The sequence below is a fragment of the Seriola dumerili genome, unplaced genomic scaffold (genome assembly GCF_002260705.1).
Source record: "Seriola dumerili isolate Sdu_G_001 unplaced genomic scaffold, Sdu_1.0 BDQW01000081.1, whole genome shotgun sequence".
NCBI lineage: Eukaryota > Metazoa > Chordata > Actinopteri > Carangiformes > Carangidae > Seriola > Seriola dumerili.
The window spans coordinates 4,548,473-4,691,556 of record NW_019174336.1 but is presented as its reverse complement, the minus strand read 5'-3'; the positions used below and the strand labels follow the sequence as shown (position 1 = coordinate 4,691,556).

The 143,084-nt window shown below is 40.6% G+C and overlaps 8 protein-coding genes across 12 annotated transcripts; 5 read left to right on the top strand and 3 right to left on the bottom strand.

Moving 5' to 3' along the window:
• Positions 1-10,925: 10,925 nt before the first annotated feature.
• ccnb1 (cyclin B1) lies at positions 10,926-14,427 on the bottom strand. 2 transcript variants are annotated; one of them, XM_022744492.1, is made up of 9 exons: positions 14,339-14,427; positions 13,952-14,080; positions 13,464-13,583; positions 13,174-13,362; positions 12,923-13,081; positions 12,565-12,801; positions 12,338-12,478; positions 11,938-12,048; positions 10,926-11,734 (listed from the first exon to the last, which is right to left on the bottom strand). In XM_022744492.1, exons 1-9 carry the CDS (start codon positions 14,357-14,359, stop codon positions 11,630-11,632), a joined length of 1,212 nt encoding a protein of 403 aa, XP_022600213.1. In that variant the 5' UTR covers positions 14,360-14,427; the 3' UTR covers positions 10,926-11,629. The 2 variants fall into 2 exon arrangements, with proteins under 2 accessions (XP_022600213.1, XP_022600214.1); XM_022744493.1 differs by having other exon boundaries at positions 13,470-13,583.
• A 1,867-nt stretch (positions 14,428-16,294) lies between these two features.
• On the top strand, positions 16,295-23,349 carry LOC111221236 (AN1-type zinc finger protein 5-like). Of its 4 annotated transcripts, none has more exons than XM_022744611.1 (7): positions 16,295-16,515; positions 17,745-17,822; positions 19,618-19,802; positions 19,917-20,064; positions 20,416-20,519; positions 21,152-21,280; positions 22,004-23,349. In XM_022744611.1, exons 3-7 carry the CDS (start codon positions 19,646-19,648, stop codon positions 22,150-22,152), a joined length of 687 nt encoding a protein of 228 aa, XP_022600332.1. In that variant the 5' UTR covers positions 16,295-16,515; positions 17,745-17,822; positions 19,618-19,645; the 3' UTR covers positions 22,153-23,349. The 4 variants fall into 4 exon arrangements, with proteins under 4 accessions (XP_022600332.1, XP_022600330.1, XP_022600331.1 ...); XM_022744609.1 differs by having other exon boundaries at positions 17,745-17,832; XM_022744610.1 differs by having other exon boundaries at positions 17,745-17,874.
• Positions 23,350-27,316: 3,967 nt separating this feature from the next.
• LOC111221225 (transmembrane channel-like protein 2) lies at positions 27,317-42,167 on the top strand. Its single transcript, XM_022744593.1, has 20 exons — positions 27,317-27,353; positions 28,824-28,872; positions 28,989-29,405; positions 30,387-30,539; positions 30,642-30,732; positions 30,858-30,939; positions 31,037-31,143; positions 31,430-31,528; positions 32,107-32,249; positions 32,591-32,738; positions 32,910-33,098; positions 33,650-33,829; positions 34,607-34,765; positions 35,040-35,168; positions 35,874-35,941; positions 36,327-36,566; positions 40,084-40,209; positions 40,395-40,473; positions 41,608-41,725; positions 41,962-42,167. The coding sequence occupies exons 1-20, from the start codon at positions 27,317-27,319 to the stop codon at positions 42,165-42,167; spliced, it is 2,820 nt and encodes a 939-aa protein (XP_022600314.1).
• Positions 42,168-44,943: 2,776 nt separating this feature from the next.
• LOC111221187 (annexin A1-like) lies at positions 44,944-52,913 on the top strand. Its single transcript, XM_022744548.1, has 12 exons — positions 44,944-45,024; positions 45,104-45,210; positions 45,462-45,567; positions 45,697-45,791; positions 47,108-47,221; positions 47,514-47,604; positions 47,889-48,025; positions 48,848-48,941; positions 49,857-49,952; positions 51,215-51,273; positions 52,192-52,314; positions 52,440-52,913. Exons 2-12 carry the CDS (start codon positions 45,142-45,144, stop codon positions 52,494-52,496), a joined length of 1,041 nt encoding a protein of 346 aa, XP_022600269.1. The 5' UTR covers positions 44,944-45,024; positions 45,104-45,141; the 3' UTR covers positions 52,497-52,913.
• A 931-nt stretch (positions 52,914-53,844) lies between these two features.
• slc30a5 (solute carrier family 30 member 5) lies at positions 53,845-62,247 on the top strand. Its single transcript, XM_022744505.1, has 16 exons — positions 53,845-54,379; positions 54,908-55,030; positions 55,128-55,194; positions 55,447-55,532; positions 55,717-55,804; positions 55,923-56,010; positions 56,141-56,217; positions 56,331-56,501; positions 57,019-57,307; positions 57,453-57,661; positions 57,978-58,135; positions 58,241-58,370; positions 60,151-60,421; positions 60,512-60,738; positions 61,748-61,876; positions 61,984-62,247. The coding sequence occupies exons 1-16, from the start codon at positions 54,309-54,311 to the stop codon at positions 62,152-62,154; spliced, it is 2,355 nt and encodes a 784-aa protein (XP_022600226.1). The 5' UTR covers positions 53,845-54,308; the 3' UTR covers positions 62,155-62,247.
• A 2,951-nt stretch (positions 62,248-65,198) lies between these two features.
• On the bottom strand, positions 65,199-82,623 carry LOC111221197 (MAM domain-containing protein 2-like). Its single transcript, XM_022744560.1, has 15 exons — positions 82,440-82,623; positions 82,190-82,300; positions 77,458-77,747; positions 75,101-75,185; positions 74,690-74,827; positions 73,324-73,601; positions 72,206-72,299; positions 71,297-71,443; positions 70,257-70,376; positions 69,964-70,103; positions 68,976-69,072; positions 67,924-68,082; positions 67,548-67,801; positions 65,627-65,711; positions 65,199-65,523 (listed from the first exon to the last, which is right to left on the bottom strand). Exons 1-15 carry the CDS (start codon positions 82,468-82,470, stop codon positions 65,477-65,479), a joined length of 2,076 nt encoding a protein of 691 aa, XP_022600281.1. The 5' UTR covers positions 82,471-82,623; the 3' UTR covers positions 65,199-65,476.
• Positions 82,624-88,787: 6,164 nt separating this feature from the next.
• LOC111221109 (amyloid-beta A4 precursor protein-binding family A member 1-like) lies at positions 88,788-108,009 on the top strand. The gene is made up of 13 exons (XM_022744439.1): positions 88,788-89,011; positions 93,163-95,116; positions 96,235-96,627; positions 97,113-97,152; positions 97,425-97,570; positions 102,269-102,301; positions 102,745-102,831; positions 103,127-103,327; positions 105,138-105,317; positions 105,939-106,151; positions 106,929-107,048; positions 107,265-107,405; positions 107,527-108,009. The coding sequence occupies exons 2-13, from the start codon at positions 93,239-93,241 to the stop codon at positions 107,596-107,598; spliced, it is 3,504 nt and encodes a 1,167-aa protein (XP_022600160.1). The 5' UTR covers positions 88,788-89,011; positions 93,163-93,238; the 3' UTR covers positions 107,599-108,009.
• A 106-nt stretch (positions 108,010-108,115) lies between these two features.
• LOC111221140 (tight junction protein ZO-2-like) lies at positions 108,116-133,674 on the bottom strand. Its single transcript, XM_022744478.1, has 24 exons — positions 133,409-133,674; positions 129,491-129,544; positions 125,930-126,054; positions 125,258-125,360; positions 123,708-124,494; positions 123,072-123,175; positions 121,449-121,602; positions 120,166-120,277; positions 118,819-118,949; positions 118,645-118,729; positions 118,335-118,485; positions 117,430-117,538; positions 116,780-116,999; positions 116,266-116,453; positions 116,060-116,155; positions 115,274-115,353; positions 114,978-115,188; positions 114,232-114,332; positions 113,791-114,015; positions 113,491-113,595; positions 112,494-112,700; positions 112,025-112,102; positions 110,523-110,608; positions 108,116-110,403 (listed from the first exon to the last, which is right to left on the bottom strand). Exons 1-24 carry the CDS (start codon positions 133,466-133,468, stop codon positions 110,247-110,249), a joined length of 3,729 nt encoding a protein of 1,242 aa, XP_022600199.1. The 5' UTR covers positions 133,469-133,674; the 3' UTR covers positions 108,116-110,246.
• Between the last annotated feature and the right edge of the window lie 9,410 nt (positions 133,675-143,084).

Below are 143,084 nucleotides of genomic sequence, written 5' to 3'. Positions count from 1 at the left end.
ATATAATTGAATTGAGCTCCTCTTTCTTGTAAAATACATCTCTCCATTTTTCAGTCTTCAGCAACTTCTACTCTCCCTCAGCAGTCATTATGAAGCGTGGTTACATAAGCTTGTATTGACAGACACACACACACGCTGTATTCACAGTGTTCCCTCTTGACCACCAGGGTCTGCTGGTGAGGTGACCTGCAGAGGCACAAGGCTCGTCTGCTTAGACAGACTTTTCCGGCAGAGCTGTGGTCCTCCACAGCTGACTCCATCATTCAGTCCCAGGTGTCCTTGTCTGGCTCCATGGGGCCGGGTGACATCATCGTCACCCCCCTCTCTCCCCTCTTCCCCTGCTGTCTCTAATGGAGGCCCAGAGCTGGTGAAGGGGCCTTGTGAATAATTTAGAAGCTCTGGTGCACTTTATAACCTGGCCTGCAAGGCTAGCCGGGACATTCACCCTAAGTGCATTAGTATAATAGTCGGGGAGGAAACTAGCCTTTATTGACTAATATAATCAATAACTGTGCTTCTGTTGGCTGTCGACTCCCTGGAGGTTCCTGTGTGTGTGTGGGATGATGGACCGAACTACCAGAAAACACTCATGAGAACGACAAAAAAGTAACCTCATGTAATTACGCTTTGATGAAAATCGCTTCATCCCTGATTCTCTGTGAAATCACAAGCAGATGTTGTCTCGGAGCAAACAGCTGATGAATAATCGGAGCAGTTTTATTCACTAATTTGTTTTTTGACATTGTTGTGGGAGGAACCATCTGTAACAATCAGAAACATCATTTCCCCACGGTGAGGCAAAGGAACTCCTCTGACAGCACGCTGAGGGGACCAGTTTTAACACAGGAAGAGAAGCTCTGTAATCACGGAAATTCAGTGTCCTCTTCGAGAGAAGAGTGACGTGACAAATGGCGTAATTATCTCAGGCTTCTTCGGTACGCCGTGAGTCCTGGAAATATTCATTCAGAGGAGGAGCTCACCTTCATGAGGTGAAAGCTGAAGGAAAAAAAATGACCATGTCCATTTTAATTTAACAAAGTGCTTACTCAGCAGTAAACACAGAGAGACAGCGCTGCTAAGACTGTTGGAAATAAACGACACAAACATCAGAGCTGATATGGCGACACCCAGTTTGTCTGAGGGAGAATCAAACTGAATTTGATATGTGTCCATTTGATTATGGCATTAATATATATGATGTGGATAAAGATCTAGTATTTCCTTTAATACTATAATTATGTTGTTTGGTCTGATGATATACAGTATGTTGTATATGTATAGTAGAGTTTTGTTTTTTTATGTTCCATGTTGTAGTCTGTTCTTGGTCATTTTGTTGTCATAATTTATAAATGAATAAATCCTTGCTGATCTTTGAGAAACCTCCAAGCTCTTTTAACAAGACTCACTGCTGTTTGAAGGTATTTCCCAAATTTTCCCTTACAATATTGTGGATTAAAAAAAAAGAAAGAAAAAGATTAGAAAGAAAAAATAATAATTTTGAGGTAAGAAATTATTTTTTACTTCATTTATTTTTGTGATAGCACTGCTCTGTAGTTAAACTCTTCAAACTTAAATCATGTTTATTGTGTTTCTATGTAAATGTCTTTCATGCAAGCTGTCAGTGCTAATGTTTTAGCTGTTAGCTGCAAGGTGAACTAGTTCATGGCTACAAGTGTATGGGTTACCAAAACATGCTTGAGCCAGTTCTATTAAGAACAGATCCATGTATTCAGTTCATTGCACAGGTTTAGGAGTTGGAAACTTTCTGCTAATGTAGGCGTCAAAATCCTCAGATAAACATCTCTTTGTGAAATTTAAAAAATTGAACAGATTTCATATTTCTGCGCACCCATGGATTCAGACCAGAGAGGTTCAGACAAGAAGCAGCAGAGATGCCAAAGTCCAGCGGTGGACGGTCTCTGTCAATCTCTTTGTTGCATGCAGACAACAAAGGAGGTGACCAAGTGACCCCAGAGGTTGATTTACAATGTGTCAGCAGGACCAGCAGTGCCCCCCCCCCCCCCAACACACTGAGGATTTATCACAGCTCAGAGGTGATGTTTGCCAGGCAGCCTGACTCACCAAACAGGTCAGATTACAATGTACTGTAGATACCAGGAGACAGCTTTAAAGACCAGCATATGGTGGGTGCTATTGATATTTAGTGTGGAAAAAAAAAAATCTGACATTACACAACATCCATAGAAGTAATTTTTGTTGTTTTTTTTTTTTACCTGAATATACTGTAAATCTGTGAACGTAAAATTATCAGTGTGTAGAGTAATTATTTTTCAGGATTTTATGACGCAAATGTTTAAAAACAATTTAACAAATCATACCTTAAAAACTACTGTATTACATTACATGGCTCATAAACCAGCCTATAGCAGTTAATCATCTCAATCATCACATAAGGAAGGAGTATACCACATAAAGTGTAATCACAGCAGCAGGCACAGGATTCATGAGCAGTCTTGTTCTCATTATTACTGATCTCGTAAATCAAAACACAAACACTGGCACGGTTCCCTCTAAGTAAAACAGTGTGATATAACCTCTGATAGTCACGCTGCGTGGCAACATTAACTTAATAGCCCTTTAGTGATTATTATGTTGCACAGTGAGGTTAGGTTAAAAAGCACGGGGGCAGTTTGACAAGTACAAACTATCGGTGCTCCAGTCGGTATGATGTAATGTGAACATCGAGATGTAGTGTACGTGACTGCTGGTGAGGACGCTTAGTGAGCTGCTTTTTTATGAGCCAGATAACTAGAACTGAAATCTCAAGGGGAGTTATTCAAAGACAAGATGAGGACTTGTTTTATTCTTAAATTAGTCTCTGAGAGCAACACGGTGTGAGTCTGCCAGTTTGCTCAGAACAATGTGACAATATGGTGACAAATCTTTTGGTTTCCCCGGATCGTGGTAGACAGATGGTGACACAAAGGTGGAATTTCATACTCAAAAGACAATAACTTCACACTTAATGTGTTTAATTCATCCTGCTAAATCCTCACATTAGCTTCAGGTGACCTTTAACATTCATTTTTTGAACCTTTTTGATCGTGAGGACTGTGGATTTTTGTCCTTCCTATACTCGCACTGGGAAGATACAAGGGGACAAAAGGAATGATTGCAGCAACTAATATCTCCTCCATTGTACATATGGACATGTGAATACGGCTTGAAGATGAAATTTTAATGACTTGTCAGAATACTAAAAACACCTCAAAATCATGTTTCACACATATCTGAAACCAAAGGCCCCTTCAGGGAGACCTGCAATTAAGCTCGCCAACATTTCAAAGTTATGATATGTAACTTTTCCACATTAAAATGTCTAAAAACGACTAGACCTATGTTATATATTTTTTTGAGTTGTGTACTTACATCACCCCAAATGTTTCCAGCAATCATCAAACCTGGAGAAATCTGTGATTTTAATCACGGTAACGGTTTGGTTGCGTGTCAATGACGTCATATCCCCTGTGCGCATGTATTGGAAAATTGACTTTTATCCAACTTTAAGCCACATTTTTAAGACACACTTTTTACACTTTGGTCGTTTTCAACTATGTTTTTAACCCTTCCCTGATGTCTCATGTTCGCCGTATAGCGAAACAATGACTTTAAATATGAAACTGCTCTATTCAGTGCTTTTACCTGTGATAATCGCCAGGTCTGTTTGTTTTGGAGAGGAGGAGGAGATGTCTGTGGGTAATTTGACTTGTGGTAAAAACCTCCTGAATGACTGACACATAAGGAATCCAAACCTGGAGAAGCTTATGGTGGTAAAGACAACAACTCCCATGATCTCACGCTATTTCACAACCTCACCCAATGGCGTCTTTTGTTATTGTTTTGATCGAGAGACCCCTGGCGGCAGAAGTTACATACTGTGCATTTAAGCATTTAACTTACCATGTATACACTTAACTTTGACAATTTTCTTTAACATTTTTCATGAAGATCAAAAACTATGTTGGATTTGAGAGTGGTTGACATATAAATTGTGTTGTCGTCATTTTTGTGCCACCATTTGTCACAGATGTAGCAAGGTAGCTAGCTAACTATGTGGGTGGCATCCCCATTCATAATCCCTCTGACAGAGCTGATTTGTTGTTTGATTCCCCAGCTGGAGAAAACAGTCATCAAAGGGCACAACACCGTCATCTTATGATTTGCTGGACAAATCTGAGATGTGGCAGTGATTCAGGGGTCTGCCAAAGGCTGCAAAAAAATGCTCCCATCCCATCATAAGTCCATAAAAACAGTCTTCAACAAGTTCAAAATCCAACTATTAGATCCCTAATGTGAAAAAAAAAATTTGATCTATTGATTCTTATTTAGAACTCAGTAATAAACTACTCTTGCCTTTAAAAAGCACGCCATCGTACTGGGGCTTTAAAATCCTTGGACCAGACCTATTAATCCCCAGAACTTGTGTAGAGACGGCCAGTGGAAAAATCAGTTGGGGAACTGAAGAACCAAGAGTCTTCGTCTCTCTGCAACCACATTGTACTCTGAACTGGTCCAGTCGAGCTGCTCAGTGGCCAAAAATAACCTCTGAGAGCTGAAACAAGATAATAACTTCTTTTTGTCTCCCCAAAACAACGTCTCCTGCCAAAACATGCATGTAATAAAATTTGGGATACAGTGGCTTTATTTTACATAACTTGACTTTATGTCTGTGTTTGTGTAGCCAGGCTGTTGTTTATAACGTGCGCCGTAAGATGGTTTGCTGATTTAAAGGATAAGTTTGGTTTATTACAACTTTGATCTTATTTTCATTGCCTTGTTCATAGAGCAGCTGTGAAACTTTCAATCATATCACGTAATATTTAGTTAGCCCAGGTGTTATGGAATTGTAGATGTTTAAAGTCACATCTAATTTTTTATCAACAATTTAACTTCTTGTCCATATTGCCTTATATCTTCTGACGAAGCTCATGGGATAATGTTGAAAGCTACAAAAAAATTAATAAATGGACCCCCAGGTGACATTTTTTTGAATCAACTTTGAAAGTCTATATTTAAGCCAACATGGACGAGAAGACCTTAAAGTGCACAGAAAGGTCACTCACTCTGCTAATGAAGACCATCTGATATGGCAGACAGCTTGGGAACAGCAACTAAATGGATCCTCAGGTGAGATTGTTTTAAATGATGTACAACACGAAACATATAGGACAGGACACATAGGCCTCACAATACATCACTAATTGTCACTCAGAGATAAAGCAATGAATGTACATAGTTTTGAGATGTTCTTACTTTTCAATAAATTTCAATTAAATCTATACTGATCTTTGTTCAAACCATCTTTGACATCTGAAATGTAAAAGCTTTCTCCTCTCCCTCCAAACTACTCTTGTGTCTCAGTGTCTTTGTAAAGAAAACACACACACACACTCTCGTCTGCGACGATTCAATAAACATGTAAGTGTAACCTTGATCATGAGGAGAAGATGACTTCCTGCTCGCCATTCAAACCGTGTACAGAGAGGTTAAGGTGGTCTGGAGAAAATCCTATTCACACCTGGTTCAAACACTCCACTGTTCAGGCCACAATGGCAGCCTTTATTTCCTCCATGTGACATTGAGCGTCAAAGGTCAGTGAAGTTCAGGAAGCACATGATTTTTATTTGAAAATCCATAAATTGTGAAAATGAATGACCCTGTGTTTATTTGTGCTTCACTCCACTCTCGAACCCAGAGGCCTCATTCTGCATGCCAGCTGCCAGCCTATTAGCACCCCACAGAAACCCTAACAGTGCTGCCACGGGCCGGCTGTTTGTTTGACTTTGTCATTATTGAATTGAGACACGCAGACTTGGTGGACGGGAGGTGAGAATGGGCATTGACTCATTTTGAAGGGTGCACTTGTTAAATCTCTGGCCATCTTGGAAGATGTTTAGACTGGGAAGGAGTTCCAAACTTTTGACTCTGGTCTTGGACGATCTGCTTGTGGGTGAGATCTATGATGCTGAAATACTGAGCAGGCTGAAGCCAAGCTTTGCATTCTTTCTGGACCTCAGTGCTGACTCGCAAATTCACTTAATGGGGAGAGCTTGAATAAACATGGAAAAGGACAGAAGCATTTGGGCTTTAAGGATACTGAAATGTGCAAAAATACATAAACGGCCATCAAGTTTGCGTGATTGTACATTGCTGTCATTTAAGCGGTCGGTTCACCCAACATATTTTATCATTCAATTTTAGTGCTGTCTAGCTATGCAGATAGTTTTGGTTTTATTTGAATTCATAGACTTTAAGATATCTGCTTCTGATGAAGCCAATACAGTGGAGGTGAATGGAAGTGCAGTAAAGGTTTTTTTTGGTTTTCCCTAAGGCAAAGGTTGTGGATAGTACCTGGTGCCTGGTACCTGTTTTGGTATTACCTGTGCCGAGGTTCCAAGCAAGCTGAAGCGACACCAAAAGGTGATGTGAAAGCGCTGCAGACTACTGAGTGGTCCGAGAGAATTATCACTACTGCATAATCATGGTGTGAGAGACATTGGGACGTTCCAAACAAACTCACCATTCTTAAACAGCCAAGCAATTGTACATTGCTCATTGTAGCCTGCACACTTTTCTGTTAGTAATTGTTCTATACTTTCAGTATGGCAACTGGCAAATCACATGGTGGTCAATTGCAAAGGTGCGGATGTTTCTCTGTTTGGTATCCCTTCCATATCCACCATTGTTCATGTGTGTGTCGTGTTGAACAGGACATCATGATAGCTTTGTGCGTTATCGCTATAGTAATGATGACAGATTGAGGGGGTACTATCTGCAGTGGATAAAGTAGTACCTGGTAGAGTTGAGTAGAGCTGAGTCAAGTTGAGTCAGTATTAAGCTGTGAAAAAATGCTCCAAAATGCCCCAGTTATTCTAGCTAATCCACAAACCTTGTTATGAGCACTTCTCACGGAAATGACTTTGTACCAAAGAAATAGTTCCCATGAAAACCAAATTTACTGACGGAACAATGGAGGTAAACCACACCACTAAACCAAACCACCAAAAGTGGTCACAGCAATGACTGAGAATGGGTTTAAGTCACTGAACAGGAGTCAGTGGGAGAACACAGAAAGATCAAGGCTGACATTTTCATCCGACACCAGAGAACATCTTTGAACAGAGACAAGAGCAGGCCTCATCATTTCCCTCTCAATATATGACCACCTGCCATGATCTGCATATGACAGAAGTTTCACTCATAGATCAGGTGTTGACACTTGAGCAGCTCCATTCACTGTAGAAGATTGAAAGATACGACTGAAACATCAGACAAGCTAATAAGTGGACCTTTGAGATAAAATGATTGTAATTGTTTATCGTGGGTCTGTAGATTATTCAGGGAAACTGGAACATTTTTCTTGTATATTACAATGCTGTTTTGAGAATAAAATGATTTAGTATTGCTGTTCTTTGAGGCTAATTTGCTTGCAAGAAACTGATTAAAACAAGCGTATATACCTATATACCCATAACTAGTGGGTTTGGGAGGATGTACTGAGTCACAGTCATGCTGTGAGCTAAATATTAACATGTACTAACTAGCATGCTCACAATGGGAAGATATGTGTTTATCAAGCTCACCATCTTAGTTTAAGGTAAGCAATTTTAAAATTTTGCTATTGTTTCATAGCAAGTCTTTAGCAGTGGAAAGCAACCCTCTTGTTTTGGTTCTATTTCTATCACTTCTTTTCTTCTGCTAAAGTTAGCATGCTAAGCAGCTAGCCCCGGTCTGGCTGACCATCTTGTCACTTTCCAATACCGAGTCACTGTATGTCCAGTCTACCCTGAAGAAGTAGCGCTGCTCAGAGGGTGTATTATAACCTCTTGTCTTGTAAATGCAACAATGGCCGAAGCTCTTGACAAGACTGGTAAGTAAACGCTAGCTATGTAGCAATAGCAAAACTTACAAATAGCCCCTTTAATGTGTTAGCGTGCTAATATTTGGTCATTAGCACTAAACACAAAGTACAGCAGAGTCTGATCAAAGTTAATAAAATTTATTTTGAGGATGACATGAATATCTGAACCAAATTTGATGGCCATCCATCCAGTTCAATAACATTATTTATATTAAAATGAAAAAAAAACAATCACATGGTGCTAGATGAAATTTTAGGGGATCACCAAAGTCGTTAGGATACATTGTCTGGAAACCATGTGTTGAGATGTTTCACTGTCAGCAGGTTTTTCTGTTAAAGACTTATAGTCTCCAAGCCCAACCAGAGATTACACAAGTGTGGAGATTCCTAGAATTCAAGCCCTGACCCAGGTGTCAGTCTGAGTAACATTCAGTCAAATCATGCCAAGGCCCAGTTGTGTTTCAGTTCATGTACCAGAGTGGATTCAAACGGTCTCTCTATCAACTCTGATCACTTGGGCTAATATTTTCATCACAGGAGAAAGACGTTTTTTGAGGCAGACATGTAAACTAAACTATGACATGCAGGAAAAATGACAAATACTACTGCTCTTTTGCACATGGTTGCTCAATAATTGTTGGCACACCAGTTTACTGCCAGTAAAAGACACGCTACTGTTTAATTTTTCAAATGTATTTTTTTTATGTTTTACGCACAACTAAAGTCCATTCACCTCCTCTGTATTAGGGTGGAGGCAGAAATCTCAGCGGCCGTTCTTTCACCCTGCACAAAAACCAAAGCTATTTGCACAATACCACAAAGGTTGAGTGATGAAATATGTTTTTCTTTTTGTAATTTGTGTGAACTTACCCTTTAAGCATTTTAGGATCACTAGCAAACGTGGTGTTTCGGTGTTCAGTTGCTGAGTTGTCTTGAGCTGCACCTCCACTATGTTCAATTTTCCATCATAATAAATGTCACACAGCTGAATCCCTGTCAGAGAGGCCAAATAGTGTTCTAGGCAGCTGCAAGTGTATGGTTTGGAGCCCTGCACAGGAGGAATCTCTCTTGTAAACCGATATGGCTGCTCAGTCATGACCTCAGCCTCCAAGAATGAATTCTCAGTATGATCTGTGGGTTTAAAAGCCCGGCTTTCCACGATAACTGAGACTAATTATCATGTGTCTCTGTGGAAAACAACAGAGGGAGAGCTAGATGGATGAAAGGGATGTGCTCTTAAGGTGTCAGTGTTACTGCCTGTATGTCATTATGTCAGGTAACAGATGCACAGCATAGATCTCACATGAGGGTTGTGTCAAACAATTTAGCATTATATAACATCTGAAACTATCAAAGCGTGGTTTTGGCTGGGTTTCTACCTCACAAGACAGTGAACGCACCACTGATCTTTTATGTGTAACTCAGGTCATATTTCACTGTATGAACTCTGTGCATGAACTTCAACAAACCCAAACTCCCAATGTGCCAAATAATGTTTTTCCCCTTTCAGCAGCAGATGATTTCTGGTCCCAGCTCCTGCAGCAATCAATGTAGTCAAGTGTTATCCAGAAGGCCTTTAGGAGCGACGGCCTTATGACCCCAGTGATGTACAGTGACTCACATCATGCAGATGGCAGGTGGTCTCTTGTACAGCAAAGCCCTCCAGGCGTCCTCCTGGGGGTGTGAGGATGGGGGGTCTCTGGTTCCTCCAGGGCCTCAGCTGTGAATGGGTTAAAGTGATAATAGCTCCCACTCTGCTTTGTCCATTAGCTTTAAACACTTGTGGCTTGATGTGATGTAATTGAATCTGTGAGGAGCCTATGTGCAGCTTACATGAGATCTCCATGTCTCTTACAAGTATTAAAGACTCAATTCAAGGGGTGGCTGATGGATTATATGACAACATCTCCAGATATAGTCAGTTTTGCTGGAATGTAAATTGACATGACAAGAAAAATCAAGGTACATAATTTCAAGGGGGAAAAAAAAGTGTTATCATAGAGTAATCTTGCTTGTAGACCTTTTTTCATGTGAGACATTTAGACACACCATAGCAAGAAAAGCACAGGTGTAAATAATCAAATTGATGGCCAAATTCCATTTGGCTGTTGTGGTTTCAGGGCCCTAATATTGTGCACTTGGATATAACAGCCATTGTTATTAGTAAAACCTATTAAGTCAACATGTCTGTCAATGGTCTAACACTTTGCAACTCCACCCTGTTACACAGATCTTTAATATTTGATAAGTGTGGCTTACTGAACACTGAATTTGAGGCTGATATTTAAAGTTGTCAGTGTTCTCTGGTGGACATGCTATTTAATTAATACTGAAATGACAAACATTTGGCATTTCTGTTCTCCAACTTGTTACTTTAAGCACTGATATATCTTAACCAAGCCATTATTGTCCTGTTGGAGAGCCAATACAGGACAGCTGTAGGAAACATTGAGATAATTCTGAATAAGATGGAACAAAGATTGCTTTTGATAACAGCAAGTTTATGAAGTTTCAGACAGAAAAGTATAGCACAAGAGTCAGTCACAACTCAATAGTCTCTTGCCCCAGAGTTCACGCTCAATATAATGGGTGGATCTTCCAAAAGCTGATGTGCAATTGTTGGCAAATGTTGAGTTCTTAAATAGGTGGCATGATTTTTTTTTTTTTTAAGGCCCTCAAAAGGTAAGCATAAAGTTATTGCATAGTTGCATCCTCTGTCAGCATATTGCCAGCCCTAGTGTTCAGGGACACTAGCAGAAAGTTGGGCAATCAGAAAATGTAGGTGTGAGAATTTAAAGTTCAATTTCTTAGTTTAACAGCACATTGAGTCAATTTTAGTCAGACTGGGAAGTGAGATACTCCTGCATTTGCATTCAGGTCAACCTGTCATGACAGTTCAATGTAATGAAGTTGTAATCCTGAACTCACAGCTCAGGATCTTTGAAGCTCAAACTGACACGGAGACAAAACTGGAAGTTACCAGCAACTTTGGTCTTACAGCAGCCTCTAGTGTTGATCAGAATGCATGACAAGGAAGCAGGTGTCTGGTCAAAACCATTTAATAGAGGCTTTAAGAACAACACATTTAAGAATGTAAAATCATTTAAAGTATTGCTGTACATTTCACACACTCACTGCCACACATTAAGAAAAGGCCATAAAAAAAAAACTGGAACAGACCAGACATGCCCACTGGACCTTTACATGGTTACCCATTCAGAAAGCATGCAACAAGTTTTAGATTTCCAACAGCGCTTAAGCTATAAAAATAACTTCTAGACTTAAAATGCTAAAAGAACCAAGTGTGTGACTTACGTTACACTGTGCGGCAACATTCAATGGCAGAACTGTCCAAGCTATTCCACATAAAGATTTCAGTCTGCTAACAATAAGTAGTGCATTAATGATCCATGTTGTAAAAAGACAGTGAAAATAGTGAATTAGTAGCATTACAGTCGTCATTGGTGGCTGACTGAATCTCATGCGGTGTAAAGATGTCTGACTTTGCTTTTCAGTGAAATGACTCACATCAGTTTCAAAAATGAGGCCTAGATTAAGATTGAAAACCAGACAATTAAAACTTGCAGCATGCTTTGGAAAAAGGTCAGTAAAAGTGTGCATGATCTCAGCTGGTTAAACATGCAAACCACTGACACTGTCCTTTGTGTGCTGATCCTTCAGTCACGTTTAAAAAGTTTAAGTTACAACTGTACAAATCAGCACATGGTGCTAAAACATTTAGTCATCTCACTGGGTGAGCTGCTTTGCAAAATCCTTCACAAGTGAAGATTTGAGCTGCGAGATTGTGGCAATCCTCATCTGCTTTGAAGTCGAGTATTTGCCTTTGATGGCCTGAAACAAAAGAATATAGCAAAAAAAGGGTCACCGACAAAGTAACTGGCCAAGATGAGATTAAGGCTCTCAATTATGAGCCTTGTGGCTAGTCTACAGATTCCCCATTTAAACCAGACACCAGGTAATTACACTGACAACTGAATGTCAGATGTCATTTTATAAAAAAAAAAAAAAAATAAAAAAAATATATAAACACTCACCGTGTGCTTGGTCAGCCCCTCATTGACTTTCACAACATTCTTGGCAATGTGTGCCATTACAGGAATCAAACTCTCTGCTGTGTATTCCATGTAGTGCTGCAGTGTCACATCCTGAGGGGAAATGTCAGAAACATGGTCTCAGCATTTTGTACAACTAGAAGCCACTGTAGGCTTGAGGGAGGCTGCTCAGCCAGGCTAGAATTAGCTATTGCAAACAATGAGCCAATTCTACACCACTTTTGGCATCTAGACAAAGATTTGATGAGGCCTTGATGTAAAAAGTCATAGTTTGTCTTTGGATTGTTTAAAAAGACATTTCTATGCGGCATCAAAACTACTACAAAGCTGGTGTGCAGTTGCGTACTTGTCTTGACAAGACAAGAGATGAAGCCACACTCACCCAGTCTCCAGCATCCAAGATCTTGAGGGTAAGAGCCAGAGCTGCACAAGCCACCATGGAAGGTGGGAAGTGAACCATCTCGTAGTCGACCATGGTGAGCTCCAGGAGGTATTTTGCCAGGGTGTGCTGCTCAGCAGTTACCTGAGGTAAGACAGATATGTTAGTGGCTGTTAAATGGCTACACTCTGGCACCAGATTTAATTTCAGCTGGACCGAGATGTTGATACCTCATAGATCTTTGAGGCCCTTCTGAGGAACTGCAGGGGAAGAGGGCGGCCAAGTTGGAACTTGAGCACCCGCAGGATGTTCATCTCCATTTCTCTGATTTGGGCAGTGGTGTAGGCCCTGTCTGTCACATAGGCAAAGTCTGAGATCTCTGGGGGATACATCTCCTCGTATTTGGAAGCAAGGAACATGGCGGTCACTCCGACCAGCTGCAGCTGCTTCTTGGGGACTGGGTGGTCCTGTTGGAGATGACATGTAGTGTTTAGAAAGACAGGTGAAGCACATCAGAAGGCTGGGGTTTGCTATATAGCATGCAAGTGTTAGAGACAGAGGCCAAGAGTTAATAGAAAAGTCACTCACCTGAAGAAAGCGGTCAATGATTCCCACAGTCATGTACATCGTTTCCTGCAGTAGACGGAACTTCAGGCTCACTTGCACAAGCCAGTCGATGAGAATGGCTCGCATGTTACCAGTTACCTCCTGACCCTGTAGATAACTGGGTCTAACATTCTGCTCAACCTGAGATGATAAGAAACTGGATTAAATCCAAAGACAAGCTGGGGAGAAAACCCAGACACAACATGAAACTTAATCAGAAAATTGTTGCTTGCCTCGAGCTGTCGGAGATACTTGTAGATCTGTTTCACATATTCACTGCAGAGCATGGGGTTGTCATAGTCATCTGCATCCACATCTCTGATAGCAGTATGAAGCATGACATCGGAAAATGCTTGGCAGAGGTCAGCAGGCTCACAGCCAGAAGTCTCCATTGGAGTAGGGGAGGCTGGTTCAGGCACAGGCTGGAACAGTGGGAATCCAAACATGAGTTCAAAACAACAAGTACCACACCCAGCAGTCATTTGTGTCTTAATAGCAAGATAGCTGTTGGCAGGCAACTCACTTGCACCTCAGGCTTAGGTTTAACAGGAACCTCATTCTTTGGTTTTGGTTGTTGGACAACTGCTGCCTTTTCAACTTTGGTGGCGACTTTGGTCTTCTTAGTTGCCTCTGTCTTGATGCCCTAAAATTAAAAGATGGAGTAGTGAAGTCTTGCTGAAATAATGGCAACTTGATCATGGTTAACGATCACCCCCCCCCACCGAGGGGAGGAGAGAAAAAAAAAAAAAGTGATGGTAGAGGGTGAGTTCCTCCCTTAACACCCTTTTGTTCCCACTACATTTAGGCCTAAAGACTACAACAGGTAGTCCACTGGTTCAATTAGTGAAACATGGAAATCCCCACAACATACAACTAGACCTCCTTCGGGTATTGCAGCAGCCTGCAAAATCTATTAAAAATATCAATGCATGGCTAACGATAAAATACGTTTGTATTGTACAGCAGCACGCCTCTAACCAACCCACACGTTCGCTCTTCCTTCATTTTCACCTTTTTCTGCGCTTCTTTGTTAACTGCGATGTTTCCAATCTCTCCAAGTGCCGCTCGAGGCTTAAGTGAGGGCCCGGTCACCGAGCAGGCCTTGCCACCGAGGTCAGTCCTGGTAGAAGCCAAGCGGTTCTGCAGAAAAGCAAAAAAAAAAAGTAGAGTTATGTTGGAAGTTGCAAATGAATAGCAGGATACCGAGTTTAGTCGAATTCCTATTATTATGGAACGATTACACGAGAGCAGGTCCCACCGCGACGCACGAGGGCATATTACACTGCAGGTATTTAAAATAAATAAAAATTCGACAAAGCCTTTGTCCAAAGTCTTTTAAATGTTTCTGTTTATAAGTAAGAAAACAAATACGAATTAGAAAAAGCTCCAATGCCTTACTCTGGTCACTCGAGAAGCCATTTCCAAATGTTCGTTGCTTCGACCAAAAGACGGATATTCGTACTGATGAAGGATGCGGTGTAGTTTTAAGCTTCGGCGTCTTGGTTTAAATCCTCGCTCGCTACACGCTGATTCGCTGTGCTCCGAATTCCCCGAGCATCTGATTGGTCGAGCGCATCTGTTTCAAATGCGTTCCCCAGACAACTAGTGTTCACGTGATATGGTATCTTTTTTGTTCACTTCCTTTTCCTGTTATGTCCTGCTTATGTTTTTAAAAGCACACTTTATAGTGTTTGAATGCTTTTTGAATGTATTTTAAAACGTAGATGTGGAAAAATATATTTACATAGTAAAAACAAACAAAACAAATAAAACAAAAAAAACTCTAGTAAGTTTAATGTAAAAAATCGGATGATGATGCGTTTAAATGTGTCATTACATGCAGTAATCAGTATTAATAATTGATTACATATCAGTCTCCCATCTGAAACAAACACACAAACACACACACACACACACACACACACACACACACACACACACACACACACACACACACACACACACACACACACACACACTCACATACACACACACAAAATTATGATGTATTATTATATCTGTATCAACGTATAGCTACTGACAGTATGCTTCAACATTACGTGGGACTGTAATATATTGTGAGGAAATTAACGAACTTTAATTCAATTTAACTTTTTTTAATGAACTTGTATGTGATATAGACTATTGTCTTATAGAACTAGAATAGTATTTCTATATACATACATATATATATATATAATGTCTGTCTTTCTTTCCTTCTCTCTATATTGTAACTACAGAATGACAACATGTTTTAGATTATGGATTTGAAAATTCAAAAACAATCTATATGGAGATGATGGGAATTTGCAAATGACTAGAGGGGAGCATTTAGCAAATGTAGTGTCAGGATCTTTTCATCCAGTGTGGTGGCATGGATGAATTATACTGTATCCTTAATGGGCACTGAGTACATGACAGGCACCATAACTACCACTGCACCCCAAATTGTGCTTTAAAACTATATTTTGTAATTTGGGATCAATATGTGAAACTCCTTACTTAGATAACTCAAAATGGATCATGAACTGCCTCATTTTGCTTTGAAAGAATGATCAGTTGTGTTGTCATGAAGTATCCGGTGCTTTTCATTGGGTTTTATGATCATTTCATTGTATGACTGTGTGTGCCCTGTGCATTGTTTGTGTTTTGTGCTGTTTTGTGTATTTGTGTACAGGCCCTTGTGATGGGCATTGCAAACAAGCTTTGGCTATAAATGCTGTGGTATGTGGCATCGGCCCATGCTATGTGCCTGTCATTATAAAAATAAACATGACAAAAAGTTAACAAAAATAAATGTCAAATCAGAATTGGTATCATCAGAGCAGCTGCACAAAATGAAATGATCATGTTTTTAAAAAATTACTCTGACATCCCTACTTTTACGTGAACCCTGTGACTTTCAGACAAGAAATACTTGGACCTGTGCCTAAAGACTACCCATTTCATTGAGCTTTACCTCAGGGAGATGTAAGTTGCAGGAGAAAGAACAAGGTTAGACAGAGAGAACTATAGTGAAAGCTGGGCAGTGGAGGTACAGAAATCCCCTGAGGAAGTTGGAGATTACGAGGAGCACGTGAATGCGCCATCTCTTCTCCAACTTGTTTCTTTGGATGTACAGATAGCAAGGTCGCATCGCCCCTTTCCTAACAACATGCTCATTGATTTTGAACTAAACAACACCAGTATCGAAGCTACTTTCTGTCTGCTTAGTAGAAGAAGCGGGGTTAAATGTTCTGTAATACCTTGAAATCTTTTGTGGCTATACTCCAACACCCCTGCCTTCCAATCACAGGATCACAATTTCCGTGACGTCCACCGGAAAGAGAGAGGACGCAAACGCACCACGTAAAACAAAACAGATGCCACCACAAATCAGCTACAGAGGACGTCAGCTAAACCAGTCAGCATTACTCCCGGGTGGAGTGGAGCCTACGTTTGTGTGAGAAGACTGAAAAGAAAGGCACAGACGACGACTCACCTAGACGGCCCTAGTTAGTTAGCTCCAACCAAGGTTAAATTAGTTATTCGTCAATCCCAAAGTTCCAAAAAAAAACGCTTCTCTGACACAGAAGGTAAGTTCATTAGTTGATGCATCGTGAGCTAGCACAAGTGGTTGTTGGGGAAGTTTCTGAGGTGAACAGCGAAACACTAGCGTTAACATGGAACAGTCTTTAAATCACATTTTATCTTGTTGTAATTAGCCTTGACGTTAATCTACACTTGAATTCCTAAACTAGGGAGGATTAAAGAAATGTTTCGTTTGATTAGCACGTGTCGTTGAGAACTTTTCTTATCCAACTGCGAGGTTGTAAATAAAATACAACTTTCGCATTTTAGAACTCCCAGCTACTAAACCTAACTTTAATGTCACTGTTGTTTCAACACCGATCAAACTATAAACTAACTATAAACTCTGTATGTATTGTGGCTAGCGTTAATCTGCTAGCATTACCACCACCAGCATCTGTAGACTTGCCCAGTATCTTGTTGGTTATTTCATGATTTTTCCATTAACAGGTATTCTCATGTGTCTGTTTTGCCGTTTTGATTCACCTGCCCATTTCCCATGGTATTAGTCGTAAAGGTAGTTAGTTTCAAGTTAATGTCAACATAGGTACTTCGTCTGTGGTGGGAACAAAAACAGAGAACAGACAAAGCAAAGGCAACAACAGTGCTAACAGTTTTCTGTTGTAGCTAACCTCTAGCATGCTATCATTAGCGAGATCACGAGAATCTGCTCACACGGTTGTTGTGGCTAACAGACGTTAGCATACGACCAATTGGATACAACTAAGCGTTCATCTGAGCTTTGGTCGTCTATAACTTTAGCCAGAAACGTTCATAACCTGGCTGAGAGGCAATAATGTCCACGCTAGCCAGTTGAATGTAATGTTGATTTTGAGAGAAGGACGCTAGCAGCAGCCATTAGCTTGCTAGCATGACTCAGTGGATTTGTAGAAGTGACACGGTTGTGGCCCGGTGTTTGCCAGGAAGCAACCGAGGACCGCAGCCAATATAAATAATACTGATTATTTGTGACTCCACTGAGGATATCTAACTTAAGATACACGCCTTTATGTTATTGACCCTTGGGGTGATGTTAGCATACTACAAGAAACAGTACATGTCTGGCTCAGAGTGATTTTTATCTTTTGTCTCGGTAATAAACGTTCTCGTCTTTTTACGTGATCTACAGGTGTTGCACTGAATTTTGTACCCATGTCACAATCTATTCAGACTACTTTCATCCCCAGTCGGTGGCAGCCTCTGTCTTGACAATGTGCTTCATCCCTTGGTTTAGAAAGCTGATGATATCTTTCAAGGGAAACCTACGCTGACGAGGATACAAATCTTGGCATGATACCAGCTCTGATTGCAGGTCTCTCGAGGTTGTCTAAAAATAGATGTGTTCACAGCCTTACTGTATTGAGGTAACTCGTGATTGTGTGTGTCTTTTGAAATCAGTGTCACATTGCACTCCTGTGACAGAGGAAAGCCATCATACCAGGTCCATGTGAGCCTGGAGCTCTGCAGTGTGCAGGCACACACACGTGAAGGTGCAGATTGCAGTGGTATAGTGATGACATTTTTTGGGGAGAGGAGGAAGCCTCTGATGCAGTTCACTTGAACCGGAGCTTGATGATGTGAATACTTTCCTATTTCGTTCCCCCATCTTTTAGTCAGCACCGTAAACAGCCTATGTCCCCTTAAGTGATATCCTCACCACTTCCTTTAAAATACATGTCTCATTAGGCTGATGCAAATTCATGTTTAATTTACTAACTTTGGCTAGAGAAGAGAGGACTCTTTGTGTTTTGAATTGGAACAAGCCGTAATTATGCTAATATTAGACCTGCCTGTGTTTTTGCCTACAGGCCTATTGTGACAATATGTAAGCAAGAGCTTTTACAGTCAAACCATGAATTGGGATTCTTTTATCACATATATTGATTCCAAGATCAAGCATGGAATTCCTTGTTGTAGTCTAAAATTGGCAGACTATAAACGTGACCAGGCATTCATGCCAAGTTTCTGTACAATTTTCAATGATCTGTGTTGCCAACATTTTTCACTCAGTGCCAAAAAAGTCTAGACCCCTGTCTTAAATGGCATGATTATCTCATCATTCAGGTAGTGTAGTGATCTGAGGCCAAAACCTGTGGTGATAGAGGGCAGAGGGAAGATACAAGTTGTCTTTTTAACTTTGGCTAATGAGGAAATGACTGACTGGAGAAAGTGTCTTCTGATCAGTGAGACTGTTCGCACTGTTGTTTGATGACCGTGTCCAAATTAGACTACAATGTTGTGTTAATTACATTAAGTAGCTGAGCAGCTGAACAAGCCAAAGTCAGATGTGAGCATGTGTTAATGGCTGTGAGTGATAATGAGCTCTTGCTAAACCTATTAATAATTGCTACCTACAGATGAATAGTGTGGTATGAGAGTGTTGAGTGGAGTTGAACCAGAGGTGAGTGTGATTCAGTAAGGCAGACAGACTACAGCCAGGGGTGAATATTACACTGTGTTATGACGGCACAGCCTGATGTTCACTGCAGGGCCTGGTGATAGGTCAGGACATCATTTAGCATGAATACTCATCCAATATTCACCCAGCTAATGGCACATTTTATTGTGTATTAGTAAATGCTTTGAGCTGTGAGTTATAAATGTTTGTTTGGTTTTATCATTTCTGCAGATTCAAGTGAACAAACATCAATGTTTTCTGACTCAGTATCTGGATATTTTGTGTGGCTGCTGGCAGTAATGCAGCTCAGTTTAGCTGAATCACAATATCACGGTACCCCAGATTATAAAACTAATCGGTTCAGTTTATTAACACAGTGTTGTTTTGGTCTGAACATCTAGTAGAAGTCCAAAATTCATTGCTGTTTACAATTTGTTTACAATTATATAAAATGGAAAAAGCAGCAAAACTCAAATTTGAGAAAGTGAATGTTTGGCATTTTCTGCCAGATTAATTCTTTGTATTCCATTTACCTTTCAGTGGCCTTTTGGCAATGATTTGTCTTTGTGCCTGATTTGTTTTCTGAGTGCCCCACTCAGCAAAGCTAACTTATTCTTGAGCTTATTTCTTCAGGTCTCATTTCTTTTCCTGTGCTTGCACCAACACAAAGACTTATCATTCCAGTGTGCGTCTTTGTTTATGTCTCCAGGTCAGCTCACTAGGCGGCAGACATCGCTATGGCCCAGGAGACCAATCAGAGCCCAGTACCTATGCTCTGTGCCACTGGCTGTGGTTTCTATGGCAACCCTAGGACTAATGGCATGTGCTCTGTGTGCCACAAGGAGCACCTGTCAAGACAGAATAATGGAGGAGTCGGTTCTTTGAGTGCTGTGGGTAAGAACTGCTGTGTCTGTCACAGGTTTTTCATAAACTCCAGACTCCTGTCTGCAGCTGCACTGCCTTTGTCTCAAGTGTCTGACTGTAACAAGGTGATATTTTCTTTCTCAGGCAGCAGCAGTGGCCCCACAGCTGAGGCTTCTGCCATCCAGAGGTTAGGGGCCACCTTTAATAATGCTGCAGCTGCTGCAGTCGCTGCTGCAGAGGTGGCAGCTGAGGCGGTCGCCTCTGCTGAGGCTGTTGACACCAAGGCGCTCAGGTGAGGGGATCCACAAGGGTCACACTATACTACCTTCAAATAAAGCTTGAGGTCACAGGTTTGAAATAGGAAGCTGAGTACACATTACCCCTGCCATTTATATGGTTTAAGTCATGAGTGCATTGTTGCTAGTCCTTAGCAACTTCCTCAGTGGGTCGTTCCTGTGGACTCTTCTCATAAAAAGGACCCCACTTGAAGCCATCATTAAACCTGAATCAATACATGTGTAGTAGGACCTCCTTACTGTCTCCTCAGCACACACCAGCTGGATATATGATAGATATGGTCATTTAAATTAATTTACTCTCCTGTAATATGCAGGTTTAAATTGATTTTATTCTATCTTCACAGTGGGGTTTCAACGGCCATTTCTGTAACACAACAGATGACTGAAATGAGTCTCTCCTGTGAGGAGAAAGGGGCGTCAGGGAGTACAGTAGAGCTCACAGAGCCAGGTGGGTACCACAAATGGACCAGTTACTTATCTCAGCGGTTATATACTTAGTTAATAGTTTATTGAGTGTAGTGTGATACGGGCCAATACAACAGGCCTACAGGAAATAACATTGTGACACTTGCAGTATAATGTTTAACTTTTGTTTTCACTGTTGGGAAAATGTTGATTACAGTCAGACAATTTGATGGTATTTATCATGAGATGATCCAAATTTTGTTTATACTGAGGTATCCTTTACTGAAATATCTCTGATTGTATTTGGCCATTGAGGAACAAATTGTAAATCAGTGAGCAGGACTGCTTTATGGACATATTATAGTCAGGGTGTCGTTTTAATCAGTGTGATGAAGTACCTTGATTTTTACAGCTATTTTTTTCCACACAATTAGTCAGAAACAAACATTTCACTCTGGTTATTTTATGCATAACTGCTCTATGTAGTTCATGTATATATTAATATTGCAATTAAATTTAACTGTGTACACCTGATTAAAATATTTTCTCCACCCTCACTTACACAAGGGGGCTTTGTTGTCCGAGAAATGCATTTTTTATGGTACGGTAGCACCTCTTTGGGTTATTAAGAGAGATACTTTTACGAGTTGAAGTGTTTTTCTTGTGTGTCTTCAGTGGTGAGTCAGCCCACAGTCTCAGCCTCTCATCCCTCCACTGCTGGCAGTGAAGAGTCCAAAACCCCAGAGCCCCCAAAGCCCAAGAAGAATCGCTGCTTTATGTGTCGCAAGAAGGTTGGCCTTACAGGTGAGACGTGATTTAATGTGATTAGAGAGAGTCAGTCTGCCACCAACCACAGCTTTGTTCCTGTTCTTCTAGGTTACTTGTTCCCCCAGGAAGTACAAGCTGACGACTGTAACTTCTTTCAGTAAAGTGATTTAGTCATTTATAATGGAGTGTTGTCAGGTGCTCAAATTGTAACAGCTTCTGTGGTTGGATAATGAGATTGCTCTGGGTTAACAGCTACAATTATGGCTGAATGTGCCAATAGAGTCTGGTCAGACCAGAATCCACAGCAGAATGTGAAATGTGCATAAACCTTTACTTGAGCAACAGCAAAAAAAAACAAAAGAAAAAAACATCAGCAGACTACATTACAATCTACTGCAGCCAAAGAAACAGATGTGGGTAAATATTGGTTCAGAATTGATCTCATATCTAAGTGTTGATATATTCCTCTACGATTCAGTCATTTTATAAGTAATAGGCAACGTTACAGGGAGCAGTGATTCATTACAGCTGGTTGTAGTTTATTACATCCTCCTAAATAAGAACTGTGTCCTTTTCCTGAAAATGTGTCTTCACACCTGTTCTGATCAGTAATTGATCACATCATGGGGTGATGAGTTTTTAAGGTGATCAACACGTGGCTGCAGTGTGCACCGGCGTGTTTTAAATTGAGGGATGTTTTGCTGTTGTGAGCCCTTAATATTGATTTGACTCAGCCTGTCCTCTGCTGTTGCGTTTCAGGCTTTGACTGCCGCTGTGGGAACCTGTTCTGTGGACTTCACCGTTACTCCGACAAGCACAACTGTCCGTACGACTACAAAGCTGAAGCTGCTGCCAAGATTCGCAAAGAGAACCCCGTGGTTGTTGCTGACAAGATCCAGAGAATATGAAGAAGACTCTTAGTTTGACTTTGAATACTGGGAGCGATCGGATTGAAGAAAAAAAAAAAAAACATAGACTTGAGCCCAACCTTCTCTGTGAAGGATCTGTTTTTCTTTTCTGGTTTGTTACACATTCAGGACATTTTTTTCCCCCAGTGCATGAAAGTTCATGTATATTTTCAGCTTTGTTCTTGTTTGGGTGTGAGTCTAACACTTTTTTGAGGCTTGTATTGAACAAGCAAATAGTGTATCTGGGGACTGGGCGTGGGTGGGGGTTATTATGGGAAGTGACTGAGGGAGGTTACTGAAGAAAAAAAGCCCCTTTTAGAAAATGCTGTTGATGGCCGTAGATGGCCGTCCAGTCTGTTTTGTGGTCCTGCTGAGGTCACTTGAACTCTGCCTGGAAACGCTCAGATATTTTCGGGCTGTTGTTTGGACTCAGACTGTTACTGCTGTTGGCTGATGGCACCATCTCAGCCGTGCTTGCTCTCTGCTGGCTTGAGTAGCAAAATGGATATATCTCTCTCTCTCTCTTCTTTTTTTTCTTTTTTCTGGCCTTCACTAAACTCTGTGAGGTCAGAGTCAAACCCTCTTGACTGTCAAACCCTGTCAGACTTTGCGTCCCGGTAAGTTATTATCAACCTGAAATGCTTCTCTGTGCTGCCGGAATCTCGTCCACTCTGGCCCTGCCTGCGACACACAGCTCAGACATATTGCTAAAAAGACTTTGAGAAAGAGACTTTGTTGCAGGCCCTTTCTTGCTGGCTCATATCCCCTCCCTCCTGCTGTGTGTGCGGCACTAGGAACACAATGTAGTTTGACGGTGTATTTCATTTTTCTCCCACTGATCTTGGACTGAATGCTGTGACTCGCCCTGTGTCCGGGATCTGGAAGGACAGGCACATGGACTTCTGCTTTTAAGGTCTTTAAAACCATCCACTGAAGTCACATGATGAGACATGTCACCTGACTGTGACGTTTGTTCCCTGTTTTTTTTTTTTTTTTCTTTTTCTTTTTTTTTTTGGTTGTTGTTGTTTTCCAGAAAAATGGTTTGTATGTTGTGTGTTGTTGTATGACAAGTAGCCTACACTTGTATTAATTTTTTGCCTTTGGAAGGGTTTAGCTCCACTAATATTTTCATCTTTTACTTCACTATTGAATGTTTTCTTCTATTTTTAATGTGAGCTGACAAATTCATGACATCGGGAGTGTGTTGGACTGCTGCGCACGTGTGTGTCAAACACAAGTGTGTGTTTTTGGGAGTCGATGTGATTGGCTAGTGTGTGAGTATCATGAGGCTAAGTGGTTGTGTGCCGCGGTGACTAGTGAGACCTGTGGGCGTAGGTTATTAATTAATTTTTCCGTTTTGATGATTTTTGGTCTGGCTGCTTAATGTGTGTGTTTTGTTTTTTACCCTTTAGTTATGCAAGTTTGTACAAACATCTTTATTTATATACTGCAGTGCGCATAATCTTCCAATAATACAGAATAAATTGTATGATGTAAATAAATTATGTTCAAAAATATAGAATCAAGACTCTTCATTTGAAAATTAATAGTTTGGTGTTTGCATTTCTTCCTAACCTCTTCTATGTGGACCTCTTTTTATTTTGCAGTGTAAACAGAACCTTGGTAAAAGTTTGATACAGCCACAGTTTGTAATGATACATAAACCCCTATTTTCCTCGAACAGGTTCAGATGGCGAGCACAGCATCCCGCTGACATTTACAGGCTGCTGTCTGTCAGTGTCTCTGCCACAGCTCCGTGTTTCCACGTGACTCGTGTCTCCGCAGGGGAAACAGGATCTGCTGCAGCGAGTATGTCCTCGGGTCACGTTATGACACCTGCTCCCTTGCTTCACCCTGAGGTCTGTATGTTTTGATACATGCACGTGCAGATGGAGCTCATTCATAAGCACAAGATGCACATGGTGTCAGGAACGCTTCTGCTCCTCAGTTCCAGTCACACTGGGTAGGACGATAAAATCCATTCTCTGGGGAACGTGAATGTCTGTTCAGTATAAACTGATGTGACTGACTGAGCAACCAGCCATCACACCAACATTGCTGTCCATAGAGCCTTTGCTAAAATGAGACATAGTAAATACAAGTTGTGCACAAAGGATCAATGTTGAGGTTATATAAAGCCGTGGAGGGGAAAAACACTGCTTTTGTGATCATCTGACTGCAACTGAAAAGCAGAAAACTGTGTGAAATTCCTCCCACTGTAACCTCAGTGTACCACACAGAGTGTGACACTGATGTTACAATTACACATTTGAAGTTGTGTAAGAGTTTTGACCCTGCTTTTCCAGTTGAAAGCAGTTCTCTACAAATTTAAATCTCTTCTACACATCCACAATTGAATTGAACATGCAAAGTTTTGTCACAGGTTTACAAAGGGTGATAACCACACTGTGAACAGATTTTCACAAATTTCAAAATCTTATTGATTATATCTTATCTGATTCCACGTCTAACGTTCAGATTATTCAGTGTTTAAACCTTCTGTTCTCATGTGTACATGTGATTGTAAGAAACCATACAGAAATATAAAGATACATGAAATATATTCTCATATAAATAAACATGACCTTTCAGTATTTGTAAAACAGCTAATTTATTCATTAATGCAGTTATTCCGCAGTAATTGTGGGTTAGTACACGTCAATTGATTTTTCTTTTTTTTGTTGTTGTTGTTGTGGAACAACCACTAGGTGGCATAACAGCAACATGTAACTTGTCTAAGAGAGCAAACTACAAACATGACTGTTGACTTTTATTGTGCAGTTTGTATAAATATATGAAACTTTTAAAGACAAACTGAAATAAAAGTTAATACCATAATAAAATATCACTGAAAAGTAAAACCTGACATTGCAAATTTAAAAATAAACTCTTTGATATTACTCAGTCAGCACTGTTTGCAGAATGTGATTATGAATATAAACACATGTAAACAGCTGAATTTATCACCAACCTTCTTATATGAAGGTTTATAGTTGTTCATAATTCACAGCTCTGATTGTAACACGGAACAGAAGTTAAATAGTTGAATATCTTTTTATCCTTCAGTCTGTCTGTCATACATACACTGGTGCTGGGCTGTCACAGATGTGCAGTATAATATTAAAGCTCTCTCCAGACCTGAGCCATTAACTTTTAATTGCTCATGCATCTTTCATTGTGATCAGGCATCAAATATTGATTTAGAAACATCTGATGGTTTTTGTGTGTCAGGACCACAAATGTGTCCGGAGTTGAGGAGATGTGGTGAATTTCTGCTGTTTCCAGAGAGACGAGACTGATCTCTGAGATGTTGTTAACCAAAAAAATTAAACAAACACCAAGTGCTTTTAATTTTGTTAAATAATTACTTTGTTCATTTAATTCCTTTTGTCATACACAGTTTGTTTTAGTCCTAATGCTTTAAAATGTGTTTGCTTATCTCTGCTGAGCATCACTGTATTGTCAATTTAATGCTGTTTCGGCTGCTGGTCATGGTCAATAAGCAGATTTAGGACATTACTTTGGTTTATTTGTGATGAGCAGTGTAAGTAAGTTTGGCATTTATGGATTTAATAGTAGATTATTTACAACAAAATACAAAAGTAGAAGGTCTTTTATTTATTTTTTATTATTTATCCATGTTCATTCATTCAATTGCAGTTTATGTCTTGGAATTTTGCTCAATTATAATTTTCCCGTTTTGGCAATTTTACCTTCTTTTTGTTTTTTTCTTTTTTGCTGTAATCTTTAAATTATAATGTAGTGTTCAATGTCCCTAGTGTGATGTATTACTCAATACGTAGTGTGGTCTTCTTTTCTTAATGGTCTTTTCTATATTGATAAATTGCTATATGACAATACAAAACTGACGATACAGCTGTGAAAGTGGAGCAGAAAGGAAACATCTTATCAATCCTTTAAACAGATGCCAAAAACACATGTACAATGACCATATTTGTGATATTTGATATATACATGTTTGTAGGGCAGGCTGGGGATGGTTACAATTCTTTTTGCATTTCTCATAAAATGCATGAATATCTGTGCATATGCCTACACGTGTATATACAAACAGTGGGGTCCAAAGGTCTCGGACCACTTTTGGGAAAATAGTCTCACAGTTTTGGACCTTGGTGTATAGCATATACATTTACCCTCTATATAAATTCACTTTAAAAATATACCATCAACATTTTGTATGTTGCAGTACTTTATATAATGACCACTTAATCTAATATAGTAAAATTCTGTCATATACACTTTCTTGACATATGCACTTTGTGTCCATATTCTCTAGTCTCACATTCTCTCTCTATTCGGGTGAGCAGGGATGCAGCAAATGTGTCGAGTGTGTGATCCACATCTCACCTGCAGAAACTGACAACCGTGTAATAGAATCATTTTGCATGTGGAAAATGAGCTCTTCTCTATTATTTAATGAGGCTCTGGAGTATTTCTCAGCACGGTTTCCAGCTCTGCGCACACAGGTAGCTGCTGTCAGTGTTTGCTTCAGGCTGGCTGACTGTCTGAGCTGCTGTATTTGTACTGTAAAGAAAAGAAACACTGCAGTTTCAAGGTCATCTCAGGGTATTTACTGCGTGCCTGATGAGCCTCGCTTACAGAAACCTAAACCTTCATTAAATCTTTAGGGCGTCTGGTCTTCTCCTGTGTGTGTGTCTGTGGTCTCCAATAACAAGATGAGTGAGAGTGTTTTTAGGCACTTTAGATAATGTGCTTTTTTGGATATTAAGGAAAAAGAAAGCAGGAAAGCTAAATACAGTTTTCACAGTAGATGATCTCACCTCTAAGAGTCAGTTTGGGCCTGATGTGAACCACTGCTGAGACCCACAGCTGCACATCAGCACCTCCATGTAGTAATAATAAAATATAAATGTCCCAGCTACTGGAGAATAACACAGCCTCTCTGCTTGATAAGCCACAGTGCCATTGCCTTTGGTTTCCAGAATTCGCTGTACCTATCAAAGAACACCTGTTGAGAGCGGGTCACATGCAGCAGTCGTCATAGTGACGGCACTGTCAGATACCTGAGTTGGGTGCTGGCAGGGAGCCGAGGCAGAGGAGAGCCAATTTCTTTGGGGGGGGGGGGGTAGACTGGTCAAACGCTGCACAGGACGCAGAGGACAGACGCTTTTTATCTTCCATCATGCCAAGAAAAATTGATGCAGCGACAATGGATGAAGGTGAGTTGAAGATTGGAGAACTGGAGGAATCATTTGTTTTGTATAATGATATGAGTTGTGTAGGTTGTAATGATGTGGGATGCAGCAGAGTCAATTCAGAGCAGAAAAATATTATCCTGTATCAAAACAGATTAATAATTTGAGTTGAAAAAAGTACATTTTATGAACTGACTGAACATTCATTTCAACCACTTAGTACTTACATACTTTATACAACATTCAATTCTTTAATTGAGACCCAAGACACTAATGTATGGACTCAAGTCATGTGACTTTTGGCCCTTTTTCAGAGGCAGGAGCTTAATGAAGCTTGACATAACTTGCAGCCATTGTCACGGGTTCTGCTCTTGTTTCCACTGGTCTCCACCTGCTGTTGGCCCGAGTCCCTGGAACTAAATTTGGGCACAAATTTGAATAATAAATGTTATGACATCAGACTTAACAAAATCAAAAAAATATTAATCTAATTTATCAAAAATAATTATTTGTGACTCAATTGACTTGAAACTTAATTTGGACTTTCTGACCTGAATAACTTGATGAAAACTTATTTGGTTCTGGTATTCACCGTTTTCATGCCCCATATATCTGCTGTGTGTTATATGCAAAACAGAGAGTCTCTGGGACACGTGTATCTATGATGAACTTCAAAGCACTAATATATAAAGTTTGTGTCAACTTTGCAATATATGACAATATGACATCACTGCCACTGGAAAACTCCATGCTAACATTTTTTTTTTTTGCTGAGTCCTGAACTTGTTTTCTGAAACCACCCGCTTGATATTATTCTAATAGCAATAGTATAGTCATTCTTTCATATAGTTATTACATATGGTGTACAGTAATTTTTCAGTTTGAGTTACTATAAACAATCATCTCGTTTCAGGATGTTTCAGTACCCAACAGATTAAGACAGATGACTGCAGTATCATTGAGATAAATAACAACTTAAAAACCTTATTCCAGAAAATTCCTTTTTGATGAGAAATGTTGATGTGTGATACTAAAGTCTAAATGATGTGATAAAGTCTCAATATTTTTCCTTAGTAAATGTATTGTGTATAGTATATGTATTAATTGGATTTCTTTATCCACACCTGACAATACTAACGTGTTGATGTTAGCAGGATAGCATGTTTACCCTGTTCACCATCTTACTTTAGCATGTTAGACTGCTAACATTTGCTAAATAGCACTAAAAAGAAAATACAGCCGAGGCTGCCGGGAATTGTCATTGCCAGTTTTGCAGGTATGTGATCATCCAACAAAGTATTGGACAAAGTTTAATTTTGTTTCACTCAAAACGACAAAAATGTTAACCTGACTGTGGCAGACTGATTGACATTATCCCAAAGCTACACCACTAGCGTAGCTACAACTACAAGAAACGTTGAAAAAATTAGATTGCTTTGAAAAAACAAAATAAAACACAACTCAATAATAATGATATGTTGTTTTCTTCCTCAGTTGGGATAGAGGTAGACGGGGATTTGAGTGACAGTGACAGTGACGGTGAGTGGATAAAACAGCATTTCATGGCCTTGACTTTAAAAACGTCAATACTTTATAGTTCATTTTATGTGATTTATTTGGTGTTGGTGTAGACGGTGCCGTCCGGAGGAGACCGAACAGGAGGCAGGCAGCTGGGAGAGGAGGTGCAAGGGGAAGAGGTCGAGGCAAAAAAACAGCCAGTGAGGACGAGGATGATGAAGATGAGGAAGATGAAGCTCCCAGGGGACGCAGAGGTGCAAACAAGAAGAAACCTGCAAAGAAACGTGGCGGCGGTGATGATGAAGATGAGAGCGATGACGAAGCTCCCAAGAGGAAACGAGGAGGAGCAGCCAATAAGAGGAAAGGAGGCAAAGCCCAGAACAGTGATGAGGACAGTGACGAGGGAAAAGGGAAGAAGGGAAGGAAGGGAGGAGGGAAGAAAGGAGGGAAGGAGGAGGAGGAGAGTAAGGGTAAGAAGGGGGACACCAAAGGAAAGGACAAGGGGAAAGACAAGGATGATGACAAGGACAAGAAGAAGAAGAAGAAAAAGGACGACAGGTAAGAAGCAAAACTTCAGGAGCCAGATACCAAACTGATTACCCTTTAAATCAGGATCCATATTATTTTAACAATTTAATTGCCAATACATACAGTATAATAAAACTGTTCTGTAATCTGCTTGTGTTTCCATCACAATCACCATCACCATCCCACTGCATGAAGCTACTGAATTATTCCTAAAAAACCTGCAATCATCCCCAGAGGATGAATCCTGCTGGCTTTAGCTCCACCAGCACTTCAAAATTCACTTATCCACTGGTTCCCAGACGATAAGTCCTAATGACTTTGCTACAGTACCACCATGATGAGGTTGACATTTGGTATTTAATTGAAATGTGTCAACAACTACTACTTTGGTACAGTAATGAATGTTCCATTTGTAATAATGTTATATTTAGAAAATGTTAGCATGCTAAACTAAATTGGTGAGTAAGGTAAACATTATACCTGCTAAACACTAGCATTTTAGCATTGTAACTGTGAGCATTTTAGCATGCTAATGTTAGCATTTAGCTCAAAGCACCAGCACCCATGTGACTCAGTGCAGTCTTACAGAGCTGCTAGCATGGGTACAGTCTCTTTTTTTGTTTTGTTTGCATAACTTGTAGAGACCTGAAAAAAAGGACCCATTAATTCAAAAGAAAAAAGGCAAGAATTGAAATATGTCTGAAAAAATAAACAGTCTTTGTGTCGAAATGTGTTTTTCTCCTGTCTTATCCTGTTAATCATCTCACAGCCCCTCAAATTCTTGGATCCTATGGGGGTTAACTGCCTTACAGGCGTATACTCACATGGCAATCTGCATATTACATTAATTATCCAGAATTTATGATATGAATTCAAAAAGAGAAGCATCTTGCTGTAACATGAAGTAAATTAACAGCAGTCCATAAGTGTTGTTTATTTATCATCTTCATCCTAAACTTGACAATCTCCTTCCATTCCTCCTCTGTGCCTTTTCTGCCTTTTCTCCTCCAGCTCATCTGATTCCAACTCAGACTCCGATGAGGAGGAGTCCATGTCAGAGGGAGAGATGGCCCGGCTGATGGAGGAGGTGGAGGAGAAAAAGAAACTGATCGCCAATATCAGGAATAAGCCGTGGAGGATGAAGCGAAGGCTAACGCACCTGAAGTAATCTTCTGCTCTGTCAGACTATTTTCTTTTCTTCATGTTTGAATCTGGAAAAACATAAATTCAGCTCATTTGAATGAGTATGTTTTTGTCTCTTCACAGGGAGGCTCAAGAATTTGTTGATAAGTTTGAAGGAGCTTTGGGCAAAGGGAAAGGCAGGAAGTGGTATGCCTACAAAGTGATGATGACAAAGGTTAGGCACAAAATCCAAACTTTCTAGCCTTTCTTTTTTCTGCTTTTTGTTTGTGTGTGTGTATGTGTGTGTGTTTGTATGTGTGTGCCTGTTTTGATTTTGCATCTTCTTTTTTTTAATCTCAGAAATGGATCAAGTTTCAAAGGGATTTTGAGAATTTCAGAACAGCTTGTATTCCCTGGGAGAGGAAGATCAAAGAGGTGGAAAGTAAGTGCGGTTGACAGAGCAGCTGCAGTGTTTACCAGATGAACAGAGACTCCTTGTGGACACATGCTGAATTTAAAAATCTTCTCAATGTCCTCAGGTCACTTTGGGTCATCTGTGGCTTCTTACTTCATTTTCCTGCGCTGGATGTACGGCATGAACCTCGTCCTCTTTGGTTTCACTTTTGGACTGGTGGTCATTCCTGAGGTCAATTGATGTAGTCCTGTTTCTGAATTAAAAAAGCTGTAATAAAATCTATTCATGTAGCACTTTTAAAATCAGAAAATACATGAAATTATTTATTTTTAGTGTTAAGAAGTAATAAAAAAAAACTATTCAACACAGCAAATAAGATAAATCAAGTAAAATCTGGATTTTCTCTTTGGGAAAAAGTTGAAAGAAGAAACTCAAAAGATGGCACTGACTCCGCCAGCCTTCTTTGTGATGGCAGGAGGAAAGCTTAACTTAACATATTCATGTCTTTATTTTGCAGGTTCTGATGGGCCTGCCCTATGGGTCGATTCCCAGGAAAACTGTACCCAGAGCAGAGCAGGCCACGGCTCAGGACTACTCTGTCCTCATGGACTTCAATGTGAGTCTGATATATGATGAAGATGATGAAGCTGAAGTTTTGTATCATATTTTCATGTCTACATATCTGCATAAGTTATTAAATACCATATATCATTGTAAATTACTATAGAAAACTCAAAAGACTCATGAAATAGTCCTGATCTTTTTGTCTTTTTGTCCAGTTTCTTTGCATCTTTGCAACAGAGGATTTCACCTTTTGATTAGACTTTGTTAATGCACAAAAACTGTCATTGTATGTTAAATATATTAGAAAGTTGGACTCATTTTCCATTTTTTTTCAAATATCCACACCCCACACAATCTGTTTTTCTACTGGTTATTTGCGAGTCTGTCAATCAAAGGCCAGAGAAAGAATTTTTAGGTCTTAGCTGTGCAACTAAGATCGTTGGATTGTAGATGAATGAGATGTAACAACAGCAGTTTGCTCTATATGCAATAAAACCTCACTTTTACTTTTACATTTGAGCTTCATTTAACTAGAATGTTCTCTCTTTTGAAGGCATCCTGGTTAACATGGCTGCACAACCAGACAATAAATTCTTATTAAACTTTTATTGACATCTCTTCTTTTCAAAGGGCTACTGCAAATATTCAGTCCTGTTTTATGGCTATTACAACGACCAGAGGACCATCGGCTTGCTGAAGTTCAGGCTGCCTCTGTCCTACCTCATGGTCGGGATTGGCACCTTCGGCTACAGCCTGATGGTCGTGATCCGCACGTGAGTCAAGTAAAGCACAGAGACCTTTGTATTAGTTGCTTTTAATGAAGATTTAATGTAAAACGTCCCTGAGCATTTACATTAATAATGTAATGTAATTCTGTCATTAAGCTTGAGTTTTGATTGGTTTTTCGTTTGAGTTGGAAAATTTTGCCATTAATTTGATTTGAGTTCATTTAGTCTCTCAAATGTGACAAAGCAAGAAATAAGATGTAACGTCATCAATATAAAAGAACTTTGAATATGTAAACAGGTTGCTGCAAATACACAGATTTATTTCTATAGTGTCCAGGCTTGTCTGTCCATACGTCCATAAAGAAGGACTTTGTTTTGTTTTCTAGAATGGCCAAGAACGCTGATGTTGGCGGTGGAGACGGAGAAGAAGGAGAGTTCACATTCGCCTGGAAGATGTTCACCAGCTGGGATTACCTCATCGGCAACGCAGAGACAGCTGACAACAAGTACGCCTCCATCACTACCAGCTTCAAGGTAACCATGGCAACCTCTTTACTAGAAACAAATGTACAAACATGTGTGCATTATTTGTCAGGGCATCTGTAGTTCACTTTGAGTTGACTGCTACACTGCTAACGCAGCCAATGACAGACTAAGGTCTCTACCGAATGTAAATCCTTTCTGTTCCTATTCTGCCAAGAACAGGAGTCCATTGTGGACGAGCAAGAGAACCAGAAGGATGAGAACATTCACCTGCGGAGGTTCCTCAGGGTCATGGCTAACGTCCTGATTACCTGCAGCCTCGGCGGCAGCGGATACCTCATCTACTTCGTGGTGAAGAGGTCTCAGGAGTTCGCCACCAGGGACGACCTCAGCTGGTACGAGAAGAATGAGGTAATAATGGTCAGGTGACTCCAGGGAAAGAGGTCCTGATGATGATGTTGATGTTGACACCGCTATTGACAAGACTACATACAGTTATTAGCAGCAGCTGCTAAGCTACGGCTACCACTGCTACAACAACTACTCTTACTGCTCCTGCCACTGTGCCTATTACTAATTCTGATGCAAGCAGGTGTATAGGACACTAACAAAGTGTGACTTTTTTCTGTTTTGTGTGCAACAGGATGCTAAATACTACTATTAAACTTTTAATGAGCATTAGCAAAGGTTAGAAATGAAATCTAAAACACACAGGAGACAGTGAGACTATCATTCCCACAAGTCAATCTAACAAGACAAATGCATTCACAGCTATTTTGTTTACATGTCATGCAAAAAAAGTCTATCAGGATACATCACATGCTGCCAAGCAGAAACATTTTTTATCGAAAAAATATATAAAAAATAATTAATACATCGAGATACAACTGTAGATATAATGTAGAAAGAAAAATATTCACTAGTAACATGTTGTAATGAAACTGGTTTCGGTTTTGGTCCAGCTGGAGATCATCATGTCTCTGCTGGGTCTGGTGTGTCCTCCATTGTTTGAGACCATCGCTGAGCTGGAGGACTACCATCCTCGAATTGCCCTCAAGTGGCAGCTGGGACGCATCTTTGCCCTCTTCCTGGGAAACCTCTACACCTTTCTGTTTGCCCTGTTTGATGAGGTTAACACCAAGGTATGCCACCACTGTGTGTGTGTGTGTGTGTGTGTGTGTGTGTGTGTGTGTGTGTGTGTGACCCTCATGACACTTTTCTGATGGTTCCACATTAGCCACAAATGACCTGAATTATGATAAATTAGCTGAAACCCTGCAGATAAATTTGGTACAAGTCTTTTCATTGTTCACTGAGCAGCCAGCCAGCCAGTCAATCAGTCAGTCAGTCAGTCAACATGTCAATACGATCCCCTTGAGCAAAACAACAGAGGTCAGATTTCAGTGAAGCCTCATGTTATGATGACCCTTCGTGACCTTTCCTCTCCCACCACTATTGTGCACCAGAAACACTATAATGAAATGGTTACTCTAACATGAAATTCACTGAGCACATTCAGACACTGTAGAGGATTAAACCTTTTTTTTTTTTTGTGTCTTTCCTGTAGCACCACCCTCAGGCCAAAATGTCAAGTTTGCACACAGGATATCTCATCCATTTTAAACTGTTTTGATTTCTGTGCCAGTCTCAGGTTGAACCTTTCTAGCCCCATAACTTAATTCCCGACTTTAATGAACATTTTGATCAGTTTTTGCTTTAGAGGCTAACGTCATTAGTATGCATCTTTTATAAAATGGTGAATATTTTAGTTTAGCACCAGTCTTGTGGCTCTGCGTGGAACTATTTTTCATTTTAGCTTTTGATGTTTGATCCCATAAACATTCATATAAAAAACAATCTTTATGTAAAATATGTGCTTTGGTTTTCTGCTGACTGACTGGCTTCTTTGTGCCTCTCAGCTGGAGGAGGAGCAGTCCATTAAGAACGCCTCCATCTGGGCCATGAAGGAGTACTACGCCAACTACTCACGCCTGATCAACGACACCGAGTCCACCCCACCCCCCATGAACCCCGCTGATGTCATCAGAGGACCCTGCTGGGAAACCGCTGTTGGCATAGTAACGAAAAAATAAAAACTATTTTACACTTACATCATGAATACGGCTCTCTTAATCAATGTCAATATGACATCATTTTCTGTTATGTCTCATCAGTTAACATCAATATTGATATTCTTTAAATATGATCTATCCAAAACTGGGTAATAATGTTTTATAAACCATCAGAATGAATACAAGGTGTTTTGACAGTGGAAACACCTGCTCAGAGAAATTCTCCTTTTAAAGGTGTAATTCATCACCCGTTCATTCATAACTCAACTCTCTGCTGCAGGAGTTTGTGAAGCTGACAGTGTCGGACATCCAGGTGACCTACCTGACCATCCTGATTGGTGACTTCGCCCGAGCCGTCATCGTCCGCTTCCTCAACTACTGCTGGTGCTGGGACCTGGAGGCTGGATTTGTAAGTTTTTGGTTCATCATTAAATTAAACTGTTTACTCAAGGTGTGTCTAAAAAGTAGTGCACAGCTCAAGTGAGTGATGAACAGCACAGGAAGTCAGTTGTTTTCTGATGGAATCATTTTTAATTTGAATTATTTTGTGTAGTTATATATTTGGATGTCTACTGTTTTATGAAATCTTATTTTTTGTTTCCCCTCTTCCCATCCCTTTTTGATGTTTTTTCCTTATTCTAAATTAAGTAAAATATGTATGGGAGAGAGCTCTGAACCCTCTTTAGGGACTTTTTGCACCTATCCATCTCATTGTTTTGTTGTTTCTGCGTAGCTCAACTTGTGTCTTTTGCATATGTGTAAACAAATAAAATCTAAATGTGATATCGTTCCATGCTCTGGAGGTTCAGCTGTGCAGAAAATTCCCATAATGCATAGATTGAGCAACTTGAAATACTGTTACTTCACCTCCAATAGGTCCCTCTTCACAGTCTCAATCCCAGTTCCACACTATGATCAAATAATATGAAGTATATATTATGTTTGAGTGTTGACAGGGGACTGTTACTGGCAGACAGAAATGATACAAAGTGCAAACAGATTGTTGAACGCTACCCTCAATAGCCCCCGGAAAAAGAACATAATGAGGTCATTGTATAACTTAAACTTTGTTATGAGTAAAGCTTTTTTTTCTTCATTGTCTGTTCACTTTTAGCCGTCGTATGGAGAGTTCGACATCAGTGGAAATGTTCTTGGATTAGTCTTCAATCAAGGGATGATCTGGTACAAACTTTTCTTGTATTTTTATACTCACATGCTCTCACTCGGTCGCCAGTGTGGTCATTAGCGTGTGTGTATGCGAGTGTGAGTTTAAATGCATGGCTGCTGCATGTATCCAGTATCACTAAATGGATGGATAATGTACAGCCAGTGTTTGGTCCTCAGGTTGCCATTGGAGCTGCTCTATGTTCATTATCAACAGCACTTTGAATAGAAGTGACCATCACCAGTTATATGTAACATGTAGTAAAAGGTTACATGACATTATGCTGTTTCACATGCATCCTTACACTAGATTCAAAGTTTTTCTCATTACATCGTAATTTTTACATCATATTTAAATGTTTTTACTTCACTATTTGTTATTATTTGTTTTGCATGTCTTTAGGATGGGTGCATTTTATGCTCCTGGGCTGGTTGGCATCAACGTGCTCCGCCTCCTCAGCTCCATGTACTATCAGTGCTGGGCCGTCATGGCCACCAATGTCCCCCACGAGAGAGTCTTCAAGGCCTCCAAGTCCAACAACTTCTACATGGGCCTGCTGCTCCTCATCCTCTTCCTCAGTCTGTTACCTGTCGTCTACACCATCATGACCCTGCCCCCTTCGTTTGACTGTGGACCATTCAGGTAACAACACATGTGAAAAACTAGAATTACCGCCTGGCGGTTGTCTGCCTCTGCCACTTAGACTACTGTAGTTTCAGGTTACATCCCTGTTTATCCAGAGTCATATAAAATATGAACCATTTGTGTGAAATCTTGTCATAATTTCTGTGTGAAGTTTTGAGTAATGGCTAAAAAGTGTTTCCTGAGGTCACTGTGACCTTGACCTTTGAGCTTTGACCACCAAAGTCTAATTAGTTAGTCCTTGAGTCCAAGACATGAGCATTTGTACCAAATACGAAGAAATTCTCTTTTCTGTTTGTTGCTTGTTCAAGCTCATACTTTTCTGTGTTGAATTAGTGCACTAGTTGGGTAGCGACAACATTCATTGTACTATACGTAGTAGTGTACCACACAAGAAGAAGAGATTTGAACATAGGCATGTGGTGTGTGTGTGTGTGTGTGTGTGTGTATTGGCACCGCAGCGGAGAAGAAGTGTGACCATAGATGATTTAGAAAATAGATATATGGCGGTTAATAGTGACTCGCCGCCACAAATAAATCAATATATGGGAACCGATTCATCAACGTTAAATATTGACGTCAACGCATTTACATAGTCGACGTCGTCGATCATGGCGACTATCGCTGCAGCCCTACAGACTCTACAATCACTTCATATCGTGCCAAGGTGAAAATGAAGGATCAAATTCAGTTTATAGAAATTTAAATAAGGTAAATATCTCAAAGCTCTGCTGTCGGACAGAAACAGGTGGATGTCATAGAGTTAGTTTTTGTATTGGATTATTTTTATGTTGTAGAGGGGTGGGTAGTTACATGTTTGGGGGGTTTAGGGTAAGAAGGTGGGAGGAATGGGAAAAGGTGTAGGTAGTGGTGGTGGTGGTGGTGGAGGGGGTGGATGAGGGTTGAGGGAGGTTAGGGATGGGAGAGGGGATAAGGAGGGGTGAAGGGGGGTTGGGAGGTGGGTGAGGGAGAGGGAGAGGGAAAGGGTTGATGTTGGGGGGTTAAAGGGAAAGGGATGTTACCTCTCTCTTCTGTTCTTGTCTCAGCTTGCTTCTATCTTTTCCTTCTGTCTTTTCTCTCCTTCATCTCTCTCTTCTCCTTCTTGTCTCTTTCCTTCCTCTCCTTCTTTTCCTGCTCTTTCTTCTCCTTCAACTTCTTCCTTCCTCCTGCTCTTCCTTCTCCTTCATCTCTTTCCTCTCGTTCTCCTCTCTTTCCATTTTCTCCTTCTCTCTCTGTTCTTTCTTCTCCTTCATCTCCTTCTTCAACTTCTTTTCTTCCTCCTTTCTAATCTTTGCCTTGTCTCTATCGGATTTTAAGGCGAGCTCCTGAAAAGACAGACACAGCACATGTTGCAGTATTTTCTCTTTCAAAAGGTTCAATCTGGAAGAAATTTACAATCCAACAAGTTAGAATTCAAATCAAAGTGATGGCTGATGTGACGTACCTGAAGCTCAACGTTCTGCAGGATGAGGCGCTGGATCTCCTCCTCTATACAGCTGACCTTCTTGATCCAGTCCTCTTGCTTGGCGAGCCACCTGTCCTCTGCTTTGTTCTGCTGCTGCAGCTCATCCCTGCTTTACTTCCTCTCTCGCCTGAGCTTCTCCTCTAGGGCCCTGACGTCTTCCTGCCACTCGATCTCCTTGCTTGATCTTGGCCTCAAGGGTTTTGATCTTGGTCCAGGTGCTCTAGATTTCTGTGTATCAGTAACCAGGTTTGTCAGCCCTGGCACTGCTGATGTCCTCTTCTTGTTGCAGGGTAATGTCTTTCACCCTCTTGTCGCAGCTCTCCTGCAGCGCTTTGAGCTCGGTGACTGCCTTCTCTTCCCTGGCAGTCAGCCGGCTCTCCCACGCTGCAGTGAACTGGACGATGCTTTGGTCAAAGGAGAGCTCCATCTCCTTGACTCTGGCGACCTCTGCCATCCACTGTTTCTTGGCCATCTCTGTCTGGGTTTGTTGAAAACACAGGTGTGCCCTCAAGGAGTGGACTTCCTTCTCCTTCTCTCTCATCCGTCTGTCCATATTCTTGCGCTCATGCTTCCAACTTTGTCCTTGCAGCTCTTTCAGACTCTACAGTCTTCTCCAGGAGCATCTTTTTCTCTGCCTCCCAGCTGATGTCTTTGCTGGCTACCTGCTCTTTCAGAGCTGCATTTTCGGCAGCCAGCTCTTTATTTTGCCTCTGGGCGTTGAGAAGGGCTCGTCGCAGGGCCTGCAGCGTTTTACTGGGAGGATGTGCCTCTTGTTGAGCAGCATCCTCAGGCTGCTTTGAAAATCTTTTCTCATCTCTTGAAGTGTTGCTCTTCTCCATGTCGTTTGTACACAAATATTGAATTGGTGCTGGAGTTGTAGTACTGCACTTTCTCGTGTGGATGATGTGTTGTTCTGGGGGTTCTTGTGTGTTCACAAAGAGATTTTATAATTAACTGGAGTTCTCTTGGCCTTCATACATCACAACATTCCGTATGACATCATCACAGGACGTCATGGCAACCCAGAGTGTTGACTTGGTCACATGACCTGGACTTAAACCTTATTATACCACACACTGTATGATATCTACTGGAAACAAAAAATACAAAAAGCACAGCAACACTCGCCCAACATCTCAAAGTCAAATATCAAAGCTTTGTTCAAGCCTTTTCCAAGCTGCTGCTAAAATTGTGATTTTATAACCATCTGACAAAATCACCAAACACATGTTAAAGACAGACTGTGCTGTGATTTCAGCTGTATTTACTTATATAATGATTACTCAGAGAAAGAAATTGAAGCGACCCTTCTTATCTTTTTTATTTTGACTTACACACAGCACACAGCTTCTGTCGGATCCACAACAGTTTTCAACTAGTGAAACCGGGGCCTTTATTCGCCTCAACTCCAGAATGTAACAGGCCTGTAATTGAGGCAGGTCTTTATTTCTAACTCCCTCTGCTTGATATGTATAATTTTTATATTTATTATAATTGCTATAAATTAAAAGCCCTCTAAGCATTTCAGTGGACAGAAACCCTTTCTTTCTTGACAGGGCTCTTATTGCTGTACTGCAGCATGTTGTCTCATTTCCGGTTGCTGGCGTTTCTGTTGTTTACATGCTACTCAGATCTGCTAGTTTCTTTAGCTTAGCAGGTACTGATGACTTCTTTCTCTCCCTCCCTTTCTCGTGCTCTCTCCTGTTTGTTGTGCCTTATGTTTCGTTATTCCTCTGCCTCCTTTAGTAATAATGATACATGTAATGAAAGTAGTTCATTGTCGTAATGGAGGCGAGGCTTAGTGAACTGGAAGCGCCACTCCGCTTCCCTGCAGCTTTCCGAGCAGCTGGGAAAACCGGGGTGGCTGGTTGACCTCCTGTAATAGACATATTGAGCTCACAAGGCCAAAACCGTCTTCTGTGAGGTCACCGCGCCCTTGAATCTTTGACCCCCAACGTACCTATGTACGGACGGACAGCCCGAAAACAAACCCTTAAAATGATGTAATATGAATATGATGAACAGACATATTGACAGTGTTGATGTCTGCAGTGGGAAGGTGAAGATGTTTGATGTGATCATGGAGACGATCGACCTGGACCTGCCGGCCTTCATGGGGACGCTCTTCAGCTACGCAGCCAACCCGGGCCTCATCATACCAGCTGTACTGCTCATGGTGTGAGTGTAAAGGAGGCACACACACACACACACACACATTACGCTTTGAACCTAACTTAACTCATTTTCTGATTTATATATTTTTGAGCTCGTCCTCAATTTTGTCCCAGTACATACCAAGTTATATTTTGAAATAGATGCACATTTCACATTCATACATCAATCCTGTCCTCTCTCCTGTACAGACTGGCCATCTACTACCTGAACTCAGTGTCTGAGGCCTACAAGAACTCCAACATGGAGCTGAAGAAGAAGATGCAGATGGTAAATACAGAATGGAGATACAAGTAGAGTACACCTGCGCAGTCTGTACATATACATGGTGTTATCACAGATCTACAGGCTGCTGAAATAATTAATTAGTTCGTAATGGCAATCTGTCTGTGGTGGTCCCCTTCATCTTTCATGTAGCGCTACCATCCGTCATCATGTACAGATCCAAAGTGTTTTTGATCAAATATCCCACTAAAGATACTGTTTAAAGGATAATTTAGTGACTTTCTATTTTAATTTCTGCAAACAAATCGTCTGAAAAGAAATCAATAATGAATTGATAATATTAACATGAATTGTTTTTGTACCAAAGCTTCATATATCTTATTCCTCTGTGCCATCGAGTGTTTGTTGTCCAAAAACCATGACATAAGCCACACTCTTGCACTGGGCGACATGTCTCTTCATTACCATAACCACTGTATTAATCCCCAAATGGAAATAGTCCCAAAGAAATGCACTATTTACTCCTGTTTGAGTAATGTTTGCTAAAAACTACAGTGTCCATCTGTTATAGGAAGTTACTGAGCCTTTTTTAAAGAAATGAAATATATAATTGTGCCCTGTTTTAAACTATTTACATCTTCAGGAATAACCAATGGACTCGAGGCCACTGACACTCGGGCTACATCCACACTACTACGTTTTAGTTTTAAAATGCATCACTTTTGCTACTTTTATGCCTGGTGTTCACACTACTCCAAACGCTGGTGTAGACACACGCAGTCGCTCCCTGATTGGGTCTGATCAAGACATGTCATGAGTCAGGAATACATGCGTTTTCAAGTGTGATAATATGAACAGAGATCATTTCTGATATGAAGCTAAAACAGTCGTCTGGACAGAGATCATCTTCGTTTTAAAAACGGTGTGGACGTAGCCTCAGAAGTCTGACGTATCGAGTGATGGACAAATATATTGTTGGTTTTGGTCTTTGCATAGAATTTTTTAACAATAACAAAAATATAGAATATCAGTAGTCTTATCCTTTAAGCACCTTCTTGACATATCTTCGATATAAGTAACAATAACTGAATATGTTGGGTTTTTCCATCTCCTCACTCTTTTTTCTGTCCACCACCTCTTCTTGTCTGTATCCGTCTCCCTCCGTCTGTCTCCGTCCAGGCTCGGGATGAAGAGAAGAATCGGAGGAACAACACGGACAGCACCAACCAGGTCATGAAAGACTTGGAGGACCTTCTGCCGAACCGCTCCCTTGCCCCCCCAGCTCCACCAGAGCCTGGTCAGTAAACTCCTATAAAAGGAGACATGTTATACATATGAATCTAACACTAATCCAAGCTTGTTCCCTTTATACCAACATGTGAAAATACAATTCCCTCTGTGTATAGAGCACTAACATGTTATTCTTAAACACTAACAGACATTTGATGTTGCCTCCATTGAGGTATTTAGGTTATGAATCAATGGAAACCCAGAGATACAACAACTGATTTATTATTTTCTCTGTCTAAACAGAAAAAAAACCAGAGCCAGAACCAAAGCCAACTAAGACGAAGCCTGGTAAAGGCGTAAACCTGGAGAAAGATGTGACTCTGGCATCGCCCAACCCCAACGTTCAAAGACCGGTGAGCCGGCCACCAGGGCCGAGAGGACAAGGGCCGATGCCGGGTCCAGGTGCAGGACCGGGCCGAGGCCGTGGGAGAGGGCCCCCTCCAAGATAACAGTGTGAGAAAATCATTTCCCTGAAGACTGTGTTCATCCCCGAGACAATATCTGTTGAGTTCAAAGCACAAACACATTCAGCAGAGTGTTATATAGCGGTATTTCACAAGAGCCTTCATTTCCTTTCATGCTTCTTTACTGACATCAACAGTTTGAAGTTTGGCGGAGGTCATTCTTGAAACCCTGTAAACTGGAACCTACAGCTGCTGCTTTGTCTTGAGCAACATATAACTCATGAAGGACGACTGTTGATCTGTGTTTCTGTCCTGTTGGTTCCCATATGAGTTAAACATGGGTTAACATTGGCTAGTGTCCAAATTGTCTTCTGATTGACAGGTGTCATGACTCAGGATAGGGAGGCCTCAATTCCATGACTCAGAGACAACGGTAGAAGTTCAAAACAGTTCATCTTTATTAATGCTCAGCAGATAAAAGCAGGCAGGGACAAGCAATAAGTGAAATCTAATCTCAAATTAAATTCAAATTAATTCAGTTGAACAGTTAAACCACTCTCCTACATCAGAACGCAAGGTATATTAGACTGTGGTGACCATAGCAGTACAGTACTTCACCCTGTGTTACCAGATAACTCACTGGTAATGGACATGATCGTGTGTTATACTGCAACACATAAATGAAAGTGCAGAGTACTGGTTACTATGGATCACAGGTATATAAAGTATGAATGGAAACATGATGACTATTCATACAGAGTCTCATTTCCCTTAATGATGCCTTCATGACATTCCTTATTTTTCTATATAACACATATTATTGCCTATGTGTATAATAGCCACAGAAGGGGATTGGCTAGCAAGTTGAAATCATATCAGGACACTTCAAACCTACTTCATGTCAACAGTTCTTGGGTTTGAGGAGGACTCACTTCCCTGAAGACTATGTTCATCCCCAAGACAATATCTGTTCAGTTCAAAGCACAAACACATTCAGCAGAGTGTTATATAGCGGTATTTCACAAGAGCCTTCATTTCCTTTCATGCTTCTTTACTGACATCAACAGTTTGAAGTTTGTCAGAGGTCATTCTTGAAACTTTTTGGAACCCTGTAAACTGGAACCTACAGCTGCTGCTTTGTCTTGAGCAACAACTAAACTTGACTGACAATGCTGTTTGTCTCTGTGATGATAAAACACATTTCCAAAAGTAAAGACAGTTCTCTCATCTGAGCTCATCAACCACAGGAAACAAAGATCTTAGGTGTCCAGACACTGTGAAATCTTATCTTATATCCATAGAAAATATATTTGTGGTCGTAAGAACCAAAAATCTTCAATGTAGTTTTACGCCTCCTGCCTGGAGCTCCAGCAGGTCTAACAGGTCAGTCAGCCAATCAGAAGAGAGGCTCAGAGCCAATAAGAGGCCATGCTGGGGGCACAGCTGAGGGGGGTGACTGTTTCATTGTGACATCACAGACTTCCTGATGGCTTGTTCTAAGGCTCAGTTTCTGAATACAGGCTGTGTGCATTTCTCTGTGGACTGAGGTGTTTGATACTTCCACAGTATTAATATAGAACCTAGACCTGCTTTATAATCAAACAACACATGGACATCTACCTTTAGACTATATGTCATATATGTGTATATGTAATGTCAGTTAAGCATATTTTCATGCTGTTACGTTATGGTGATTTTGAAGAGATTGGCGTCACTATCTCAAACATCCCCCACTCAGTTTGTTCATGTACTTTATGTAAACACAGTGTGGTCATGTCTGATGTCTCAGTTATTGATTTTCAACACATCTTTGCCTCTTTTACATTTACGTTGACTTCGTAATTCATGATAAGATTCTGACTTTGCAATAAAGTTTAATATCTTTTAAAACATCTTTGTAGCAGTTCAGCTTACAATGTTTTTTTGGCCATTTTTGGCTTCCTTATGACGGGGTCAGAGTGAGCGACAGGGAGGTCAGGGTAGAGAGAGGGGAAGACATGCAGCAAAGGGCCTGAATCAGATTTGAACCCAAACTACCGCAGTAAGGACTGAGCCTACATGATATGCACTCTCATCTTGCTTGTCTAAACCTGGTGCCTACATTACCCACAATGCAACTTGACCACAGAGAATTTTGGTTTGAGATTCAGATGTGCTATACTTGTAGTGGCTAATGTATCCTTGAGCCTCTAGCCTCAAGCAGAGATGAGGAGCGGGCTACAGAGATTTGGTAAACTCACTTCTTCCTAACACCATATCCCAGATTTCTTTCATTTTCAAACTTGTAGTCTTCAGCCTCCTCTGACCTTGACTCAAGTGACATCACTTAAGGACATTGTGTAGCTCCGCGTGGAGCCACAAAAGGCTTCATGAAACTTTTTTCAAACATGCAGTAGCTTCCCAAGACCTATAAACAGACTTTGATGTCCAAAATCTGTTGAGTTCCCTTTTCACAGCCCAAGAAAAAAATGTGGAACATCAGGTTCAGTCATGCAGTTGTACAAAAACAGCAACGTGTTGTCTCAGGTCAGTATTTAAGTGTTAAGGTTTACTTCACCAGCTCCTTTAAACTATACACTTAATTCTTTCTGAGTTGAGACTGTTTGCTGCATGTCTGCGTGATTAATAAGTTGTTTGATTAAAAGGGTGAAGCTTAAAAATTTACAACACAAGCCTGAACAGAAGAGTCACCCAACCAGTCAGAGGTGCTCCAACCTCAGACAGCCACCCTGCAGGAATGCCAGCTTTGAGAGGTGACAGACGATTGGCTGATCCTCTGCAGGTAAAATAAACTTGCCTCAAAATCATCTGCGCAGAGTTGGGTGGAGACACTGCAGAGCGAGCTAAATACTGTGACTAACATCCACAGACCTGGGTGTGAGGACGGTCTCCTGTAGCACAGGTGAGGTTTTTACATTTTTAAATACGATAAAGACCATTTTAAAACACTCTAACCTCCTGTTTTTTCTTTCTTGCTACAGCCTTTGCTTCTGTTTTTAAACCTTCCAGCCGAGGAAAGATGTCCATCTTCAAGAAGTTTTTCAAGAATGTCATCCATAACAGAGACCCTGAAGATGACACCGTTACAGTGAGTGTCACCTGTAGGAACAACCAGTCACTAGGAGAAAGCACCTGTTGTTGGCTAGCTGCAGTTTTGATGAATACTGTGTTTGGATTTTATATGAATTCATAGCTCTGTCATCATCCTCTCCTCCATCTCCACTGTGTCTGTCACTCTGTCTTGTAATGAAACTGCCATGAGAAATATCTTCAGTTTTGAAGTCCTTGTGGTTTGCAGAAGCCAGAGTAAAACATCTGTATCTCTGGTTGTTCTTTCAGGTGAAGGGTAAACCGAAGCCTAAGTATTATGGGACAGTCTCCCCGTACCCCAACTTCAACGCCAGCAGTGACGCTTCAGTTCTACAGAGTGCCATTGAAAGTAAAGGTGGGTGTGCCCTCTCACGTACTCTTAAAGGTGACCTTGTGTTTGTAAGGTTAGGCTGCTGTAAAACGTTCTCACTCTCCTCTCAGTGCTTTAAAGTATGTGAGGTAAAGTAGAGCTTGTCCCTCGCAGGAGTGGATGAGGATGTGATCATCTCAGTCCTGGTGAAGAGAAGCAACGAGCAGAGGCAGAAGATCAAAGCCGTTTATGAAGCGTCCACTGGGGAGGTGAGTCATTTATATCATATGAAGAGTCTGGTCAGATAATGGAAGATTCACAAACACAAACCAAAACTAAAGTTAAAGCCTTGAAAAATGTTAAAACATTAAATGTCAGTCATCACTGACCTCACTATGTAAAGTGCTTTGAGCATTTTACAGATTTGCAACACAAATGAGGTCAATTGTTGTGACAGCAACAAGCCATTCAACCCTTGCTCTGCATTGGGATTAAAGCTTCTGTTGCAGTTCTTATTTTCTCACATTAACCTGCAGGGTTTAGAGTCTTATGTTTAAGCATAAGTTCAGTTGTTCTTTCACATTATTTTGCTTAGTCCCACTTCAAACAAGACTGTTACTTTTCTTCTTACGAATGAATAGTTGAATTCATAAGTAATAAAACACAATCTTATTGAATTAAATACACTCAGCTACAGCTTAGCAATGGTATGACCAGTACCATGGTGGCTAGCTGGCTAACTTTAACAGCTAAAAGCTATTGCTGTGCAACAGTGGCGAACCGTGAGTATTAGAGCTAATGCTGACCAAATTCATGTTCCTGCTGGGGGGCTTTGGGTATGTTGAGTCTTCACTGCAGGAGCATCGAGTGAAGACAGCGAGCGCACCAATTCGAAAAGCCGATGATGATTTACACCATTGCAATAGCTCTGGCCTTGATCCTCCGGGAGGGACTAGGACAGTGATTTATGGTCCCACACACTATAAGTCAAAATGTGATTGGTTAATTCATGGTTATGGGATTATAACCATTTCAATTCTGAAGCAAATTTAATAGAAAATGAGGCTAAAATCAGAATTAGAAGAGAATGATAATTAAATGAAAGATATTGATTATAACATTCATAATGCTGACATGTGTTGCTGTCTCTGAAGGCCTAGAAGGCCCTGATGGTTCCACTGTTGTGCAACTGACATTGCTTGTTTGTTGTCTTTATGACTCATCGCTATTTGTGCTACATTTTAGCACATCACGTCATTACCAATGTCAACAAGTAAATGCAGGATACCTCACCAGAAGACACTGTGACATTGTCATTTTAAAGCGGTGATCCTGTGCTACTCACACACAGTCAGGCTGTGTAAGACAAAAAAAATCTTTAAAGTAACTGACTCATGACTCCAGATCCCCTACTGCTAGTATCAAAAGAGACACTGTGGCAGATCCTATCATCCTCATACACACACAAATCAGCACATGATGGCTTTACTTTTCTGCAGCAGTTTTTGTCCGTTCTGAAATGCCATGACTGTAATGAGCAGTGATACCGTCATGTCTTCATGTGGTTGCTCCCTGTGTGTTGCAGAGGCTGGATGAAGCTCTGAGGGGAGCTCTGCGCTCAGATTTAGAGGACGTCTCTCTGGCTCTGCTCATGACTCCAGCTCACTTTGATGCCTACCAGCTCAGGCAATCCACAAAGGTAAACATCAGTGGTTTATGTGATAAATATCATGGGAGAATATTGGGAGAATAACACTGTGTAACTCTTCATTGTTCAACCAGCAGTGAATTCCTCTTTGATTTGGCCTCTGCAAGGTTTTTATCTTCTTTGTTTTTTTTTTTGTTTTTTTTTTTAAAGTTTGAGCATTAGTTGAGCTGAATAAGATGTTACGTGTAGCTGTTTTTATCCTCAGGCTTTATCCTGCAGTATCTGTTATTTCTAGGCACATTTGTTGCTTAATGCTTCTACGGCATTTTCTCTATTCCAACAGGGATGGGGAACACATGAGGACGTCCTGGTGGAGATTCTGGCAACCAGATCAAACCAAGAGATTCGAGAGATCAAGAGGGTCTTCAAAGAAGGTCAGCCTTGATTCGGATCCACTACTTACAGTGTGTGTGTGTGTGTGTGTACATGTGCTCTGAACTCCTGAGAGCTCTTCACATTTTATGTAACATCTTAGGTATGTAACTCAAACCTCTTCAGTGTCTCCACTGGAGCAGTATAACACTGAATTCCCAGACAGTGCTGCACTGTAATCATTGTGCCTCTTAACAAAAGTTATTACCACTGCAGCTATACCTTGTTTCATTATATTATTACAGAGTGTATCAAACCTTATCCTGAAATGCTCTCGATCCCTCAGAGTATGAAAAGGACCTGGAGGAGGTCATGCAGGATGAGACCAGTGGCGACTTCACCACGGCCCTTCTGGCCATGTTGAAAGCAAACAAAGATGAGAATACTGAAGTCAATACGGGGATGGCCCGAAAGGATGCAGAGGTAAAGTCAGGAAAATCAACTTTTAAACGACATGATTGGCCTTATTATATAATTATGTTGCCAATATCTTGAAAAAACTAAAAATACTTTTTAACTTCCCTATCCTGTCTGTAGCACTGTCCCAAGCTCATTGGTTCTTACTGAAGATGTAACAGATGTATAGTTAGTTATTTAATTTAAAAAAAAAAAGCTCTGTCATTTTTGAGTACTGTAGTTTTTAAAAGTCCCATATAGTATAAAGGTGGATGTCCATGTGTTGTTTGATTATAAAGCAGGTCTAGGTTCTATATTAATACTGTGAAAGTATGAAAGCGCTCAGTCCACAGAGAAATGCACACAGCCTGTATTCAGACACCAGCCATCAGGACTTCTGGGACTTTGTGATGTCACATCAAAGTCTCCGCTCTCAGCCGTTTTAACTTTATTTATAACAACACCAAGCGGTCTTTCCATCGCCGAGCTAACAAGCTATTAGTTGTTGGATGTCAAGAAGCCAATAAATCATTGCACAACCTTCCCAAGCAGAGTAACATTAGAGACCAGTGGGTAAAGTTGATTTTTTTCTGAAATACCACAGGATTTTATCATTATCCTTGAATTTTAAACATATGTTTGACTCAATCGCTGACTGGGTATTGCCATTTGTATTTACTAATGAGTTTTACCAAGGTACAGTAGTAAGCTACAATCCATTACCTCTGGTTGGCCTGGCGATGTATCACTCAGAAAACAGTCAGCCAATCATAAGGGAGGACATGAAAAACTATCACATATAATCACCAAACCCCACAGGTTCACAGTGTTACTGTTTTCTATCTGTAGATTCTGTTCGAGGCAGGTGAGAACACTTCAGGAATCGACGTGTCCGCCTTCATCAACATCCTGACCACACGGAGTGGACCACAGCTCTCTAAGAGTGAGTGTGTTTCAAATGTGTGAATGCTTCAGCTGTTGGGTTTGATTCAGAGGATGAAACATTCAAAACCTTCATTTTTAAATGAGGACACACACATCTGGGCAAACAGGTGGAACCACACTCCTCCAGGCAACAGGTGGAACACACCCAGCAGTGTAGGAACAATGCAGAGCAAAGTCAGCCAGGAAGACAAGTAGGCACACAGGCAGGTACAGACAACAGGATACTACACGCAGCGAGCTGGCACAACGGGGAAACACACAGTGACATAAGCAAAGGATCTGACTGGGAGCAAAGGAAGTGAACTGGTATATGTAGAGCAAGGCTGAGAATGAGGTACAGATGGGGAGAGCTCAGGTGACCGCAGGGCTGATGACAAGTGGGAACAGGTGTGTGGATGGGTGGGGCTGTCAGGTGAACGGGAATAGGGAAGAGAGTCTGAGGACATCTGGTGGGCGGATGGAGAGTGGCAGGAGACGGTGGCCAAGATAAACAGGGCAGAGACAGGATGGTAAGTCCAGAGGAGGGAACCAAAGATGAAAGCAAAAATAACTTCTGTGAAAGAAAACTTTGGCTTGAATCTCTAGGACAAAACCTGCCTAAGAAATGTGTAAAAACATCCCTGTTGTGTGTTTAGAGCAGTTGTTGTGTATAATAACTGCCTTCTAACTGCAAAATTGTTGTTAGTCATCTTCTGTAGTTCAGCTGAACTTGTAAATTGTGGATGCTCATGTCTAAAGATCCTTTCAAACCAGCTAAAGACTGTATTTTAAATTCCAGCAATGCTTAGTGTATATGCAACATCCTCATTGGCTTGACAACAATAACTTTTTGGAGAGACGCCTGGTTTCTGTCTGACAACTACAAAAGCCTGTTTACCCATAAATACCTGTTGTTTGTCTGTTTACCTGTTAGCATTCCAGCAATACGCCTGCGTCAGTGACATCACACTACCCAAAGCCCTGAACATGGAGCTGAAAGGAGACATCGAAGATTGTCTCATTGACATTGGTAAGGTTGATGTCATCATATCTTAAATGATATTACATGATTAGGTGTCACTGGAGGACTGGAGCAGGGACTTTACGTGTTGCTGAGTTTTGCAGAACAAATTTTAAAGAATGTGAAAAGCATTTTCTCAACTGGCTTCTTAGTATGAGCTGTGATTTCCGTATCTGTGCTCTTGTCTGTGCTTTTCTCACTGGGTTGAAGGGGGGGGCGGAGTACAGCTGGAGTATGGTGATGTCACATATCTCTATACGCCAGTTAGGATTTAGCTTTATATGATATATATATAACAGCTGTTTGCTTGTCTTGTCAAACTGCTGTATGTCAAATCTGATCGAACCACACCCACGGTCCTGCTGAGCGCTGAGCTTCCAAACTTTAACTTTGATTGTTGCACATTTAGAAATGAATATTTAATATTATAGAGAAATACTGAAACCTTGTTGTCAGGGACTTTCAAGCACTTAATTTGTCACAGTTGCACAACTGATGTTTCTGTGGAGAATCTGCTAACAGGACACAGGCTGCAATGTTCACCCACATTACAACCAACAACAGAGAAAGTGCTGAACATATTCAGCAACATACTGAAGATTTTGCTTCCAGGGGTCAAAATTTAAAAGGTTATTCTGTGGGTGAAATGAAATGAAAGATCATGTGATCAAAAGGATTCATCCTCTAAGGAGCATGAATGAGCTCAGTAAAGTTACGTCTGATATTTCCTGTGTACAAGAGAGCAGTTTGGTGCCATCACGACTCTAGCGGAAAATCAAAGGGTCTTCAAAATCAATAGAACCCTGAAGATCCACAGTCAATTTAATGGAAATCTGGCCAGTGGATGTCAAGATGTTTTACTCGTTCATTTTCTGATGGATAGATTGACTGACTGATGGATAATGTGTTGCTCAGGAACCAGTCCTAGCAGGAAAAGAGGGTTTGACAAAAGAGTTGAACAGTCTAAATTAATCTCTCTTAAATTAACACAATTTTAATGTGGTATCCAGTAAGAAACAGTGGAAGAAGGACACACAGAGGTGCAGAGGGACTACAAAACACTTAAATACACAAATTAAAAAAAGAAAACACATCGAGTTGAATAAGTGAAAATGAAGAGAAGTGCTTAAATCATGTGATAGAGAGCATCTAAATTTATGGACATAAAACTCGATAAGATGAACTATAGCACACAGAGGTGAATTAATAAACGCTGTGAGCTGTACAGCTGGACACTGCATGATGTGTGTTTGTGTCTCTTTGATGTTCAGTGAAATGTGCCTGGAACACACCAGCTTTCTTTGCTGAGAAGCTCCATCTGGCCATGAAGGTGTGTATGAATATCTCTGCTTCACTCTCTCTCCATATGTCAAGGTGGTTACTGTGTGTGTGTGTGTGTGTGTGTGTGTGTGTGTGTGTGTGTGTGTGTCTGTGTGTGTGTCTCAGACTTTTCCACAGACATTCTCAGCTAAATTGACATTTTCCTTGTATAACTTGACCGAAACATGATCTTTACCTAAGGGTTAGGGTTAGGGTTAAACCTTTAAGGGATAGTTCAAGTTTCTGGGTAATTTGCTATACTACTCGATCAGAGAACGTAAACTGACTTCAGTGGAGGAGCTTTCCCATGTCTAAATAAATAAATAACTCTGATGATGTCATTAGGGTGATCTACATTTTAAACAAGTCTGTGCTACAAACTAGAGGTGTGCAGTTTGAGAGTGAAGTGGGTATTTAGAAGGCAGGGGGAGGGTCTAATGAAACATACAAATTAGTTGCATTATGGGAAATGTAGTGCAGTGTTTGTGAAGCTTGACCCACACCAAAAGCTAAAAGTCAGGATATATCGGCCTCTGCTGCTATGACTTTTGACGTTTGTTTTTTAAATGTCACTCGTCAGTCCTTCAGTTTCATCAACACTAAATCACTGAAGTAGCTCTTTAACAAGTTGCATATTTCCCATGTACATCTACTGTGGTTGGATAGTCCATTCCAATAACTTTTCCCCACCCAGACGATATCATTTTATTGTTGTATTTATGTCTTTCCTTTAAATACCTACTTTGAAATATAGTTGAAATAAAAACTGAAAAGTTTGTCACATTGTGTCTCTGACCACTGCAAATATTTTCACTCTTGTGATCAGCTGACCATACACAGATGTAGCACCATTGTGATAATGGTACATAACTTTTTGTGATGTGAATGAGAACAATTAAGTGAACATAGACGTGCTCTGTTCTCACAGGGTCACGGCACATGTGAGGATACGCTGACCAGGGTGATAGTGGGTCGCTCTGAGGTCGACCTGAAGAAGATTGTGGAGGAATACAGGGCCATGTATGACATTAGTCTACAGGAACACATACTGGTGAGAAGAAATACCTATTAAATATCACATTTTTATATTCTGTTTTTCACCTCCAATCTCATTAAGTAAAGAAGTGACATCTTCAGTGTGTTACAGCTGACCACATGTTTGTCTCTGTTTCACAGAGAGAGACTGAGGAACACTATCAGAAGGTCTTGCTTGGACTGTGTGGACCCCACTGAATTCCTGTATCACTGTCCTGTAAAACAAAGCTTTGTTGTCCACAATCTCTGATAAGATTCCTCATATTTCTAAATAATTTGGAATAACCTCACCAAACTGTCTTTTTAAGTTGATGCTCTAATAAAGCTCTTATCCCAGCAACAATAACTTAAGCATCACATTCCCTCTTTCTGACAAAAACACATTTCTAATGGAGTATATTGTGGTAAGAAATTTAATATAGTATATGGGAAACTGATCTAAAGTATACAGAAAACACAAAAGATGAAGAAGATACAAAAGAGGCGGGGTATAATTTATTTTCTGCAAGCTTTAAAGCCAATATCTCCCCAAAATGCTTATGTTTTAACAGAGTTTGTTATCAGGCTAACCATCAGCCATTAGGCTAAACAAGAAATAAATCTGCTTTGACTGCTTCAGAAGAGTTTGATGCTACTTTCTCTGTTAACTGTTTCTCTTTTTGTTTCCATACATTGTTTTTCTTTTTTTTTACAATGAATTCACAACTTGGCTCATTATAATAGAGTATAAGTTTGACAGACATATATAGACATACAACATGTCCCATGAGTCTTCGCCACAGAACCATTGTCAAAGCCTCATGGGAGCTGTAGTTGGTTAATGCTACCCAAATAAATTGTTCTTTTATTTTAGTTTAAGGTGAGATGTTCAAATCATACTGTCCAATTTTCCACCATGAAAACAACATGAAAAAGTTTAGAATGAGAAATATTAAAATGTTTGTGTTGAGTCAAAGCTGAGATGAGATAATAAATCAGACTCTTATGAGAGATACTAGGTCAAAATCTGGACTTAAGTTGCTAAGCCATAACGATGAAAGCTTTTTGAAATGTTGAATTTGTGAGTAAAATTTTGAAGTGTTAAGTAAAGATTTTTATTTTTTATTTACATATTTTGAGATGAAGTCATAATTCTGAGACAGTCAGAATAACGAAAATTCATATTGTGAGATGTCAAGTCAAATAGGCTACATTAATGTGTCAGAATTAATTGTCTAATTTTGACTTTTTGACTCAGTCCAAGTAGCCTTCCATAATTAATATGATGCTTCATGATTTTAATATTTTAACCCCGACGGTACAAAGAGATAATACACTGAGTAATGAAAGCTGGTGAAGCAGAACTCAGCATGGAAGCTTTTTATTGACTGTCATGAAACTGAAACGAAAATGAAACTTGTAATGAAACGTGTACTTAAAAACACAACTCACCTGATGCAGGTCACTTTGACCACCACCACCGCTCCGCAGTGACACGTCCGCGCGCAGAACTGCGCAGGAGCGACGCTCACGAACATACGTACGTGACGTTAATACGTGGAATGTTTACCGTGTCCGGAAGTGCTGTGACTATTCCCAGCTTATTGTTTTACTCTTTCATTACGGACTTTAGCGTTTACTATAGTCAACCTAACCTAAAATTGTAGTTATTGTCCTGCTCTAACAAAGGGACTACGTGTGTTTGTTTGACGTACACTGTACACAGGACGTGTCGCAACTAGAAACTTTGAATAGAAATCTAACTGGCATGCCGAATGGCTAGCTATCTAGCTAGCTAACAGGCTAAGAGGCTGCCAGCTGACTGTTAGCTTATGTTTGTTTACAGTTCACTTTACATATTTTGATAGGTTAAACAGGGCGATGTCTTAGGGACAGAAGAAGCCTGTTCATATTGTTTAGCTTTAAATGGACTGCGGTTCAGCTTCATTATTAAGGTAGCAGTGATGATGAGGTAACGGAAACATAAATACTGTAACTGGACTTAAACTGGTCGAGTTTGGGAGCTTGAAAATGGAAGAGAAATACAGCAGCAACGTGCTCTCAGGAGGGAAACTGGGCATGGTCGAAGTGCCGAATTCCAGGTATGTCTCTGCTGTATTGTTTACGATTATCTCATCCAACTGAGTGTGATTTATTGACTGTTTTCTTGCCCTTAAGTCAGAAAGGTCAGATGACTGTAGCTGTAATCCACATATGCGGTTTGTTGTTTAGTCTACAAAATGTATAAAATTGTGAAAATGTCCATCACAATTGCCCAGTGACGTCTTTAAGCTCCCTTTTGTGTCCAAACACAACAAATAGGCTGTATGCAGTTTATAACTATAAAACAGAAAAGAAGCACATTCTTTCATTTGAGAATCTAGAATAAGTTGCAGTCTGCTTGATTAATGACTTAAATGATCAACGGATTATCAAAATTATTATTTATAGATTTTCTGTAAACTAATCCATTAACTGGTTATTTATGTCAGTACATATCTAATATAACAGTGCAAAAATATGTGCAAAATCTCAGTGGGTGAGCAAAACGTTTAGCAGGACAGTTGTTTTTTCTGTATCATTCAGCTCTAGCACTAATATATCCTATTCTATGTCCTTTTCCTCTTCAGGTTAACCAGGTACATAGTTTTACTGGTCGTCTCAAAGGTCCTCAAGGCACTTGGGATCTTTGAATCGTACGATATCCTAAAAGTTGTTCACATTGTCCAATTCATCTTCGTACTAAAATTAGGGTAAGTATTACTGAGCTTGCTGCGGTTTCATCACATGCATTTGCATGCCATTATGGATGATGACAACATGCTGACTGAAATCTTTGTCTTTTCTCAGGACTGCTGTTATTCTGCTTTTCTTTCAAAAGCCTTTCTCCTCTGGTAAAGTCATCTCAAAAAGACAGGTTTGTTGTATTTCTTACTCTTAAATTTGTGAATGAGTGAAAAAAAAAATCCAAATTTTTCTCTGTAGTTTAGAACTCTATCTGCCATTTCTCTACCATTCAACATAACAGGGATATATAAATGTTTCTTCAATCTCTTATTCACCTATGAATGTCGTCCTGTTGTTTGTAGTGTTTGTGTTGAGCATTATAAAAGTAAAATATAATTTTGTCATGAAATACATTGTATTAATGCCTCTGTTTTCTTTGTAGTGGATAAAATTACTAAAGCATGCTGTTTTCAGCTGTGTCATATCTCTCCTGGGATTCTTTGGTCTAACTCTCTGTGGACCGCTAAGGTGATATATTTTGATACAACCATATGTATGTGTTTTTCCCATAGTGGTTAGAGATGTCAATACTGTGGATGTGATATACATGTAGTTTTAACTGTGTGTTTGTGGGCACTGTATCTGCATGAGTGTTTATGCAGAGTCTGTTGTGTTCAGCTTATAAGTAAATCCTGACTCATGTCTTTCACAGGACATTGTTGCTTTTTGAGCACAGTGATGTGGTGGTCATTGCTCTCCTTGGTGTCTTGTTTACAAGCTCAGGAGGCGGGCCGTCCAAGGTGGGAGGACTTCTAATTTTAAATCAGAAACTTTTATCTCTAAAGATAAAGATAAGCCCCTTTCAGATATATTTGACATTACATGCATTTCTGTTGGTTTGTGTGTGACTCTGTTTAGACCAGAGGCGCTGCTTTATTCATCATCGCTGTGATCTGCCTCCTTCTCTTTGACAACGATGATCTCATGGCAAAGATGGCAGAGCACCGTATCCTTTGCTTCTTATAGAAGGCAACGGTTACATCTGTTTTCACTATTTATTGACCTGATCTGTTTGTGTTGTTCATTATCATATGTCTCTGTTTGTATTATGTTTGCCTTGACTCGTCCTCTTCAAGCTGAGGGACACCATGACAGCGCGCTCACACATTTCCTCTACACTGCCATTGCATTTTTAGGGGTTGCGGATCACAAAGTAAGCAAGGCTCATGCCCCACATGAAATTTTATGTTTACTGCTGCCTAAACAGAAGCACAGTAAAGTATTAGTTTTGATTTTCATCCTCTGCTTTCGTGTTCATCCTGTCAGGGTGGTGTTGTGCTGCTGGTGGCCTCCCTGTGTCTGAAGGTGGGCTTCCACACAGTCTCCAGGAAATTATCAGTGGAAATTGGTGGTGCAAAACGCCTCTATGCCCTTGACAACCTGGTTTCTGCCATGGTGCTGCTGCCATGGGTCATAGTGCTCTCAGCGACCACAGAGGTAGGTGCACAGACCATGTGACAAGATGACCAATCTTTACAAATGTCTACATGCATATAGCCTCAGTCCTGTTTTCAAAATTGTTAGCAATGCTAGCTGCTCCAGGCATGGCTGTGTTTGCCTGTCTGTCAGTCAGTCTGTCTCTTGGTCACACAATCCATTACTTTGGTCCAAACTGACATAACTAAACATTTACCTGATGGATTGCCATGAAATTTTGTGCAGATGTCCATGTTTCTAGATGATGAGCCACTGAGTTTTCATATACCACCACCATGAGTTTGGCTTTTGTGGCTTTGATTGAAATGTCTCAACCACCATTGGATGGATTGCCATGCGTTTGGTCCATCACATTCATGTTCCCCTCAGGAAGAATGCAAATAACTTTGGTCAAAATTTCACTCTGTCCAAAACTTTAGTATTTAGTCTGTCTATGCTCAAATGATTTCACAGCAAAAAGCTCAGAATGACTTCTGTCTTTGAATCCCTGAATCCCTTGAATCTGTCTCAACACCAGAGTAAAGTAGAATCCTGGTCGTCCCTCATCCTGCCGTTCGGGATGATCATCTTCTCTGTGATGATCCTGGAGTTTTACGTCGAGGCCATGTGCAACGCAAAGATGGAGACGCCGAGGTGCGCCCGCTACGGCACCATCGCCCTCTTCCTCAGCGCTCTGCTGCTGGCTAACTTCTGGACTCACCCACTGACGGATCAGCTGCGCTCCATGAGCAAACCGCCCCAGCAGGTCAGCACAGAGCACGTGCTCTCTGGAGGAGTGCTAGTCAGCGCCATCTTCTTCATCATGTGTAAGTAGGCGGGCAGCAGGATGAGTTAATGTGTATCTATTATTAAATGCTAAATACGCAGGCACAGCTCAGTATTTTAAGGGAATGTAGGTGCAGTCAATGTTGGATATCACCCTTGATTTCTCCTTGCTTTCTCTCCCTGCAGCGTCCAGTATCCTCTCGTCTCCGTCAAAGAAAGGTCAGAAGGGCACCTTGGTGGGTTACTCACCCGAAGGGACTCCTCTGTACAACTTCATGGGCGACGCGTTGCAGCACACGTCGCAGTCTCTCCCACGGTTCATCAAAGATTCACTGAAACAGATCCTGGAGGAATATGACTCCAGACAAATCTTCTACTTCCTGTGTCTCAACCTGGTACGTACAGTGTCATGAAGAGATAACTCACAGCTGACCAGCCGGTGAAAGGTTGTGACCATGGTTGTGACCAATTTGACTGTATTACATTTCAGTGGAATAAAAACCTTCTTGTAGTGTAGAGGAGGCTTTGAGACAGTGCTCACCATATCAGGAGAAAAATAGAATTGGATTAATACTGTCAAGATGTAAATATCAACTTTGTTAGCAGAAAATATTTGTGTGTTTTTTACAATTGGGAATAATGTGTAGTTTTGTATTTGACATCTACTACTTTGTTGTTATTTGGTAAGATATGTTGCTCTGCTTGTTTCAGGCTTTTACCTTTGTGGAGCTGTTTTATGGTGTTTGGACCAACAGCCTGGGGCTGATCTCTGACGGCTTCCACATGCTATTTGACTGCTCTGCTTTGGTCCTGGGTTTGTTTGCTGCCCTCATGACTCGCTGGAAAGCTACCAGGATCTTCTCCTACGGGTAAAATCCACCAAGAACACAAGAATAGGCTTTGATAGGAAATACTAGAAAAAATACTTAAACTACAGCTGCATGTTTGAAAATGAACTCTTGTTTGTTTTGCAGGTATGGACGCGTGGAAATACTTTCTGGATTCATCAACGGCCTGTTCCTGATGGTCATCGCTTTCTTTGTCTTCGTTGAGTCGGTCACCCGTTTACTGGATCCTCCTAATATAAACACAGACATGCTGACTGTAAGTAAACTGCTTGTACCTCTTCATGTGAACGCTTGTGACTGAATGTACATTGGATGCACTTGAGTAAATAATTTAAATCAGTGTGTCCTGATCATGTGTTCACCTTCAGTCCCAAGTCATTTAATATTGAGCATCTGCTAATACGGTCCTCACCAGTCCTACACAATAGAGAAGCTTGTTACACACTTCAGTAATTATTTGATTAAACATTATTTACAAAGTAAAAGTTTGTGAAAAAATAGATATAAGAATATATTAAATAAATATTGTATAAGATAAATTAAGCAAACCTACAGGGGCGCTGCATCATTTGTACACATGAAGCTCAGTTTGCTTATCATGTTTAGTACCTATACTCTCCTTTCTGTGGCTCTGGAGCTTTCTGAAGTAATATCATCAGGTTTATCTTGTCTTACAAACCACAAATGTTTAACAAAAAGCCTGTGTTTCAAACTGTGCGTGTTATGCAATGCTATAGAGTTGCTTAATGGATCCAATTAAGGAATTAAAAGGCCATCTTTCTTGGCCTCTTGACCATTCTTTTTATAATCTCTCTCTCACAAATTCCCCAGCTTAATGCATGTACTATAACTAATGACAAGGGAATCCCTTTAAGAATGAATGAATGCTTTTATCCAAGAATAATACAACAGGAGCTGCTCAGCCCACATGGGCTTAGAAGACACTACTTATATTACAGGCAAGATAAACCAAAAAGTAAAGCAAGAAAAACAGTGTGTGCTCTATGTTAGTATCAAAACATAGAATATCAGACGTAGAAAATTAAACATGCAGCGTTTTCACGCATTGATGATAATCCTTTAAAGGTCCCATATTGTATAAAGTTAGATGTCCATGTCTTTTTGATTATAAAGCAGGTCTAGGTTCTATATTAATACTGTGAAAGTATCAAAGCCTCAGTCCACAGAGAAATGCGCACAGCCTGTATTCAGAAACTGAGCCTTAGAACAAGCCGTCAGGACTTCTGTAACTTTGTGATGTCACGGCAAAGCAGTCAGTACTCTTAGCCATGCCCTGCCCACCTGGACCAACCAACCAACCTTGCAGGATTTGGTTTCTCTGAGTGTTTACCTGAAATCCGATATTCTTACTAGATCACTCAGAAAACAGTCAGCCAATCAGAAGGGAGGCTCAGAGCCTCCTCTCTTCTGATTGGCTCACCGACCTGTTGTTACTAGAGCTCCAGAGAGAAGCCTGAGAGAGGAGATGTAAAACTACATTGAGATGGTTTTTGGTTCTTGAAACCACAAATATATCTTCTTATAGAGCAACACTTCAAATAAAACACTGGACAAGTGTAAAATATGGGACCTTTAACAAAAACTGAGATAAGTCACAAACTTTACACACACAGTAATCAAGCATCCCAAAGAATACCATTTAAATTTAATTTTTACTTAAAGTTTTGTTCCTTAAACCTGTAAAACTGGCAGTGTAGACATTGTATAGCTACTATTTTGTGTCTGAGTGCTAGTCACACACTATAATCAGTGTAGTTACTTGTTATGCCTCGCCAGCTGCCTGATTTGTGGGTAATGTCTGTTTACATGCGACAGCTGATGAGCATGTGAAAAAAGAATGGATCAGTGAAGTATCTCGATTAACTTTGGAACAGATTTTTCAGATCGACTCTGGACATCCTCATTATTAATATTTTTGGGACGATATCAGATGATTTCACTAATTAATGGTCTATCATCATGTCACTTCACGTCAGTCAGTCTGAACCGTGCATGCTGTTTTTTGTTTCCTGCAGCCTGTGTCTGTCGGAGGCTTACTGGTCAACCTGGTGGGTATCTGCGCGTTCAGTCACGCCCACGCCCACGCCCACGGCGGCAAAAGCTGCTCTTCACATGACCACGGCCACTCGCACCACGGCCACTCCCACAGCGAGCACAGCCACGGAGGTCACGGCCACTCTCATGGAGGACACGGGCACGGCGGACACGGGCACGGAGGACACGGGCACGGAGGACACGGGCACTCCCATGGCTCAGTGGGTGGAGGCATGAACGCTAACATGAGAGGTGTGTGTTTAGGGAAGAGTACGGAAATAAACCCAAGTGGAAAGGAAGTGTTAACCAGATGTAGTCCTCATGCATTTTTTTTTCTTCCAGGTGTTTTCCTTCATGTCCTGGCTGATACCTTAGGCAGCGTCGGTGTGATCATCTCCACCATCCTCATCCGGCAGTTCGGCTGGTTGATCGCTGACCCCATTTGCTCGCTCTTCATCGCCACGCTAATTTTCCTCAGTGTCATCCCTCTGCTGAAGGACGCCTGTGAGGTTCTTCTTCTACGAACTCCCCCAGAACAAGAGAAGGAGCTGAACAGTGCACTGGGGAAGGTGAGATGAGAACGACGTTACTGCGGTTTTCCTATAACAGTTCTTGGTTTTACTGCCAATCAGACTGACTGTATTTATATTACAGCATTTTGCAAGCAAGCAAAGTTGATTTAAATAGCTCAGACACTAGTCACAATGTGCTTCACAATCAAGTTAATAAAATCAATTGAAAGAATTAAAATGAAAATATATCAAATAAAAGCAATGGTAAAACACCAGATAAAATAGGAGGAGAATAAGAGGAAAAACAGATATAGGACATCAGCAGGACATGCAGTAGTTTGGTGGCAGCTTTTCATTGTGTGATGATTACAGCCTGAAAACATTTCTGTGTGAAAAATGATGTTGAACTTTTCTTTTAACCCTTGAAATCAGTAGAATCTGATGCTTTTTTATGTTATGTGTTTGGACTCCTGTTCGGTTGCTTGCAGGATATCTAAAATTTTATATAATTATTATTATTATTACATTATTTAATGTAATTATTTTGTCATCCTGGGGCCTGTGACTCTGTAGACACATTCTTGTGAACACGACAACTCAAGAATGATACATAGTAGAAACTTCATACTTTACACCTCAGGGTCGTCATATGGAGTAGCTGGTCTGATTAAAACTTAATAATAATAAATTTGCGTATTAATTTAATTTGGTCATTTATTTTTTAAGTTTCTGTCAGCTGTGATCATACATGTTCTCTTATTATAGAGACGATGAAATAATTATTCTATTTTCTGGATTCCAAAGAAAATCTGGCATGGCCTCCATGATTGCTCATCATTTCTGGTGATCTGGATACAGATTTTATAAATTGTAAACTGTTAGTGGAGGTCTGCACTATGAAGGTTTTTTTAACTTAGAGTAAATTTCCAATATTTCTTGATTGTCAATCACATGGTGTACATCACATTGTAATTTGATTCAGGAACATTCTTGATAATCATCATTAGCCTTGGTAACAGAAAAAAAAAATCTGCTGATATTTAAAGCTCAGTTTTCCTTGTTCCAGATCGAGAAGATTGAAGGAGTTTTGTCGTACAGAGACCCTCATTTCTGGAGGCATTCAGCCAACATGATCGCAGGGACCATCCACCTGCAGATCATGTCAGATGTGGTGGAGCAGAGGATCATACAGCAGGTCGGTACAAACAGAAGAGTCACGATTCATTCTCCATGAAACTTTCTCCGTGGTTACAGTGTAAATAGTCCTGATTTGTCTGACTATGTAATTCTCCTCATTCGTAGGTAACGGCCATTTTGAAAGACGCAGGAGTGAATAATCTGTCAGTCCAGGTGGAGAAGGAGGCGTACTTCCAGCACATGTCAGGACTCAGCACCGGGTTTCATGAAGTTCTGGCAATGACGCAGCAGATGGAGTCGATGAAATACCTGAAAGATGGGACATGTATAATGTAACGTCAACCTGTGGGACCAAATGAAACTTTAGTGATTGTTTTTGAAATGTACAGTATGTATGCGGTTTAAATAAATCTGAATATATTGCTTTTATCATCGTGTCATTGTATGTTTGTGTGCACAATAAGTGCTCTACGTGTTCCCTTCCTTTACACATTCAGCGGTTAATTGACTTTGATATTTGCAGTTCTGTCAGTTTTACTTCAGTGTTACCTGTTACAACGAAGAAAGTGACTTTTTTTTACTTAAAATTCACACATTTTCTTTATTGTGGTATTTTCCTTATTGGGCCCTATCACCATCTGATCTTTTTCATACTTATTTTGTTCATGTCTGAGCTGTGTTGACCTCGATACCAGCCGGTATCAGTGTGTATGTCAAGTCAGGTCAATTTTATTGGTATAGCGCCAATTCACAACAGAAGTTATCTCAAGGCACTTTCCAAATAGAGCAGAACTAGACCTTCTCTTTATAACATTATTTACAGAGACCCAACAATTCAGTTCCCAACCAAGATCAAGCGCTAGGCGACAGCGGCGAGGAAAAACTTCCTTTTAAGAGGCAGAAACCTCGAGCAGAACCGGACTCAGGGTGGGCGGCCATCTGCCTCGACCGGTTGTGTTGGGAGAGAAAGAGAGAGCACAGAGGCTTAGCTGGTAGAGGGTCCGGTAGACAGGTGGTGGGTTTAGAAGACAACACCAGCTTAGACAGTGCTTCAAGACACAGAGTCTCAAAATTTGTTAAAGGAGAAGTTAACAGGGACTCAATGTAATGCTCTGCTGGTTCTGTAGAAGCTAGAGAAGAAGAGCCGATTTTATGTCTAATCTTGTCTATTTATTACTGAAAAAGTCTAGAAAATCATGGGCTGTAAAGGGCGAGCAGCTAAGAGACAGCTGCTGCTGAGTGAGTTTATTCTATCTATGATTGTGTTTATTGTTACTGATTAACTGAGAGAAGTAGGCTGCTGAAAGTAGAGTGCTTCAGATTTTGATTTTCGCCAATTACGCTCCAATCTCCTGCAGGCCTGCTTCTGGGCCCGTGTTTCCTCAGTAAACCACAGTGACGACCTCTTTAACCGTCTGGTTTTATTGGTGAGAGGAGCAGCTGAGTCCAAGAAGCTAGACAGAGCTGTGTTTAATTTACTAGTAAAAATTTCGACAGAGTCAGTTGCTAAAGTGAAGGGAGCGAGGGCCTCCGGTAGTTTCTCAGCAAGAGCAGCTACAGTTGCTGGACCAATGTGTCCTGTGGTAAATACATTTGAGCTAGTAATGTGAGGACAGGCTGGTGTTGCTTCAAACTTGATAAAAAAGTGATCAGAGATTGCAGACTTGACGGGAGAGACAGTCAGACTAGATACTTCTATTCCACGGGATAGGATCAAGTCTAGAGTGTTGCCATTGCAGTGAGTTGGAGGATACTTAGAGTAGTAGAGCAGTACTTAGAGGATCACAGGTCTTATTCAAGTGAATATAAAGTGACCAATAATTAGAATGACGTCGGTGTCAGTGACAAGACCTGAGATAAATTCACCAAATTCTTGTAAATACTGAATAAGGGCCGGGTGGTCTGTAAAGTACCATAAGATGAAATGGTTGTAGTCTGTCATCCTGGAGAGGGCTAATCTTAGCTGATGAAGAAGATTTCAGTGTAAGAGCCTCAAAAGAGTTAAAGGTCACTTCCCGTTAAGTTGTTAGCCTGAAATCTGATTTATATATTAAAGCCACACCCCCACCTTGCTTAGTGGCTGGAGCAGCATGTGCATTAGTATAATCAGGTGTGGAAGCCTCATTAAGAGGAAGGATAACATTTGGTTTAAGCCATGGTTCACAGAGACCAATCATATCCATCTTATGCTCAAGAATCAAGTCATTTATTAATAATGCTTTACTGGACAGTGATCTGATGTTCAGGAAACCACATTTAAGGGTCCTGTTAAGGCTGGAGTAATCAAACAGGCTGATCCGTATGGCTTCTGGTAGACGAAGCCTTAGGAATAGGAATATGACATCTTTTTAATCTTATTTCTAAGGAAAAATTTAGAGAGCCTGTGCACGTGACGATGTGAGAACACAGTAGTTATTTTGTTTTGGAGAAATGTGTCAGATGCTTTGTGATAGACCAGTAGTTACTGTCGATCAGTAACAAAGACGAAACTGAATCACAGAAATGCCAGAAATAAAGTATTTTTATATAGTTTGTCTACCAGAGAGGACTGACAAGTTCTTTATACAACTGTAAAATATCACTAGTTTAGCATTGTCATCATCAAATGTTTTTTTATATATATTTAATATGTCAAATATCTGTCTTTAAGTCGTGCGCCTTTATTACGTGGATATGTTATCTTCAGGGCAAATTATTCGGAGCCTTTCTTCAAGCAGAGCCTCAACCTGCAGTTGTGATCTGTAGGTCTCCTGCTCTGTATGCCTACGAATACTTGGATACAGTGACTGCAGCTGTGAGTTCTGAGCGGTGAGTTCTGACTAAATTCAGTTTTTCGTCTCATCCATAACAATAATAATAATTATCTTTGTATGTTAACATATGCTCTGTGTCATTGTAAGTGTAAGTTGGTCCAAATTTTTCAATATTCGTGTCATGACGTCTGAGTTTCAGTGATGATGCAAAGCAACCTTTTTTTCATTACACAAAATGATGAATGTTTTCTAAACACAAGCAACCATAAAAGAACTTTGTCTAAATCGGCAAAATTAAAATTTTAGTCAGAAACTGCCTGATCAGCGGATAAGAAATAAGAGAATGAGTTTTCAATGAGTTTTCAATACTATGTACTAAAGACGCATTTTGGTTAAGTACCAAAACAAAAAGAGGTTGAACTATTCCTTTAACCGTTGTCTTCCTCAGAGTGCACGGCAGTGTTTGCAGATTACTTCATCTAACGTATATTTCCATAGGAATGAGAAGACACTACACTTTCTCATTTGAAGATCAGGCTAAGCTGTTTTCCCACCTGGTGAGTGAATCTGAACTCAGCAGTTAATGATGAAAAGAAAAACAGAAAGACATGTTGAATAACTGTCTCACTTTATTTGAGCGATGAGCATTAATCTAATGCATATAAATGTGAAGACAAACACAGTTTAACACTCTCTGTTGCTACAGTGCAGAGAGAAATGCTGACTATGACACAACTGATATGTGTTGCTCCATGAAAGTAGAACTACATGAAAAGTTTTACCCATAATTCATTCCTACAAGTTCAGATTGACATGTAGGAGTCAGGAGTGGACAATGCTTTGGTTTGTAATGTGCAAAAATAACAATGTTCATGCATCCTACACAGCGGCTCTCCTCTTCCCCTCTACTCAATCTCATTGGAGGTTCCCACGGTGGCCCGAATCTCGTTTTCTGCAGGAGGAAGAAAGAAATCAGGAGGCTGCTACAGATCTTAAATGACTTCCCGACTGTTTTAATATCTTTGTAGGATGTTTAATCCTCAGCCTCAGTTTACCTGGGCAAGGTCCACCTTCAAAGACAATGTCATCAATGGCGATGTCACTTCTCACTGATGAACCCCTGGTTGCTTCAAACACAATCTGGTTCAAAGAGACAAAAGAGAAACAATTATAATTCAGATTCTTTTAGAAGTTGCCAGATATTTTATGGGACAGAAACACACATAATGTTAATGTCTCATATTGATCCAACAAGAAAGCAGTGGAGAGCAAACCTCTACAAAGGTCTGATAGTGACCCGAGAGAAAAGATCATTCTTCCTGTTGGCTGCATGGATGCTGTTAGAGCCATTTTTTGTATTTAATACTAATTATATTTTCGCAAATCCGTTAATTAATTGAGCTGATGTAAATCCTTCTAACTTAATCATTTTGGATTTGTCATTGGATCTATTATTTGTTGTGATTAATCAGATGATGATCAGCTGTGATAGAGGGAAGGGGTGGGACTGAGTTTTGGTCTTGTCTCAGCAAACATGTTTGAAACATGTGAGAGAGTCTTTGACCTCACGTTACACTAGAGATGTGTTATGAAGTATAAATAAATCAGCTGAGAGAAGGCAACAGAATCAGAGCCTGAAGCATGTGATTTGGACTGTTTTACGTGCGAGTCAAGAAGCGGAGCTCTGTCAAGGTGACGCAGATTAAAATAAGTAAAAGGAAGAGGTAACGACAAATGTGCAGAGCAAATACTGAATGTTTACCACTGAGAGTTCAGGAGACATCTTTATGGGAAAATTGAAAAGCTGGCCTCACTTTTGAATTGAAAAGCTCTCACAATTGTTAGCTTGCCCACTAACAATTGAAGCAGCCTTTGTTGTGGCAGCATCTTATTTAAGCCCCCAAAACAGAGTAAGACGGTGCTTTCCATTCTGCTCATTCTTACTCCCATCCTTGCTCCTCCATCCTCCAGCAAGTGACTCAGAAATGGATCAAGGATCTGCCATAACTGACAAAAACCCTGTACCAGCACCGAGGAGAGGAGGCTCCTGGAGGAGCTTAGAGAGAGCTATCGCAGGTGTATCCTCAGCAGATGTTTTCTTTTCCAGACTGCAACATAGAAGCTTTTCAGATAGTAAAAGGAGCAGGCCAGATTTCTGTGGAAACTACAAACTTGACATGGAATAACAGCACCAACAGCGGCTCTGTGGTTATTCATGACATTGATTCATAAGATAAAAATTCTTAAATGTGTATGTAATCCTCAGCATCAATAAATCTTAAACACTTTTACAACTTCACCTAACTTTTCTTTACAGAAGCCCCCCCCCCCCCCACCAACACACACACACACACACACACACACACTCTCTCTCTTTTTTTATCTTTGGCTCCATGTGTATCTTGGCTCATCCAGGAAAAAGTTGGTCCAAATACTTAATACTTCAAATAGCAACTAAGTCACAATTGCTAATAGTCCTATAATATCCAGCCTGAACCAAAACAATATCACACTCACTTACTGTACCTGCAGTCGTTCACAGAGAGTTTGTGCGTTTGTGCTGTTTCTATAGATTCTGTGAAGGATCCATTTAAGCCAAATGGAAAGCATCCAATATGTCAGTCAGGCTTAGTGATGAAGGCAATTCAAATTCTTAGATTTTGAATGTCTAAAGCTGTGGTTCCTCTAAAGATACAGATGCTCTGAGAAAAGCCAATAACTAATTTTTATGACACATTTATAGCCTGAACTGTAAATTTCCTGTGGCATTGGTCCAGGCTACGTACTTTAGTTGTAGTGTTTACCACTTAGTAGCCTGTAGCAGCCTGTGAGTTGTGACTATGTTTCAGTTTAAGCCAAACAGGGTGAGAACCACTGCTCTAGTCAAAGTCGCACATGTCCAGCCCACAGACTTAAAATATAAAATGATCTATAATAAAAAAAAAACAGCTTGGAGAGATTTGGTCCCAGTCTTGCCTGATGCTGGCTGTCACACTGATACTCTACTCTGGCCCTCAGCCAGGCAATGCTCTGCTCGCCACTGCGTTGCCACAGCAACACGTCCTCTCCATCCTTGTCGAGGTGAACGCTTAGCTGGCCCGTGCTGGAGCCGTACATATGGTAGTAGAAGCGCAGGCACTGAGGCCCCCTCGAGCCCCTCAGAGGGCGGGACAGCAGCCGGACACTCTGACCGGGCAGCATGGGTGACGCCTCCATGTGCAGGTAGTATCCTGTCAATCAAAAGTCAGCAGGTTTGTCTGATTAAAGTCATCCTGTCTCAACAGCACCTCAAAGAGTTTTTGTGTATTTTTGTGTTACAGAATAAAAGGGTTGAGGTGGAGGAGACCCTTACCGAGTCCCGTGGTGTGGTCCCCTCTGGGACCTGTGTAGGAGGTGGGTGTGGGTCCTCTCCTCCACTCCCAGTCACCAGCATCAGTGTGCTTGTCCTGAGTGTAACCGCACAGTCCTGCTTCAAAGTCACAGTGTCCAGGCAGAGGAGACGACAGCAAACCTGTAACAGGAAAAAGAAGGATACTTTATGTTCAAGAGGTTTTTATTGTGAAGTTGATGTTTATCCGTTGTCTTCTTCTCTCTCAACTCACTCAGAATTTAATATTAATCTGATCCCGTTTTTAACTAACTTTTTAACTTGAAAATCTGTGGACATTTAATATCTATGTTTACTCCTGAAACTCAGATGTTTCAGTCACATTAGATAACACTTCGAATCAACACTGTAACTTTGGAAACTAACAGTGATGCAGTGGCAGTGATCCAGGCTGATAACCTTAATACTGACAGTTTGAATCCCTCGATTAACTGGAAACATCAGATAGGGTTCATTTCTGATCAGTTTGTCTTCACCGGTAGTGATTGGGAGTGTTGCTCAAACCGCAACATCTGGATATTTGACCACAGAGGCCCTGCAGCCCCCCCCTCCCCCCCTCTTTTCACAGTACAATTATTGTACCCAAACATATCACGGTACAAGTAGTTTGTAGTTGATATCACACTTGCACATTCCCTAACAAGCTGACAGGTATCGTGTTCTAACTTTTGGCTTTTATCATTATGTTTGTTTCTTGTGTTGCCCAGTCAATAATCCAGCCTCAATTCCCAGGCAAGATTTAGGTTTTCTCCAGAAATCATGACTGCTATCAGCTAATCTGCATGACTGTCAACCACTCTGTGTTGATGCAAAATACACAGAAAAACAGATTCCATTATAAAAATAGCAATTTAGACTACATTAGAGTTGACCTTATTATCATTGTGCACAGTACGGGTACAAAGCCAATGACATGCAGTTAGCATCTAACCAGAAAGAATTGTATTGTTTACAGTGCGGTACAAATATATGGATGACTGTCTGACGATGAAGTGAACTAATTCAGCAGTTGTTACCTGCTGTCAGCTCACAGTCCCCGAGGCTCACGCTGATGTCATCCAGAGCCACGGAGCCGCAGTCCCAAAAGCTCCTGCAGGTGCTGATGAAAACCACCTGAAGAGCAAAAGCAAGAAGCAGCGGCGTCCTCATCAGCTGCACCGTACCAGAGCAATTCAGCAGTTTTATGACCATTAATGGTTCACAGAGCAGCCTCAAACAGAACAGAACCAAAGCCTGAGACACTTTGTTGTGGTTGTTTCTTTCTGCTCAGATGTTTGTGTGAGACTCTGAAATCCCACATGAGGAAGGAAGGAGGTCTTGCTGAGTGTTTTAGAAAAAAAAACATGAAGTTATTGTGGGGAAAGCCTTTGAGCACTGTGGCATCAGCATAAATTAATTCTCATCACGCAGAACACATGATGGTGATACTGTGTCCTCTAACAGCAGCTGGTTAGTAAATGACGGAAGAGACTCAAACATCAGGGCAGACAGCAACGTTTTTAAAGAGACGACCAGTGATTTGTTTTTTTTATTTGTTATTTCTTGCTTGGACTGTTTGTCCTTTCTGCCCTGCGTTCTTTTAACTGCTTTGCTTTCCTCATCATTTTATTGATCCATCACCTTGTTTATTTGAGTTGACTGAAATAGATTCAGTTTTCTTTGAAATACTTCCTTTCCCTTTTACTGTAACAGTCCCTTTATTACATTTCCTTCTTTCTTCCTTCATCTTTTTCTTTATTCATTGAATTTTTCACATTTTTTCTTTCTCTTCCTTTACTTTTTTGTCCATTTTTGTCTATTTTTGTCTTCTGTACATGTTTTTGTTTTTTCCATCATTCATTCATTCTTTTATTTGCTCTTTCCTTCCCTCCTTCATTCCTTTCCTTTCTGTCACTCTCTTCTCTCCTTTCTTCTTTCTTTCTTCCCTCTGTCTGTTTATCCCCTTGTTTATTTTTTCACACATCCTCTGATGATCCTTCAGTGTTACACTTCCTGTCCTCTGACCTTGGCAGGCTGCGATGTTTGGAAGGTGATGTCCGTTGCGATCCAGATTCCTCTGGACCTCTCCCCCTGAGTCCAGATCTTCTCCTGGCTGCTGCTCTGCTGCAGATACACAGCCAGAGCCTGGTCCGTCTGGTTGTAACCTGCAGTTGCCAGAGTTATTTGTGGTTGGTGAGTCAGTAAAATAAATCACAGCAAAGAATTCTCACATAGATTCAAACACCACCACATAGGAAAAAACAAAACAAATCTTAGCAAATATCCTTCAATCTGGAGAGTTGTGGGGTGCCGCTCACCCCTCAGAGAAAAGTAAAATCTCAGGCAGTACTTCATGTTCCCAGGGAGAGTTGGACTGATCAGGCGGCTCATGTAGCCGCTGCGTGGGCTCAGCCATGAGTGAGCCAACAGGAAAGACCCTGGAAGGAGAAGACAGCTTTTATTTTCTTGAGAAACTCTCACTTCCTTGGAATCTGCTTGCCATGAATGTTCCCATCACCACTCACATTGGGCACTGATCTTAACTTTAACAGTTTTCAAATGTTTTCCAGCTTTGAATCCTGTTTTCTTCACCCCAGATGCGTCCTACAGCTGCATGCATGGATTTTTTGAACACAAGGGGGCAGAAAAAAAAATCAAAACGAACCAACACCATACAAAGTTGTTTTGGCTAGCATGTTAGCAAAAATTGCCTCCATACAAGTGCAGCAGACACAACATTATCATCTCATTGGAGTTGTTTTTGTGTCCACCTCATAAATATATTCCAATATTTTGTCTTTTAGTGTCTATCAACTCCTGACAAAATTATCAGGGCACAAGCCCTTCCACCTTGTCACATTGTTTTCACATTGTCACTGGCTTAAGTTATAGAAAAAATATTGATTATAGCTGCATAAAGGGGATATCTGTAAGTTTTCTCTGCCGCCGAACATGCAGGTGCTGAAAGCAGATGGTGGTGATTGTCGCTTGACAAGAGCCTTGGCCATCGTTGTGTTTATAATATGAAAGGCTAGAATACGCCCTCTGAGCAGCACGGCATCTTCAGGGCAGATTGGAGGCTACAGTGAGTTGCTATCAGAAAGCGACGAGAGAGGCCGGGGCTAGCTGGTTAGCATGCTAACTTCAGTAGAAGAAAAGATGTGATAGAGAGAAGAGTTCACATTGCCGTTGCTTTCCACCTTTTGAGACAGCTGAACTCACTACATTTCTTCTACACTGGTAAGTAAACAGCTGTTAACGCTAACGCTGGCTATGTAGCAATAGCAAAACTAACAAATAGCTCCTTTAATGCAGGTTTTAATGTTATAATATCCATTATCAGTTGTTGTTTTCCCACCTGCTCCTGTGGTATGGTCTCCATTCCTGAATATGTTGGGCTTCACAGACACTCTCCTCCACGACGACCCCATCACCTGGTCCTGGGTGTACTGGCACAAACCTGCCTCAAAATCACAGTTGGCGATGGAGGGGTCGAAGGTCGGCTCTGTGGAGAAACATACTAAATCAGCACTTCTGTGAGCTCTACAGTGATTTTCATGTTTTAATGACTTTGGTATCATATTGTGTTTTGACCTACAGCCAGATATTTCCACAAATACAAGCAAGCTTCACATTTGATATAGATATTTAGTGACCCCCCTGACCTCTCCACTAGCTGCTACATACTATACACATGGCCATGAGATTTAAGTTGCATATTCATCCTTAGGGATGAAACCTTTTGTTTAACCCCTTGGTGCCCATGATGTCCATATCACCACACAGAACTGGCATTTTTATCCACACATCATGTAAACCTCCAGGGTTTGATAAAGATTTTCAAGCTGATCATATATTCTGTGCATGTTTTTGTCCTTCCTTCTTTCCTTTATCCCCCCCTCCCCTCCTTCATCTCTGCATTCATTTATTCACATATTTGTTCATTTATTCCTTTGTTCTTCCCTTCATTTCTTCTTCACTCTTTTATGAATTAATTTGTTTGATCCCTCCCTCCCTCCTTTCTTTTTTCCTTCCTAACTCACTCTCTCCCTTCTGTCCTACCTCCCCCCTTCTTTCCTTTTCTTTCCCTCAGTCACTATCTTTCACCTCCTGACTTCCCTCTGTATTTATTAATCCTCCTCAATCTGAAAATGAGGTTTAATATTTTCACCCAGAAAGTATTCTATCATAAATGTGACTATTTGAATGGTAGCATTTAAACATGCCTGTTTAGAATTAACAATGACTGACTGTGTCTGCAGCTCACCAGTGTCTGTGCTGCAAAACTCTGGAGAAAAGGAAATATCATCAAGTGCAACTCGTCCGCCTCTTGGACTGTTAAATGCTACTTCAAAGACCACCTGAAGGGGCAGACAGACACATGGAGACAGTCGCTAATAAACAAAGCTGCATGCAATCAAATGCACGCAGATGGATACACACATGTGAATGTAAGTATGTACAATTTTGTGGTATTAGCAATTTTCTTATTTTATCTATGTATTTGATTCATGATGTAAAACTAAGTGGATGAAAAAGCAAAAAAGAACCTAGTATGGCCTCATGAACACAACTACTGCTGACTGTTTGAAGCTTTGTCTTCAGCTCTGTGTAACATCTTACCACAGTACCAACAACCTGAAGGTCAAAACTCACAGCTGAAGTTTGTTGCACTTTTGATGATATTCGTCAAGAAACAGATAATGATCAGGGTGGGTTGAGTAACACACTGAATTGCAACATCATTGTTTTTTATCTGTTTATCTGTTCTTTTTATCAGTAATCACTTCCTGTGCAACAAGTTTGTATCAGCACATCATAGATCAGACTATAAAGCGTCTTCAGTTGGGATAAATGTTTTGTTAAATCCTCTAAGAGTCTAATACTATACTGGTAGAAAATCATGAGTTAAAGCAAGACTATCTAACTTTTGCCAAACAGCGGCCACTGAGGCCACAAGTGACAATTAGGGGACAGGGAAATGCCACAATGAGTTTACCTACATTTCCCATAGTTATCTTGAATTAGTTGCTTTAAATCATTAGGTGATTTGACTGAGCTTACATGTAGTGTAACAGTAGCAATGGTAGAGAAGAGTCATTAAGTCAGTGAAATTAAACATCTTTCTTAAATTTCTTTATATTAGCTGACATTAGCCGTCACAAGCTACTGGTCATACCAGACCAAGTGAGGCTGTAGCAGCAAAACCCCTCAGTCTACTGCAACTGTGAGTTCATTCTACTTCATTCCATGTTTCATTTGTAAGAGGAATACTCTGTTATGTATCGTCTCACCTCAGAATCTGTTTATGTAAACGTCATGATGTAGAACTTTAAAATAATATGTACATAAGTGTGATATACTGTAACATGTTCACATGCTCACCTGCACAGAGTATGGTGCCTTCAGGTCCACCTGCACAGGTATCCACTCTCCAAGCATCTCACTCCATTCACTCTGGTTTTCTGACCCCGCCCTCCACAGCTCCTGGTACTGGCCCAGTCGGTCCCGGGTGAAAACAGAGAACAGGTTCCCTCCCTCCCTGCTCCGCTGGTACTGAAAATTCAGGCAGCCGGACATCGGCACCGTAGTCATAGGAGACACCAGTTTGGCCACTTCTTTGAAGGTCTTGGCGTAGATGGAGTCCACGTACATGATGTGACCTGAGGGAGAGTTTAAATGAAAATCTGGTTGTAGAATATATTAAAAACTGATTTAATGAATTTCAGGTCAACAGATGTCTAGACATCTAAATCAATGCTGAAAGTCTGGGTTACATATAACCATTCTTTCAACAGTATTTAAATGACTATATTTCAATCTGAAGAAGGTCCTTGTTGCATGTTTAAATATAGTTAATAAAATCTTGGTGTGGTCAGTCTTGTCATGACATGTCTGAGACTAAGCATTAGTCTTTACAGGAGGTCTGTTCACCTGTGGAATCAGTTTAGTTTGTGTAATTGTGTAATATTTATACTTAAGTAAAGGATCTGAGTAGCTCTCCACTACTGAAAGTCACACAATAACACAAACAAACTAACGATCGAGGAAGCAGTGGACCAGCAACTCCCATGTTGCGTGGGGTAAAATTACTGTTTTTATCAATGGAGTGTGGTGGCTTTACACAGAGTGATATAAAGGCTGTTTCTGGTTAACAAAAAGGATCATACTCTTTAACATAACGTTGTATCTCTTTAGGAATCCTATCCATAATGTTGCTAGATATTTATAACAACACCCTGAACCTGAAGAGTGGCAAAAACATGGACTTTTAGTTGACAAATTGACCATTTGATTAAACTGCAGCAGCTGTGTATACCGTCCTTGCTCAATAGTGGACTGATTGTTAAGGTTTTTGCCCCTATGAATCATTTACAGCCAAAACACAGGAAAATAAGGCACAGGTTAAAAATCCTGCAGTTACCCTTTGGTAGGAACAAATGGGGTAGGACTTGAGACTGAGAAGTTGCTGAGAGACAAACGAATGCACTGTTGGATTTGTTTGGATTTGACAATCCAAAAATGATAGAATAACACAATGCTTATATTTTAAGAAGTGGAGTAAATGATAGTAAGTATAAAAAATAACCTAACCCTAACCTAACCTTAGTTGTAGAAAGAAATAAATAAATAAAGAAAGATACAGAATTAGCATTCACCTGGCCTATCCGGAGTACATCAGACTCATTTCATCCAAAATAAAAACCTGCAGGAAACATCTTTGTATGAATATAATGTAAATCTCACTCACCCGTGCTGTTGTTGTATGTGTGGTCATTTGGCATGGTGTTGTGAAGGAGCTGGGCCCCACCTCCTCCCACATACCAGTTTACATTGGCGTTCCACTGGTTACTGTATCCACACAGATGAGACTCCTCAAAATCACAGTCTGGATGCAGCAAAAAGGAGAAATCAGCTGCTGTTATGGGTGTGGGTGCAGAAGGCTCTCATGCTGTTGTAACGTTACAATGTACCAGATATGTTCATGTGTGTCTGCGTGTAAGTTTAAGGAACAGAGCACAGATGATCTTCATCCGGCCATTCATACGTGTTTTTTTTCTTTTTGTTATAAGAAAGTGAGTGATGTACACTAATCAGCCACAGCATTCAACTGACTGGTTTCAGTGTTCTGGCTGATCAGTGGATGTGTGAGGTCACTGACCCAGGCAGTATCCAGGGCTGATGTGGATCTCAAAGATAGCCACGCTGCTCCCATCACTCTGTCCAGGTTTACCTTCGATGACAACCTAATCAAAAACACATGGTCAGTAACAACCTGAATCCAGTGATTCAGAGTGGCATGTAGATGACATCATAGACAGTGATCTACAGTTTGGAAGGTCAGAGAGAGTGCATGCATGAAATGTAATGATATGTAATTTACTTTCAAAGCTCTTGTGAGCAGCAATAAAATGACTTAAAGAAGAAGAAATGACACAGAGCATAAACATGCTTGTTATAACACAAGGTCAGGGCAAAGTACATTTGAGTCTCAGATTTCATTTGCACTTATTTAGATGAATACATGTTTTCATTAATATGTGTGTTAAAAATTGTGGACAAGGGCTGAACAATAAATCTTTTGTTGGCAAATAGTTTTTCAAAATCCAGAAAACACTGTCCGACATACATTCACTTTCTTTTAGCTCCACTTTGGTCTCCACCAACTCCTGAGAAAAATATCTCGCTCTTTAGCGATTAGATTCTCCATTTTCTTCAGCAGCTAATGCTAGTCGCTACCTGTTGTTGGGAAGGTGAAGTAGAGTGGTGTTATCAGAAATCAAGGGGAACTGAGACTGTCATAGTATCCAGTACATGTCATAAAACCAAAATGATAAGAAGCTAAAAGAGGCTAAAAAGCTCCGTAACACTATGATCTTGCCATAGTTCATGCTCAAAGCCATGCATCAAGCATTGATGAGATGCTTTGTACCAGATGTAGCTATAGCTACCTTCCATCCAGCCTTTCATTTTTAGTTAACATAATTTTGGGAAATACACTAATTAAATTTCTTTCTAAGACTTAGAATAGAAGATTGATATCACTCTCATGTCTTTGTGTTAAAATAAGATCATGGTTATCATAGTTAAAGGTTGAAAACAGGGGGAACAGCTAGCCTAGCTTCCCCAATTCCTAACCTCTTCCTTCAATGGACAAATAATATTTTGCCAAAACAAGAGTGTAACCATGGTCCTTTCTGTGACAGTCATTTGAAACTTTAGTTAGTGAGTCATTCTCATCACAGTTAGTACTGTGAGAATGTGTTGGAGGGTCTGTGTGAAGTAACTGTCAGAACATTTTCTCAGTGGGAAGTTTGAACCTCTGACATATTGATTTTTTTCACCTCAGTCTGGACTGAAATATGTTTATGCGCTGAGGGGCCCTCACATAGCACAGACCTGGCTTACCATCATGTAGGTCATGACCCTGTCGGAGTCAGCTCTGCCTCTGCATATAATATAAACATATGCTGTACTGTTCCAACCCAGTGTTTAGATAATGTGTGTTGGTGTGTGTGTGTTTTCAACACACTTCATATTGGCCTCAATGTGGGCCTGCATGTGTAATGTCAACCTATATCTGTCATCCTAACAACAACAGCATGAAATGTTTTCTGCTGTTTTAACAAAGAGGGTTGGAAAGTCAGCAGCAATAAATATGCATTGCTGTGAAACAGTGCACTTGCAATCTTTGATGGCATTCAATAAATAATAAATAATTAGTAAATTAATGTGGTGCTAATTTAGTAAATCTACCAGGATCATTGGACCGTACAGTCATGCTGCTTATGGCCTAATTTCAGTGTGTCTCATAAAGCAGTCTGTGACAAAGTTTTCTGGTAAACAAATTGAAATATTACTTTTTCTTGAAACTATGAATATTCTGGATGTATCAAGACTAATATTCTTTTTTTATTTATTTTTTTACACCTTTATTGTCATAACATCACGGCCTCAAAATCTCTTTGTTTTTGTTTTCTAACTGCGGCCGTTACACTCCATCATATTTAAAACTGGATTTATAGTTGTGCATGACTGTTAACTGCTACTAGGTTTTTGTTCTGTGTTTTCTTTTGAATGATTCCCAACCAGGTTAGTGAGTTTTCATCCACTTTCGTCTATGATGTCTGAAAAACTAACAGCCAGATTTACAGCATATTTGCTATTTATATTCATTTCCCCAGATGATTCATGCTATCTAATATTTCTGTGTCCTCCTGCCCTTTTCTGGTGATTAAGCTAAAACTTCCAATTGCATCACTTTCCATTTTGGAAAGGGTATGACCTTTTCTTCAGTGCTATCATCAGCATAAACATGACATTTTTAGCGCCACTGTTGAGGCTGTAAGGATAGTTAAACTGTCAGTATGCCGTTTGTTTCATCCAAGATTTTTATATCATGGAATAAATTAAACATAAAAAACCTCCAAGGACCATTAGAGGAGCTATAGACTTCAGCCTTGTTATCATTTTAAGCTGGTCTCCTTTTTAAACAAAGGACTCTATTAAGTGTTTTACCCTGTAAGGCTCAGTATTGTTGTGCAGGTCCATGCTTGAGATGACCCAGCTGTCAGAGGGCGCCTGGCTGCTCCACAGCGGCCTGTCAAAGCTCCTTCCTTCCATACGCTGCAGGACCTCCAGGCTTCCTGACCCTATGATCTGGTAGACGAGCCTCAGGCAGCTCCACTCGCCCTGGTCCAGAGGTGGACTCAGCAGGACCCCTATGATCTCTCTCTGCGGTCGGTCACCTGCACCTGTCTCATAGCTCTGGTCTTCAGTCAAGCCTCCATCCACGGCGACAAAACGGCCTGAAACAAAAAGGTGAGAAATCTTTTTTTAAATTGTGAAGATTGCTATTTTCAAGAAAAAAAAGAAAGAAAAAAAACAATGTTTGAGGGACAAAAATATTGTCAGCTTCACTTTATTTGACTATGTTATGAGATCTTTTTTCCTATAAAAACAAACAAACAAGCAAACAAACAAACAAACAAACAAACAATGGTACACCAAAGGATTTTGGATGCTGACTATCATTTTTTCTATCTTTCAGGTTTCCACTCATTTTCACTGACATCTAGTGTTATAAAGTAACATAAACATGATCTATGCATCATCTAAATCATTTTAAAAAGAACACCCTTTCATATTAATAATCCAGGTTTACTGCACAGCAGAGTATACAACTGAAACCTTAAAAAGATTCCTACCTTTAAATGAATCAGGCCGTCCAGTAATGCAGTGAATCTTTGAGATGTATACCCAAAGAAAATATGGTCTATTTTTTTTAATTTAATCTACTGTAAACTTCATGGCTGCATCTATTTTTCTCAGTTTCTGTATCATAATACACTGGAGAATTTTCATATCATTGGTTGAATGCCATCTGTCAGCATCTGTCAGCCATAAAAGAGATTGGGCAATCAGCACCTTAATTTAGCAGCTAAGGGAGGGGGTCAAAAGTTGGAAAATGTAAACTTGATACAAATCATGTTGAAATTCAACCTTAAGCTCTGTAGTAATTTGCCAAAAAAACTAAAGAAAAACAAAGAAGTGATGCGAACAAGAGGATCAGCCTGGATAAATGTTTCTGGAGAAGATTATTAAAAACTGCAAAACACAAAATCCATAAATTCTCAGAGAAAGTCACAGGTTACATAGGTTACAGAATGACTGCTAATGAGTGAGGTACTTGCTTATGAGCACTGCCAAGATCACAGCAACAAGCAACAAAGTTGTTTCCAGACGACTCTACAGTCTTGCTAGCAGCTGTGTGATGCTGCAGGCTCAGAGGTGCTTTGAGATGAATCCTAGCTTGCTGCTATTTAGTGGCTTATGACTTCCATTTTCACCACAGCAGTTTAGTGTGTTAGCATGCTAACATTTGCTCATTACCAATAATCACAAAGTGCAGCAGAGGCTGATGGGTATGCCATTTTGCAGGTATTTATCATGACAAATAACTTGAAAATTTGACCTGATGATGATGATGAAAAATCAAGATCAGACAATTTATCCAGTGGCTGTTGATATATTTCACTCTGGACACAAGGTTCACATCTGAGCAGCAATCTGCACTTTAGAAACAATTGAACTGACTGAATTTCAACTTAATTGATCATAATATTGGCACACAATCGAACTGGTGTGCCGTGCAGCATCGTCCTTGGATTCAGAAAAGAAAAGCAGTTTCTCTTTAAAGTAGGAAAGGAAATTAAAACATGTTAAAAACTTGTTTCTACTCAAACATTTTTCTGAAACAAGCTACACAAATTCACAGAATCACAGAAGACATTTTGCATCAGGATGTTTGTCCAGAGTGAAAATACTCTGACTTGGTGCAACATGAAATCCACCTCAGCTCTCACAATAACAGCAAATCTTAGCTTCTTTTCTGCTCCAGGGAGTTCTGAGCTTTCCTCACTGGTCTGTCATTTATTATTTGTCCTGGTGGAATGCCCTGTTGCCCCAGGGCTCCTATATCCTGACCAACACATGTGTATTCAAATACACTGACACACACACACACACACACACACACACACGCACACACACACACACACATACACACACACACACACACACACACACGCACACACACACACACACATACACACACACACACACACACACACACGCACACACACACACACACATACACACACACACACACACACACACACGCACACACACACACACACATACACACACACACACACACACACACACGCACACACACACACACACATACACACACACACACACACACACACACGCACACACACACACACACATACACACACACACACACACACACACACGCACACACACACACACACATACACACACACACACACACACACACACGCACACACACACACACACATACACACACACACACACACACACACACGCACACACACACACACACATACACACACACACACACACACACACACATACACACACCATGGCTGAGCTCATTTCACCTTAAATTTAAAATGTTCTTCTTTTTTGCCAGTAAACTGCAATTGGTTGCAAATGTTTGTATTTAGACACTGAATTGGAATTTAAAACACTTAATTATAACATTGACTCACTCAAACTGGATGGGCTTCCTTGGTTTAATTAGTGTCTGTGCTTCATTTGGATTTAGATGAGAAAAACTGAAATATATAAGACATGACTTCACTTGTGTTAGAGCATCAGACGTGCTGCAGTGAGCACAGAAAAGGAAAAGAGGATTGAGAGAGGAGAATAAATGAGCAGGAGCTGAGCACACCATTAACGCACCAACTACCCTGATCTTTTTAACAAGCCGGCAGCAACAGCAACAAGGATGGAAACAGGAAAAGAGAAAGTGGTTGACATTTCCCAGGGGAAAGACAGAAAGTGAGACAGGCTGCAACAGCAGAGCAATTTTCAGACAAGTATGAGCAAGAAACGATGGAAAAAAAAAGTCCTATTAAGAAGTTTTTTCCAACAGGGTTTGGCTGCAGACACGGTAGTTACTGCAGCAGCAGGACAGTGGCATGCTTGGAGGAAGTCTGCACTAATCAAAAGGGTTTAGATGAGAGTTGGTTAGGCATGGGAACCACAGTGCAGGATATATCCAAGTGAGCTCTGATTGTACCTTTAAACAGTGCTGAAGCAATCAGTCAATCAATCAAGAGATTGATCCACACTCATAAGATGTAACTAATGTCAGAGTAAAAATATCAGACATTTGCTTGTTTGAGCTTCTCAAGTTATATTGTTATATTTCTGTATGTTTCTTTTTATGATAGCCGCTCATACAAAACAAACAGTATATCATTACAGGCTCTGTTAATTAGCAAATGACATTTCTCATTATTTCTCACATTTTATAGACCAAATTAATGATTAATTTATCAGGAAAAACAGCCAATAAATGAACTGATAATGAATCAGGTTGTTTGGTTGCAGTTACTTCTCAATGACTTGGCTATTTCTACTCCTTTAGTTACCACTATGTCACTGGGTATAAGATGTCTGTGGGATATATACTCAGCTGGAATCGGGACACTGTTAGTCTAAGAGACTGAAGGCAAGAGGATAAGCAGCTAGCCTGGTTAGCAGTTCAAGAACATGGCCTCTACCACCTCTAAAGCTGATATTAACATATTTTATCTTTCTTGTTTAATCTTTACACAAACAGAAACATGAAAACTCTTCTTTGTGATTTTAAGTGGATTTATGCACTGGAACAATCTAGCTGTATCCCCCTACTCTCAGTCTTCATGCTAAGCTAGGGTAATCACCCCCTGACTCCATCTCCAAAGTTAACGCACATGGATACAAGGTTAAAAATGATGATGATTCTGGCTTTAGTTTAGAGATGTGGAAGTTTATCTTGGCTCAGCTCACTCAGATATTTTCCGGGATGAGATGTATTCTGGTTCTTGCCCGAATATGGCTGCCCGATTTGACTAGGATTTGGGAGAATGGAATCAGACCAGTTCTTGAACCAAGTCTGGTGCATCATTCACCAAGAGTCTAGTATGACAGGCCTTCCAAATTTAGGATTATCAGATTCAGAAAGATGGTTAAATTTAGGGATAGGCTTTGTATGAGTAAGACTGGGCTAAAGATCTGAGAGTGTTTCCTAACATCCACATAACCTCCACCTCTTAAAACAGGCCCCATTCATGTCACAAGTGGATCCTGCTGCTAGTGCAACAAGACACCTGCAGTCAGACCTTTCGAAATACTTCCTGCAAGGAATTAGCTCTCCACAAAAGAGTCTACATGTGTATTAGATCTAATTACAGCTACAGCAAATGAGGGTGTTAGAAACTGTTTTGTTGTTTCTGCAACAGAGTAATGGCATTGATTAAATCATGTACAAATGATCTTATTTGCAGACATCTGTTGGCTTTGATCACATCACATAAATAGGCAATGACATAACTAAGATATGGGTGTGCTCCGTACTCATCCGTATCAGCTGCTCTACCAACCCAAAGAGAATGCCTGAATGTGTTATTTCACTGACTCCAGATGTTCAGACTGAGATGCTGGAATCAATGCAGAACAGATGGGCTTCTTTTCACCAGTGTGCTTCAGTGGTATGGCCAAAGTCAGCACCAAAACAACGACAGCATCACAATTAAACCTGTAACTGCTGCTAAAAAAGCCATGATACAGTCTACACTTATCACAAGGCCCTTAACTAAATTTAAAAAAAGAGGACTGTAGATGCAGTGTGGCATCCATTAAAGTCTTCCAGTACCATCTTTGTGCAGGGTCCACCTCATAAAGTCGGTATCTGACGTGTATCCGCAGGTGTTGGATTCAAAGTTGCAGGAGCCTGGCAACAGCTGGATGTAGGCTTGGATGGTGGCTTTGAGCATAGACAGAGAAAAAGAGAGAGGAAAGACATTACAGAGAGGGAATGGTAACTATGAATCATAGCAACTGGCATTAACAGAAACATGCCCTCATGCACCAGCACTGGCACAACCATTAATAAATGTACTCACCAGCAAAAGTCAAGAGGTAGAATGGAAGCATTGCAGCTCTCTGTGGAAATAAACTTGACTTCTGGAGGAAATAAGAAAAGCAAAAGTAGGTCTTGCATCCACAGTTGGGAAAATACAAGAAGTTGCAACAAAAGTTTGTTTTTGAAGACTTCTCTGATGTGAGTGTCGCCTGAGTGTCTCTCCAGCTCACAGACTGGCAGCACACTGCAGACTCTCCACTGGGATATGTGTGTGTGTCTGGATAACAGAGCAAGGAGGAGGAGAAAGAGTGAGGTCTGGGACAGAGAGGAGGAGGAGAAAAAGAAGGTGAGTGATGAGCTGGTGGGAGGGAGGGTGGGGGTTAAGAAGGAGAGGAGGGATAGCTGGTGAGAAGACTGCGAGGTTGAGGAAGAAAAGTTAGGCAGATGAAGATTAATCAATGGGAGAGGAGGAGGAAGCGTCTTTGCGAAGAACAGCATGACCAACAAATTATGTTTACATTTTCATTTTTTGAGAGCAGCCTCTTGTGGTTATGGCATTAATTACTGAAGGCTGGCTGAGAACAAATGGTAGACTCTTAATTATTATGAAGAGGAGCAGAGGAGAATGGGTGAAAGCTGTGACTCCCACACACAGTCAGTAGAAAATGACAATGATAAATTTTAAAGTTATAATATGTAACTTTTCTGCTTTAAAATGTCCAAAAACAAAGACTAGACCTATGTATATATATCATATATATATTTCCAATCATGACTTTAAATCATGGTAATGGTACATTTCATTAGTGTCAGCTAGGCTACTACACCTCCTCTGTTCGCCAAACAGTGTTGGAGAAACACAGATTTTTAACGTGAAACTGCTTTATTTTTATCTGTTTTAATCACCAGGTTTGTTAGTTCTGGAGAAGAGAAGACCTCGCAGTTAATTCAGCTCACGGTAAAAACCTCCTGAATGACAATGAAGAAATCGTCACCAAGAGTAGCTGACTGGAATGATGGCAATGGTGGTGAAGACAACTACTGCCATGATCCCATGCTACTTCATGATGTCACCAAACTCCGTCTTTTCTTATTGTTTTGATTGAGAGACCCCTAGTGGTAGAAAATGACATACTGTGCATTTAAGCTAACTGTGTGGAGGAATTCAGCACTGATTTCCAGGGACAATCTGCACCAGTTGGTCACTGACCAGCTTCATTGCAGTTAGCCACAAGAGTATCACTGTTCTCATTCAAGAAACACAAAGGCACAAGGAGCAGGATGTTGTTCTATGGTCACAAAACATCTCAGGGAAGAGCTCGGGTGCAGGGATGGGTCTGACTTTGACAATGAAGATCATTATTTACTTCTGGTCTCCTACAAGCAGTAAACTCTGGTTTCTTTAACTGAATGACATGTTCAACAACCACATATGTGTGACATATGTAGATACTTTTGGGCCAAACGGTGTACAATATATCATTGACTATTTTGTGTATTGTATGCTAAAGCTGCACAAAAACATGCGTGTCTGGAAGCTTCACTGTTTAAGGAGAGGCCTGAATACACAAATGATCTAAACTGTGCCTGGTCTCAAAAGCTTGCAGGCATTACGTATTTTTGAATATGAACATTAAGTAATTCTGCCTTACCTACATGTGCATGTCAAAAATGACATGACTATGTCATACAGAGAACACCAGTTTTACTTAAATGTTAATGAGCCACATAGGAATTTAAAGCAGTCACAACAGAGACACTGTGTCCTGCCCAAATGCAAAAAAAGAATTTTTTTTTTTTGATGAGCGATTAATGGAAAAAAAAAAGTTGAATCTGAATTCTGGACGCCTTCACTCTAGTGACATTGCAGAAGGGAATGACAATGAGAGGTAGAGAAGAAAAGAATGTACCATGTTGGATATGGGAGATTAGACCATGCTGTAATTTTTTCTCTCTTCCACATTTGTGATCCATCTGTTAGACTTTCTTTCTCTGCCTCTCTCTTTCTCTCCCTTTCTGCAGTTGTCTTGTACTGTACATGTCCATTCCTCCACTTTCCTCACTCAGTTATCTCAGTTTAATGAGGTACTATGGACACCATGAACACCTTCAAACCAGATGGAGAAGTGAGTTCTCCCATGATTTTGTCCATATGACCAGACTGCAGCCATCAGTGTTCTTTCTTGAGCAAATAAGGATCTAAGTATGAGAGAAAATGACTCATAATTATTTTCAAGTGTAAATGCAAACAATCTGAACAGTTTGGTTGTGAACAAAGGAGATTGAGAAAATATTCTTGCCTGTTTTCAAGGGATCACTGTATGTCCAGGGATTTCTGCATTCATCCAGTTCCAAAGACAATTTTAGTTTTCAACTGGTTTAAATTTCCATCCTCACAAACCATCGGTCATCTGTTTAATTTCCTGGTTGCCTGTGTCTGTGTAAACAACAATATGGAGCTTTAAGAAATAAGTGAAGGATACCAGAATGTGTCATGTGCAGTGCATGCAGAGTAATGTTTGCATGATGATACAGTTATGACAGTATCTCCTCAGTATGTAACTTGCTGGCCAGAGGGATCAGCAGGTTAGGTCCCCTCTGGCCCTCCACCCTTCCTCTGGGAACCCTCCAGACCACTGGCTCAGCCCGAAGACAGAACAAGCAACTTAGGATAGGCATTATTATTTATTTTATCTGTATGGAAATGTCTAGTTGTAACATAAATCTTGATTTCAATCATCAAACACTCGATCTCCTCTGTTCTCAGGGTGGGAGTGACCTTTAAACAATTAAAATTTTTATTATCGTTCATGTTTAATACTGAGATTTCACTGTCAAGGGAAACATGGACATAAATCTGTTTCTGCAGACTTGTCCCAGATATTGTGCTTTTGTTCAGTTTGTTTGCAGAATGAGTAACAGTTTATAATACTGATCTCTTGCTGTACATGTCATTTATTATGGAGTCCGAACTAGTTCAATAGCAAACAAATAATTATATGAATAAATACCATAAAAATTTGTTATATAGCCATAAACTTATGAAATAATCCAATACATTTGTAAAACATTATTATGTAATCCTACTTTTCATCCTACTTTTTTTCATTCCAGCTTTTTTTTTTGCTCCATTTTTCCAGATGATTTTTCAGAATACCAATTCTCATCACAAACTTCGTTAATCAAGGCAAACTAGAAGAGAAAATTGTAATTTAACTGTACATAAATGTAATTATAATTTGTTAAAAATAAAAAAAGGGAAAAACCTCTATTTCAACATTTGTAATTTTCTGAATTACATAAAAAGGTCTCAGATATATCATGATCTTTTAGAAACCATTTATTATCTTCACTTATCTTTTTTTATAACAGGAAAAGCAATTAATATACTGTATATACATTGAAATACATTTGTACAAGATGATAACACAGTATGTCAGAAATCATATACAGATTGTTAACAAAGCAATAGTTTATAAATTATTTTTTGATTTCATAATATACTCAGGCCCACTCCTTATGTATTTTTAAACAGGTTTATAGTCATGCTAGCAACTCTGGAGGCTCTACTTAGGCTTTGAGCTAAATGCTAATGTCAACATGCTAACATGCTCACAATCACAATATTCAAATGTGGATGTTATAGGACAATAGTGACAATAAAGTGCAAACAGCATCATGCCACCAGTCCTCCTGCAGCAGAGCGCCACCTGCAGACCTGCTGAGATCACAGGCTCTGTGCAGGTGAACATGGACCCTGACTGGCTCATGAACAAACTGGAACCTGCAGTGTGCATTTAATCGAGGCCACTGGGTTTCTGCATGATAAGAGATAACCGTGTAATGGGAAACTATGAAACATTAATGTGCGTTAATTCCAGTAATGGCTTCAGTCTGTGCTCTCTGCGTGCCATACAACTACAGACAGAACATGTTCAGTATACCTTCATCCATGCAGGGAGAGAATGAGGGCCACAAATTATTGATGCCTTCTCAGGAACTAGAGCAGCAGAGAACTGGACTGGCATGAAATATAGGTTGTGTGACATGAGTTAACGCCAGCAGCGGAGTGATAACGTTACCTCAGATACTCTCTGATGACCTGATTCTGCACGTTGCACTCTATATTTTGGAGCGTTTTGATTGGCTCGGGTCATTAAAATGTGTCATACACGCCTCCACATTCAGCCAAACGTTCACAGCCTGTACTTTACAGAAGCGTACAGGCTGTTTGTGTGGGATAAGAGCTGCGTGGCTGCAGAGAGGGCAAATAACAGACTGGATGCCATGGTTACTACTCCGCACCATCGCCATCCTCCATCACATATTGTTGTCACGGTAACGGCTGCTCCAATGGAAGGGTGCATGTGACTTAGGTGAGAATGTGTTACAGGACACGCAACAATGTGATCGATCTACTCAACCAGGGCTTGAGTGACACCAGATTATTATGCCAGGGGCCCTTCAAACACCGCCCACCCTGCTTCACACTCAGTGTATCAGCCATGATTAGATACTAAATTTCATATCACACATGCCAGCCTATCAACAAGAATAACAGGCCTGGAATGACAAGGTATTGTGTCATTTTCTTTTACACAAAAAAGCTAAAAACAATAAAAAGAGAAAACTGTTCTGCATAAATTTGCATTTTAATTTTAAATATCTCTCATCGAAACTGTTCTAACCCATCAATGCTTTAAAATATAAATTAACATTAAACCACCTATGTGTGACGACATGTTAATGTGTTCATATTCAGTAACAACTGTATTAATGACTGTGGTTAATTACTTCATGAACATCACTTTTGATTATTATGATGGGACATTAATAAGCTCAAGAGCGTCTCATCAAAATTAAGTTACACTATGTAACAGTACACAGCCATAACAATCTGATGCGCAGATCATAATGGCTGTGTAGTGTTATTTAAAGGTGCCAGAACTTAACAGAAAAGTACTGTAAGTTCACAAGTGAGACACATGCTGTATAGTATATAAAATATGAACTTTCCTGTTACCCTTTACTACTTTACACTATCCACTCATGAAATGAAATAAAAACATTTGTGGGAATGTGGGATTATTGCAATAAATGTTTGACACGTGGCATATTTGTTAGGGTCTAAAAATGTCTCGAAGTCTGTCTTAAAACATTTCACATTAAAGCAACGCAGTAAGTGTCAAAGATTTCGAATATCTGGACAACTTAAGGAAAAAAATGAATGCTATATTATTTCTCTCACAAGTTCCTGAATGACTCCTCTGTTGAGATTGAAGGGAAAATTTCCACCTAAAGCACAATAAAGATTTTTGTTTCCCCAAGTTGTGACTCATTTGTTCCCAAGCCAAACAAAGATGGAGGCCTGTTGTTACTCCTTTCTAGTCTTGTAGGTTATCAGGCTCATTATCTTATTCAATTATTTCCTGATTTTGCGTATGGTTAACAGTAGGCCAATAGGCTCCCGACTTCATTGGACCATGTCTGCCACATATGAAACAAAGGTGAGAGAACTAACACATTCATGGGTGTTTTTCACAGCAATTTTATGTGTCATATTAGGAAAAGCACAGGTGTTACTAACAACATCAACAATGGCTCTGTTAGATTCGAGAGTTCCGGTAAGCCATAATGCACTGTGAAAAAGGCCCATTTCATCATTATAACAATATATGAAAATTACTACTGATAACTTAACTAACATTAGTTTTAAATATTAAAGCAAAAAGCACCTAAATCTCTTTAAATAATTCCTAAAGCTGATTAACTACACTTACCATGTTCTTATTGTCGAAACTTAGAGATTCAGTGGTATTTCTAATTGACTGGTGGATAATTAACCACCAGCTGTTCTTCACCTGGAGAGAACAGCTGCCATCTTTGATTAGCAGGACTGATAACAGGGGCGCCGCTGGCCACTTCCGATTTTTAATTTCAAAGCAGGTTAAATATTTTTTGTTTCAGCTGAAATAAGGAAGCAACGGTGGCGAGTGTCATTAAGCGTTTTTTTTTAAGTTTCGTTCACATTTGTTATGGGGAAAAAAGATTCTTGTCTAACGTTAGCTAGCATATCACGGTTAACTGTTAGCTAACGGTTAACAGCGCTAACCTGGGTTAAATGTGAGCCCACAGACACGTAAGAATTCCTGTTTAGCTGACAGACAACTGGGAACAAACTACGGTTGGATATTACTTTTTCTACCTGTCCAGCTCTTACAGGTGTTTCAGTTGTCCAGGAGCATCTTGAATAGGCAGATAACAGCGACACCACCGGCAGGCCGTGGGACCATGACCGTTTACGGTGGTGCAGCAGGCAGGCAGAGCCATAACAGCTCGTTGCAGGCTGCTGTTGCTGCTGCTGATGGAGTAGGTGGGACGACGCTGAGCCACCAGCATCAGCAGTGTTTGTAAAGGCGCTTTGTGCATTGCTAATCCGCTCTGATGTCACGGTGCAGAAGGAGGGGCTGAGCTCTCCGCTTTAATCCGTGCAAGTTGTCTGGAGGGACAAGCGAGAGCCAAACCAAGCCGAGCCAAGCCAGCAGGCACGGGGAACAGCGGCGATGTGTACTGCAGCAGCCGGACCCGGGCCTCTCCGCCACTGACATGCAGGTAAATGAGTGAATGTCATGTCCGGCAGCCGGTAACGGGAGGCCGGGTTTAGTGTGGGGCAGGACGGCGGACTGAGAACATGTTCAGGTCGTTTTCCGTTGATGGCGGATCCGACACCTATGGAGATTTAATCTGTACTGTCAGGGGGGGGACGATAGGAGCATTTAGACTGCTGACAGTTTACTGTACATTTTTACTTTCTCTTGTATAGATGTCAAGCGTTTTAGACACTGGGAGACAGTGAAAGACAGTATGTAATACCCAGGATATACGTCCATCATATCCAGAATAACACTATGATCATTTAAGAATTAGACCCTGGATTGTAAATGCAATTCAAAGAAGTGATACAGGTGCGAGGCTGATCACTAATTGATAATGCCTTTTAACATGATATAAACGTTCAAGGCCATGGAAGGGGATTTAAGAAGCCAGTAGCCTTCAAAATAAAAGCACTTGCCAGTTTGGCACTTGTACATGGATTAATCTTTTCCCTCTGGAGCTATGGCGTAGTCAACATGTAAACACAAAGTAAGCAATACGACTATTGATGCATCCAAACCTTGTGTGTGTGTGTGTGTGTGTGTGTGTGTGTGTGTGTGTGTGTGTGTGTGATGAATCATGGGCTCATTAATAGATAGATGAGGAGAATCCCCCAAAGTGGGGACAGTTGCAGCTAACGATTATTTTCATGATCGATTAATTTGCCAGTTATTTTCTTGATTAATTGTTTTGTCCAGGAAATAGTGAAGAATGCCTGTTTTAATTTCCCAGAGCCCAAGGTTATGTCCTCAAATTGTATTTGGCAAACAAAATACAAAACCTTAAGAGTTTAAGATCAATGTTACACAATTCAAAGAAAAGCAGAAAATACTCACAATCCAGAAGATGGGGTGAGGTAATATTTCCCATTTTTGCCTGAAATACTTAAACCTATTATCAAAATCTTCATCATGTTATTTTCTGTTTGTAGATTAATCAGCCAATCAACTACCGTAATCACTTGTTGGGACTTTAGGACATATTTTAAGGTTAGTGCAGTATTTGGGTCTGGGTTTAGGTTGAAATTTAAACTCAGGATTAAATACAGGTAATAGATACTACTAGGTACTAGATACCACCTGTGTAATGCATTTGGTTGTTAATTTCATTGATGTGCTGTAAATCTTGCCTTTTCCTTAACGCTGCACTACTATCAGTCTGTTAACCTCATCACCTAACAATTTTGGCATAAGATCTCAGGTTCATGTCCAGGATCGTTTAAAAACCTTGCTTTCAAAATGAACTCAGTGATTCACTGGGATGATTTTTGATTTCTATTGATCCCCGATATTTGTCAGATTGCCATTTTATATACTGTGTTGTATTGCTCATATGTACAGCAGCAAATAATCCTGCCCAAGAACTACAGGTGCAAAGTTAACTCAGGGGAAGCTGTTTTAATTTTACATGGTCTATAATAAAGAAGCAACACACTAAACTGAAGATTAATATTGTGCTCTCTGGCAATTTTCTGAGCTTATTTGATTGCTGACGGTGAGTGAAATGAACAGTACTCGTCTCTTCCTGGTTGGTCATCATATTCATTATCACCACTCTTGACTGTTTCTTTGTGGAAATACCTTCTAAAAGCACAAATAATGTAGGAATTGGCATCATATTACTGACATTGCCTTGAGCTCTGGGAAATTTTGATGATATTTTTTCACAATAAACTAGACAGAATAATTCTTTATCAATAATAAAATAATTGACTGGCACATCAATAATGATTTTTTTTTTTTTTTTTTTTTTTGCAACCTGAATTCCACCATTAAACCTTATTTCTGGCATGTGGTAGAGAGAGTTACCGTAATGGCTAGTGAGCACAGGTGAATCAGTGAAGGTCCATGTGAGTACGCAGAGCACACATGTGTTGTTGTCACTGTGTGTTTGTCAGTATAAGATCAGTGAGTTAATGGGCTAGTAAATCCCCCACCCCGCAGCTTTCACTGCAGCCTGACAGATGGAACTGCAGTGCTCGGCTCACAGCTCTGCAGGCCTGGTCCGGCTCTCTGCTGCGCTTCCATGGCCATCTGTGACCTGGGCAACTCCTCCTTTCTGACTTCCCGCTCTGAGTCACCCAGCCGCTGCCATCCAGTCTTAAACTCTTGGCAGAGAGGGACATTAGCCACCCTGGGAGCACACCCTCACTCCTGCTGCGCCCCTTCATGCTCCTGCCTTGGCAGTTGTGGTTTGTGCTCAGATTACAGGATCAACATTAACCTTTGCCCCCTGTGTCTTCTCTCTGTCAACCATATTTGGTTTTCAGTTTAGAATTTATCTATATAAGATGATAAACACATCAGTAAACCTTCTGTTGCCTCTTAATCCTATTTCAAATTTATGTTGTTTATGCAAGAGTCTACTAATTGATGCAATGGATCAGAAACACTGGAAATGAACTTATTATAAAGATGAAAGCAAGAATTAAAATTCAAATGGATCCAGTATTTACATATGAAGTACATTAAAAATATTTTTTTCTATTGTTCTTAGTATTTCTTTGTAGATTTCTCCACAAAAAATTAGCTCAATTTAACTTAAAGGGGATAATTGGCATTATAATAAGATTGTATCAGATGGCAATCTGAAAAAGAGCATGTGCAGCTCCCCTCAACTTTACTGTTGTGGTTCCCTCTGAGCATAGTTTTTAGATGTTTTCAGAGAAAAAGCTCTAAAGACCAAACCCCGCAGTTAACAACTAAAGAGCCAGATATTTCCCCAAGGAGTTTATTTGCAAGAAATAAACTGATAGCATATCACTGTAGCATCCAGTGTGCCCTGAAGAAGTTGGGCTGACCAGAGAGTGTATCATAAACTCTATTAACTATATAACTATTTTAAATGCAACAATGTCTGAAGCTCTGAAGTAGATTCACAATCATTTTTTAATCAATCAAGATCACCTTGAATCTCCTTTAGGTCAGATGTTTCTTGTAACTTATCAAGTAAATTTATAATGCCAGACAAGATAATTTATAATCTATATAAAATAGCAACAATGGTCTGGATTCCAATCAAGATTATTTTAGTACTTTTGTATTTTAGTACTCGTAGTTGAGATGTTCAGTACCCATTAAGTACAGAGCTGGGTTAGGGAGTCTAAAGGAGTAAAAACTGATTCTTTCATGCATGCAGTCACACATTTATGGATTCCTACGATCATTATGTTCAGATAAATAACTTATGATAGCAGCTTTAGTGCAACTTATCGAGATACAGTATCGATCAATACTGAGAAATACTTTTAAGCTTTCATATAGGCCTTCCTAAACAAGCTTTAGCCTTTTTCTTCCTCCATTGGTGACATTTTCTGGAATCACCTCATTTATTCCTAAAATATCTAGTAGGATTGTATTCTGGTGTGGTTTCTCTACTTGTTGACCCTGGACACAGTGTAGCCTGTGATAGGAGATAGCTGATGGAGCCCCGATAGCCTCGTCATATTAAATAAATATCAAAACTGGGCTTCTCACTCACAGAAGGCATTTATTATTCAGGTTGCTGCCCTATCCATTCCTCTCAGTCAGGTCTTATCAGATGCCGAAGAGATGTCTCTCCTTGTCCTTCTGCCCTGCCGCCTCCTCCTCCTCCTCCTCCTCCTCCTCCTCCTCCTCATTTTCTCTTCTCCTGTCCTGTGCCATCTGCCAGCTGCTGGTGGACGGATGAATGTGGTGCAGATTAAAGTGCACTGCACACCCAGATGAATCCCGGAGGATTTAGGTTTTTGCTATTAGCAGTATAGAGACAGGGAGTCCCTGGCCTGATACTCCACATCACTGTAATATTTCCTTTTAGTGTTGTCTGTGTAGAGATGTTGGGGTGGAATGGTTAATAAGCTGTAGATGCATATAAACCTAAATGAAGGACATCAAAACTTGATGAAAGCAATAGTCAGTCACAGTCATTGCTGAATATTTATCCACTTCCAAACAGATGGATAATTAAGATATTGATCTCTGGTATTTTCTGAGAATGAGTTGAAGCTGTTCTCAATGGACATACACAGCCCTAGTAACACTTCTGTTTTTAACATTTAACCTCTCCTTGGAGCTATTATTTCTGTGATTTCACTTTTTGTGTTTCTCTCCTGTCACTCTCTCTGCCAGGTTGTGCTATGAGCGGGGTTTCCTTGGAGACATGAGAAGCATGTTCTGAAAATCAGAGACGGATCACGCCCCAGCCATGAGCCACAAATATCAGGGAGAGGAGATGGGGGAAGCAGGCGAGGAGCACAAGGTGCCTCTGAGGAACAGGCAGCCCAATGGGACGTCACGCGGGGAACCTCCTGTACGACGGTCCTGGAGGCCATGTCAGATGCTCAACCAGGACGGGGAACTGAATCCCCATCATCATCACCATCATCATCACCCTCCTCACCAACACCATCACCCGCCCACAGGTCGCGGACCCACTCGGCACCGCCGGCGCCCTCCCGCAGGGCAGGGCCAAAGCCAGGCTCAGAGTCCTGGTCTGGTCCCAGCGGTGGCTTCTTCAAGGTCGGATGGGGGCGAGAGTCGGGACACTGAGCCTCATCCTGTCCAGCAACCCCGCCCTGCTGTTGCTCGCTACCGTCGTCATGGCGACCCTAACCCCAGGCTCAGAGGTCACAGACAGAGGCAACCAAGCAGAGAGATGCAGGACGCTTCACATGGTGTGGATGACAGAGAAGGTGCAGCAGAGGTGCAGGTGCAGCAGTGCTCAGCAGATGATTGTGTAACAGACCAGTCGCAGGACAGGGGATCTCCTCAGCAGACTCCTGTTGCTGTTGTTACCCCCACCCACCTCTCACCTGGACCTGCAACTCATAATGTTCAACCTAACCCCCAATACACTCCACCCCCTGAGGCAGAAGAGGACCTCCAGGACCATAAAGTAGAGTGTGAGGAGGAATTGGAGGAAGTTAGGGAGAATGATGAAGAACAAGAACAGGCAGAGGATGATCTAGACCGCCGCTCACCCACAGGTCACTCCAGCTGCAGCCGTGACGACATGCAGACAGTCAATGATGGAGAAGAGGAATGTGCAGAGAGGGTGGAGGAGGATCAGGAGGAAGTGATGGAAGAGGTGGCAGAGGACATTGCTGCTCAGGGAAGCGAAATCACTGACCTCTGCTCTGACACGGAGAGCGCCGCTTCGCTCAGTATGGACGGACCTCTCCACAGCCCACCACCGCTCCAGTCACCAACTCCTCCTTCGTCTCCTGATGTTCCACCTTTTCCCCAGCTGGACCACTTCAGTGAAGACACCAGCATGAGCCCCGTACCTGACAATGACCTACCTGAAGATGAAGATGAGGATTACTCTGAATCGTGCTCACTGTCCCACTCCACTTCCTGCTCTGAATCCTATCCAAAAACCTATGCAGACTTTTATACAGAGTCCCACCAGAAGTCTTACCCGGAACCTGTGTATGAGTCCTACTCAGAGCCAAAATCCCATCCAAACTCTTTTCCTGAACCCCTTAAAACCTCCTACCCTGAGTTACACAGAGAACCTTGCAGACAACCTAATCGGAGCACTGAGTCTAATGAGCAGGAGTCCCGCCAAGAGCCCTTTACCAGCCACAGAGAGGCAAATGTACAAAGAATGGCTCCAACCTCCCCCACCAAGGGCTCCTATCATGCACCAAGGCAGATCAGAGACCGCAGTTCACATCACTCTCCTCTGGACCGCTCTGTTGGCTGCCGGCTGCACCACTATGACGGACAGTCTGACGGCGAGGGGGACAGCGGCATTCAAAGCCCTGTTTCAAAAAATCGTAGGCAGGCAGCCAGACACGGAGACACCCAGGACAAGAGCCCCTCGTCTGGGCAGAGCAGCTCAGGTGAGACTCAGGAGGAGCGGAATATGATGGGTCCCCCAGGGGAGGAAGGTTCAAGGGGCTCAGGAGACGCCATCAGCTTGGCGATTAAAGACATCAAGGAGGCGATTGAGGAGGTGAAGACTAAGACGATACGCTCCCCCTACACACCTGACCAGCCTGTTGAGCCGATATGGGTGATGAGGCAGGAGGTCAGCCCCACAGAGGATGTATACCCACTCCAGACTACAGCTGGTCATGTTAGTATGACGTCACTTATTATCAATTCTTATTATGTCTGTTTTTTGGGTTTTTTTTGCTGAAAATGACTCCCAAAGGACTCACAGCTCTGACAACTACTTCTGTTAAAATATCTTATAAATTACATTAAGAAAAGTCCAAAGCCCAAATTGGCAAATGTTGCAATATTCCTCTGTGAGTAACAAATAAAAAAACTTCTTTGAAGTATTTGAATCAGCACCTGAACACGATAGATGGTCGTGTTTTAACACCCAGATTATTTAAAAGAAAAAGATTGTTTTAAACTGATGTTTACCAGTTTTACGGCCTCCTCTTGTGTTGGTGGTTCGGCTCAGAACAAGGTTAAAAAAACAGAAACCAAACAGAACAATGGAGAGAAAACTGCAGAGCAGCAGATATGTGTGCTGTTAAGGATATTTATTAATCTATAGAATACATTCCTATGAATTTCCAGGTTTGAAACAAACAAACAAAAATGCTGAACTGTACTTATCTTTTACTTTTCAGTGGCATTGCTAATTGCTGTTGTTGTAGACAGCACGTCAGGCAAGAATTAAAGGAATGGTTCAGCATTTTGGGAAATATGCTTATTCACTTTCTTTCCAGTATGGAGTTGGAGTCAGGACCAATTCAGTGCAGCTTGGCATGAAGACTGGAGGCAGAGCGAAACAGCTAGCCTTGGTCTGTCCAAAGTGAAAAATAAATTGGGAACAAAAGCTGCTTTTATTTTGTTGTATCTTGCTTAACATACTCGATCAGAAATGTAAAAGTGACAATTTTAGGGTTACATATCAGAATTCATTTCTTATTATATCTTATATTTATGGTGTTTATTCCAAAATGCTGACCTGTTCCTTTAAGGCTGTGCTGATGAGTGACTTTGTCCAAGGTCTGCAGTGTTGCAATAATTAAATTTGACTTCATTGCTTCCAGGAAGTTTTACAACAAGATTTACATCCTTGCCTTTCATTTCATTTTGAGTTACTTGGATTAATGCCCAAATCCTGAATCATGTAAGGTGTCAGCATGAGTTGCTGCATTGCAGTTTCATAGAAGTGATTTTTTTTATTTTTTTTAAATCCTCTTTTTCTCTTTTCTCTCTGTTTCCTTCTCTCAGTCTTCTCCTCACTCCCCCTCTCAGTCTGTACCTGAGTCTCCGTCCTGCTACGCCTCAGTTCCAGTTCGAGACCCAGTCAGTCCGCGGAGAGCTGAGTCCTCCAGACCGCTTCATCCCCAACATTATCACCATCAACCGCCCCAACACAACCATCACCACCACCACCACCACCACCACCAAGGCCACCAGTCACAGCAGAGGGACACCCCGAGGCCGCCACAGACATACACACAGCCACAATCATATGCACACATGCCTCCGCCTAATCAGCATCAACAACGTCATCATCAACAACAGATTCAACATCAACAACAGCCTCAGCCACTTCCGCCACAACAGCTGAGGACACAAGTTCAGCCACAGTCGCCTCCACAGCCGCCGTCTGTCCAGGAGGTGAGATAAATTCAGTTGGATTTCATAGAAAAAAAAGTTGTTCCCTATAACTCCAGAACTTGCCCGTGACTCATCATATTTTTAAGTTTTCTTCAGTGTAAAACTAATCCAGTGATAGACATCTGTACATTCATGGACACATTTCAAACTGGAAACTTTCACTAATCCAGCGTATTTCTTACATTCCCTCTTGACTACAAATAGTTTCCTGACCCTCAATCCTGTGAAACCCAATTGAAATCTATAGGTAAATCTTTGGGGGGGAAAAAAAAAACCTATAGCTTGAGTATCTAAAAATGACACTCAAACACGATGATAAATCCTGCAAAGGCAGGCATCTTTCCCAAGGTGTTTATCTGCCAGCAGCTAAATGGCTGACAGCAGTAAAAGTCCTGCAGAATTTAAATGAGTTAGGAGAGACCTGGAGTATGTGAGTAGAAATAATAATGATGGTGATGTAGTTTTTCTTTTTTGTGCCTCCTCAGCTTCGCAGATCTCTTCCCCCCTTTCCTACATTTGTGGATGGTGAGTGGACTCGCATATGAAAGTCATAATTTTACTCTCCATTGTTTTCATCTGATGAGATCATATATTACATTTGACAATATGTTTAGTTTTGTGAATTTGTGCTCATATTTAAAAAATGTACAGATGTTGTAGATGTTGGGTGTAGGTTTGCCAGATAACTATCTTCACTTTTTCATCAGTTGGATGTTTGTTTGTGTGTAAACATGTATCCATGTATGTATGTATGTGTGTGTGTATGTGTCCCTAATGGGTGCTTTTGGTTCATGCAGTCCCGGGACCATGTGACCCAGAAGACCTTATTGACGGCATCATCTTTGCAGCCACCTACCTAGGCTGCACCCACCTGCTGTCGGAGAGGACGCCCACAAAGAGCGCCCGCATGCAGCAGGCGCAGGAGGCCATGAGCAGAGTCCGGGTAAGAACAATCTACAGCTCATTTGATTTAATTCATATCATAGTGAAAGAGATGAAGAATTAGATGGTATGTGAACACTGAACAGTCACTGAACAGTGTAAATAAAACTGAATTGATATAAAACAAAATGGAGTAAGGTAAATATAGAGCACTATGTAGTAAATAGGGAGTAATTGTGGACACAACCTGTTTTGATAACATAGACATTTCTGCAAAGTTTTTTGTGTTTAGTTTTTTTTATTTTTACAGTCCCTTCTTTATTTTAAAGGCTAAATATTGACCAGTCCAAAAATGTTTCACTTTCATAGAATAGTACAGCCAGAAAACACATGGGTTTGAGTGTTTCACACAGTTGGAACAAGCTCAAAAGGAAGAAATATGTGTTACTGTCAGACGTTGAGGAATAAGATTTGAACAACCTGAAAGCCTGTTCAACTTTACATTAAGGGTGTACTTAATAATGGTATGTGCAACATATATCAAGGAGCACAAAGATCAAAGCTCCACAGCTCCTTGGTTTGGAGATGCAGTACATTTTCTAACACACTTGGACACATCGTTAGTGATGTAACTGAGGTCCGCTTCATATTTGGGTCTTTTAAAGTCAGAAATCCACAGCAGGCGACACAGCCAGCGGGCAAAAAGTCCCCGGGTTTGTGCACAATGCATCATCCACAGATCACTGCTCCTGATCCACAGTCATACAGGCTTCTCTGCTCAGCTCCACTGGATGTTATATAAACTGCTGTTCAAGGCCCTGGAGACAGTAGACCCCACTTTCTGCTTCAATCACAGTGTATGATGTCAAACACGCATCACAAAGATTCTTTTAACTTTGATCACAGCAATCAGAGTACATCAGTACACATAAATCTGGCTTTTATCATCAATGATTTCATGTGGGGCTTTTTTCTGTTGACATGAGAAGAAATCTCCAGAGATGATAGTGGTATACAGAAAGAAACTGCACTGCCTGTGTGAATGTATTTTGAGTCAGTTGAGGGCAGGTTGTGTCAGGGAGTTAGTGAGAAAGATGTCTTACAGCGACAGCGTGGTATTCAAATGTATGAGTGAGAGAGACGAGCAGTAAGACATTGCCATTTTGAGGAGACGAGCGGAGGAAGTCGGAGGCAGGAAAAGGACAGGAGCTGAGGTGAACTCTGCTTTCTGGATGGTTGAGTGACAGTTCCAGGACATCGCCTCCGTTAAGGTTTGAGAACTGTACAGGGAAGGAGAAGGTTGGAGACTGTATAATGATGGGAATGCATATTTTTGTAGAATGGAAAAGAAAGAGGAGGCTTGCTGTCGAACAGGCTGGGGGAGCTGACATCTCACTTGTTGGGATGCACTGATCGGACTCAGGGTTCTGGCTCATACAGAGTCCTGATCTGACACCAGTGCTCTTCTTTTGGCCCTAATGTAAAATCTGTTATCTTCAGTCTGCAGCTGATTAAGATTCTTCTTCTTTATATAAATTAACATTAGGCTCTAACTACACATCAGCTCTTAACTACTTCACTGGCATCCTTTCTGGGTAAATTTTAATAATATTGTTTATGAAGGTTTATGAATTTGTGTTATTACAGTGCATCAAACTCTTAACGACAGACACACCCTCACATTCAAATTGTCTCATACATGCACACACACAGTTCCTGACACAACTGACAAGCAGCACTGAGCTACTGTGATTAACAGTTATTAGACACCAGCTGAGCTGTTGAACACCAGAGCTCTACTTTCTATTGTAGTTGCTAAGTTTGTTTCAATCTTTCAATGTGTAATTAAATGTATTCCGACTAAAACGTCTTCTGGGTAAAAATTCAAGAAGATATCTTAATATAGTTTAATCGAGCTAAGTTTAACTTTGGTGTCACAGTAAAGGCCTACCACTGCATTCACATTAGAATGCATTTTATTGTGAAGGACATACAGGAAGTGTTATAGCAATACCCATCCAGTGGAGCTGATTATGTTGTATTGTTTTCATTATTCATTAAATCTCAGTATTTTCATTGCTAAAAGTAAAATTGTAGAACGTCCTTCACTTTTATTTTAAACTCCCATTAATCACAAAGCAGTTATCTTTGAAGCTCTTATGAAAAGGGATATAGGGATGTAGTGAATTTATATTTTGTCACATTTTATTTACTTATGGTGTTTTTTTTTTGTTTGTTTTTTTTCAATCATACCACATGCTAGGAAATAACAACAGCATTGTATAATGATAACATAATAAAAACATTTTACAAAAATATCCTTCAGATTCATGAGTTACAAAGAGCGCAGGCAAAATGAAAACATCCTTCATAGGATACTGGAGTTTTAAAAAACTCACCAAACCTCAAAGACATCACCAACATATACTGTGGGGTCAAAAGTCTGAAACCACTTTCCCAGGATGTCTGACTAGTCCAGACAGAAGCCAATAATTCCAAGATGACAAACACACAAAACAGCAATATAATGGTGAAAAGCAGGAATGAAATAAATAAAAACAAATTTCAGATGTGTGTTTTTAAAAATGTCTTTTATGAGACATGCCACTGACCTCAGCACCCTAAGGTGCAAAGCCAGGGCTGTGCAGGATGGCGTGGACAGACGGAGGCTGATTATTACATGAGTTTTCTGCCAACTACAAAATAAAATACTGGAGGTGACATGGCTGTTGTTAACAGAACAACACGCGGTGACGTCCACCACAGGTCAGGAGTCAGCCTCCAGCTCATGATGATGTGATGCGCAGCCTGCCTCGCCTCCGAGCATCATGGGTGAAATGAGACTCAGTGAACAGACTGATGTGTTCGCTCCGGGGTCTGGGAGGGTCTTAACAACAACATCCCTGTTCACAAACAAACATTTGGTTACTACAGTAAATAAATACTCGTTAGCAGTATGTGTCAACTTTAATAGAGGTCAGATGATGGTTGTTCATAGAAGTGAGTTTTCTGAGCAACGTGAGGCCACTTTCAAGACTGGGCAGGAGCTGCTGTTACATCAGTCACAGAAACGTCAAAAAAGAAAAGTGGAAATGTCCAAAATCGTGATCGTAGTTGTTTGGTCTCTAAACTTGAACAAACAGAAAGTCAGCAGCACTAATTGCTTCACAGGTGGAGTCCGCTGTTCATTCAATCATTGTATTTTGGCACAGAGACTTCATCAGGGTTTTATTCTTACTCATCATCATCATCAGTTGAATTAATCACAGTTAATCACACCATTACCAGTTTCTTAACCTGCAGTTCATCAGTTTTAACAGTGCAGTCTCTAATCCTGAGAAGAAAACAGGTTTAATTAAATAAAATAAGAAGTGTGAGAAATAAGAAATTTGGGTCTCTTGATTGGCGTGACCTTTAACTGACTCTTAAAGGCTTAGTAAGTAAAATAAAAAAAAATGTTCTTTTAGTGAGGCCAGCATCCAAAAAGCCTGATGTAAGTGCATTGTGACTGCATGTTTTAGTTTGTCTAAATATAGTTAGGGCTGAAGGATTTATGGAAAATATCCAATTGCAGTTATTACCTATGAGACTTGAATTGTGATTATCTTCTGGCCTGTATTTGTGATCTACATAGTATTAAAGAATTAAAATCCCAGTTAGGGATTCCAACTACTGATCCCTACTACTACTGCTGTCTACCATGAACACATGACATCTCCAAACCTAGCTGCTAACATATAGCTTGAGCGCAGCAGCTAATGATTATTATCATTATTGATTAATCTGCAGATTATTATCAAGTCTTTAGTCGATAACATTTTCCCAGAGCCTAAGATTAAATGTCTTGTTTTGTCTGTCCAACAGTGCAAAACACAAACATACAGCCATCATGAATGTGCTCAGTCAGAGCTGTGCTTTGACAAGTCAGATATCGGCTGTGAAAAAGAACTTTAACATTAATTAGCTGCCTCTGACTAAATCTGTGAGTCATTATGAGGAGCAGTATCAACAGCTGCTGAAGAAAACCTTTCACACAGTCCAGTAAGTAGAAGTGCAGCTCTTGCAGTTTGAAAATTGCATGTTCCAAGTGGTGATTTTAATACAACAAGTCTAAATATAGCTGTACACAAAGTGTGCAACATATTGGGGCCGCCTCTGCTGAAATGAAATAAACTGCAATTTGAATCTAGGTCAAAGCCATGATCCTATTAGTTTTAACTGATTAAATCCACTTATAACATTACTAATCACATCTCTTCTGATGAAGGTGATCAGGCAGGTTTGGATTTTAAACCTTTTAAACAACACAGAAATATTTTAGAGAGGAAATCGTGGCACATGCCAACATCTGGAAACACAAACCCTGAGCTGTGACGAGGCGTCTTCCAGAAACGCACGAGGTCGCTTGTCTTTCTTCAGGGTCGCTCGTGTCACATTGATGAAGAGAAAACTTTTGATAACGTTTGCTGCAAAGGCCTCCAGCAGTCTGCTGTTGTCAGATGTGATAGACAGTAACATCACTGTCCTCCCACACACACACACACACACACACACACACACACACACACACACACACACACACACACACACACACACCCACCCAACATACACCTTTAAGGTCCTTGTGTCCATTAATTTGGCATTTGGAATGGAGACAGTCCACAGTGAGTGAGGCGATTGGGTTTTTGTTGATGCACCAGAAATGCTGTTTTCTTGCCTTGTCTCTGTGTGAGTGTGTTCTGCTCTGTGATCTCTGCAGGCTGCACAGAAACAGGCAAAGAACAGGAAAAAGGTGAGTTCTGCTTGTTTGTTCTCTCTCTACAGAAATTTAGATAAAGATAACTCCCACATGTCTGAGGATTGTTCTTTGACATTTCTCTGTCTCAATATGAAAAGGTCTCTTTATGCCAATGTCTTTTTATAGTGTTTATTTACCTCTCTTTTTTTTTTTTTTTTTTCTGCATTTTTTTCTCCTGTAGAATTGTTTTTTTTTTTTTTTTTTTCCCCTTTTTTTTTTTTTTTTTTTTTTTTTTTTTTTCTCTGCATTTTTATCTCCTGTAGAATTGTTTGTTCTTTTGTCACTTTGCACAGGTTTTGTTTCCTCTCTTTGTTGCCATTAGATTTGATGCCTTTTCACAGTTGTGACACCTGCTGTGCTTTATTTCTCCGCTGCTGTTAATCAACCTGTTGCTTCCTGTTCACTTCTTCTCTTGCTGTTTCCCTCCGGCTGTGCAGAGCCCCGACAGCGAGGCGCCGTCCACTGCTGAGGTTGATCTGTTCATGTCCACACAGAGGATCAAAGTCCTCAATGCAGACACTCAGGTATTTAATAATAATATGTATTCCTGACCTTGCTTTATCAATAAATAACTTTAAAGCTTTTGACACAGGAGGGGCAGTGTCACTGTACAAAGAGTAAAAATAACAGGTTAAATTTCTTCAACATTCATTTCTTCAAAATGTCCTCGAGCAACAGATCCTCCCTGCTCTACCTCCAAATCTCATTAAAAGACTTCTCTATATTACATCACAGTGGAAAGTTATTACCAGAGAATCACAGAAAACCAATTAAGTGAGAACCTCATGTGAGTACCTCGTGTCTTTTTTGGACCACCAGGAGTCTTTAATGGACCTGCCCCTGAGGACCATCTCCTACATAGCTGACATCGGTAACATGGTAGTGCTGATGGCCCGGGGGAAGATGGTCCGGTCCCGCAGCGCGCAGGAGAACCTGGACCACACAGCTGAGCAAACCACCATGACCCATGACGACAGGCGGCTGTACCGGATGATCTGCCACGTCTTTGAGTCTGAGGATGTGAGTTATTGATCTTGTAATAGATTAAAACTTAGTATCCGCAGCTCTGGAAAAGCATTGATTTTTGTTCTTCCTAAGGCCTTAGAAGATATTAAAGTCCTGTATTTAATATATAAAATCTGCTGCAGGCAGTGATATTAGTTATAAAATGTTTTTGTATCCAATTGCAGGCTGTCAGGAGATATTACACACCTATAACCTGAAAATGGGATTGTTTTGACAGTGGATTGTGCGTAGGAGGCTCTTTAATCCTTTTTCAGTCAGATTCATCAGACCTGTAGCAAACACTGTCACTACTACTAGCTACAGCAGCTAGGAAATTCTCTCTCATAACAGGCAAGTGTTGATTTTAGCAGAAAGGAAAGTAAATGAATGAATGATTTTTAATCATCCATTCCTGCTGCTGATCTGGACACAGTTGTGTTAATTAAACTAATTTTATCATTAGGAATTGTTATGTAAGAAATAATCCGAGGACAGATCATCCTCACTGGTTTTCCATCATACTTTCATACTTTGTGCAGCTTGATCATGAAAAGGGTATTAAATGTGTTTCTGTGCAGTATGAAAAAGCTTTTCTTGCATTTAATTAGGTGAATCCTGCAGAAACCCTGTATTAACATATAAATCGCACACCGTCTTGAAGCTTGTATTTGGGTTCACTGGGCGCTGTTGTCTTGGCAGTGAAATCTAAATGTGGTTAAAATGAGCTGAGATAGGTTGAGCAAATAGAGCCACCATGGTTGACTGTGACACACGTCTTTCAGGGAAATAAAACTATTTTCTCGCTGTGAGTTCGATGAGAAGATGACATCAGTTTGATCTTAAGAGATAGGCCCAGGACGTGTTTAGCCTAGCTTAGCACAAACACTGAAAACACTGGGCAAACTGCTAGTTCACTCCTTGTTTACATGTTACGTCTTGTTAGCTAGCGAACTAGTCGCCTGTACATTCAAGAATCACCTGGATATTGTTTAATGTTCAGGGAAAGTAAATGAAAGTGCCATCTTTACAGTGAGGACAGAACTGTAGATGCTACATGAGGTCTCAGCAGTCACTGGTTAGTAAACAGCACCAAAAAACTGCCTTGAAAACCACAATGATTCAACACCTGTTAAAATAGAAATGGAGCAAACAGCTGTGAAGTTGGTATCTGTGATGATGCTTAGCTAGCAGTTTCCAGCTGCTTTCAGCGTTTGTGCTAAGCTAGGCTAAACACATCAGAGCTACCTCTGCTCACTTGTGACTCCTGAAAAGAGCTGCTAGCATATAACCTGTGTCTCACTGTCACAGGGTTGTCCATCATTCCTGTCAGTGATTATAACCTAATGGTTGGGCTACACACCACACACTGTAACTGCAACAACCATGGTTCCACTCCCAGCCCTATTGCATGTCATACACCTTACTGTTGCCATGCCTCCTGTCTGTCTACACTGTCCGAAGAACCACAGAATAATCTTAAAAATAATAATAATAATTTAGTACTCACCAGGTTAGTGCTGAGATCCTGAAACATGGTGACGTTGCTAAAAAAAAATCTGAAGGTGCAAGAAATACAACCAGCAATCAATACAAGACCCTTTAAGACTTGGTGTTTGGGTTATAGTTACAGTTAATCATCATGTTAGTGCATGTCCTCACAAGTATATTAGTGCAATGTGAGTGTGTGAGTCTTTTAGAGGGATGTAAATAAGTATGTTAATGAGTCCTGTTCCCGCAGGAAATCTAAAAGTTAGTATCACTCACAAACTCTGGTCCTGAACACTCTCTCTCTCTCTCTCTCTCTCTCTCTCTCTCTCTCTCTCAGGCTCAGCTGATAGCACAGTCCATTGGTCAGTCTTTCAGCGTCGCCTACCAGGAGTTCCTCAGGGCCAACGGCATCGACCCCGAGGATCTGAGCCAGAGGGAATACAGCGACCTGCTCAACACTCAGGACATGTACAACGACGACCTCATCCACTTCTCCAAGTCGGAGAACTGCAGAGACGTAAGTCAGGCAGCAGGTGGCAGCAGAGTCACAGGAGGTTTCATTTACTGCCTGTGCTTTAATAGAGTTTAGTTTATTATGACTGAGAAATTTTTACCTTCAAAAAATAAACTACTGCTGAAAAGTTTTTCAACTTTTGTCTGTATAGAACAACAGCACACTTCAGTTCAGGTCGAGTTATTAATGTTTGATTTAATAAATGAGCCAGTGCCATTATTTTTCTGCTCAGTCTGTTAGTTTGCCTCCCAGTGGTTTCAAATGAGCATCTGGCCTTGGAGTCACAGCTGTGTGACAGTTGTCCTGAAAAATGCCAAAAAAAAAACCCAAAACAAAAAGGTCCATAACCTCAGTATGAAGGTAAATTTGAGACGCTCAACCTGGTCTGACCTCAGCCCCCCTCCCTCCTCTGGCTGCTCTGAACGCCTGCTGTCGTCTCACATTTTTCACAGTCGTGCAGTTGGCCGCCAGAAGCTCAAACTGTGTGCATCGTTACTGTTTCACGTTGTGTGGATGAGTGTGCGACTTCACTAGGAGAGATTTCAACTGTGTGGATGTTAGATTTCCATAGACTGTTCAGTAAAAGGAAACTCCATAAATAAAGGTTGACTTGTTTGGCTGCAGGTTTACATAGAGAAGCAGAAAGGAGAGATCCTGGGTGTGGTGATCGTGGAGTCGGGCTGGGGGTCCATCCTCCCCACCGTCATCATCGCCAGCATGATGCATGCTGGTCCGGCAGAGAAGTCCGGTCGACTCAACATCGGAGACCAGATCATGACCATCAACGGGACGAGTCTGGTGGGTTTACCGCTCAGCACCTGCCAGAGCATCATCAAGGTACGTTGCTGCTTTCTGTGTGTGGTTTATTTTTATTATTTTTTATCTCAATCTTTCCTTTTTTTAACATAAACCATGAAATATATCCAGACGTGGGAGGTGTCCAGGTTTTCTACTGGTCAGCTTTACTCAAAACAATCAGTGTCTGGTTGAGTGAAGGGGTTAAAATCATAGTTAATAGCAGGACTAGTGTCATTTTCTCTAAATAAATCAGCCTAGAAAAGGGTTAAAAGCAAATAACCGATGAAAAGTAACAACATTACAAACTGTATCCTCTCTATTTTATAAATGTGAGCTGAGGAAATGTAACAGAGGAAAACAGCTCCCAAGAACAGAGCAGAGGTGCAACTACGAGAATAAGTCTAAAATGTTTGGGCACCAAAGTCTTCATGTAAGAGATAAGATGCAAGGAAATATTATAAATGCAATATTTTATTTGTATTTTACAGATCCTGAAGTCTGTTATGTCATTATGAAGTTTTTAACTCTAGCATATAAAATACAAATATTAAGGTTTTTGATATACTTTAGAAATTTTACCAACAAGGGACATGAAGCAGGACTCCTCACTGATAGTTAGTTGTTGCCAGCTCAATTGACATGTTGTGTTTCACACATGAAATAAGCTTGCAGAGCCTGCAGATGTATGTTTACAGTAAAATTTCTGTAACAAACACAGTGTCCTGAAACACTGGTTACTCCACTGTATGTTTGTGTTTTAACTTTCTCATCTCTGCCATAGATTCTCTTGTAGCTAACCCGACTCTCTTCCTTCAGGGTCTAAAGTCTCAGTCAAGGATCAAGATGAACATCGTCAGGTGTCCTCCCGTCACCATGGTGCTCATTCGCAGGCCGGACCTCAGATACCAGCTGGGCTTCAGCGTCCAGAACGGCATCGTGAGTATCAGGACAGATCGCACGCAGATACAGAGGATGAGGCTGAATCATGGTCCTCTTTGATTATATATTTAAGATTATATTTATTTTGTTAACAGTGCTCTACAAACCAGCGTCAGTTACTTAGCAACAGATTACTGTGATTTTTTTTCATGATGTTCAGGTGCACATTTATTTTGAACGTCAGCATTACCGTCACTCCCTGTGTATGTGCAGATCTGCAGCCTGATGAGGGGAGGCATTGCTGAGAGAGGAGGCGTTCGCGTCGGTCACCGCATCATCGAGATCAACAGCCAGAGTGTCGTGGCAACGCCTCACGAGAAGATTGTTCAGATCCTGTCTAACGCCATGGGAGAGGTAAGGATCTCTTTTTGAAATTAACAATGAAAAAAATGAATTCATGAACATGTTGCAGAAAGTTTCATTTGCTTGTGTCAGAAAAGTTTAAAAACCTCAGTTTGGTTTGTTTCTGCTCCAGATCCACATGAAGACGATGCCTGCAGCCATGTACCGTCTGCTGACTGCACAGGAACAGCCTGTCTACATCTGAACACACACTTCTCACTCTTCACCACATCACTCAGTCTGTCTTTACTACTGATAGTCCACTCATCTTTGAGTTGTTTAATACCTTTCTCCTCTCTGTATCCTGTTTGATATCACTTGACTTGCCTTAATCTGTACAGTGCACTGTCATGTAAACATGTACATCTACAGTATGACAGCAGAAGGCAGATTATCTCACTAGGCCGAGTGTTAATGTGACGTGTTATGTTTGACCAAAGAGAAATCGTGGATTTTATTGTGCATATTTAGGTGGCAAATAGAGTAAATATTACCTTTGGTTAAATAGCTGTAATATCTGAATGTATTCTAATCATGTTGGACCTATAAGTTGTCAGGGCGACCCAAGTGATAAACAACTTCTACACTGAAGCAATCGAGGAATGCATGTACAGTTCTGCTGAATAAACTCTTAACAAAAGGCTGGAAAGTTCTGCTTTGTTTTATTCAACAGATTTTGAACTGAATGCATTCGGCTGTCAATTCATTAAGTGAATGAAGTTCCTGTTCAAGAGCGACAAGAAATGACTGCATGGAAGTTTGCATGAAACATTTCAAACATAGCCATTACCTGTATGAAGTGGAACCACAGATTTATAAAAAGACACAATGTAAAAAAAGAGAGATTTATTTATTGAATTTCCCAAGAGTCCTGTAACACTCAGGAGACAAACTAAAAAAAAAAAGAAAAAAGAAAATCACAAACTAACAGACATTTAAAACAAACTGATCAACCAACATGATTGTCGTCACCACATCCCCAATACTCCCGTGTACAAAGACTTTAATATTCAATATAAAAACATATGCAATAAAAATGTGATTGTCTCTGTTTTGCGAGCAGCAAATAAAGACAAACATAGAAACTGTCAGGAAGGTCGGCTTTATGCTGCACTGCTCCCTCTAGATCCAAACCTGCAAAGGTCTTCACACCAACGTCCTATTCATGTTTTTAACAGTGAGGTCTGTGATATTTCCGTCTGTCCCTGCTGATGTAAACACAGATGTTTTCCAAGCACCTGCACAACCTCCTTCAACTACAGAAGTGAATTGTGTTCACCAAAGACATAAGGACACGCCTTCCTTCCACATCTTATCATTTTAAAGTCATGACTGTGAAGCAGGTCTTGTAATTATAAGATCCTCTCTCAAGACATAGATGTTGCATTAATGAGATCTTTCTGTATCTCATAATTACAGCTGAACATTTACCTTTATCATTTTGCTTTGGTGAAGGGAATACACTGCTGAACCATACTGCCAATAACAGAAAAATAAAACAGTAGGAGGGAAATGTCCAGTTGTGTAAATCTACAACTTGTATTTTGTCAGTTTTTGTCACAAAAGTGTATTTCTGCATTAATCACCATGCACCTTTTTTTAGACAGAGCGTCAGGTTGTTTTGTTGTTTTAAGAACCCTGTGTTGTCTGTGAAGAACTGTCTTTGTTCTGAAATCAGAGCTGCAAGGCACTTGAAAATATGCTGCATTCCACCACGCACACATATCACAGTGTAGTGTATGGACAAGTAGGAATGTAGAGGCATACGATCAATCAGAGAACACTTGGCAGGAGAGTGATGAAGAGGACAGCTAACACCTACACCTAAAGTGTCTGAAACACACCAGTTACCAGAGAGGTGCTATGACATTAGTGGTGCACACAAAACCACTTGCTAATAGGATGTAAAACCAAACAGTGTGGATACTGCACACAGTCTACAGTACCATAACCAATGGTCTGGGTGCAGCTAGTCTGCTCTCATGTATCACCATCACATCCTGGTAACACAGATAAATCATCTGTTCTCCACAGATACACTTAGGGAAACACTTATTCTGAGAAAAGACTTTTCTAAACATCTGGATGAAAAATGTTCTGTCTGCAAAACAAAGATGGCAGCTGGAAATGCCATTTGTTCTTTCTCCATTTGTAGTTTGTTGTTATTTTCCATAAACACAACATCATGTTTATATTTTTCTTGTTTCTGCAAAACGCCAAAGTAAATATGGCATCTCCAGCTACCTGTTGGGAAGCGGCACGGTAACCCGAGTTACAAATAAAAAAAAAATCTATTTTTATCTACACTTACTTATCTATTAATCTATATCTATTTATTTATTTATTGTGCTTTCACCTCGATGGTCACAAGTGTCTGTGTGTTCTGGAGATAGATTTTCAGAACTGCAGAAAACCTACTGATGCTAAGCTCAGTCAGTTGAATATAATGGCAGCACATGAGAGGCACAAACTGAGGCTGGGTGTCAGTGTAATGGGGTCAAATAAAGACTTGCTTGTAACAAAAACATTCTCAGACACATAAAAACATTATGTGTGTATATATATATATATATATATATATATGTATATGTATATACACACACTGAAGCATCATGTGTGAAAAGGTCCATCAGAAAAACCAGGACAGGTGTGGATATACCTTTTGTACAAATTTGTGTGAAGTAAAACACGAGTGAGACAAGTGTCTGAAATTAGTGTTGGGAAAAGTTCAGAGTTTGTATCAAGGTAAAGCTGCATAAGCTGTTACCAAGGCGACAAGGTCTGACCACTTGAACCGACGATGTGGGGGAATGGAGCGGTGTGCAGTGATGATGTCACGTCCTGGTCTCCGGCCTACAGCTCAGTGTCCTTGTATTTCTGGGGATTGTAGTATCCTCTCTTGGTCTGGTCGACCAGCTGTCTGCGGTAGTCGGCCTCTTCGCTGTCGTGACCTCTCGTCTCTGAGTACAGTGGCCTGGAGGGAGTCTGGGCCTCGGGGTTGGAGCTCGAACTGATCACACACAGGAACAAAGCAGTGATCCAGCAGTTTAACTTTTCCTTTCATAAGACTAACGGATAATTAAAAAAACATATTTTTTATCATGTTAGAGAGAGGAGTGACGCTCTCACCCTATTGGCTGAGGACGGTTCAGGTTGGGTTTTGGCAGCTTAACCGGGACGGCGTAGATGTCTGGATGCTTCTGGGCGATTTCCAACTGTGTGAGAAGAGAGAAGAGAACAAGACCCAGATACATCAGAACTGATACAAAATAAAGACAAATCCACCAGCAGACATCCGAACGCCACATCAGCCTTTCTCAAAGAGTAAAAAATATCATGTTTTAATTTTTTGTTTCTCAGACTGTCTGTGAGTGACCACAAAGCCCACTAACAAGGAGTATATATGGTTTGTTTTAAATATTAAATCAACTCATGAAAATCCAAACATTACTTAATCTGGCTGTTTGCAGTGTTGTTGGGCTTACAGCAATAATACCAACCTGTTTACAGTTTATTTTTACGATTTCCTTTCAAATGTCACGCTGATCATTTTTGACCTAACAGTGGATGAAGCTAACAGTTAGCCTGCCCTGTTAGCAGCAGCTTATCAGCTATCAGCTTATTAACTATCAAACACAGACAAAAGGACAGGATCATGAACCGGTGGCTTAAGACCAGGTCAGCTCAAAGAAAATCAAATGAAACCTTCAACAAAAAGGACACAACAGGCAAGTATTAAGTTTTACTAGTTATGTAGACACCATGACTGAGACTCCTGCTGCGTTTGATGACGTCCGGCCAGTGTTTATATGTATGTGACAATTTTGATGCTACAGAAATAGCACCTCTTATTGCCCTGCAGTGTGTGAGGTGCAGGGGTTGTGTAAAACTCTGTCCCAGCTGTCATTGTTCCACACTAGCGTGCCACAACGCTACTGAAGTACTAGTCCTATTGGTTTCTGGGATGTTTGGGGTGTCAGGTGGTCTGAGAGTTTTATTTTAGTGGTTCTCGGTATTTGGTCTGAAAAAGTTTAAGAAACACTGCTCTACACAGACCCCAAGAAGCTACACGTGATTTCACAGCTTTCTCTCTGCAGTGGGTTCAGTTACTGGCTGCTGTTATTGTTTCTCTTCTCTGTGCTGGTCGTAAACCTTTTTCTAATGTCATTTCATTCAAATGATGGGAGACGAACTCTGGAGTCCTCATTCTGTTCAAAAATATATTTGAAAGCTCAGCTGAAACTTATGTAAGAATGTGTTTTTGTACATTGTGCATGTATGAATCGTACATATGGGCATGTCAGTGTGGTTTTGAAATCTTTAAAAGGACAAGGCTTAAAAGATTATTCCTGAATGCTCATGTGATGAGTGTGAATGTACATAAATGAAAATGTAGATATTTAAATGACTTGCGACTGTCTCTACTAATCTGACGTTTGTTCTGAGTCCAGTCGACAAGAAGGATCAGGACAGAGCTACCAGTCGGTCTGAGTGACGACCTCCACCTCGTCTGCTGCTTCAGGCTGAAAACATTTAGCTGTGAGCACACACGCTGTCTGAAGCAGGTTTCACTTTCATCTGTCAACTTGTACTGAAATAATAACAGTAATAAGAACAACAACAACACTGACTCGAGCGTTCTCCGCCTCCTGCAGCTCCAGCATCCTCTGAGCTCGAGCCAGGTGGTCCATCTTCTCAAACGCTTGAATCTGGGGGAAAACAAATGAATGTTAACTCATGTTCTATTTTCCTTGATATTTTAAGAGATACCATACATCCACATGGCACAATTCACCAGGAAGTGACGGTCAAATGAAACGAGAGCGTGATAATGACATGAAGATCATAGGACACTGTTACGATGGATGATGAGTGATTATGGGATTTGAAATGAGGACTCAGAACATCCAAGATGACATGTTCAGTTACCTGGTCACCCATTTTCTATTTCATATTAGAAGCAATGAAAGACAGAAGGGAAGAAAATTAAAATAAAATGATTTAATAACTGAGTCACAGACTCTTAATGCTGCCAGAGCCAGAAAAATGTCAAAATATTGAGATTTAATGGGAGAGAAAGAAGAAAAGAATAAGTCTAACTTTGCCCAGGAAGGATTTCTTGGCCGGGTCCTCCTCCTCCTTCGCTGGGCTCGGCTCCTCTGTGGGATGGTTCAGGCGGGGGATGCTGGGCTTCAGGGCCACAGGAGGGGGAAGCGGCTTGTTTCCGCCCGCTGCGTCGCTGCTGATGGTGCTGCTGGAGTGTGAGTCATAGCTCCGTGATGAGTCAGTCCGAGTCTGAGTCCGCACCTGTCAGAGGAGAAGAGCGGTCAGGATATTGTGGTCCATCTGAAACCTTTATTTGGCCTCAGCATCATGTTCCTTCAAATTAAAACACGTCCTCAGACCAGCCAGCTGCTGCTTCAGCGTTCATACCTTAATACTCCAGTCCAGACATTCAAACTGACAACCTTACAGCCACGTCCACCACCACACAGGAAAAGTGAAGTGCAACAGGAGGTAAAAATATCCTCACCAGTCCACAGCAAGAACTTCTGCTGGAGATTTTCAGATTGTGGCAAAGACTGCATTTTTTCCAGCTCAGGTTCTACTTTTTTTTTTTTTTTAGTACCAACTAAAATTTGTCTATAGCACGCTGAAAACTGTCGAGTACAGTAAACTAGTGCTAAATACTTGCTCAGAGTTCATGATTTAAACCCCAAATTTGCCAGTTTTAGAAAATGTTATTGACACAAAGTTCTTGTATTTGTGTTCAGACAGTGTTTACCATTTGAGAACTGTAACAGATTTTTGTTAAATGAAAAATGGGGTTTTGTATATTCCTTAAAATAAGGAACTGAAAAAAGCATAATTTTGGTACAAAACCTCCAGTATTGTATCAGCAAAGTAAAGAAAAAGAACTCAACAACAGAGGGGACGTTCTCTAAAAGTTTATTTCTGCATTTCACAACTCCATACTTTGTGGAGAAAAAGTTCCCTCTCTGAATTTGACACATTTTGGTTTTATTCATCACAGACGAGTATAGATAGACTGATGTGATGAAGAGTTTTTGAGGAGGAAGGAAGGGGAGATTCTCACCTTCGGGGGTTCGGGGACAAAAGAAGGGGGAGGGCTGGGCTCTCTGTTCAGCACCTCTCTGCTCCCTGACCTCCTCATACGAGTCCGGGGTTCAGGGTGAAGCTTCTACACACACATACACACATATACACAGACACAGACACAGACACACATATACACAGACACACCCACACACACACAGACAGAGGCTGTCAGGGTCAGATTATGCACACACACAAGTTTGGAACCAACAATGAGTGAATGGTGAGAATCTCCTGCTGCGTCTACACTGTATCAACATGTATCAGTGGACAGTCCCACCTCGTCCGGCAGCACTGGCTCTGATGATCGACTGATCGCCGACACAGGCTGGGGCTCGTCCAGTGGCTCGTCCAGCTCATTGTCAGTATAAGCCCCGCCCTCATCAGCCGTGTCTTCGTAGTCGCTGGTCAGACGGCTGTCCATGCTAAGGTAGTCGGCGCTCATTGCTGACAGGTACGACATGCGGTCGTCATGGAGATCCAGGTCCTCCTCTGAACCGTCCAGCTGAGGAGGGGAAGTGACAGACAGAGAGGGAAGACTGTAAGAATCTACTCACATAAATGAACCTGACTGACCTCACAGCTACGTTCATGAAATCACTGTCTAATCTTAGAGTCTGTTAAACTTATTTGAGAATCTGTCTGTTAGGCAGCAAATGAATCTCCAAAATCCAGAACAGTGGATCAGTAGAGTGTCATTCACACAGATAATAAGACTCACCTTGCCCTCACACACCCACACAGCTCTGTCCTGCTGCTCCTGAATAGAATCTTTTACGCTGCCGTACCACGCATCATTGGCCGAGTTCAGGTCGATGGCGGCTGAACACGCAAAAACAAAACAAAACGAAACAAAAAGACAACTGAAGTTAGGTCAGGTCAACATTGTTGACTCATCAACAATATATCATTTAAGATGGATTTAAGTTTTGTTCTTCAGCTGATCAGCTGATCCAACTTCCTGTGGGGAAGTTTTTTTGTCTTTCATGTTGTCATTGTTCATTTATGCGGATAAAACCTAATTCTGTCATGTTTGTTTCAAGCATGGAGGTCTGTTTACAGTTACTAGGGAGAAAGTGGTTTCTTCTGTTTTCTTTACACCATGATTTGCTAAACCTGACATTGCTTCATATACATTTACAATCTATTTATGATGTTGTCATCATGATTGTCCAATGTAATATTACTATGTTTATCTATTCTGTACACACAACGTCCATGCATGTCTGTCAGCGCTGGAAAGGGGATCCCTCCTGAGGTTTATTCCATTTCTGCCACATTTAGGGTTTTTTTTTAGTTTTTCTTTATCCTAATTGAGGATCTAATCGCAGAGGGTGTTGTATGCTGTACAGATTGTAAATTCCCTTGAGGAAAATAACTCAAATTGACTTGACTTCCTAGTGGAAATGTACATTATGATTGTTGTTACAGCTGCAGAGTAGCAGCCTCGTTCAGAGTGAAACCTGCCTGTGAAAAGGTGAGAGCAGGTCTTCCTCAGCTTGACGGACTGCTCATACAGTTTGCGAGCGCTGCGGCTGGATCCGGGCAGGAGCCGGTTCCTCATGGTCTTGACGCCTTGCTTGCTGTCGGGGTTCAGGAAGATGACGATGGGATACCACTGGGTGTAGTTCAACGTGTCCACAGCTTTGGGAGTCACGTCCAGGAGAGCGTGGCGGTCCTGAGGAAACAGGGAGGAAGTGGTTAAATGTTGGATGGCGAACCATTACTTTCATGAGGCTACGTCTTCTTCTCCCGTACCATACCTGTTCAATGATTTGTCGAATGGTGTTAAGTCTCACCACTCCGGAGGATTTCTCACTTCCTGCGTCCTTTGGCTCCGTTTCTGAAAGAGGAAAGAAATGAGTACACGCGCAACAGTCTGTTTTTATTGGCAACAATTCAGAGACCCTTTTAAAATCCATTTAAACATTTCCAGACTCATAACGATGTTGAGCCAACATGCGATAGTTGTCACCAAGCCCCTGCTACTCACATTCATATGTTTCGGGCATGTCCGTACATACCCTAACCTTATTGGCTAGAAATTTTCAACTCAGTTTCAGATTGTATCAGGACTCAACTTGAACCAACAGTGATCACAGCATTTTTATTAGCCAATTGTCTGATTTTACTTGCCGAGGTTCATTCGCCAAATGGCATGTGGACCTTTTTTTGCACATGCTGACGGTTTGTGTTTGCTGCTATTCCAGAGTAACAGCTTTAATCAAATGTCTCCAGCCACTTTAATGTACCTCCAGTGGGTTTCTTTTTTTTCCCCTTCTATCTAGTGAATTTTGTTTTTATAAATAATGATTACTTGGTGACCAACTACGTTTTGGCTTTAGTTTAGTTTTCCTTACATCTCTTTCTATAACATTGTTCATGTCTTTGTACTTCTCTTTATAAACATGTCCTGTCACTTCTGATGTTATATTTGACACAACAATGGAACTTGTTATGCAACTTTTTGGACACATTTGTGTTGTAGAAAAAAAAAAAAAAAAAAAATGAAACATTTGCAATGAAGTGATGATGACGTCAGCACTTACTGGCGACGACAAACTCGTTAGGCATGTCATTGGCCAGTTTTTCATTTACTGCATCAGAAATGGGCCCAAATATCACCACAGGCCTCCTGAATCCAGCTGGAGAAAACATTAAGCAGAACACAGATTCAGTCACAGACGTCCCGGGAAAACACAACACAGCAACAATAACGGCAGCGTGACCAATGGATAACTTTTCTTTTGGGTACCTTCACGTAAGACCACTCTCTCGTAGGCGGGGAATCGTGTGGTGACCGGAGCAGCGCTCAGGTCCTCGCGGCTCTTGCGGAGATCTTTCTTCTTCGCTGCTCTTTGACCCCTCAGCCTCCAGAAGTCTCCTCTGTCGTTGCCCGACGCGGCCCGAGCAGCATTCTGGACGTTGGACATCTGCTCTGCTCTGTGAGACCAAATAAAAAGGAACTTCAGACACTCTCAGGCCATATTGACGCATATGTCATAATCATATCTAAATTGAAGGTGCATGGTTTGACTGTTAATGATGCAGGGCCTTGGCATTTGATTGTATTGTTGATAAGATGATAATTTGTAGCGACAAACTGCTACCAGGTAAGTGAATGAAGCATGGAGAATCTGAGCTACACTAACACTACAGGGCTGAGGAATAGATTTCACATGTAAAAGATGTTTTCATTTTTCCTCAGCCATCTCTCATTTGATTTATTAGTAAGAAAACTTCCTATTTTAACACACACAGACACGCACCTGCTCTTGTTGGGGATGATTCCTTTCTCTAGCAGCTGGTTGTCTTTGTCAGTGCGGATTGCCAGCCAGTTGCCCAGCTTGCCATCATAAAGCGTGTCCGTCACTTTGAAGATCTCTCCTCTAGAGAAAGGAAGACTCTGTGGAGCCTCCTTCTCGTACTCAAAGTGGGTCCTGATGAAGAAAGAGTCGCCTCTGCCAGACGCTAAAATGTCCTTGTACACTGAGAGAGAAAGCAAATGACAAACGTTTTTCTCATTCTGGGCCACGAGGAAAAATCTTTGTACTAAAGACCATGAAGCTAAACTAAAAACTAAAACTAAATAAAAATAACTGACTCAACTTCACAGTCTACTAAAGTGGACATAGAGCACCACATGGCAAAAAACAAGATAACACTGACATTGGTGTGTATCTGTAAATTTATCCAAAAATCTTGCATAATTCTGACAACATGACACTTTCACTGGCTTTGAATTCATATCACCTTTTTTTTTTTTTTTAAGTTAAGTCTTTACACAGGTGTTTGTTACCTTTAATGTGTAGAAGTTTTACTGTATTTGTTTTGAGCTATTTTTTAAGCATTTTGTCATTAACAGCAATAAGTATTTGTACTGGTTTTACTAGCAGCCAGTATCTATAAAGTAAAGTACCTTCAGGTTTACTCTGAGCAAGAATGGTTACATCCTCTCCCTTGGGCATCTCCAGGAGGTAGAGAACAGCATCCTCACGCACCATGCCTCTGAAGTCCATGTTGTTCACCTGAATCAGACAAAACAGACAAGAAATACCATTAGAAACAGTGCTACAGCAGAGAACAGACTATTATATGATTACATGAAATATTATCACATGACTAGAAGGTTAAATAGGATGTTTTCACATAAAGACATCAGACACCAGATCACAGGCACTACAGTCACCCATTATAAATCCTAATAAACACAACATGACAATTAATCACTTTAGAAGAAACAGCAGGTACTAATCCTGCCTTTGGTTTACATTTACAACATGGATTGTGCCTTGAATTGTTTTGTTTTTACACTATTTAAATATATTCCTCTTCATCGTACGTCTTCTGTCGCAATGTTTTGTTTATTGTAATCTTTAAGGAATAAGGATGGCAAATTTCTGTATTTTTATTATTGTCAAAATATCCAGAAAGATAATAAACAATGAATGCATCCTAATAACAAGTATTGTGCAACCTGATTTAGCTTATTCCACTGTGTCAGAGAGCTCCACTGTCCAAACCCTTTTAAAAACATCAGTGAACCACACTGTTACACTGGGCAGCATTTTTCTTCATCATGAAAAATAGGGGCACTGTGTTTATTTAGAAGCAGCTCCACAGACTAACAACGATAGCGACTTTCACAGTTTCTGGAAAGGAGTATAGAAAATCAGCAGTCTCATTCTTTAACCATCAGTACCACAGTACACACTGTTCAGAGCCCAATCTGGATCCCGATTAACACCATTCTGCATCTTATGCTATTGAATCATCTGAACATTTTATCTACAGGTTTTGAATGTGGGATAAAAGAAGCCTCACCTTCATGATCTGGTCTCCTGTGCGGAGACCCTCCTGCTCAGCCGCGCTGTCCTCCTGAACGCCGGCGATGAAGATGCCGACATCATTTCCTCCTGCCAGCCTCAGACCCACGCTGTCACCTTTCTGGAAGCGCACCTTCACTGTATTTGGGCTGAACGTGCCAGCAAAATTTCATCATGCAAAATCACAAAAAAAAGAAGGAAAGAAAAAAAAGAGATTAATATACAATTCTGGTGGATTAAGAGCCCAGAGCAAACTGAGGAATCAGTGTTGTGACAGTGTTATCCTGAATTACTTGTGAGATACTGACCCATACACTTCCTGGTCCTCTATGCTTGGCTTTACTGGCACTCTGGGAGGAGCATGAACCTTTGGGGCTGCAGTGACGGCTGGTACTACAGAACCAGAAACCAACATGTTAATGATTCAAATCAACTGGTGCATTATCAAAGCTTTATACATTCAAAGGGAGAAACATGTTCACCTGGCGGTGTTTCCGGTCGTGGATCCTCCCTCTCTGTCTGCAGAGGGGGTGTGTCTTCCACGGTTCTGTCAGGAACTCTGAATGGTGTTGGCATGGCACCCATTTTTGCCAGCCTGTTGGGCGGCTCCTCTCTGCTAAGATCATGAATACAAGAATCAGAATATGTCTAATTACCAGCTGTGACAGCGTGGCTGGTATTGTTTTCACCTTGTGTGTGTGTGTGTGTGGGCTTGTTTTTATATGCCAATGGGGACTTCAACCTGAATACACACTCATCCATGGGGACTTGAGTGCCTTAGAGGACAAAAATGAATTTGGTTTTAGAGTTAGAATTAGGTTTTTGTTGTGCTAGGGTAAAATGCATTGTGTGTGTGATGAGTGTTCCCCCAGGGGAAACGAAACAAGTTGGTTTGCATGTGTGTTTGCGTGTGTGTGTGTGTGTGTGTTTGTGTGTTGACATGTCTTTCTATGGTTGTGAGGACATTTTGGCTGGTCCTCTCAACTTCAAAGGGCTTTTTGAAAGTTAAGACTTGGTGTTAATATTCAGGTTAGACAGACAAAAGTCAGACAAGATTATGTGTGTGTGTGTCATCATGGAAAAATTTGGTCCTAGAGACACCTACTGTAGCAGGAACTACCAGAGGCACTTTGACTATTGTGACATGTGTTTATATGTGTGTTTGTCACAACCAAGATACAGTCATGAAACTTTAACGGTGTGTAGTTGACATCAAAATGAAGGCCGAGTTCAGAGATGGGTGTGGTCTGACTCATGAGTACTGAATACTCTACTATAATACTGTGTAATTATGTAGTCATGGCTGGAGTGACCCCATCACAAGATGGTCTCTAATGGGACATCCTGGAGACAGATGTCAGCATCAACGCCCATGACCACAAACCCAAGCCCCAATCAATGCAGAAAAATTCCTCCTCATATTTAGATCCAAGTTTAGAAAAAAAGCACAATTATCACCACTGGAATTCTTTTGATTTAATATGATGGATTGACTGAGCTTCATGAAGCATAAATCAACATAATCCTGCATTATCCTGATTTTTTTCTGCTGTATTTAACAACAAGCAGATAATACAATCACAGGGGATCTCTCACTGAAGCTGGGCTCCGTTCTTTTGTGGCTTTCATCACAATCTAAAGATAATGTTGAGGGTTAAGCAAAATAAATTCAACATACTATGAGTTTTAATTTATGAAATAACTTCAAAAAGGAAATTTCACACAGACACTGATTTAACCTTTTCTACATTTCTATAGCTCCTGAACACAACCATGTCCTAACTCGTGGTAAAATTTTAAGGGGACGGAAAAATTTAACGGAAACTTACCTGGGCTTCTCTCTAAGCCTCTCATTGGAGGAGTGGGAGGACAGGTCAGAGTGGTGGCCCCGCCTGTCATCCTGTGGCGAGTAGGAGCGGTAGGACTCGATCTCTGAGATATCTACAACACAACAACAAATACATTGTAACAAACAAAAGACTGAAGTGTCTGCGGGGGTCTTTTGTTTTTGTTACATCTTCTGGTTCTGGTAATAAAAACTAAACATTCGGAAGAGTAAAACACCTATATTCTGTTTGATGCACCTGCATTTTTAAATGACTTTATGTGGCTTTTACGTGATTCAAATTGGCCTCAGGTCATGAAAGCAGAAAAACACACAAAGGTCAGATCACTACTCATATCTGATGGTGCAGGTAATTATATTCACTACCGGATTCTTGATCATTTACAAGGTACACTGAAACTCAACAAGATGATTAACTGTGACATTTAGGGAAAAAAGGAAAAGTTGCATTTCTGTGCACAACAGGAGTGATAAAGCACTGCAATATCATTACAGAGATAAATTAAGTGGAAACACTTGAGGTGATTTCTGACAAGAGCTGGAAATTATCATCATTCACACAAACAGTCAGACCCAGAGATCTTCACAGAGACGGATCCTGGACGGCAGAAACCAGACGGCTGCTGCGGTGCAAACCTTAACATAATGAAATTCTGTCATATCCAATAGCAGGATTATGATGGGGGATTAGATCACCCTGCCAAAGGCGAGTGGGCACTTTCACACATGCAGACACACAAACACACATGCACATGCACACAGTGTGAGTCCAAAAACCAGACAAAGTGGGTCACAAGTCTTCCGGCTATTACCCCCTCCCTGCAAACATTTGGTCAGTGAACAATCCACTCACACCACTTATCTAGATTGGTTCCAACCAATTGCAGCACACCATGTAGTCATGTGACATTAAAAACAGGTATAAAAGAGTGAGTGATCATGGCGATGGAGGGAGAGGAAAAATGATTGTTCGGTGAATCTCTGGTTAGCTCTGTGCTTTTTCCTGCTGTATAAAATATTTGTACAAATTAATTAATGTTTAAATAAAACTAAAAACTGATGAGTGAGTAAAACCTTTATTTTTATGAAGGGAAAACAGATTTGATGGACAAATACAGCAACAACAGCAACAGCAATAACATTTCCACAGTTGATTCATATGAAGTTCATATGCAGTGGGTGTGTATATGTGGATGATGGCCACTCGCCAGGTTTGCCTTTACACTGGATAGGACCTGCTGCTTTTCATTTTCGATTGTCTCTCACCATCGAGCTCCGAGTCACTGTCGACCATCGGGGGGACTCGGATCAGCACCTGCTGTTTGTCTCTCTGCACCACCAGCTGCAGCTTCCCGCGAGACTTCTCAATCAGCTTCCCCGCATCACTGAGAGACAGATTTTCTGTCACCGTACCATTTATCTGACAGAGAGACAGAGGAGACGGTTAGATGACTATCAAAGGAACAGTACGAATCCTAAGAAGTACAAATAGTTTTGTTATAGAGAGGGATCATGACGGAGGTATATGACTAGGGTTGAGTTGATGGATGATCTCGGTGATCAACGATCATCAGAATGATCACAGAGAGCTTATGCCTGTGCTAACAACCATATGATATTATTAATATTTGTAGTATCAAATTAATATTAACTTTGGTCATTCATAGTTTGATGGCAGCATCCTCCCACATAAGAGTCTTGCAACACTGACATGCACACACACAGACACTCCAACCAGCTGACTGTCATTAATATGCTGTTTGTTGTGTGTAGGTGCGGCGCTATAATAAAACATGGAGGAGATGGATACAAAGACAGACAGAACACATGACATATGTCATGTCCTAACAGGGACATGAGGGTATTCGAGAAAGAACGAGCGTAATGAACAAAACTCAGACTCTCTTGCTTGCTCTTTTGATCACTCACTAATAGGGTAACGTAACCTCCCTCTCCCTGATCATATTGCCTATCGGTAATTTAACAGGGTCCTGATAGGACGATCCGACTATGGATAAGATTACGTGACCCTAAATATGACACTTCCATAAATCACTAAATATACCGCCAAATCTCTGATCCCTTCGCCAACCAGCCAAGCTGGAGTTTACACCCATGTCTGTCCAGACTCATACATTATATGTAGTAATGGAATCTAATAAAAAGGTATTTTATCATAAATGACGTATGAATTTCTGAGGTATTGGCAAAACACATGTTTTGTGAGGTCACAGTGACCTGCACATTTTACTACCACATCCATCCTTATATTTGTAGTGTTGCAGGGGGCTGGAGCCAATCCCAGCTGACATTGGCTGAAGGAGGGGTTAACCCAGGACAGGTCGCCAGTCACGCTCACATTCACACCTATGGGCACTTTGGAGTCGGAAATTAAGCTAACGTGCATGTCTTTGAGGAGGAAGGCGGAGTACCCAGAGAGAACCCATGTAGACAACATGCAAACTGCACACAGAATGGCCCAGGCCCGGGATCTGAACCCAGAACCTACTTGCTGTGAGGCGACCCTAACCCTTGAGTGTTTGTGACACGTAATGAAATTCCCGGGCGCGTATATCGCGTTCACCAGAAGGACGGATGGATAGTCGAATACCTGTAACCAAAGCTGTCGCCGCCGGAGGCATGCAAACATTAGTTGTAGTTTTAGTCCAGCCACAGGGGCAGGGGAGAATTCATTGAGAATTATTTTGATAATGGAACGAGTCATTTATCAGGAAGCTTTATTCTATTTTACATCAGTGTAAATTGAATATCTCTGAGCTTTGGACAATTGGTCAAACAACATAAGCTTCTTGGAAACATCCTTTTGGCCCCTGGAACCTTGTTATGGGCATGTTTCACTATTCTGCAAAGGAAACACATTGAAACTACCTTCAGTATAATGTCCCCTTCCTGCAGGTTCCCATCTCTGCTGGCAAGTCCTGTGCTGGTCATCTCCTTGATGAAGAGCTGACTGCCCAGACGAAGGCCGTACTCTGGGAAAGATGGAAAGGAAAAACAAAACAAAGCATAATTTTTGTGTAATATCAACACACAGGCTATACAACTTACATTTATTAAACCTAACTCTACTCTGATGAGTTTATGGTTAAAATGGAGTCTTACTTCCACATTCTTGATGTAGTTTTCAAAACGATTCGAACCCAGGCCGCTGTGGCAAGGACTCAACCTTGGTATGTGCGTTTAACCAGGGAGCTACTGGTGCGACCAACTCCTAACAGTTTTTGAACATATACAATCTTGGTGGCTCAAGACTTAACTCAGCATCTCTTGAAAAGAGTTACTAATTACTTTTTTGTGCTCTTGCTGGTTTCAAAATGGTCGTTGCCAGATAGGGTTGCCAAAGTACTTGAAATGATGGTTTTAGACTGATTTCTTTATGTTCTCACATGCTCTTCAACACTTTGTTTGCTCCACTTGTTAAATGCGTTTCGGTACCAAAAGTCTCATTTCAAATTTTAGCCATCACCTCCATAACATCAGCAACGAGGTTTGTTTGTTTCTCACCTTCGTTTGGCCGGTTCTTCAGCAGCAGCACATTCATTGGTTTGTCCAGCGGATCCAGGTCCCGGATGGGGCGGGGCAGAGGGATGGGCATGGCGGCAGGTGATGGTGAGCGGTCCAGGCGATCCCTGCTCCCACTCCGCTTCACCGGCTCATCATATTTCTTCGGGTCACTGGGGATGCGTTCCCGCCCTCGTTCAAAGCTGTGGTCACGCCCGTGGCCTCGTCCTGGGCTGTGGCTGTCACGCCTGTAGCGTAGGTCAGGGCTGGTGCGGTCCAGCATTCGCTCACTGCGGTAGCGTCTGTCTGGGCTGTACTCCCGATCAAGGGCTCGCTCACTGCGGTAGCGGCGATCTGGGCTGTGCTCCCGGTCTAATGCACGCTCACTGCGATACCTTCTGTCCGGGCTGTAGTCACGGTCAAGGGTGTGGTCGCTCTTGTAGCGGCGATCCGGGCTGCGCTCTCTGTCCAAAGTGCGACCTCTGCTGCCGTCTCTCCTGTACTGCCGGTCTGGGCTGAGGTCTCTCTCCATGCTCCTGCCGCGTTCCCGCTGGTCATAGTCCCTGTCATAGTCACGCTCACGTGTTTGGTAGCCAGAATCCATGTAGCCTCCGCCTCGCTCCCTTTCCAGACTATGGTCCCGCCCACCGCCACTCCGAGCACTGTACACACTGCGGCGGTCCTGCTCGTAGTTGTAGTCATCATTGTAGTCGTTGTTGAAGACTCTGTCATCAGGTGACGGGGGACGGTTCAGCAGATTGACCGGAACCTTCCTGGGTCTCTTCACTGTCTGCAGGTAAACAGAGACAAAGAATATTTTCATTAAAACAAAAAGGTCAGAGGTCACTGTGACAAACATATTCATACATCTTATTTATATGTTTTGTGTATATACTGTATTTGTAACATATTGTTATGTTTGTAGGAAGTAGTAGTAAGAAGAAAGACAATTTTCCATCCAACTGTAACAAAAATTTCAACCTAGTTTCAAAAACATTGTCAAAAGAAAATGCAAATTAATGAGTGTTTAATTGCTTCATCAGGATTAGTAGCAGGCTGTGCTATTTCTCAAGTCAGGTGCCATTAAACCCCCAAAGAAGAAGACAGCACAACGAAATTGCATGATTTATGGGACACCAGTCAAACCTCAAACAAATAATAATGATGTGAAAACATTTGTTTGTGTGAGACAGAGTCTCTGCATCACTCCACACTGATCTGATGTTTCAGTCTGCCGCCATTTTTCATCTCTTTAGTGGACGTTTAAGTCATACGCTTCATGATTTATTTGTTAAGTCTCACTTTGACACAAAATACTTTTATTCTTCCACCTCAGCCAAGAGTAAAAATTTTTTCTGTGATGATTTTATTTTTTTCAAATTCCTTGTGTTTCCACTCAGGATTTTAATGTCCAATTGAAGAATGTGCCTAAAACAAGTGAATATAAACGCAACTTCAAGATCACATGGTACGCAACTTTAATGAGCATTCCTTTATTTTTAAGTAACAAAATAAAATTAACTTTCAAACAGCAAATCAACAGCTTTACTTACAATTTTTGCCACTTTGCCACACTTCCTGAGAGTCTGGACAGCAAAGGAGTGGATGGCCCCCTCCATGGGGATGGCGTTCACCTGCACCACTCGGTCATTCTCACTAAACACAAACACACACTCATGTGACCCAAACAAGCTAGAGTCATATTTGGAATGACCGTTAAAAGACCTAAAATTAAAGACATAATTTTTATAAATGCATTTTTTTTTTTCAAATTAATCTAAAGTGACAAATGGAACAATAATGTCTGTGCCTCTGTTCAGAAAGATGCTTGGAGGCTCAATAAGGTTGCAAGAAGCCAAATAAATCTTTTGAACCATAAAATTATGCTGGACAGCTTTGAAGTTTTTATTAATTTACTAAAAATAATCTGTATTTTTTATACATTTACAGGGGCTTTACTAATAAAGTAAATAAGTAAATAAAATGCTATACTTACTGACTGATTTAATGAGTCATGGGTTTGTTTTGGACAACTTTTCTAAAGGGGTTAGTGTAACCATCATGGATTATATAATTTCATATGGCATTATATCATAAAATAGTGAGCTCTGGAGGGGAATTAAATGGTTAAATACGTCCACTTTCCACAAAAATCTACATAAACAAAGATAAATATGTAAAAACAAAAAGCATGTTAAAATTATTAAATCAACAACAGTACGTACAATAACAAGCCGTCAGCAGGCCCGCCCTGCAGGACATCAGACACCACGATGGATGTCTCGCCACTTTCATCGTTCGGGTTGTCCCGCCCCCCTGACACTGCGATACCAAAGCCCATCTTTGGATCCTGAGAGCAAAGAGAGAAAACATATAAATCATGTTGAGTCTATTTTGTGTCACAGTGTGTGTTTGTGTGTGTGTGTGTGTGTGCGTGCGTGCGTGCGTGTGAGAGAGGTCCTGTAATCCCTGTGGTGTGTGTCAGCCTGCACTGATCACTGATTGTAATTACACTGGAGTCATGTATGACTCTTCTCCATCTTCCGTAGCTTCATCTATAGTGTGTGGTTAACAACGCTGCTAATCCGTGGCTTGTTAATGTTTTCGAGTTCATGAGCGTGCGTGTCTGTGCATGGTAACAAGTACTAAACACTTTTTTCAAGGTGTCATTTTAATTTACAAATAACTTACAGGCTCCTTCTTTTAGAAATGTGTTTGGACTCCAAGTGATTCTACCTGCCACTGCTCCAGTTTGCACAGATGAGATTAGGACAGAGATTTGATGACCCTCTCTCTTTATCCCCTCCCTTCCATCTGTACTTAAAAAAAAAAAAAAAAAAAAAAAAAAAAAAAAAACACCACACAATATTCACCACTTCCCTCTGTCTCTAGCAGATGGCCACGGAGGCAGAGGGAGGGAGAAAGTGTGAGCAGAGAGACAAACGCAGGCAAAAATGAAGGAACACAGGAGAAAAGATATAAATAATATAAATATTGAAATATTTAGTGAAGAATCAAATAATTATCAAACTGAAAAAATGGAGAAATAGATTGTAACTGTCAGATGTCCCCAAAATGTCAACTTTTGAGGTTGAGTCTAGATCTTAGCTCGAGAGTACAACATGTCTGACATTATCTGATTTTTGAAAAGGTCTTATGAGCCCAAGAGGCCTGAGGATCTTCTCTACCCAGTAGGAAAACGGACACATAGTTTCTCAACAGGAAAATCACTTCAGTGGTAAGAATAGGGATTTAAATGTTAGAACAGAAACAGTCAAGCCAAGGAAGCATGCCACCACTGTGTTACATTATTGTTTCAACCAGGGCTGATGCACAGAAGATGGGATTTAATGGTGTAGAACAGGTTGTTTCTGTGTGTGTTTAAAATAAACAGTGTGTCTTTAAAGTTGGATATTAGCTGTATTTTTCTCATCAGTCAGATCAGACCTGTCAGGCATGTCTCCAGTTGCCAGGAAGTTAAAGCAGAAGATTGCTTAATGTCTTCTCCTCCAGATGTGTTCACATACTGCCTATATTACCTAATACCTACTTGACTTTGCCAAAGACAAGCATTTTCATCATATCAAGTCTTGCTTTGCCAATTAAACTATGAAATCTAAAATCTCTTCCTGTGTGTTACTGGAAAACATGGAAGGATTCATGTTTGCTTTTGCTTTTCATTCAGTATAATGTGACTGCACAGAGAAAACAAAACACATTCACAAACAAAACAAGTTCAACCGTTGATTCAACCATACACTTTGGGTGTGCTGCTATTTGAACATAGTTAAACTGATTTATATTAATTGGAGAACATATTCTGAACTCATTGATTCATTGTTATGTCTGTATTCTCTGTTCATCAACAGCTGTTAACAATATGTCTGCTTTATGTGATGTTTTATATTTGCCTGGTGTGTTTTACATGTTTTGTGTGTTATGTGCCTGTTGTATTTGCTTGTAATAATATGCTTGTAATATATTGCAATGATTTTTAAGGTTTATGTTTGTGTATGTGTATTTTTTTTGTTTGTTTTTATTTTTAAATTAACCAGAAGATATGAGGTATATTCTGGTCAAGGAGCAGATGTAATGTAATGTAATGTAATGTAATGTTATGATATGTGATGAATATTGCAATGAATGTCTGGGACTCTGCAGCAGCAGAGAGGTCATGTTTAAAGAGAATACTCAGTTGCCAAATGGCAGAAGAGAATAAAAAGTGGATGTACAGAGCAGAGTGTGACAGCTGGCTGTGGAGGGGCTGAGAGTCAGGGGTCACATGCCTGCAGCAGAGGACCTTTTGCTCTAAATCTGCTTTTCTGGCTTCAGTGAACTGCAGCACGAAACAATGAGCTTATCACAATGATTACCTAAGCTCAACTGGTTTGCTCTGCTCACATAGTCGTACACGTGTTTAACATGAACAACAGCGCAGAATCTGGTTCAATTAGCCGTGGGCTAGATGTGGTACAAATGTGACATATTAAAAATAATAAAGATGTGAATCAAGAAGCTGTAACATGGCTGGAACTACTGATTATTTCTACTATCACTTAAAACATATCACTAAGTATTGGACACTGTTAAGTACCAAAAGCTGGCACCCACTTTGCCAACATTTAAGATTTAACCCAATTCAACCCATTTTTTTGGAGACTTGGGGACAATGTCTGTAAAAATATTATCACCCTGTACAACAGTGGCTTAATTTGCACATTGAGTAAAAAGAAACATTAGCATTCATTTAGAGCACTCTGGTCTCCACTGTGTTCACCTGCTAGTTGCTAACTTTGTCTCTCTGTCATTTGCAGCTGAGTAAGTAGCACACAGTGGCTTTTTAGGGCTTTCTCGAATACTAAATCTCTTCTGTTTTAATTAGAGACCAGCAGCAGGGACGCCGGCATCATGTTGACGTTTTGACCCATGAGCACTCAGTAGTTATTACTACATTATTACATGAGTACTCAGTACTCATTGGTCATACCGCACCAATTTATGACCTGAGCCTTCATTGTGCAACTACACATCTGTAATGTTTTGTGACTGTATCTTCCACAGTTGTGATGTCATCGCAGTGACATTATTTGTCTACAGACATAAACACCTGCCAGATTACTCAAAACCATCTCTGTGGTAGTTCCTCCTACAGTAGGTGTTTTCACAACCACATTTTGCCAGGTGAAAACAATACAAGCCTGGTAATAAAGTAGTACTACCGAGTACTCATGTAATAACGTAGTGAGAACTATTTATGGGTCTAAACATCAACAGGTTGCCTGGCATCACGGTTGGTGTGATCAAATGGTAAGACGATCTCTAGGTTAATTCTTTTTTAAATATATCACCTACAGATACATCAGTATGAGCCTTAAATACATGTGTAGTACAGTAGGTGTGTAATTATACAACAAACTTACAAGATACAAGAAATATTACAGACGACATGACATTGGTGTCCTCAGTGGTATCTTTGGCCCTGGCTAAATCATGGGGTCCAGGTGGCCAAAGTTGCTCTTCAAAGTGTTTGGCAAATTTACCAATACCTGGAATAAGACTAATTTATTACAGACATTTTGATGATTGCCTAAGTTTTCTCTGGCTCTCCGTCAAATGACAGGAGAGTGCCTGTTACATGTATAGCCTGGGCGCTCTTTACTGACTAGAACATGTCAAACCAGTTAATTTAAATGCTCTACCTGCGGACCACTGGGAATAACAGCCCGGGTTTATGGCTGTAATGTAAATAATGTAAATCTGGTGTGTTTGGGTGCAGGTGGACTCACCCTCTGCAGGGTCACAGTGTACTGCTCCCACACAGTCTCCTCCATGACCGGGTTCTGTGGAGAGAAAGGAAAGATTACCATGGTAGGTTTTGTTTCACTGAACAGATTAATAATGTATTACATGATGTAACGACAAAGCCAGTTCATTAGCCTATGTTATCGTTACACAACTGGCGGCTCCCAGAAGAACAATGACAGGTCTCTGCACGGCTGTTTACAACAAGTTTGATTGAAAAACTTTTGACTCGTGTTGATTAAATATTGATTAGGACACTTGAGCATCCATGCGCTTTCTTTAAAAAGCACTTAAAAATAATTCAGGATGAAAGCGCTTCTTCTTTTGACGGTTCAATGAAACCATCAACAGGTTAAATCAACCGTAACATACACATCTGCTAAACCTCTGGTCAGTTAACAACCAATAAACTGACAACCCTGCAAGGTTTAGGACGGCAACTCACTTTTAATTTATTAATCAATTTATCTATCTCAATTATTTTTTGATTAATTGTCAAGCCTAACAAGAGAAGCCACGGGCCAAACCACTGTCTTGTAATTGGCTGCGTTGTCTGACAGTCAAACATACAATCATCTGAACCAGAGAAAAACAAACAAACCTTGGAATTGGAGAAGCTGAAAACAGTATCATCCTTTCATTTTCTGAACTCTACATAATCAAGTGATCATCAATCCTGTTTCCTGTTAAGCAACAGATCAATTAATCCAATCAACCCATTGGTCCTAATGAAGTACAAACTAACTTTTGTCACAAATATTCCATCATTTAAGACCAAGTGAAAAGCTGATTTCCAATATCCAAAAACACAGACCATACCACAGTTTCTCTATAAAATGAACCATGGGTCAGTTTTGATTTTGACAAACTTTTTACATCATTTTCTACCCTTTGAAAATATCATAATTAATTTTGATCCCAAATATTTATTTTACAACAGTTGGTGTCACCTTTCTGCGAATTCAGATCCCTAATTTCACAACAAAACTCAAAACAACTTTTCTAGACAACATCTATACAACCAGTCAGTTTGCTTAAACAAAAACACTCATATCCATCCATAACAGAACCGGTCAACTTGCCCAAATCTGAGCCATGTTAGCAGAATTGCACTTACGAGTCCCTGCAGGATGCGTATGGTCTTGACCGCGTGGGCCCATTTCCTGTGCAGGCTGAGGACAGTCTTCATTGTTGGCACTCTCCGTTGTTTCCTATCTGCTTCTCTCCCTGTTCACCGCCAGCGGTGCTGTGGCAGACTGATGTGCGCCACAGCCTCCTCCATGGCCACAGCTGCACAACCACCAGCAGCTCTCTCCCTGCATCTGCCCGCCTGCCTGCCTTTGACGTAAGAGGGATTCTGCTGGCCTACATTCAGCACAAATCCCACCGTCTGCAGTGTAAACATACAGACACACCAACTCCTGCACAGGCACGCGGTGATTAAACTCCTGAGTGTTCATCCATAAACACAACAACAAATCACACAAAACATCTTACGATTTGATTCCTGCTCAGTTAATGAGATACAACAGACAACCGTCAAAGTTTTAGACATGATTTACACATCTACAAAGACAAACCGTCCACAAATGTGGGCAAGGTGCAACTTTATGTTACTGACAGGACAATGGTTGAGATTTTAAGTTGTTAGGTTTTTCTGGTAAATCTGTGTGTCGCTGACATCTCAGGCCCAGGCTTAGTGAAATGGGGGCACGACTCAGGCTGGCAGCTAACCCATCATAACCCACTTTTTTGATCTTCTGGCCCACAAGGGAAAACCAAATGACCAGTGGCAGCAGCAGAGACACTACAGAGAGCCAAGAGGACTGTGTGAATGAAAACAGACAAAAATTACCTATAGAGTACAGAGCCGATGATTTTTGTTTTAGCTGCCATTTGAAAAAATTGTCCATATGGAATTTCATCTTAAATTGCTCTTATTAACCAAGTGGAGACAAAATCTTCTCGTCCAATAATTGTCCATTGTTGAGTAAGAAACTCTCTCTGTTCACAACAAGTGACAAATCAACTTTTGCTTCTGCTTATTCATTTTGACAACCCTTTGCACCAGACAGGCAAAAAAAAAACTCCAGCAGAGGGGAACAGCACTAAGTGTTAATAGAGGAAACATTCAACTAATGGAAGCAAGATAAATGACTTAGAAGCAGCTGATGAAAGTGCTTCTGCCAAGGCCAAACCAGTTTTAATCAGACTGCCTTCTTGTACAATGTGATATGATTGTGATGGCTGCTTGCAGGCAGGCCTGCTGGATAAGTCGTATTCTCCTGAGTGTGGGCCATTACATAACAAAACACAAGCACATTTCCACTAATGAGGAGGGAGGTTGAAATACTGGGTCATCCGCGCAGGACGTGACTTATTTAGACAAAACAAATTATTTACAGACAGAGTAGACTCCAGAAACATAGAATGTCTGGGTAGATTTTAATCAAAACTAAGTAAACTACACAAAGTTAAAAGCCTCTTTAGGTCACATTCATATTCAAACATAATACAAAATCCTAGTCATCATTTGTTTTCTTATTCTATGGTTGCAAAAGTGATTCTTAGCAGTGGACAAATAAATTTTGATAGGAATTATTACATACTGTATGTGCACTATACAAATGTATTTTCACGTATATTTAATCTTTTCCATTACATTCCTACACAATTTCTCATGACAAATGACACAATATTTTTGTATGTATATGTTTATAATATCTATGCCAAGTAACGCCTTTGTATCTCAGTGTGCAGTAGAGATGCAATTAACAACTACTTTTTTATCTGTCAATCTACTGACTATTTTTTCTAATTCATTGTTTCATCTATAAAATGTCAAAAAATGCCCATAGTGATGTCTTCACATCTGTTGTTATGCCAGACAATCAGTCCAAACTCCAAAAATATTCGGTTTACGATAATACTTAATGAAAATGGCAGCAATTCCTTAAACCTGAAAATGTTTGACATTTGTGCAGGAAAATGACTCAACTGACTGACCAAAATTGTTGTCAAATATTTTTCAGCCCATCAACTAATCAATTATTCAAGTCATTATTCAAGAAGAGCTCGTATTGTCTGAGATACTAACAGCACCGACACCAAGGGAGCTGGACATGTAATAGAGAGAAAGAAAATAAAACTGATTTTTTTTTCTGAAACTGCACAGAAAAAATGAAAAATTGTGTAGAAATTTTAGTGCACTGTATAAGGTGCTGAACTCCAATTTTTTTTTAAAAATGACACTTAAACCACCATGCAATGAATAAAACAATTACGGTACTTTAAAAATTAAAATAATAAGTACCCACAATCCTTCATTCACTAGTCTGAAGTTACTGCTGAAACCTTGTACAAGTCTGCCCCCTCCTGGCGACAGAGCTGAGTTACAGCGTGAGGCACAACAAAGATCAACACATCAACACAGCAGGAACGAAAAGCCATTATATTAGACTTGGACATGTGTAGCCTTTAGTTTGTAACACACTACGGCCGTATCGCAGTTATTAAATAACGTGGAGAATATAGAGAAGTATAGAGGATAATTAAAAAGGATGCAAAGATGTTTTGACCACTGGACAAACAGCGCACTGTTATTGAAACCAGACAAGAAACGTCGTTAAAAGTCGATACATCAGCTGGAGTAACAGCGATAAAACAACATTTTACGCAGGGTTTATTAACTTTGAACGTGTTTCTTAATGTACCGTTAGCTGACAGCTATAACAGCAGGTGCAGCAGGATGCAACAGGCTTCAAATGGGAAACTCCGGATAACTTCTTTCCCTCAAAACTATAACTTCACACACAAAACACCGTAACAGCAGTATGTCAATGCTACTATCTGTCGATTTCTGTATTTATAAGTATTGTGAAATGAACTATGTTTGTACTTACGGCGAAATACTGAGTGGCATATCTGCTCAGAGAGAGCAGCCCCCCTCCGTTTACTGGCATCACGCACTTTGAACTGTCCGGGACTGGTACTGAAGATTTAAACAAAACAGCTACTACTTAAATGTTTCCAGTCGGATGTAGACCAATTCTGAAGTAATTAAAAAATCCAGACTACAAAAGATGTGAAAGTCTCGTCTTCTTCACATTGAATGACGCACTTTTCTTGATAAAAACATGAAGAGTAGAGTTTCAGGGCAAAAATTAGCGCCGACTACTCCTTGTTTGGCTCAGATTATACCAAATGAAAGCAGGGGGGGAGGATTATAATTTAGGAATTGTGATAGATAACAGGAAAAAGAAACAACATTAAGTAAACTTAACCTCGTTTGATAAAAAAAAAAAACCGATTTATTTAGTTATCAGTTATAACGAACCACTGAAAGCATCATAAATATTTATATATATATATATACATATGTATGTATGGAGGGGGCTTACACCTCTAATACCGCCGGGATGGATCAGTCCAAAATTCTCATTGATTTTTAGGGAGCCTGCTGTGAGGCTCCCAGACAGACACACAAAAACAGATTTAATACGGCATACTACAGTTCATAATTCTGAGAAAGACAAAAGACTATTTAAAAATAACATCTATGTAGACAGAGGGAATTCATTTGAATTGTGTTTTAGAGTGTATAAAAGATTTTGCATGGCCTATACTTTGACCAACTGCCTTCCAAAGGCAAAACAATGTTCGTTCTGGGTCTAAAGTTTGTATAGCAATGAAGAGGTACAGCTAACATCCATCCAAGACATGAAACCATATATTATACTCCTGAGCAACCACCAATACCTCTAAAAAGGTATATAGCTTATTTACCTTTTTTTTTTCTTTCTAAAACACATTGCTTTATTTTGCTTAGCAAGACAAGAAAGATACACTACATGGTCAAAAGTATGTGGACACCAAAAACATTCCAGCCATAAATTTGGAGCCTAGCTGCAGGGATTTACTCCCAAGAAAATGAATGGCGTGCAACACTTATGTTGGGTGATAAGGTCAGGCTCACAGCCGGCATTCCAGTTCATCCCAAAGGTGTTGGATGGGAGGTCAGTGTTCCATGCAGGCCTGTCAAGTTCTTGCACTCCAAACTGGTACAAACCTTTCCTCTGGTTTTGTGCAGAGCAGCATTGTCATGTTGAAACAGTAAAGTCTTCCTCAAGCACACTATTGTCAAAATTATCACTGCATGCTGTAATAAGATTTCCTTCCTTACTTATGGTTGCAAACCATGAAAAACAGCCCCAGACCAAAAGGTACACAAAGGTATGTGGTTCGCCACTGTAGAGCTATGTGAAAAATTTAAGGCTCTTATACATGAGCCGCTGAAGCAAAGGTCTGGGAAAAACTAGACGATCATGTGCAGCTGTACCACAATAACCTATTGTTGTTTTTCTCTCTCTCTATTCCTGTGCGTGTGTGTGTGTGTGTGTGTGTGTGTGTGTGTGTGTGTGTGTGTAATACTATCCATTCAAGCCAGCCTTTATCTGGTATTTTATCAGCACAAAACAAATCACAGATAAGAGCACCAGCTGACCCTGAAAATGTCCAAAATCCCTAATACCATCTATATGTAACTGCTTCTTTCAATATCCACCATTTTAACAAATGATATAACATTTTCTGCTGGTAAAACACTATCCAGTTTAAGGAAAGCAATTGTGCAAGAATGAAATGCAAAGGTCTGGGAAAAACTAGACGATCATCAACAATTTAAGAAAAATTAAGGTCAATTAATTCAAATGACCACATTTCGCATTGACTGAAATATGAGAAACAGACCTTAAAATAGGCCGTCCCAATGCAAAACAGCTTCACTGGCCTGAATAAATTGTGCGACCAAGTCATTAAAACAATGAAGTTTCTGGGACATGACATGTCTCCCTGGTTAGTCATCATCCTGGATGCAGGACGAGTCACTAAAGCGTAGTTGTATTCAAATAAGGTAACATGAAAGAAGTCTGGGAGACACCAAGTCATTCATATTTTCAAAATAATCATTGTGTCAGGGGAGAAGCAGCCTTGTTTACAGCTTACCAACTATTTTTAGACACACTAAAAAAAGATGCAAGGATGCATTTTCATCTTATCCAATGATGGGATTATGAGTATGATAAGATTAAAATTCATAAAATTTTCATCAAAAGAGAAACACCCAATCATCAATGTGATGTTAAAGGATGAAAATCAGCAGTAAGATTAAACTGAGGGGTTTTCACACCAGCAACTCACAGCCAACAAGACACAGAATTCACAGTATAACAGAAATAAATGACAGGTTTAGTTTTTTTTACTGAAAAATTCATCCACCAGTATGTGTACAAAGAGATATCATGAAAGTAGCGGCCTCATGCTTGCATGTGATGTGGATTCAAACAACATAAATGGCACTCTCACAGCGCATACACATGTCTGTAAGATCCTGCACCAAACCGTACAAAGTCACAGAGCTCAGCACTATTAATACGTCCGATTTCTTACATCAAGATCCATTATTACATTATTTCCTCAGAAACTGACAAAAGTTAAAGCATCATGTCAAAAATGCTCTATCTCTCAAAGTTAAGTGATAAGAAATTTCTGCATCAACCGCTTAAACCAGCTCAGCACCAACAATGAATGGGTTCTTTCCTGGCCCACAACCCATCCTTCCAGCAAGTGTGATGCAAATCAGTTCAGTACTTTTTATGTAATCCTGCTGACAGACAAACAAACCCACAGACACGATTGAATCCATAACCTCCTCGGCAGAGGTAACTACCACGTTTGTACGCCGCCACAACCAACCAGACTGTGCCTGTCCAGACTCCTGTGATAAATGTAGTGATGACTTTTCAACCTGGCAGCACAGATGATCTATACAATCACCACAGGTTCAAGGTGAGCACCCAAGAATAGCATCACCAGTTCAGTATCGGACCAAATGTGAAATATGGTCACAATCTCCCCTTCTGTTTCTGAGTCATGGCGATGAATAATGGCCAGGAACATTTTGATCTCACAGTGAAGTTGACTTCTGACATTTGGATATGAAATGTCATCACTTCGTCATTTTATCCTCCGAGACATTTGTGTGAAATTCTGTCATAATTAGCGTATGAATTCTTGTGTATGGCCAAAAATGTGTTTTGTGAGGTTGACCTTTGACCTTTGGCCAACAAATCCAAGTCTAAGTGAATGTTTGTGCCAAATCTGAAGAAATTCCCTCAAGGCGTTTGCATTCACGAGAATGGGACAGAACACACACGGACTGACAACCTAAAAACATAATGCCTCTGGCCATGGCTGTTGACAGCACAGGGGCAACTCTACAGTATAATACATGCTAATGCTAATGCTTTAATAGCAGAACATATCTAAAACTGGTGGAGTATGAGTGTAGACATGTGTAAACACTGTAACACACAGTAGGGATTTAACAGGACCACATATACAGTTTAGAGACAAAGCTAGCACCAAACCAGACTCTGTGTCACATCAAGCATCATGTAAACAACTTACCATCATAATAGCCGAGTAGCTGCGTGAAGAGAGGCGGCGGAGATACAAGTACTGGGCTTCTCTGGACCAGCAGAACTTGCGGCTGGACTTGAGCAGGTCAGTGCTGGTCTGGTCAGAGCCAGGCTGTTCCCTGTGCACAGTGAGAGAGAAACACAGTCAACTGATAATTCTTTACTACGTACCAATGGAAAATGAATTCAACAAGATCAATCAAAATGTATCACATTCACTCTGTAGACCTTTGCCAAGAGAGAGAGGTGCGAGTTATAATGAGTGACATGAGTATTTTTTTACTCATAAACAGGTCATTTCTGTATAGCGAGCTCCTTATAGTATTTGCAAGGTAGTCAGGTAAATATTGAAGGGAAACTAGACACAGAGCTAATTTACTCATCACATTTAATACTACTCAGTCTGAGAAAATAACCATGGTGTCAGAGTGATGTCTGTAGCGTTTTCTCATCTCGGACTTTGAGACTACAAATTAGAAAGTTGTCAAAAGACCTGGGCATTTACCAAGCAGTCGATCTAATGAAAATGACACTATACAGTTGCATTATGGGAAATACAGGATGCAGTGTTCTTGGAGCTTGACTCCTATCAGGGAATACTATACAATATTTCAGCCTCTGATGCTTTAAATTTGAGGATCCTTTTTAAAAACATCTGTCTCTTGTCTACTCCTTTGTAGAAGTGGGCAACATCACAGTGTAAGCAGGAATACAATAACACTAACTAAAATATACTTTTCTTAACCCATTTACAAGGACCTGTGATTTTGCATGTTTACGTCTATTTACTGAAACTCATGAATACATAACATAACAGCTAAACCTGTTTGAATGCATATTCTCTCCATCACTGTCCTCTATTGGATTCCATTCATTTTTGTAAGGTATGAAAATAAATTAAGAGACATTGAAAACCTTCTTGAATTGTGTAATCCATCACACATCACATCAAGAAGGCATTATTTTTTTGTTAAACTTGCATATATATTGTTGTAAAGTTGTGCAGTGCATACTTCCCAAATCAATCTGCCCTTACAACTTCATTACCATGTACTGATAATAAATAAACTTTATGCGTTATCCAACTGTAGCAGGTTTCAACAATGCTAATTAATTTTCATAGTGTATGGTAAGAAGAAACAAAGCTCTAGAGGGTAGTAAAAATATATGAAAGAATCTAAAACGTGTTAAAAATGGTCAACAGAAAAGTGGAGTATACAGTTGCTGTGTACCCAAAATAAAGCTCAATGTTTTCAAGGATTTGTTAATATTTTTTGGAGACCAGAAGTGTCAGATAAATTCTTTGATTTCAGAGACAGAGGCAGGAAATGGCGGCAAGTTCAAGCAGAGAATTTTCTGGTTAGTGTTTGCTGATCAAAACTCAAAGACAAACTCCAATGCTCAAACAATTAGTCAATTTAAGAGACAATTCAAATTAACAGACAAAGATTTAGAAAACTGATTAATCGTCTATAAGTCATCATTCTCTATAGTTCCAGCTTCTCAAATTTGACAATTAGCTGCTTTTCTCTGTTTTATAAATAAATTGACTATATATTGGGCTTTGGACAGTCGGTCATTATTTGAAGACATGTCCTTGGACTCTGAGATCTTGTGATGGATATTATTTGTAACTTTTTGGTGACATTCTCTACCTAATGTTTTACAAATTAAAAAAGTAGAGCAAGACCCTGCACTCCCACAGACATCACAGATTGCAACAACCTCCCTTTGCGACACATAAAACCTAGACTGTTGAGGAAATATAGGCCAAATATTTCAAAGACCAAAGGCTCAGATGGGGAAAAAATCAGAGCTATAACAAAATCAGCCACGTGTTTTCCTAAAACTAAGCCACCCGTGTATGGCTCACTAAAGCCAGATTCACCTGCACACAGATACTACTCACTATAATACTATAATCTGCAGTCTCAGTTCAAGAGCAGCATTTCTGACCTGACAGCTAACAACTTGTCCCAACATGTGGCAATCTATGCCGGGCTGAAACCATTTCATGGCAGCGAGTCAGATATGAGTCAGAAATGAGCTTTCTCCTGCGCTCGGTCTGAATAAACACAGAACACAATACACTTACTGCAGTGATGCTGTGCCCAGAGTGAAGAAAGCAAATCGTTTCTGCATGACTAAAACTGCTGCCACTTCCACATTAAGCACAGACTTGTAGGTTCAGCGGGAACAGAAGGAAGGGCTTTGCATCTCCACAAACCACTCAAGTAATCCAAGACATAAAAGAAGGGTTCAGATCTCAGCTGGGCATGGACGCATGAACTTGTTAGGGGCAAGAATTTGTAGTGCGTTATACTGACAGGTGTTTCTATTATTCTGTCCACCCCATTTATATCAATGTGTGTAAGCTAAATAACAAACACACCTCTCTGTACAATGTACAACAACCTACATCCTCCAGAACGACCACAGTCAAGTCAACACTTCTCTGAAACTGTGTAAACAACCGATCATTATAACCTTCATAAAGAGACACTTTACTATCAGACTGCTGTATTAGACTGCATTAGTGAGCGCACATGTGTATAACATGCAAAATGTATAGTACAAGTGAATAAAGCTATGATATGCAAGGCATGGACAGAACCAATAAAAAGCATGAGTCTGGCAATGTTATATATGATATAAACAACAAGCAAGTATCCAATATGTACAGTGTTAAAAGATAGCTTTATGTTGCATGTACATTGTTTTAGGTTTGTATGTCATACAACATTGTGATAAACTGTATATCAATGCAAAAAAAGAACCTGAGCAAGAGATGAGATGAGATGACATGCTTCCAGTTCCAGTTCTCTACCTGAAACAGGATATTGGTTATATATGTATTTGCAAGTGTTAGTTGCAGAGATACAGACTGAGACAAAAAGATATATTGCAGGTTAATAGGTAGGGTTAATAGGGGTTAAACAAATCAGGTAAATTCTATCCGGTAGCAAGTCGGTTTGTCTAAAACAAGAGAAAACAAGTTTGAGAAAAGATTTGTAAATGTACTTAAAACTGTAGCTTAACTAGTGTGGCTCTGAAAAAGATTATCGTTTCAGTGCTTTAACATTTCACCGTCCAATCACAGGACACTACTGCTCTGCTAGTACTATGAAAAGCATAGTACTAGCACACTACTACTATGAATATGAAACGTGATATAAAGGCTTGTCTTTTCATGCATTGCAGTCACTTTCAAAGAGAACGGCCTGTCATAAAAAAGACCCACAGCAGAGTTTACAAATGACACCTCAAACATACAGTGTCTCCCTACAGTCACAAGTCTGACACTTCAAACCTTATGTCCAACTTCTTTGCAACAGCCTGAGACATTCATGTTGATGCCATTTTTCAATCATTCTATTCACAAAAGAAAACAAAAACCATTTGCAAGACCAGATACCACTAGATGTTACTCCGTTTTATTGTTTCAGTGAGTGGACCCTTTAATAAAAGGGACATTTTTGATTTAATATGTTTCTTCCCAAATTCATCTGTTGCCTCCCTGAACTAGACACTGTAAGGTAACCATATATCTGAAGCATAATCAGGATTTACAAACAGATCCTTCAATATTGATGACAAACAGACACGCAGTGGTCTAACTCACCCCGGGGGTCTCCACAGTTTCCTGCCGGGTGGCAGGAGCTCCCTTTTGTTGAGGGGTACGATCCCCATGGCCGCCTGCATGATCGTGATGAACTTCTTAAACTTCATCTTCTAATTCTCCTCTAATACAGAGAGCATCACACACACCACGCTGCTGACTGCTGCTACACTTCCATCACTCATCTTCTAACAGTGCGCAGCACCGGCAGCAGATTCAACATCTCGGCGTTTGCTCTTCTCCTTCTGTATCATCAACACTACAAACTTGTCCTATCTTGCCGCCTCAGTGCATCAGTGTCTCCACGCGAGCCGCAGCTTCAGCACCCGGAGCGGCGCGGCCCCTGTGGTGTGGCTGCTACGATTCCTGTCCCAGACCGCCGACTCTGAGATGTCCTTTTTGCTTTTCAGAGCGAGGGAGGATAAAAGAGGAAAACAAACGGCCACGTTCCTGCCAGGCGGTAGGCAGGCCGAGTGGGGATGACACCACGTCACTCTTACATAATTCTGGAGCTTCTCTGGACATTACATTAATGAAAACGCAGCCTCTGCCACCACCATCACCGCCACTACTGCTGCTGCTGCTGCTGCTGCTGCAGCTGCAGCCGCTGGGATAATTGTGGTACTAAGCCCTGACAGATCATGTATGCTCCCCGCCCCCTTCTATAATCCCCCATCCAAGCTTAGTCTTCTTGCCATTTACACCCGGACAGACCCATCTACTTCACCCTCACATACTCTCACACCTCTGCCCCAGGCCTCAGCCCTCATGGAGGTTCATTAATGACAGAGCTACTTCTAAACAAATCTAAGCTGTAATCACTCCGGACAGATTGGTACAAGACACGTTTTCAGACTGATGTCCTGATTTTGTGGACGTTTCATTAGAAATCTGCTCGACTACTCGAATTTAAAAAGAAACGTGTCCCCCACTTTAACAGTGTGCATCACTGATATGCTTTAATAGTTTCTGGACATCAATGGAGATCTATGGAATAAGATGCATCAGGCAACACTTGTTAGTCAGATCAGGACTTTGTTTTCCTAAAATTTGCCACAGACAGAACTGGATGTGTATCACCTCAACCAAACTCGTCCAATTCAGTGGATCGCAAACTTCTTCACGTCAAGGACCCCTAACGTCACAGTGATTTTTGCTACTAAATGTTTTATTACAGAAAGGGTTTGAAACTCCCGACCAAAATAGTCATACATTCTGTCATTGTGCGATTTATGGGTGGATTATAGTGACAATAAATTATTACCCTTTTTGTTCCCCAGGAACCCCCTCAAGGACCCCTGGGGTTCCCCGGACTCCACTTTGAGAACCACGCGTCAAACTGACCATTTCTTAAGTTACAAAAACTGAAACTAGTGTTGTTCATAATTAACCAACAATAAAATATTTGACTGATTGACATCATCAATTAAACAGTTATAATATCCTGGGACGTCCGTACCATCTGTTTACAAACTGTGCACCAGACTAACCTCACAGCCAGTCCACATGTAGCAATTTCTGAATATGAGCCAGAAGACAAGCCGAGGACTGAGGTCGGCCTGGTCTGTTTATTTTATTTAGAGGTCTGAAAAATGCGACTGCAGGTCGTTTTGTTAAACTTTTGAATGTTTCTGATCATTAATCAGCTGAGAGCGGCGGAGGAGGACCAGGAGGAGGTTTTTGAGTGCTCTCGGCGCTGGAGGATTCAAGGTGCGTTCTTGTTTTGTTTATCTGTTCATAGATTAGAAAGTCTGGCTGCTATTTGCTATTTATTTTAATAAGTTATTTAATATTCTCCTACACAGGAGAGGCTATTATACTGGTTTCACACAGCATACTCGGCGCCAGAGGATTCAATATGTGTTATGTTTACAGTCACTCCAGTATGTGTCCAGTATATACACGGTTAACAGGTTAACAGTTGGTTAATGAGTTTCCACTATCTGTCAGAAGAAAAATTCTAAATGAACAACTGAGACATTTCTATCACTAATTTCGTTTATGTACACATATATAATTGATTCTTTATCATATTCAGCTACTTTGAAACGCTGCATTTTTTTGGCAGCTGATGAGCATTTTTTAAATAGTACTTACTAACACAAAATGGTGCCAAATAAAAAAAAAAATGAAACCACAGCCACCTACTTCATTTCAACGAGGCCACTGAGGTAACACAGCAGGGATATAGATGCAAAGGGGCTCCAGCCAACACACATGGTGGCCTGCCAGAAAGTTGGAACTGGCTCAGCTTTTCTACTACACAATCAAAGCAAATCTGCAGTCCATTTTCAGTGCAGGTTTCAGACTGAATGCCCAGCAACAGCACAATTTTTTTTGGACAGTGTATAAGAAAAAAGCTCACGTAGCCCACTGGAAAAAAGCCCAATCTGAGAAAGAGGACAGGCTCTAAGAGGATGACACCTTCAGGTCAAATCTGATCTCACGTGCACTCTCAAACCTGGATTCACAGACTGATAA

Excerpts from the sequence above, each read along its gene's own strand:
- ccnb1 (XM_022744492.1), bottom strand. The coding sequence starts at position 14,359 with ATGGCTTCTCGAGTGACCAGA. Across the intron at positions 13,363-13,463 it reads AACCTAAGCCTGAGGTGCAA|CCTGTGCCTGAACCAGCCTC; the intron begins GTGAGTTGCCTG and ends CCACTGTTCCAG. Across the intron at positions 12,049-12,337 it reads TCTTGGATGCTGGAGACTGG|GATGTGACACTGCAGCACTA; the intron begins GTGAGTGTGGCT and ends ATTTCCCCTCAG.
- LOC111221236 (XM_022744611.1), top strand. The coding sequence starts at position 19,646 with ATGGCCCAGGAGACCAATCAGAGCCCAGTACCTATGCTCTGTGCCACT. Across the intron at positions 19,803-19,916 it reads CGGTTCTTTGAGTGCTGTGG|GCAGCAGCAGTGGCCCCACA; the intron begins GTAAGAACTGCT and ends TTTCTTTCTCAG. Across the intron at positions 20,520-21,151 it reads AGTAGAGCTCACAGAGCCAG|TGGTGAGTCAGCCCACAGTC; the intron begins GTGGGTACCACA and ends GTGTGTCTTCAG.
- LOC111221225 (XM_022744593.1), top strand. The coding sequence starts at position 27,317 with ATGCCAAGAAAAATTGATGCAGCGACAATGGATGAAG. Across the intron at positions 31,144-31,429 it reads GACTGGTGGTCATTCCTGAG|GTTCTGATGGGCCTGCCCTA; the intron begins GTCAATTGATGT and ends TTTATTTTGCAG. Across the intron at positions 40,474-41,607 it reads TGAAGAAGAAGATGCAGATG|GCTCGGGATGAAGAGAAGAA; the intron begins GTAAATACAGAA and ends GTCTCCGTCCAG.
- LOC111221187 (XM_022744548.1), top strand. The coding sequence starts at position 45,142 with ATGTCCATCTTCAAGAAGTTTTTCAAGAATGTCATCCATAACAGAGAC. Across the intron at positions 45,568-45,696 it reads GAGTGCCATTGAAAGTAAAG|GAGTGGATGAGGATGTGATC; the intron begins GTGGGTGTGCCC and ends TGTCCCTCGCAG. Across the intron at positions 47,605-47,888 it reads CAAGAGGGTCTTCAAAGAAG|AGTATGAAAAGGACCTGGAG; the intron begins GTCAGCCTTGAT and ends TCGATCCCTCAG.
- slc30a5 (XM_022744505.1), top strand. The coding sequence starts at position 54,309 with ATGGAAGAGAAATACAGCAGCAACGTGCTCTCAGGAGGGAAACTGGGC. Across the intron at positions 56,218-56,330 it reads TAGGGGTTGCGGATCACAAA|GGTGGTGTTGTGCTGCTGGT; the intron begins GTAAGCAAGGCT and ends TCATCCTGTCAG. Across the intron at positions 56,502-57,018 it reads TGCTCTCAGCGACCACAGAG|AGTAAAGTAGAATCCTGGTC; the intron begins GTAGGTGCACAG and ends TCTCAACACCAG.
- LOC111221197 (XM_022744560.1), bottom strand. The coding sequence starts at position 82,470 with ATGCTTCCATTCTACCTCTTGACTTTTGCTG. Across the intron at positions 82,301-82,439 it reads CTACCTCTTGACTTTTGCTG|CCACCATCCAAGCCTACATC; the intron begins GTGAGTACATTT and ends CTATGCTCAAAG. Across the intron at positions 67,802-67,923 it reads GGACCACACCACGGGACTCG|GATACTACCTGCACATGGAG; the intron begins GTAAGGGTCTCC and ends TTTGATTGACAG.
- LOC111221109 (XM_022744439.1), top strand. The coding sequence starts at position 93,239 with ATGAGCCACAAATATCAGGGAGAGGAGATGGGGGAAGCAGGCGAGGAG. Across the intron at positions 102,832-103,126 it reads TCCTCAATGCAGACACTCAG|GAGTCTTTAATGGACCTGCC; the intron begins GTATTTAATAAT and ends TTGGACCACCAG. Across the intron at positions 107,406-107,526 it reads TGTCTAACGCCATGGGAGAG|ATCCACATGAAGACGATGCC; the intron begins GTAAGGATCTCT and ends TTTCTGCTCCAG.
- LOC111221140 (XM_022744478.1), bottom strand. The coding sequence starts at position 133,468 with ATGCCAGTAAACGGAGGGGGGCTGCTCTCTCTGAGCAGATATGCCACT. Across the intron at positions 120,278-121,448 it reads CAGTGACTCGGAGCTCGATG|ATATCTCAGAGATCGAGTCC; the intron begins GTGAGAGACAAT and ends GTTGTGTTGTAG. Across the intron at positions 110,404-110,522 it reads AACCGTCCTCAGCCAATAGG|TTCGAGCTCCAACCCCGAGG; the intron begins GTGAGAGCGTCA and ends GTGTGTGATCAG.